Source organism: Schistocerca nitens, chromosome 7, assembly GCF_023898315.1.
Source record: "Schistocerca nitens isolate TAMUIC-IGC-003100 chromosome 7, iqSchNite1.1, whole genome shotgun sequence".
NCBI lineage: Eukaryota > Metazoa > Arthropoda > Insecta > Orthoptera > Acrididae > Schistocerca > Schistocerca nitens.
The window spans coordinates 338,173,712-338,317,890 of record NC_064620.1 but is presented as its reverse complement, the minus strand read 5'-3'; the positions used below and the strand labels follow the sequence as shown (position 1 = coordinate 338,317,890).

The following is a 144,179-nucleotide window of genomic DNA, read 5'->3' as shown; positions in this document are numbered from 1 at the left end:
ACACTACTGGTCATTAAAATTGCTACACCAAGAAGAAATGCAAATGATAAACGGATATTCATTGGACAAATATATTACACTAGAGCTGACATATGATTACATTTTCATGCAAATTGGTGCATAGATCCTGAGAAATCAGTACCCAGAACAACCACCTCTGGCCATAATAACGACCTTGATACTCTTGGGCATAGAGTCAAACAGAGCTTGGATGGCTTGTACAGGTACAGCTGCCCATGCAGCTTCAACACGATACCACACTTCATCAAGAGTAGTGACTGGCGTATTGTGGCCAGCCAGTTGCTCGGCCACCATTGACCAGACGTTTTCAATTGGTCAGAGATCTGGAGAATGTGCTGGCCAGGGCAGCAATCGAACATTTTCTGTATCCAGAAAGGCCCGTACAGGACCTGCGACATGCGGTCGTGTATTACCCTGCTGAAATGTAGGGTTTCGCATGGATCGAATGAAGGGTAGAGCCACGGGTCGTAACACATCTGAACTGTAACGTCCGCTGTTCAAAGTGCCGTCAATGCGAACAAGAGGTGACCGAGACGTGTAGCCAATGGCACCCCATACCATCACCCCGGGTGATACGCCAGTATGGCGATGACGAATACACGCTTCCAGTGTGCGTTCACCGTGATGTCGCCAATCACGGATGCGACCATCATGATACTGTAAACAGAACCTGGATTTATCCGAAAAAATGGCGTTTTGCCATCCGTGCACCCAGGTTCGTCGTTGAGTGCACCATCGCAGGCGCTCCTGTCTGAGATACAGCGTCAAGGGTAACTGCAGCCATGGTCTCCGAGCTGATAGTCCATGCTGCTGCAAACGTCGTCGAACTGTTCGTGCACATGGTTGTTGTCTTGCAAACGTCCCCATCTGTTGACTCAGGGATCGAGACGTGGCTGCTCGATCCGTTACAGCCATGCGGATAAGATGCCTGTCATCTCGACTGCTAGTGATACGAGGCCGTTGGGATCCAGCACGGCGTTCCGTATTACCCTCCTGAACCCACCGATTCCATATTCTGCTAACAGTCATTGGATCTCGACCAACGCGAGCAGCAATGTCGCGATACGATAAACCGCAATCGTGATAGGCTACAATCCGACCTTTATCAAAGTCGGAAACGTGATGGTACGCATTTCTCCTTCTTACACGAGGCATCACAACAACGTTTCACCAGGCAACGCCGGTCAACTGCTGTATGTATATGAGAAATCGATTGGAAACTTTCCTCATGTCAGGACGTTGTAGGTGTCGCCACCGGCGCGAACCTTGTGTGAATGCTCTAAAAAGCTAATCATTTACATATCACAGCATCTTCATCCTGTCGGTTAAATTTCGCGTCTGTAGCACGCCATCTTCGTGGTGTAATAATTTTAATGGCCAGTAGTGTAGTTGTCCCTGCAGCTGTTTTATGGTTTTTTTATTCCGTTCATTGTTCTTCTTATGTCTGCATTTTATCCTTTCAATAATAATGTTACACTCAAGGCAGTGTGTAGCCTTCTTAGAAACGATTACCGTTCATTTCTCCTGTTTCGTTTAACATATGGGTTTAATTTTCTGACCGTTTTAATTAAATTCCAGGCGGATTGTTTCCCAACTAAATGATCCAGCTTCTTGTGCTCTCTATCGTTGATTATTTCTCGACTGCAATACGAACCTTTGCCTACTAATATGAAGTCCGATAATTTCCATTTCATAATTTCATATTTGAGAATTTCAATGAAGTTACGTGGTCGAATGTTCCCAAACAATGACGACTGTCAACACTGAATATTGGCCTGACATGTTCATTCAATAGCAACGGATATTTCATAACTGTTCTTTATTTGCAGAAGTGCCTATAATTTTAAAAATACTCATATACAAAATTATCATATTTCTTTCCCATCGTTACTGGACTGTATCTTTGCATGCGACAATTCAGGATTACAATTGAATTGTTTTGGTTCGTTTGGTCGCTAGAAAATCTTATATGAAGACGTTTTGAAAAGGAAATGTCCAGACTAGCTCCAAGAAGTTTATATTCATTATTACGACAGCTGTTTCAGATTTATTGGTGCGCGAATACGTCAGTGAAATTATCTACATGTATGGTGATTGTTCATGTGACTAATTATACATTGGAGAAGTACACTGCTACTATCGTCTAGTTTGATTTGACGTCCATATTGCATCTATAGTAAACAGTCACTGATTCGTAGAGATTAAGTGACATACAGTAATTATAAATGTATAGAATACGTTTTATCACTTATTTGATAGTTCATTTACTATAAAGTACTATTTGATATTTATTTGACATTTGTTTCATCTGGTGCTGTATATTTACGAAGTACAGTTAGCTAGGCAACGATGATGTTCCACTTCACTGATTGGATTTCAATGAGTTGTATCTTTTGTCTGAGTATGTTTTGTTGTCCATATGTACTGTCCCTTTTCGTGTTCCAATATGTCAATAAATTTTTAGGGATAATATTTACGTTTAAAGTCTGTGTGTTCGTTCAGTACACATCAAAAAAAGTTTTGCATCACCTCGTTTCCGAGAGCTCAGGAGCCTGTACAGAAAATTGGAATAGAGATCAACATAAACATCATTTCCGCCCTTTTTATTGCTCATGAAAACCACACATTGCATGTTCTACCACCACACAGCGAGACCTTCGGAGGTGGTCGCCCAGATTGCGGTATACATCGGTATCTCTAATACCCAGTAGCACGTCCTCTTGCATGGATGCATGCCTGTATTCGTCGTGGCGTACTATCCACCACTTCATCAAGGCACTGTTGGACCAGATTGTCCCACCCCTCAACGGCGATTCGGCGTAGATCCCTCAGAGTGGTTGGTGGGTCACGTCGTCCATAAACAGCCGTTTTCACTCTATCCCAGGCATGTTCGAAAGGGTTCATGTCTGGAGAACATGCTAGCCACTCTAGTCGAGCGATGTCGTTATCCTGCAGGAAGCCATTAACGAGATGTGCACGATGGGGCCGCGAATTGTCGTCCATGAAGAAGAATGCCTCGCCAATATGCTGCCGATATGGTTGCACTATTGGTCGGAGGATGGCATTCACATATCGTACAACCGTTACAGCGCCTTCCATGACCGCCAGCGGCGTACGTCAGGGCCACATAATGCTACCCCAAAACAGCAGGGAACCTCCATCTTGCTGCACTCGCTAGACAGTGTGTCTAAGGCGTTCAGCCTGACAGGGTTGCCTCCAAACAAGTCTCCAACGATTGTCTGGTTGAAGGCATACGCGACACTCATCGGTGAAGAGAACGTGATGCCAATCCTGAGCGGTCCATTCGGTATGTTGTTTGGCCCATCTGTACCGCGCTGCATGGTGTCGTGGTTGCATAGATGGACCTCGCTATGGACGTCGGAGTGCTGTTGCGCATCATGCAGCCTATTGCACACAGTTTTAGTCGTAACGCAAAGTCCTGTTTTTGGAAAAACGACATTTTGTCCATGGAGTGAGTGATTGATTATTTTGTAATTTTTTTTTGTTTATTTATAGATGTAATCACATTCTTATGAGACAGTCATAACCGGTTTCCACCATACAATGACCATCTTCAGATTCTATAACAATACAAAAGAAAATTTATATTAAAACCTGAAACTAAGTGCAATATTTAACCATGCTTATTAGTAATCTAACTGAATTTATGCGGAATACATATAGCTCATTCCTAAAAGCGGCATACACTGAAACAGGTTCATGCGTTGTTAATAAAATGTAAAACATCAGTCTTATATAGACATAAAAATTTGTTAGATTTTGTTCCCACTCTTTGCGAAAGATGCGCGCGTCCTCTATAAAATAGCCTAAAATATGACAAATTTACTATTAATATTCAGGTCAAACGTATATAAAATTTAAAATTACAGAACAGATCGTAAACTCAGTGAAATAATATTTCTGGCGCTCGAGTATTGCACTGTCTAGTGCGGGCCGCCGCAGATGTGAACAACCTTTAAGGCAGAGGAGCGTGCCAGCCACCTGCAGCAGAGCACTACACTCGCCGTCCTGCCCGTGTCGTCCCTGCCATACTAATGGACAACGGCCTAAACAGGCAATAGCCGGAAATAGAGCGCCATTGGTCGTCAGAAATACACTCCTGGAAATTGAAATAAGAACACCGTGAATTCATTGTCCTAGGAAGGGGAAACTTTATTGACACATTCCTGGGGTCAGATACATCACATGATCACACTGACAGAACCACAGGCACATAGACACAGGCAACAGAGCATGCACAATGTCGGCACTAGTACAGTGTATATCCACCTTTCGCAGCAATGCAGGCTGCTATTCTCCCATGGAGACGATCGTAGAGATGCTGGATGTAGTCCTGTGGAACGGCTTGCCATGCCATTTCCACCTGGCGCCTCAGTTGGACCAGTGTTCGTGCTGGACGTGCAGACCGCGTGAGACGACGCTTCATCCAGTCCCAAACATGCTCAATGGGGGACAGATCCGGAGATCTTGCTGGCCAGGGTAGTTGCCTTACACCTTCTAGAGCACGTTGGGTGGCACGGGATACATGCGGACGTGCATTGTCCTGTTGGAACAGCAAGTTCCCTTGCCGGTCTAGGAATGGTAGAACGATGGGTTCGATGACGGTTTGGATGTACCGTGCACTATTCAGTGTCCCCTCGACAATCACCAGTGGTGTACGGCCAGTGTAGGAGATCGCTCCCCACACCATGATGCCGGGTGTTGGCCTTGTGTGCCTCGGTCGTATGCAGTCCTGATTGTGGCGCTCACCTGCACGGCGCCAAACACGCATACGACCATCATTGGCACCAAGGCAGAAGCGACTCTCATCGCTGAAGACGACACGTCTCCATTCGTCCCTCCATTCACGCCTGTCGCGACACCACTGGAGGCGGGCTGCACGATGTTGGGGCGTGAGCGGAAGACGGCCTAACGGTGTGCGGGACCGTAGCCCAGCTGCATGGAGACGGTTGCGAATGGTCCTCGCCGATACCCCAGGAGCAACAGTGTCCCTAATTTGCTGGGAAGTGGCGGTGCGGTCCCCTACGGCACTGCATAGGATTCTACGGTCTTGGCGTGCATCCGTGCGTCGCTGCGGTCCGGTCCCAGGTCGACGGGCACGTGCACCTTCTGCCGACCACTGGCGACAACATCGATGTACTGTGGAGACCTCACGGCCCACGTGTTGAGCAATTCGGCGGTACGTCCACCCGGCCTCCCGCATGCCCACTATACGCCCTCGCTCAAAGTCCGTCAACTGCACATACGGTTCACGTCCACGCTGTCGCGGCATGCTACCAGTGTTAAAGACTGCGATGGAGCTCCGTATGCCACGGCAAACTGGCTGACACTGACGGCGGCGGTGTACAAATGCTGCGCAGCTAGCGCCATTCGACGGCCAACACCGTGGTTCCTGGTGTGTCCGCTGTGCCGTGCGTGTGATCATTGCTTGTACAGCCCTCTCGCAGTGTCCGGAGCAAGTATGGTGGGTCTGACACACCGGTGTCAATGTGTTCTTTTTTCCATTTCCAGGAGTGTACACTCTACAAGTGTTACTACTACTTCCATCTATGGCAATGTTTTCTCCTTGCTCTAAAATGTTCATTAGTTTTTGTGCTGTACTGCGATTTTATGCCGTCTTGTGCAGCACTATGTTCATAGTTGTGTAATTAGGAACGATCTTTGTGATTAATTAACTAATTAGTTTCCCGACAAAACTAAATAAAGTACACTAACCTAACCTCCTTCTCCCACGCCTGGACAGTTTTCATGTGTGCACTTGGGCTTTCCATTTAGTAGAATCAGGGTTTGAGTCACTGATACGTTGCGTTTTTACCTGCACTAAGTGTTTGAGCACTGCATTATTTTTGGGTGTTTAAGCATTGTGAGCGTGTTTGCATAACATTACACATGCATTATTTCAGTGATCTACGAGTGGTTTGCAAATCTGTATGCTGTGTACTGCATTATTTCGGTAATTTACGAGTTGTTTGCGTCTCTGCACATCAGTTTACTGCATTATTTACGAGTATTTTGCAGGTCTGTAGACTATTTACTGTGACCTAAAGCACGTCAGGGTGTGTGTTTTGTATCAACATAATAAATAAACTATGTGAAATCCGTCTTAAATAAATTGTTCCAAAAATAAATAAAGTACACACCTTCCTCTCTCTCCAGCAGCCCAGAACAGGCTGAATCCTTTTCCCACCATTTTTCCCCTCCAGACAGCTAACTGCACAATCACGTGGCCTATCGCAGCGCCCTCTAGCGATGAACTCGCGAACTAACTCAGTTCTTTGGCCTGCTGGATCCGAGGCAGTTGCCTCTTGTGGGATGGAAGCTTATACGTAGGTATTAGAAATGACAGACAGTTCCAGTCGAGACAGATGTTTCCATGCATTGTGTAATGCACCTTTAATGCATCTTGATGCAAAGCAATTATTTGCAGGGCCGTATTCTTCCTCTTCATATGTTCAAGCATTACCATTCTTCATGCAGTGAGCTGTGGATTCACTCCTCAGGTGAATGAGCGCATGTAATACAGCTATTAAAATTCCCCTGTCTGGCACCAACATCTCGTTAATTGAAAACGTGCTCCTTCTGCACCGACAGCTCAACAAGCACTGATACTTCAGACTCTTGTGGTGGTAACACCACACTAAGCCACGAATGCTGTAGTTATATAATAAATTTAAATAAATTACACAAATTTAAACAGATTAAAACAAATTTTATAAAATTTATACAAATTTAAAGAAATTGTATTCGAATTTAATGACATCATGAGCATTCTCTAGTTGGGGCAATACCACATACTAACTCCTCTCAGCTGCAGGAGTAAGCTCTTAGAGCAAAATCCCTCAAAAATTCTAAATTCCCATCCATTTTCCAAGAGGAAACGCGCCATCATGCAAAAAGCCGGAAAGGGGGAGCGGGGGACTGCCAGGTGACCCGTAGAAGCACATAATACAATTTCCTGCCAAAATTCAAATTTCCCACCAGGGGGGGCGTGGCAGGGGGTGTGACACATGTCCATATAACATATTTTCTTTCTTTGTGTGTGAGGAATGTTTCCTGAAAGTTTGGCCGTACCTTTTTGTAACACTCTGTATATTATGTTTACAATACAAGAGAATCTTATAAATCACATAGCTATATTACACACTACGCCGGAATATTGGTATAAAGAAGCACATTCAAGACACAATACCGAAACATAACAGTGTACTTTTGTTTTTTTTATTTAGTGAGCCCTGCCTATCGCCTGCTCGATACATCGCTTCCACCAGAGAGCACCGGCGCCTGTTATCTGTAGTTTTCCTTGACTCAGCCTGTGGTGTTTGGGAAGTCAGCAAGTAATGAATGGTGAGTGGTCCAGCTACAGAGGTGAAGGCAAACAGTATGGAGATTTTGCCAGGACGATGAGATCGTCTGTAGCCGCCAACAAAGCTGTCCACAGCGTCAGCGTCGTGTATCAGGGGGGAACTTGTGGATCGTGTGTGGGACTGGCCTCGCTGAACGACGTGTACGGTGATACTGACCGTGTTATGGATGTATGGTCTGAGTGCCAGCTTTTGATGTGAGAAAGGACTTGGGTCACATTTACTGTTGTTTTGAACGTCATGGAACGTGTCCTGCTAAGCGTGTGACCATTTCAGTCGTACACAATTTGTTTCACCGTTTGTTAACCATTATATGACAATTTCAAGTACTGTGTTCAAATGATTTGTAATGCTTATCTGTCGTATATTTTTTGGGGGGGCGGGGGACAGGGGCAAAGCTTGTTTCCTTGGGCGTTGAGGCCACCCATAGAATAGAATTGTCTTTTTAACAAGAAATTCACAGTGGGTAAAATAACAGAATATTTTATTTAGATCAAATTTTCAAAAGAAAATTTTATAAGTTTTCATAACTTAATGTTTGCTGCGTAATGTGTAATGTATATTTACTGACTTCAATTCGTTGAATGTATAATACTGTGCTCAGATATATTAGGAAAAATATTGTGAGCGTCTTAATTCCGTAGTGTCTAATGTTTTAGTTGAGGTTAAGTTTTGGAACCTATGAACAGTAACACAGACATTTCATAAACAAAATACGGTTTTTCACTGGGCAGATCCACCAGTATACTCCACTTGCTAATTAATCTGTTCTGCTACCATTCCATTTAGCCATCTGTCTCTGAATCGTGCCGTCATTCAGTAGTAGAAATTGTCTCCACTAGATCAACATTCAAATTAACTATTTTAGGATACGCGAAACACTTTACATACGTCTGTTCAGACATTCAAAAGACATGTAAGAAAGACGTTAAAACACTAAAAGTAGTTAGGTTGTATACATTCCATATTCAGTACTCTAGAGTTCTCGTCTACAGGAAGCACTTGCACTCGCTGCATATATTCAGTTGTGTAGGAGCTTATATGAAACTGTGCTTCACACAATCCTCTAATGTAGCTCAGGCTGGCATCATATCGACATACCCAGAAAATTCAATATGTTATAAGATGATTATATCCTCTGAGACCTCACATGTCACCTCACAGTTTTATTAACAATATTTTTTTTAATTATAGTGTACCAACTGATATCTGAATTTTCCCTTCGACTCAATGCCTTAAAAAAATGAATCGTTCAGAAAAGTATTGTGCTCGTCACACTATCACATGCAAAACGTATCTTTTGCTACTGTAAACCATTACATGATGTTCATGTACTCAGAGCATGTCAGGCAGATGGAGTCATCATGCTTAAGTGACGCCATTGGGGCAGTCGGAAGGTGGCGACAGTCGCAGTGGGACAGAAGAGAGAGAGAGAGACCACAGAAGCAATGGTGGATGACGTGTGATCACAGCCGAGAGTGTGTGCAAAGAAGTGATAAAATTAATAATTGTAAATATCAGGTCAGCAGTGCAAGGAAGGCGCAAGTATCAGGAGTAAATAATAAGCAAAGTGTTCACCAAAGTGTCTAATGTGACTGTCAGAGATGATGCAGTCAGTACTAGCTCTGTTGTGTATTAACAGATGATGAAGAGTATTTAAGTCATAAATAATAATTCGTATCTCAAAAACAAACACCACAACTACGAGCTTCTTATATATACACTCCTGGAAATGGAAAAAAGAACACATTGACACCGGTGTGTCAGACCCACCATACTTGCTCCGGACACTGCGAGAGGGCTGTACAAGCAATGATCACACGCACGGCACAGCGGACACACCAGGACCCGCGGCGTTGGCCGTCGAATGGCGCTAGCTGCGCAGCATTTGTGCACCGCCGCCGTCAGTGTCAGCCAGTTTGCCGTGGCATACGGAGCTCCATCGCAGTCTTTAACACTGGTAGCATGCCGCGACAGCGTGGACGTGAACCGTATGTGCAGTTGACGGACTTTGAGCGAGGGCGTATAGTGGGCATGCGGGAGGCCGGGTGGACGTACCGCCGAATTGCTCAACACGTGGGCCGTGAGGTCTCCACAGTACATCGATGTTGTCGCCAGTGGTCGGCGGAAGGTGCACGTGCCCGTCGACCTGGGACCGGACCGCAGCGACGCACGGATGCACGCCAAGACCGTAGGATCCTACGCAGTGCCGTAGGGGACCGCACCGCCACTTCCCAGCAAATTAGGGACACTGTTGCTCCTGGGGTATCGGCGAGGACCATTCGCAACCGTCTCCATGAAGCTGGGCTACAGTCCCGCACACCGTTAGGCCGTCTTCCGCTCACGCCCCAACATCGTGCAGCCCGCCTCCAGTGGTGTCGCGACAGGCGTGAATGGAGGGACGAATGGAGACGTGTCGTCTTCAGCGATGAGAGTCGCTTCTGCCTTGGTGCCAATGATGGTCGTATGCGTGTTTGGCGCCGTGCAGGTGAGCGCCACAATCAGGACAGCATACGACCGAGGCACACAGGGCCAACACCCGGCATCATGGTGTGGGGAGCGATCTCCTACACTGGCCGTACACCACTGGTGATCGTCGAGGGGACACTGAATAGTGCACGGTACATCCAAACCGTCATCGAACCCATCGTTCTACCATTCCTAGACTGGTAAGGGAACTTGCTGTTCCAACAGGACAATGCACGTCCGCATGTATCCCGTGCCACCCAACGTGCTCTAGAAGGTGTAAGTCAACTACCCTGGCCAGCAAGATCTCCAGATCTGTCCCCCATTGAGCATGTTTGGCACTGGATGAAGCGTCGTCTCACGCGGTCTGCACGTCCAGCACGAACGCTGGTCCAACTGAGGCGCCAGGTGGAAATGGCATGGCAAGCCGTTCCACAGGACTACATCCAGCATCTCTACGATCGTCTCCATGGGAGAATAGCAGCCTGCATTGCTGCGAAAGGTGGATATACACTGTACTAGTGCCGACATTGTGCATGCTCTGTTGCCTGTGTCTATGTGCCTGTGGTTCTGTCAGTGTGATCATGTGATGTATCTGACCCCAGGAATGTGTCAATAAAGTTTCCCCTTCCTGGGACAATGAATTCACGGTGTTCTTATTTCAATTTCCAGGAGTGTATAAAGCAGTGTGTATGTGTATTTTTCCAGGTCGCCTCCTTAACCCCTGATTCGATTTCAGCCAAATTTGGCCCAGAAGTAGCACATTTCACAAGAAACAGCACTGTTGCTTTTATAACCTGTTAGCTCCAGTAGATGCAGGGGTAGGGCAGAAAGGTGTTTTCCTAGCCCCCTAGTGTATAGACTGCCTGTCATGACATGCATGTTGTGTGGGAACAGTATTTGGCCTACCAAATCGACCTGATTTGCAATGCAGCCTACATGTCAGAGGTAAGAAACGGCTACCCTGCTTAACAGGTGTGTTGTGGAAGTAATATCAGCCCATTTTACTGAACTGTATTGCAGAAGCTACATGTCCCAATGAACATGGCTAGCGACAGGTAGAGAAGGATAGAGGAGGGGATGGCGATGGAGAAGAGGAAATGGACAGAGAAAAGGGGGAGATGGAGATGGAGGTGGAAGTTGTAGGAAGGGTAGTGGGCCACTGGGAAAGGAAAAGGGGGAGGTGGAGATGGAAAGAAAGAGGCGAGGAGGATATGGCCAGACTGAAGGGGGAGGAAGGTATGGTCAGAGAAAGGGAGTGAAGAAAATGGACAAAGAGAAGGGGAGGAGGAGATGAAGAGGCAAACAGAGTGGGGAGGAGTAGACAAACAGGCAGAGGTGTGAGGGTGAGGTGGACAAGCATAGTGAGGAAAGGTGAACAGAGGGGGCAAGGGGAAGGCATGTTCAGTATATGTGTTTAACACATACATGGGAGAAGCCACAGATAAAAAGCTAATCTAACATAATTATAACAATGACAATGACAATGATAACATGACTATTAACAGAAAACAGACAGTTTTACATTAGAGACCAAATATTCAATAAAGTTTAATTAATTTATGCTTGGCTTTTCGTTTAAAACTATTATACCAGGACCATTCAATAAATTATTGAAAAACATTTTTTTCTCAAAGTTTTTCGTTCTGTTCTATAGCATTACGCAACCTTAATGTGAGAGCCTATATTATGTCATGTTGATTAATCGGGTTTCTGCCGGTTATTCGCGTCTTTCCTGCACGATATTTCAACTGCGTGACCTGCAGTCTTCTTCTGAAGAAGACTGCGAGTCACGCAGTTGAAATATCGTGCAGGAAAGACGCGAATAACCGACAGAAACCCGATTAATCAATATTACAACGCCCCGCAGGGAAAGCTTGAAGAAGCCTGTATGCTATCATGGGACCTCTCTACTGGTCTGCATCTCAACTAAGTTCTTGCCGCATCAGTAACTTCCCCAACATTGCTGTAGTGCTTCCTGTGGAGTCCATCCTTCAGAGACGCAAAGAGATGCAAGTCAAGGGTATGAGACCTGTTTGGAAGAGGAAGAACCGTCCACCAAAGTTTTGCAGTTGTAAGGTGTCAAACAAATAACATACCTTACATTGAAGTTCTGAAACAGTTCCAGTTAAATCGATATGTCACATGACAGTCATGCGAAATTGCACGAATTTTATTGATATTCAGATCGAATAAACAAACCAGCACTTCGTGAATGTAAACCACTAACACTCACACTAGTAACTGCATGCAAGTAATTTCCCAGATCCGAGCTATGAGACTTAGTTCTGAGGGAAGGAGAATTTTACAACGGAACGCCCATCTCCCACTCGGCTAAAAACTTCACATTGGGACATCTAGCCGACACAATGCGACACTGGAGCCCCTGCGTTGGCCACCGTCAAAAGCAGCCCTTGCCCCTGCTTTTAACGACAACCCTTCAGAAATCCTTTCTGCAGGAATATGGCCGGAGATGGCAGATAAATGTCCAGAGAAACCCAACGCGAAACATTGGTGACTCACTGTATCCACCTGCAATAATACTCGCATTAAAGAAAAAGCTGTTTATCTCAGTATTACATAACAGAAGTTAAACTCTGCCCTTCGAAATAAACGATACTTTGATAGGCTACAAAAATCTTTAATGGGAGGAGTTATAACAAGTACAAATGCTCTGATGGACCAGAAAGAAAATGCGTGGCCACCAGCTTTGATATAGGCAAATGTAGAGAAAAGACTTCGCTTTTTCTCTTGCAGCAAATCGTCGAGTGTTTGAGCAAGGCGACTTGCGCCATGCTGAGACAATTCTGAGAGTCATTATGTGAACAGTTGTTCACTGGCTCATCTTAACTCGTAAGGAGTTAACCTGCAAAGTCTTCGGAGAGGTTCTAGATGCTTCAGTCCAGAACCGCGCGACTGCTATGGTCGCAGGTTGGAATCCTGCCTCGTACATGGATATGTGAGATGTCCTTAGGTTGGTTAGGTTTAAGTAGTTCTAAGTTCTAGGGGACTGATGACCTCAGATGTTAAGTCCCATAGTGCTCAGAACCGTTTCTTTTTTGCAAAGTCTCCTGGTACGGAGAATCGCACCGAGCACTGACAGTTAACGCTTGTGGGTGATCTGAGGGCAACGACATATGTGCTGTTCCAGCCAAATAACGTGAACCGTGCCAATTAACTTAGCTAGGGAACAACTAGGAGTCTCGACGTCACCAAAGACATAGGAAATGTGTCAGACTACGGTTTAACAGTCGAGAGAGATTTAGAATAGATCCTCAGGTTGACAGCACGCGCAGACAACTGCCACTGTCGCCGCCTACGAAAGGTAAACATGTGCACTCGTGCTACGCCAGCAAGTGACACTCAGAACTGCGGACATCTCTGTCTCTCCTATTTTTTTCATACAATCAACCATGACCTGTAGTTAAACACATTCACGATTGTTGGGCTTAATTGAAGCAGAAATGTGAAATATCCGATCTAACAAAAAGTACTGATCAGTCACTGTAGAGTGCTTTATACCCTAAAGTTGTTGAGTCTTTTCGATTGCTCTTTGCCGACCCCCATCCATTAATTGGTTACTTTAATTGTGTATTTTTTCTTAATTTACATCTCTGGCCCCAACAGTATTTAATTTGTTTGTACTTTATCAACCCCCAGACAAGCTCATCAACCATCTTACTATTAAAGAACCTTGGAATAGTTAGGAATTTCGCTTCACAGTTGTAAACACGACGTGTCAATATTTTACCACCCTGTACATATTATAGTATGTCATGAAATCATACTTAGATTAAAAATAAACCTTAATAACGAAAATCTAAGATTTTCATTTTTTGTTAACATATAGTTACACCTGAAATCATACACTAATTTCTGTTACCAATGACGTTTCCTTTACAGTGAGTGTAGTGGGACCAACATTGAGATCATTGTCTGTTTACATCACTGTCCATACTGCTGCACTCTTCTGAAATCTGCATGTATGAGATGATATCTTCCTACCATGTAGGCAGTAGGTTCAACACCAAATTCCTAAAACACTCACAGAGCATTCCTGCGCAACTGTGATAGGAAGATAGATCAGAACCAGTCTCACACACGTTAGAAAATCTCCTCTCATGTGCACAGACCTGTGAGTAGTCTTATGTTACTGTGGATAAGGAAAAGTGCATTGGCACTTTTATGGCCACGAACATGCTTTAATCCTTTCTTGAATTTTCTAGGGGTCTCACTATAGTCTTTGGAGTTGATCGTCTCGTCATAGAGAGGATACTGCCAGAATGACGCCTTCAGCAGGCTGTAGTCATGCCTTTCGAGGGTACTGATTTGAATTCTTCTTGGAAAGAGACTTTGTGTGGTGACGCTCCCATACATTATCATTTTGTTTCAGATAAGTAAATCATTTGCTAGAAAACAGTGTAATGACTCTCAGATGGCATTTACATACTTCTTTTACAAGAAATCAACATAGTGATTTATTTCTTCATCAACACATACACTCTGCAAGTCAGATCAAGAGGTATACAGGATGAGCAAAATAAAACTGGCTGGGAAAATATTTCAAGAACCTTAAGATAGACAACCACACTCATATTCGCACCCAGGCCAGATGATGAAACTTGGGCGGGCTGTCTCAAAGAGCATCAAATATTTTCAGGGTGACTTTTATGTTGCCCATACTCCAAGTCGATGGTACCTCATAATGGTCACATGGTTCTTTAAATTTTCCCAAGTGTTTTGCTGCAGCACTGTCGCCTTTTTCTCAGAATTCACGACTATCAGTAACGATCGTTTGACCTTTGCTGTCATTCCTACTTGATAAAGACTCTAAAAGCTAGAGCAGTGCGACAGAATTATTTACACTAGCATCTTGCATGCTCATTCCGTTACAGATGTACTGATCTTTCACAGAAAAAATCAAATTATTCCATCCGCTATTCACAACACTGATTTTTATGTCTTCGTTTCATTTCATATTGCTTTTGTTAATTACCTTACATAATTAAACGATATGATATGATGTATATGTTCCCTACTGTTAGTGTAATCGGATACTGTCATGGTTTTTCTTTCTGTTATCGGAACATCAAGTGAAAATTTTGTCCGTGTCTTTGTGCATGTCCTTACGACCGCTCAACAACGATACGTTGCAGTAGACAGCAGAATTGTCATCGAACAGTCTTACAGTGCCGCTGTCCCTATTTGATAAATGTTTTATGTACAGACTGTGTGACAAAATATCTGAAGCAACCAAAGATATGGTTGGATATCAATGAAACTCCTTGCACGAACCTACCATTGGTGGGTTTATATAGAGTTGCACTTCTCCATGACAGGTAGGACGGCCATCAGACCGCATTGCTATTGCGCATGTTTAACGTTGTTTTCAAGGCGGCTAGGGCATATAAGGGGCGTGAATAGCGTCAGATGTTGAATGATCACTGAAGGGTACATAAATGGGGGGTACTTGTTGTAATACAGCATTACCAGCACCTGACAGTTTGAAAGGGGCCCCATTGTGAGCCTCCATTTGATCAGCTGATCGAATAGTGCAATATCCAGATTTGTGGGACATTCAGGTGTGATAGAGGCCCAGTGTTGGACGGCATGGGAATATGATGCTAGGCATTCTGATCCTCAGTACCCTAGTCGACGACATCTGATATCCATAAGGGAGGAGCCAGTCGCTGCTCCCGAGCGGTACTAGGCGCTTCAGTCCGGAACCGCGCTGCTGCTATGGTCGCAGGTTCGAATCCTACCTCGGGCATGGCTGTGTGTGATGTCCTTAGATTAGTTAGATTTAAGTAGTTCTAAGCCTAGGGGACTGATGACCTCAGATGTTAAGTTCCATAGTGCTTAGAGCGATTTGAACCGTCCATAAGGGATAATCGGCGACTTGTGCACCAAGCATATCATAACCCATTTATACCTGCACCTGCAATCTGAGAACACTTAGTGGATTCCTTTCAACATTCTGCATCATCTTGCAGTATTGGATGGACACCAGCAGTAGCTAGAGAATTACCATTCCATGCACTGGCTGCCATTAACACCACAGCGCAAACGACTGCATTTGGGTTTGCCACGTCAAGGAAGCATGAGCTGCTCATGAACCGCATCGCACTGAGTGCAGAAATGAATTGTAGTTCTGCACTACCTGGGATTACCATCGTCTGTGAGTGCTGTGCTGACCTGGGGAGAGGTCCAATACTTCCAATTTCTGGAGAGGCACAACAACGGTGTTACTCCTGCGTCATTGTGTGGGGATTCATTGGGTATGGCTTCAGGTCACGGTTGGTGTTGACTGCGGGAACCCTAACGGTACAACGGTACGTCTTGGACGTCCTATATCCTCAAGTTATTTCTCGTGTGACAGTGTCGTGGTGCCATTTATCAACAGGACAATGCTCGTCCATGTATGGCACATGCCTCTATGAACTGTCTTTATGATACTATGGTACTCGTGTGACCAGGAAAATCGCCACATCAGTCCCTGAAAGAACGTCTGGAACCAGCTGGGACGTCAGCTCTGTCCCAGTGCCAGCATCTAGGATATCTGGGACCAGATTGGCCAGCTTGCTTCAGGAGCTGATACGACAGCTTTCCGACATTCTCCCCAACCAATTCAATCTATGTATCCACGCCAGTGCGGGTGCAATGTTATGCTGATAAGTGGGCTCATACTCTCAAGTTTTTCGTAAATTTACCTCGATTTTGTAGTCGCTGAAATACTGTCACATACCTTACAAGCCGTGAAGGTTCATTCCGTTCCCTCCTCCCATTCTAGGTGCTGCACCTCCTTCGTCAGGCAGTGTTTATGTAATATTAGGGAAACTATTACGCTTCCTTCGGCATGCTCAGTATTACATGTATTTCTATTGAACATTTGCTTTCCGGTATAACGTTTTGGGTTTTAGTAGCAAAACATTCGTTAGTGAATATTATTCGACTATATTATACAAGATCGAAGGCCTTTTAATAACATACGTAGACATAATCTGCCTATTCACTCACATACACAGTTTACAAAATATCATGTTTGAATAACCTAATTTGTGTATTCTCCTTACCTTGCAAGTAAAATTTATGCACAAATCAAAAACAAAATTAATTATTTTATCCAACGTTGGAAGCGCTCCGGGCCGCTGACAGAGCTCGATCGTCCAATTCTATCCTCGTTCCCGAAGTGAAAAGCACAGTTCACACAGCGAAACTGCAACTCATTCTTCTCAGAATTACCTGACGAAAATTCGTAGTTTCCCGTTGTGATTTCATGTTTTCTCGCTTTTGACACCCTCCTTTGTGACGGAACATAAAATCTCAAGCTCATTGTGCAACCCATAATAAAGTAGGCAGTGCCAGTGGTCGTTGTAACTTGACGTGTGTTAGTCACGGAGGACGCTGGTAAACGTGGCGACACTCATTAGCGCTCGTTAACACCTCGCGGTGACACACACACACACACACACACACGCACACGCACACACACACGTACTTTACGTCCACTCACGTACACAGGTGTGAGTCACAAAAAAGGGCTATCTGCGATTGGTATCTCGCGACAGGTGTTCCACCAGCAAACGAGCTGTGCCATAGGCTTTGCCTTAGGGTGGCTCTTATAAGGCACTTTTTTTTCAATTTTTCGTAGTTTTCCTTGGGCTACCAGCTAGTTTGGTTGCATCTAATATATAAAAATGAATTTTTATATATCCGTCTTCTATGCGTATCTATGCTATTCATCCAATTACAGTGAAACTTTGGTGAGTTGTTCTCCACACGTCTACGAAGGTTTGTGCGCTGTACGAATCATGATGAGGATGAAACAGGTTGAGATAGGAGCTTAACACATACACGTCCAGAGCAATTTCAGTCAAATGTTCCACACATATGGCTCATTAAGTGTATAATTACTTCTATACAAATATTGTGAGGATAATATACTTGACGAGTAAAACTACACTATGTGATCAAAAGTATCCGGAAACTCACAAAAACATACTTTTTTCATACTAGGTGCACTGTGCTGCCACCTACTGCCAGGTACGCCATATCACCCATCTCAGTAGTCATTAAGCATCGTGACAGAGGAGAATGGGACGCTCCGCGGAACTCACGGACTTCGAACGTGGTCAGGTGATTGGGTGTCACTTGTCATACGTTTGTAAGTGAAATTTCCACACTCCTAAACATCCCTAGCTCCACGGTTTTCAATGTGATAGTAAAGTAGAAAAGTGATGGGACACGTACAGCACAAAAGCGTACAGACCGACCTAGTCTGTTGACTGACAGAGACCGCCGACAGTTGATGAGGGTCATAATGTGTAATAGGCAGACATCTATCCAGATCATCACACAGCAGTTCCAAGCAGCATCAGGATACACTGAAAGTACTATGACAGTTTGGCGGGAAGTGAGAAAATTTGGATTTCATTGTCGAGCGGCTGGTCATAAGCCACATATCACACCGGTAAATGCCAAACGATGCCTCGCTTGGTGTAAGGAGCGGAAACAATGGACGACTGAACAGTGGAAAAACGTTGTGTGGAGTGACGAATCACGATTCACAGTGTGACGTTTCGATGGCAGGGTGTGGGTACGGCGAATGCCCGGTGAACGTCATCTACCAGCGTGTGTAGTGCCAACAGTAAAATTAGGAGGCGGTGGTGTTATGGTGTGGTCAAGTTTTTCATGGAGGGGGCTTGCACCGCTTGTTGTTTTGCGTGGCACTATCACAGCATAGACCTACATTGATATTTTAAGCACCAATCCTATAGAACGCCTTTCGGATGTTTTGGAATGCCGACTTCGTGCCCGGCCTCACCGACCGACATCGATACCTCTCGTCAGTGCAGCACTCCGTGAAGAATGGGCTGCCATTCCCCAGGAAACCTTCCACCACCTGATTGGACATTTGCCTGCAAGAGCTGTCATCAAGGCCAAGGGTGGGCCGACACCATGTTGAATTCCAGCATTACCGATAGAGGGCGCCACGAACTTGTAAGTCGTTTTCAGCCAGATATCCGGATACTTTACTTTTGATCACATAGTGTATTCGATAGCGACCGATATTCAAATCCGTTTTTTGGGATGTCTAGACTTATTGCCTAGATTTGGGGATGGGGGGAGGAGGGGCTACAAAGACAGTGACATAGCAGCATACCTATGTAATACAAGAAGCAATTTCTACCAAAATTGGCACACTTTTTACTTGATATCTGAATAAAAATTTACTGTGACAGTACGACACACCTAGAACCCTTATGAATGAGTGTCTGGGGTGAAAAGAAGTAACATAGAAGTGTAACTCAGGAACGCCTAGAGTAATCGAAAGCAAATGCTATATATACAGTGCAAAACCCCCTCTCTGTTAAAGAAAGATTAATGATCCTAGCTAGTTGACCACCTAGACCCCGGCCCAATGAAACACTGCTAATTAAACTGTGCGCAATGGAATTAATAAATTCTAATTCATGCGGCAACAATGTCTTAGTGGGTGGGGGTGATCACAAACTTTCACTAACTGTGCACTGAGTGACTAACCATGAATGGAAATTCAAAGATAAAGTAAATCCATGAGTTTATTAAGAATAACTGATTTTTTCACCTCAAATAACCCACTAAAAACTTACACCTAATGTGTCTAACATTAATAATAAAATGGAAAAACTAAACTAGAATGAAATGTGGTTGACAGAGTTAGGATAGGGAAGAATAAGGTCGTAAATTCAGCTTCCTAACATATTAAAACTGACTGACTACAATTCGCGATTCAGCAACAGTGCTCGAAGTAGAAGCAAAGTTATTACTCAGCTGTGCCTGCTCCAGCGGTCTAGTCTAACCCAATCGTGAAATTATGGACGGTTACTAAATCCTCTGTGGCCTACACTGCCGGTGCTGCATGTAGTCTCACTATCATGGAAGAGTGAATGTGTTGGCTGTTGGTGGCGGCGATGGCTCGCTAAGTACGTTTGTTTGGCTGCAGTAACTACATCATCCTCGGACAAGGTCTGAATGAGAAGCCTGCTGGGCGAAATCAGCACTTGAAGCATGCTCACCGAAGTGTCTCAATTGAGAGGAGAATCTAAAGTGTCGGAAAATCATCTGCTTTCCGAACGTTTTTCGGGCGTCAAGTAGAAATTGCCAACCAGAAAAGTTATATTTAGTGTCCCACCAGTCAAAAAATTAAGCTTTCTCCTCTGTACCCCCAACAAAGCTGGGAAAATGTGGCCATCCCAATAAAGTGCACTGATGTATAACTTCCAGAAACTTGCGTCTAAAAAACGTTTACGTCACAATTTTCCAGCCCATCCTGTGTTTTATTTTTATCAGTGCCTCTGGCGTGCTGTTTTCTAGCGCGGGAACATAAAAAAGTAAATAATGCTGGCCTGGACTCCAAACTGGCGGCCGAACCGTGTGACCATTATTTCCAGAGACTGCATGTGTCTTTTAGAAAGTTCCCAATATCTATACCTGAAATATCTATACTCTAAAAAGATCCTTCTTATAATGGCTCAAAACACTGCCTGTGCTATTTAAGAATCCTACTTTCATCAGAGAACTGTTTTGCAGACCTCCAGATCACTAAAAGCTATGGCTGAAGTGCCCGACACAAGTCGTCTCTCCACGAAGCGATTAGCAAAGTGGGCGGTTTTGGTCCAATGAACATTGTTCTCTCCCTGCGAGCCGGAGCTTCCTCTGCCCCCCCCCCCCCCCACCCCCATCCCCACCTAACACCTCTTAAAATATCAAGCGGAGGATTATGTCGGTCCCCGTGTTGGAATGTTCTGTCTGTACTGGTGCGGACACAACTCGGTGAAATCATACCCAGTAAACATTCAAGGACCACCTACAAGTGCAGAAATGAAAAAGGACGAAAACAACTATGCAGTCACTGTCGTCATAGCGCAAATAAAAATAAACATGCATTTACACAATCTCCCAGATTGTGATTGGATTTAATTGGGATGTTTTCAATTTGCATATCAAGCTATCTCCAGTTTGCATATCAAAAACGTAGCTAATATGTGTATTAAAAGTATGGTGGAATGAAAAGAGATGAAGCACATTGCTTCGACACTGCTCAGAGGAACTCCTTATTGTGTAAATATACCGCTACATCTACTAGGGATAGTGGTGAGACTAAGAGGGGTGACGTATAGAAAGATTCAAATACGATGACTTGGTATTGAATTCCTTCAAGTACTTGACTTGAAATATTTTAAAAGTAAGAAGCACCATTTGTTTCCTATTTGTGTTGTTCATTGCATCAATCACATCGTGAGAGTACTCCAACGAGCCAATAATTTTGTCAGCAGTTTTGGGGCCAAAGACCAGGCCGCAGCGCTCAGTACAACTGATACACTTGACGCCTGACTGGAGTCGCAGGGTGAAGAACAGACAGTTGACAACTATACTCCTTTTTCTCGAAACGACAATCAGTTACTGACTGAATGTCAGAATTCAGGGCGAAATTCGCTGTAGATACAGATGAAATATGTGTACAAATATGTGTGCAATATGTATATGTGCGAAATATACTAGTGTGACATATGCGTACACAGACGAAGACGCAGGCAAAAATTTTTTCAAATTTAATTTAATGGACAAAAAATCATTGTATTTCATTTATGTTGTACATGTGAATGTTTTGTAGGTGTGTACCTATTTAGGAAGAAAAAGCTGCATTTCAACTTATGTCGAGCACAGATAGTTCCATACAAAAATGAGTTGTGTGAAATTTTCAGCTCAGTAAGATAAGGGAAGGAGGAGGTGCATGTATGTCTTCAAAATCTGAAAATTCAGAAAAATGGGAAACCATCAACTTCACAAAATATTATTTGTTAGTAATTAGTTAATTCATTACTTAATGTAGGCACGTTGTTTACTTCATTCCCCTTAACTGAATGCGATGTCAATTCACAGATATTTTTGCCCGGGTGACGTGACGAAGAGAGCAAAAGGGCACGGTCGAGACGATGTGTTCCTTCTATTGCGGCGCCCCCATCCTCCCTCCCCCCCTGCCCCCGCCCTCTCTCCGGCCCATCACTTTCAAGGGAAGGCGGCAGTCGTAGCTTATCCGACTGACCGACTCGTACTCAGTTCGTTTACAGCAGGTAATTTATTTGCTGGAGTACTACTCGCATAAAATAACTGGAAGCAAACGCCATTAGGAAAACAAACTTTTAGTTTTTTTTTTTTTTTTTGTTTACAAATATATGGAATTTAGTTCAATTATGCAGCAATGTGTCACCCTAGTTGTGCAAGAAGTCACATTTTTTTTCGGGAAAAGCACGAATTCTGACAGCAGCCGAGCAATTGCATACCAAAATTAGAAGTTTTGTACCAAAAACGAATTCGAAAGCAAAAGTACGACAGATATTTAAAATTAACTACAATTATGCTTGGCGCAGCACCACTTTCGTCTGAGGTTTTCTGGCTTTTAGAAGCTATGCATCATGCCAGATGAATGAGAGAAACTAGGTATTGCTGCAAAACTTGTGTTCTGTGGGCATTTGAATTACCGACACAAGAAAAGGCAATTTATGATGTTTGTATTTTGTTTGGAAGCCTCATCTGTGCTTCCTCTCCAAATAAAGCACAGTATCAGGTTTTACATCTATTTCAAAAGTTATTAAATATCTAGTTGTCAATCACAATATTTCTATTGTACCTTCAAAACGCTGAAAAAACATTTACGGAACATGTCTGTTGAATTTGTCCCCTTTCATTCTTTTCTGTCAAATTTGTCTTCTCAGTCAAAAATAAAAATTATGGATCCATTGAGCCGTTAGACAGAATCATTAGATGAAGACATTAAAAGCGTTCAAGCAAAAATCGATCAAATCACAGAAACCATCGATAACTGAATTGAACTATTGAATATATAAAAATGAATATTTGATTTTTCGTCTTCTATGCGTTCCTATACTGTTGTTGTTGTGGTCTTCAGTCCTGAGACTGGTTTGATGCAGCTCTCCATGTTACTCTCTCCTGTGCAAGCTTCTTCATCTCCCAGTACCTACTGCAACCTACATCCTTCTGAATCTGCTTAGTGTATTGATCTCTTGGTCTCCCTCTACGATTTTTACCCTCCACGCTGCCCTCCAATGCTAAATTTGTGATCCCTTGATGCCTTAAAACATGTCCTACCAACCGATCCCTTCTTCTAGTCAAGTTGTGCCACAAACTTCTCTTCTCCCCAATCCTATTCAATACCTCCTCATTAGTTACGTGATCTACCCACCTTATCTTCAGCATTCTTCTGTAGCACCACATTTCGAAAGCTTCTATTCTCTTCTTGTCCAAACTGGTTATCGTCCATGTTTCACTTCCATACATGGCTACACTCCATACAAATATTTTTAGAAACGACTTCCTGACACTTAAATCAATACTCGATGTTAACAAATTTCTCTTCTTCAGAAACGATTTCCTTGCCATTGCCAGTCTACATTTTATATCCTCTCTACTTCGACCATCATCAGTTATTTTACTCCCTAAATAGCAAAACTCCTTTACTACTTTAAGTGTCTCATTTCCTAATCTAATCCCCTCAGCATCACCCGATTTAATTTGACTACATTCCATTATCCTCGTTTTGCTTTTGTTGATATTCATCTTATATCCTCCTTTCAAGACACTGTCCATTCCGTTCAACTGCTCTTCCAAGTCCTTTGCTGTCTCTGACAGAATTACAATGTCATCGGCGAACCTCAAAGTTTTTACTTCTTCTCCATGAATTTTAATACCTACTCCGAATTTTTCTTTTGTTTCCTTTACTGCTTGCTCAATATACAGATTGAATAACATCGGGGAGAGGCTACAACCCTGTCTCACTCCTTTCCCAACCACTGCTTCCCTTTCATGCCCCTCGACTCTTATAACTGCCATTTGGTTTCTGTACAAATTGTAAATAGCCTTTCGCTCCCTGTATTTTACCCCTGCCACCTTCAGAATTTGAAAGAGAGTATTCCAGTTAACGTTGTCAAAAGCTTTCTCTAAGTCTACAAATGCTAGAAATGTAGGTTTGCCTTTTCTTAATCTTTCTTCTAAGATAAGTCGTAAGGTTAGTATTGCCTCTCGTGTTCCAACATTTCTACGGAATCCAAACTGATCTTCCCCGAGGTCCGCATCTACCAGTTTTTCCATTCGTCTGTAAAGAATTCGTGTTAGTATTTTGCAGCTGTGACTTATTAAACTGATAGTTCGGTAATTTTCACATCTGTCAACACCTGCTTTCTTTGGGATTGGAATTATTATATTCTTCTTGAAGTCTGTGGGTATTTCGCCTGTCTCATACATCTTGCTCACCAGATGGTAGAGTTTTGTCATGACTGGCTCTCCCAAGGTCATCAGTAGTTCTAATGGAATGTTGTCTACTCCCGGGGCCTTGTTTCGACTCAGGTCTTTCAGTGCTCTGTCAAACTCTTCACGCAGTATCTTATCTCCCATTTCATCTTCATCTACATCCTCTTCCATTTCCATAATATTGTCCTCAAGTACATCACCCTTGTATAAACCCTCTATATACTCCTTCCACCTTTCTGCCTTCCCTTCTTTGCTTAGAACTGGGTTGCCATCTGAGCTCTTGATATTCATACAAGTGGTTCTCTTCTCTCCAAAGGTCTCTTTAATTTTCCTGTAGGCAGTATCTATCTTACCCCTAGTGAGACAAGCCTCTACATCCTTACATTTGTCCTCTAGCCATCCCTGCTTAGCCATTTTGCACTTTCTGTCGATCTCATTTTTGAGACGTTTGTATTCCCTTTTGCCTGCTTCATTTACTGCATTTTTGTATTTTCTCCTTTCATCAATTAAATTCAATATTTCTTCTGTTACCCAAGGATTTCTATTAGCCCTCGTCTTTTTACCTACTTGATCCTATGCTGCCTTCACTACTTCATCCCTCAGAGCTACCCATTCTTCTTCTACTGTATTTCTTTCCCCCATTCCTGTCAATTGTTCCCTTATGCTCTCCCTGAAACTCTCTACAACCTCTGGTTCTTTCAGTTTATCCAGGTCCCATCTCCTTAAATTCCCACCTTTTTGCAGTTTCTTCAGTTTCAATCTGCAGTTCATAACCAGTAGATTGTGGTCAGAATCCACATCTGCCCCTGGAAATGTCTTACAATTTAAAACCTGGTTCCTAAATCTCTGTCTTACCATTATATAATCTATCTGATACCTATTAGTATCTCCAGGATTCTTCCAGGTATACAACCTTCTTTTATGATTCTTGAACCAAGTGTTAGCTATGATTAAGTTATGCTCTGTGCAAAATTCTACAAGGCGGCTTCCTCTTTCATTTCTTCCCCCCAATCCATATTCACCTACTACGTTTCCTTCTCTCCCTTTTCCTACTGACGAATTCCAGTCACCCATGACTATTAAATTTTCGTCTCCCTTCACTACCTGAATAATTTCTTTTATCTCGTCATACATTTCATCAATTTCTTCATCATCTGCAGAGCTAGTTGGCATATAAACTTGTACTACTGTAGTAGGCATGGGCTTTGTGTCTATCTTGGCCACAATAATGCGTTCACTATGCTGTTTGTAGTAGCTAACCCGCACTCCTATTTTTTTATTCATTATTAAACCTACTCCTGCATTACCTCTATTTGATTTTGTATTTATAACCCTGTAATCACCTGACCAAAAGTCTTGTTCCTCCTGCCACCGAACTTCACTAATTCCCACTATATCTAACTTTAACCTATCCATTTCCCTTTTTAAATTTTCTAACCTACCTGCCCGATTAAGGGATCTGACATTCCACGCTCCGATCCGTAGATTGCCAGTTTTCTTTCTCCTGATAACGACGTCCTCTTGAGTAGTCCCCGCCCGGAGATCCGAATGGGGGACTATTTTACCTCCGGAATATTTTACCCAAGAGGACGCCATCATCATTTAATCATACAGTAAAGCTGCATGTCCTCGGGAAAAATTACGGCTGTAGTTTCCCCTTGCTTTCAGCCGTTCGCAGTACCAGCACAGCAAGGCCGTTTTGGTTAATGTTACAAGACCAGATCAGTCAATCATCCAGACTGTTGCCCCTGCAACTACTGAAAAGGCTGCTGCCCCTCTTCAGGAACCACATGTTTGTCTGGCCTCTCAACAGATACCCCTCCGTTGTGGTTGCACCTACGGTACGGCCATCTGTATCGCTGAGGCACGCAAGCCTCCCCACCAACGGCAAGGTCCATATACTATTCATCTGATTGCAAGAAAACTTCGATGAGTTGCCTCGCGCTCGCCGGGGAAGGTTTCTTATGAGTGTACGAACCAACTACCTCCGCTAGGAGGTGTACATGTATAACGGGAAAAAATTACTGTGACAGTAAGACACCCATAGCATCCCTATGGCTTAGGGTAGGGATGAAAAGGGATTATAAAAAGCATAGCTCAAGAACGCTTGGAGAAATTTCAACAAAATAGGTTATATACATGACATTATTTGTGCGTGTTAAAGTGTCAGCTTTGTATGAGGTGTGTGCAACAAGTAATGCAACACATTTTTCTCTGAAAGGAGTTTGGTTCTATTCAGGTTCCAATACACCACATTATTTGCCACTGTTTTGGCTAAAAATCCCTATTTTTCAACATAATCTCCGTTAAATGCGACGGCCTTCCACCATCTTATTAGGAGGACCTGTATGCCACGTGGAACCACTGTCCAGGACAAGGTCGGCGCCAACGACTTGCTGAATCAACAGTCTCTCCATCGTCCACGTACCGCCTCCTGCAGAGTGCATCCTTCATTGGGCCAAGCAAATGGAAGTCAGAAGGAGCGAGATCCGGGCTGTAGGGTGAGTGAGGAAGAACAGACCAATGAAGTTTTGCGAGCTCCTGTCGGGTTCGCAATCATGTGTGAGTCTGTGCTTTGTAATAGAGAAGCAGAAAGGCGACGCTGAAGTTGTTCCTTCAGTTTCCTGAGGGTAGCACAATACATTCAGTCCTAAAGAGCTAATCGTTGCACCATGAAGGAGGACATCAAACAGAATGACCCTTCCAGAATTCCAGAAGACCGCCGGAATCGCTCTACCGCCTGAAGGTGCGGCTTTGAACTTTTCTTCGGAGGAGAGGTGGTATGGCGGCACTCTATGGATTGCCGTTTTGTTTCGGGTTCGAAGAGAGGAACCCACATTTCATTGCCTGTGACGTTGCTCGACAAAAAATTGTCATTATCAGTATCGTAACACACAAACAATTCATCACAGATGATCCCTCGTTGGTCTTTACGGTCTTCTGTTAAGCGGGCACACATCTTTGAGTACCCCAACTAGTGGACCAGTGCGTCAGCACTACCAACAGAGATGTTCAGTCGTACAGCGAAGTGTTCGATTGTGATCACCTCGGATGAGAGTGTCCGCACGTTCCAACGTTGCACACGTGACAGCTGTGTGCGTTCGGCCGGCACTCAGGAAATCGACAGATTTACGAGACCTTGTAGTGACGATAACAGACACCTCGCTCAATGATTCACCGCACTTTCGTTCACTGTCAGGTCTCAATAGATATCGTACAACTGCCTAATATGCAGTATTCTGGTTTTCCACAAAAAGAAAATTGATGATAGCTCTCTCCGTTACAGACGGATTTTGAAGGCTGCGTACAGTGCCGGCGCCAGTCGGAAGTTTAGGAAACTACAGGGACTGAAGCGGGAATATTCGACGACGTCCCACAACAAATACCACATTTTTTCAACCGAAACTGGCCGAGAAAAAATATGTTGTATTACTTATTGAATGCCCCTCGTATATGTGTATCTATTTAGAAACACAAAGAGGCATTGCAGTGTGTACCTGCCACACAGATTGAGGGATAAAACAGCCCCTCCCCCTCATACTATATGTTATTCAAATGTGTGTCGTCTTGGAAACAAAAGAAGTCCGAAGGAAGTGGTTTGTTGTTATAATTCGTAGTACGTTTCCGCGATAACAGAGCGGAAGAGACGATTGCGACATAAGTATCGGGCTTTACAGCCCCGATAATGACACGGTTTCACCATGATTTCAGCTCATTTTGAGCAGTTAAAAGTGGCTGTTAAAGGCAGGGTATTGATTACCACCACGGAATTCTATCAGCGGCAGCGCCGACGGTTGCATCCGGTTACGACGTTGAAGACTTCTGCGGAGTGGCTCTATTTGTTCAGTTTGGAGGCAGATTTTCCTGAGAGGTGAGTGTTTCGTCTGGGAAGTAACACACCGCTGACAGTTAATTTTTAGTGCTTCTATTTCTGAGACATCAGCAGTTAGGAATAAAATATGATCTAGCTTTGTATATGAAGCCTACTTAGAAAGCAAACGATACTTTGCGACGCATTTTGGCTACAGCTAGTTTCTAATGAAGTAAAACTAATTTTTTCAGTAACTTTGACTTATATGAGAAATTTCAAACGATCTTTTTCAGTGGTATTACAATGAGTATTTCTTACTTCTTAGTAGAACAAATCCGTATTACATATTGAATGACAACCACACTGTTTTCGTTCTGCTGATTTTTGTTCATTTGAAATTAGTATTCGGCTTTTTGGGTCATCTTTCTTAAAGATAAACAAAAATCAATACAACGAAAACTGTGTTCTTGTTATTTTTTCCGTGACCTACATGTATTTAATAAACTGATAATCGTTAATGTGCCGGCCGCTGTGACTGAGCGGCTCTAAGCGCTTCAGTCTGGAACCGCGCTGCCGCTACAGTCGCAGGTTTGAATGCTGCCTCGGGCATGGATATGTGTCATGTTCTGAGGTTAGTTAAGTTTAAGTAGTTCTAAGTCTAGGGGACCGATGACCTCAGAAGTTAAGTCCCATAGTACTTAGAGCCATTCGAACCATTTTAATCGTTAATGTCCTGGACTAAAATTCAGTATTTAAAGGGAAAAAAGCGAGAAACAGAAACCGTACGCACATCAGAGTGTTGCAGAATATTGATATCAGTTCGTAATCTCTAAAAAGAGACTTCATCAAAGAACTGTAAATAATGAAACTTCCTGACAGATTGAAACTGCGTGCCGGGCCTAGACTCGAAGTCGCAGGAGAGCTCCTGTAAAGTTTGTAAGGTAGGAGACGAGATACTGGCAGAAGTAAAGCTGTGACGACGGGGCGTGAGTCGTGCTTGGGTAGCTCAGATGGCGCCGGCACGGTAGCTCAGCGTGTTCGGTCAGAGGGTTTCGCTACCCTCTGTAATAAAAAAAAAATGAGTGAACGGATCAACAAACAACCTGATCAGGTGTCATTGGACGTCCGCCACGAACAAATACAACAAAAAGTATAGAACAAAATGAGATCAACAAAAGAAAAAAAAGATGGTAGAGCACTTGCCCGCGAAGGCAAAGGTTCCGAGTTCGAGTCTCGGCGTGGCACACAGTTTTAATCTGCCAGGAAGTTTCATATCATCGCACACTCCGCTGCAGAGTGAAAATCTAATTCTGGAAACAGTAAATAATAATTTTTAATGAAAAATATCATTTTATCGCTATACGAGGGGCGTTGAATAAGCAAGTAATGTAACACATTTTTTTCTGAAAGTAGGTTGGTTTTATTCGGGATTCCAATACACCATGTTATTGCGAATTCTTGGCTAAGCGGTTCTAGGGGCTACAGTCTGGAACCGCGCGACCGCTACGGTTGCAGGTTTGAATCCTGCCTCGGGCATGGATGTGTGTGATGTCCTTAGGTTAGTTAGGTTTAAGTAGCTCTAAGTTCTAGGGGACTGATGACCTCAGAATTTAAGTCCCATAGTGCTCAGAGCCATTTGAACCATTTTTAAAAATCCCTATTTTTCAATGCGAAGGCCATATGACACCTTACTGGAAGGGCCTGTATGCTGCATGGTACCACTCCACTGGTCAACGTCGGTACCATCGTCTTGATGTACCAATAGCGTCCTCATCACCCACTTGCTGCTTCCCGCTGAGGGCATCCTTCATTGGGCCAAACAGATAGAAGTCGGAAGGTGCGAGATCCGGGCTGCACGGTGGATGAAGAATAACAGTCCAATTAAGTGTTTTGAGCTTCTCTCGGGTGCGCAGACATGTTTGAGGCCATATGTTGTCATGGAGAAGACGGAGCTCGTTTGCATTTCTGTAACGACGAACGCAATGAAGTCGTTTCTTCAATTTCCTGAGGGTAGAACAGTACATTTCAGAGGTGATCGTCGCACGATGAGGGAGGAGAACAAAGACAATAACCGCTTCGGAGTCCCAGAAGACTGTCGCCATGACTTTACCGGCTCAGAGTGCGGCTTCGGCGTGGCGCCACTCCATGGGTTGCCGTTTTGTTACTAGTTCGAAGTCATGACCCCATGAACGTCGTAAAGAGTAAGCAATTTCGCACATATTGTCCTCCATCTTCTCCACTGGCGATGGTGACAGTCGTGATCACTGGATGAGAAACGACATTGCGAAACGTTCCGCCTACGGTTCCTCAGCGTAGAAAGACACGTTTGCTGCCGAAGCGGTAGCCTAAGGGCAGGCGACGGCGCCTATAACTTCTACACTCTGTAGCGTCGTTGGATGACTTTTCCAGACAGGGGTTCCTATCCTCGATTTGTTCCTCAAGACACCCTCTCAATGTTTGTCGCAAATATTAACAATTAAACTGAAAATAATGAAGTTTTGGGTTAATTTTTAAGTGATAGTTTTTTTTCTTTTTTCCTCTAATATAAGAGCCCAGATGCATGCCTTTCTCTATTCCTAATGAGCCCAAATTATATGCATTTGATTTTGTGTGCAGTGGTACCACTCTAGGGCGTAGCACAAATAAAAAGATCAAAGTCGAAAAATAAGAGCTACTCTGCTCCGTATTTCTGTTTTCCTTGAGCGACTCCTCCATTAGTTACAAGACGAACCTCCAACCAACGATGTGTAGCTTCGTGGGTGGTTGGCGCTTGCAGCACAAGTAGTACAATGAAACCTCACTAATTTGTACTAATTGGGGTGTGTACTTGTTCAAATTATAAAAAGCTTGAATTACAGAAAGTACAAATTGTAAAAATTATTTCTAAATTATCTGAAACTATAACATAAAACAGATGGTGGTATAGACTAATTCGTATGTTATCCATGTAACCTATGTTCATTTTTTGTTGGTTACAGAGAGACAGCTATTCACAGAGATTTCACATATTGGTAGTCCAGTTGCCATGGGTTTATTTATTGATTATCACATTTATTTTGAAGTTTATGTGTTTAATTTTTCAATTCTATGATTTTTGGACAATCGTTTAGGTAAGCCGCATGTATTTACAACTGCTGAGTATGCTGGTATAGTATTTGTTTACGGTTTCTGTAGTAGAAATGCTGCTGCTGCTTGTAGGAAATACGGAAGATGGTATCCAAACCACAGAGTAGCAGATTCAAGAGTGCTGACTCGCGCTTTCACTTAAGTGCGTGAGAGTTAATATAGTGCCCAGTGAGGGGGAACATCTAGTATTTATTTTAGTTATTGAATTAAAGTGTAGACTATAGAGGCAGCGGACAATGAGACATTGAAAGGGGATTCATATGTAAAAAGTGCTAGCGAGCTATTATAGGCCAGAAGATTTGAATATCCGTATAATGCATCATCCACAAGCTGTCGCCAATACAACATTCATTCAGAAAGAGTAGACTAAATTTATTTTATTTTGTTCTACGATCACAAAATTGTTTGGTCTTTAGGCTACATGTTTTGGTCAGCGATGACCATATTGAGACCTGCAACAAAACAAGGAAAAACCAGATAAAACTAGTGTACAGTATACATCTTAAAACAATAAAATAGGCCATCATGGTTCAAAAAATGGGTCAAATGGCTCTGAGCACTATGGGACTCAACTGCTGTGGTCATAAGTCCCCTAGAACTTAGAACTACTTAAACCTAACTAACCTAAGGACAGCACACAACACCCAGCCATCACGAGGCAGAGAAAATCCCTGACCCCGCCGGGAATCGAACCCGGGAACCCGTGCGTGGGAAGCGAGAACGCTACCGCACGACCACGAGATGCGGGCTAGGCCATCATGAAAAGTGTTATTTCCATATAGGTGGAAACAATGTGCTTAGAATATGACAAGGCATACCTGTTTTAAAACATGATCTAATATTATGAAGGCATAGTGGCGTCGTCAAAAAATACACACAAAGTCAACTTAGCATCGCCGTACACATTTAAAATACAGCGTAACCTAGACCGCAGTGGCGGCGGAGTGATACTGTTAACACCGCTACTGTTCATAGCTATCCGCAGTGCAGCAGCCACAAATAGGCTAGAGAAACAAAACTAAATAGCAGGCAAACGCACACTCATCCAGAAAACAGAGCTAATAAAGAAAGAATGAAAACCAATCCAATGAAATTTCACGGCAATATGTCCCAGAAAAAAAAATCCAATATTAGATGTGGCTTTCAGTCCTTAAATGGCATTAACAAGGTATTTTCTTAACAAGTCAGAAAACATTCCGAAACGTGCTCGCACACTAGAAAATGCTTCAGAGTCCTACTAAATCAACCCGGCACCTGTCGCAAAAGACCGGCATATCACGTCGATGATGCGAACAAATACTCCATCTGGAACAGCACACGCATCTCTACTGAGTGTCTGTTGTTCATGCATCAAAACCTGCAGATGCCCCTCAGCGCCTCCAGCTTTATGACTGGCTGTTTGCTGTAATAGCAATGAATGGCTTTGACATGGATCTGTTCTTTAGGTCTGATGAAGCCTTGTTTCACCTGAGTGATAATGTCAACTGACAGTTCCGGGCAGCGGCGAATCCACATAATTTCCACGAAACACCATTGCATGATCAGAAGGTTGGGGTTTGGTGTGCAGTGTCTACAAGCAGCACTACTGACCCCATTTTCTTTCACCTAATGCTGACTTCGGCGCATTAATTTACCAACATTTTGAAACGATTTTTGGTGGCATCAGTGGAGGAGGAAATGATTTACAATTACTTCCCACAGAATGGAGCAACTGTCCATACAGCGCGACGAACCTTGGACCAAATTTGCAAAATCTTCAAGCCTGACACAGTAGTTAGCAGAGGTCATTCTGGTCACGGCCTTAGCTGGCCACCTAGGTACCTGATCTGCCAGTGTGCAGTTACTTTGTGTGGTGACTCCTAAAGTCTAAGGTATATCGCAACAACCCCCATGGTCTTCAAGACCTGCAGCAGAACATTTCGGATGATATTTCAGCAATTCCAGTAGACTAACTTCGATCAGCCTTGAACACTTTGATGACCTGGACCCAAAAGTGCCTAGAGCTGAATACTGGTCACTTTCAACATCTGTTATAGCCACGATAGTATTGTATTCGCTTTCCTCTGCTGTGTTTCTTTGTGCCCTGGCACTCTATTCTCCGGGTCACTTATATTTACCCCGCACTGTATAAGTAGGGTTCAGAACCTGAGAATATCTTTTAGCACAATCTTAGCAATACCAATGCATTTTCCGTGTATGAACGAAGAGAGCAGGGGCACTTTATGACCACCACAAAAATATTAAGGAATACATATTTCATTAATTGTCGTTGAGTTTTAGTCACTACAAACATTTTAAAGATATATAGGTGTGAAAGAAGGATACTGAATTTGAAAATATAAATATGACATTTGTAGCGAAGTCACATTCACTACTAAAACATAAATTTTTGGATTACGTTTCACTGAAAAATCCAAAATAATTGTGGAGTCTGGTATAAGAAATTTTTGAAAATATTAATTTTTTTTCAAAATTTTAAAGTATAAAGTACTTGACTAGATCACATTATTTTCAGAAGGTGCCTATAAAGTACGCACTGCGAGGGTTAATCACAGCCTCTCTTATGTGTATCTTCCCTTGTGATTAGCTATTATAGAGTGCATCACATATTTGCTTCATTTTCGTATGTTGGTCGTATTACTCTAGTGTTTGATGTCCTTTCACCGTTACTGTAATAAATTTCACTAACGAGATAATCTTAAAAGTGAGTGGTACAATCTACTCTGCATCGCAAGGTACGAGAGTTTATCTGGCGGTTACGTTACTCAGACTTCTCGCCTTTGCTGCACTCTGACGGCTACGCCAATAAATGTCGCTGATTACTTACTTCTGTCTTTTGTTTCATCCATTTGGCTTCTTTCCCTACTTTTTTATCAGTTTTATAGCTCCGTAACCTTGTTCATGCGTATGCTATTATTTTCATTGGAAGTAACTACAAGAGCGTATCGGAATCACATATTGTCATGTAACCATTTCATCTTAACAATTTTAAATTTAGCTTTATGTGTGTTTTAATTTATTATATTTTATCACTGTAATAACATATACGCCTGGTAAGTAATACTTACTGTATTCTTCATTTTATTACATTCTGTAGAATTTTATAATTGACGAATATGTGTAGACTTACAGTACCGACGTCTAACATGTTCTGTGGCTACGGTGACACGGTTCGTTATGAACAGTAGGGGTGGTAACGGTACTACTCCGCCAGGATTGTGGCCTAGTTGACACCATATTTTAAATATATGCGACGATGCTAAGATCATTTTGAGTGGCTTCACTATGATAGGACGTTTTAAAGCAAGTATGCCTTGTCACATTTTAAGCGCATACTTTTCATCTATGTGGAAGTAATACTTTTCATTACGGCCTATTTTATTGTTTTAAAATGTAAACAGTACCCTAGTTTTACTTGGTTTCCCCATGTTTTGCTGCAGATCTGATGATGGTCGTCGTTGTCCGAAACCGGTAGCCTAAAGACCAAACTATTTGCTGATTATAAGCGGAAATAAAAGAATTTTATTCTATGATTTACCATAATTTATTGCATGACAGGAGTGAAACCCCACAACGCTAAATGTATCATTGCAGGAGTTTCAAAGGACACAGACTGGGCGGTAAGGGCCAAGCCTGGCTCAGCGCCCAATAACCGCCTCCAAGAGCCGCCCGTGACGATTTATCTGGCTGCACAACACAACATAACCGCTTTCAGACCTGATCGGCGCTCCAACATTCAATGCGCGCAAAATTCTGTAGGCACCAGAATTTACGATTTTCTAAGTTTAAGCGACTGCCAGAGAGCTAGACAGGGATTGACCATTTATTTACTAACCACATACAACCTCAGACTGCAAAATTTCACTAAAATGTTTTTAATTTTGAATAGGTCACCTGGACAGGCGAAACAGCAACAATGTATTGGCAAGGTGACGCTTCCTCAATAAAATCCAAATGCGAGACACAATAGCGAGTAATTTAAACTCAGTCACATCGAGCAGATCGACGTGTGCGTGTATGGAGACAATCTCATGAGCCCATGGATCCTGCTCATCAGCAGGGAACTCTTCAAGCTTGTGGAGGCTCTGTAATGGTGTGGGGCGTGTGCAGTTGGAGTGATATGCGACCCCTGACACGTCTAGATACGACTCTGATAGGTGACACGTACCTAAGCGTCCTGTCTGATCACCTATATCCATCCACGTCCGTCGTGTATTCCGAAGGACTTGGTCAATTCGAGCAAGACAATGCGTAATCCCAAACGTCCAGAATCGCTACAGACCTCTGCTGAGTTTAAAAACATCCGCTGGCCATCAAAGTCCCCAGACATGAACAATATGGAGCATATCTGGGATGACTTGTAACGTGCTGTTCAGAAGAGACCTCAACCTCCTTCGTACTCTTACGGGTTTATGGACAGCCCTGCAGGATTCGTGGTATCAGTTCCCTCCAGCACTACTTCAGATATTGGTCGAGTCCATGTCACGTCGTGTTGCTGGACTTCTGCGTCTCGCGGGGGCCTTACACGATATTAGGCAGGTGTACCAATTTCTTTGGCTCTTCAGTGTATATGCCTATGAGAAACTGAAATGCAACATGTCACTCAATATGCACTTCATTCGCTGTAAATCAACATTTTTTCTGAAGACTGTGGGGCGTTTAGGAATGAACATGGTGACAGCGTTCATTAACAGATCTCTGTAATGGAACATCGTTACCAAGGAAGGTTTAGTGCTTCCATGTTGGAAGATTTGTTTAGTGCTTCGATGTTGGAAGATTTCTGTTGGACTTTGCAGAAAGATTCTCATCTTACCCGTAATCGGCAGGTGAAGAGAAAACGCGTATTGTAAACGAGGTAGATGTCAGCAGTGTAGGTTTAATTGAGATACATAGGTTGTTGCTTTTAATGTACTTAGTCTAAATCAGTTTATTTTTTCCACATGATTTGTGAATAGGTTAGGCTTAAAGATTTTGTATTGGTCATATATTTCAGTGAGATTGCGTAACAAATGTCTAGGAACCTATAGCCTATCTGATAAAAATGGTATGATATATGGATCCAGTACCCGTCACATTGTATAAATCCATTTAGATATCCTTGAATCACTAAAAATTTCGAATAGAATAAGAAAAATATGTGTGTCAGCATTTCAATAAAACTAAAAATGTCAACACGCTGTATCTAAAACACTAGAGCAGTTCTACAAAAACTGACTCGATGTTTTTATCAGTGCATTGAATTCTCCCCAAAACCAACGTCAAATGTTTGATAAGTAAACGTGTTTCACAGTGCTACGGTTGTTAGACTATGGACCATTATAATATGTGAAGAACATAAAAGTGTCAATAACTTCCAAACCTTAGCTAATCTAGATTTTTAATTATCGTTCAGAACTTCTTCGAAATCAGATCCATATGATTGTCTAGTGTAATTCTACCGACCAATGGTTTCGATTGGTAGCGCCGGCTTGACATGTACTGTAATAAGATTAATGATCTTATACCTACATGCACCAGATGCAGGTATGCTTAAGGTTATCGATAGTTATAAGACTCTCCTGGGTCATTTCTAGCCAACCACATACATTACCCATGCGTGCTGCTAGAGCACGTCTGCTTCCCAGCTCGCTTCTTCATGAAGTAGCTTAAGACAAGGTAAAAGAGTTCTGGCCAATGCCTTTGTGCCTTCACTAGACGTGATAATTTGAAGGGTCGCGAATAGAGCCAGCGGTGCACCGGCTAGAGGTAGCGGCGCTACACTAGAGCCTTTCGAAGCCAATGTGGGACGTCGCTGTGTACTACAGACGGAACGTCGAATACCGCTGGGAGAAGAACATTGGCGACTAGACGGTTGAGCGGTCATGGATGCATGTCCGAAAGAAAGTTGGATCGTGCTTGTTAATAAAACAGGCACTGCTATTTCGTATTCATTGGCCAACACCAGGCCCTCGACTCTCAATAAATATGTCCTTCATGGACGTGAATATACGTAAGGTACCGAGTGCAGGTTGTGACACATAGACATATGGAATTTCGGGTCTGGGCATCATTCGTGCACGCATAAAACCAATCGCGTAAAGTGGGAAATCAGGTTTCGATTCCCGTTCCGGCGAAAAATTTCGTTGTCGTTATCTCAGAAAACTGGCGACGATGGTTCATATTCGCAATTGCGAATACATTTCCTGTAGGTCCGGTGTGGTTAACTAAAGCAATCTGTGAAGTGTTAACGGAAGTGTTAACACGGTTGCTAGGCTTGGGCATTGTATGGGGACCTCTTTTGTCTGCAGTTCTCTCCAGGTTCCGGCGCATGTTGTAGATCTGCCTGTGGTAATTTCTTTTCCATTGTTGTCATTTTATTGCCCTAGCCCCATATGGGCGGGGGCTGCGCTGTCAGTGGATGCAAGTCGCCGCTCTTCGGCCATATGAGAGTAAAAGTTTAAAGCATATTATAAAATTTGACATGGTGGTTGACAAAGCGAATGTTTGGCATAATAAAAAGATATAGACTTAGTTGCATAATTTAAAATATATGAAAGGTGGATGCCGGCCGGGGTGGCCGAGCGGTTCTAGGCGCTACAGTCTGGAACAGCGCGACCGCTACGGCGCAGGTTCGAATCCTGCCTCGGGCATGGATGTGTGTGATATCCTTAGGTTAGTTAGGTTTAAGTAGTTCTAAGTTCTAGGGGACTGTTGACCTCAGAAGTTAAGTACCATAGTGCTCAGAGACATTTGAACCATTTTGAAAGGTGACTGAGTAAAAGATTGACTGAGTAAAAGATTGACACAAATGAAATGGCAAGTGAATGTTTCACGAAAGTTAAATTACAGTTAACATTAGTTAAAAAGTAAAAAGCTTGTGTGTTGACTGATTAACATACATGAGTGAAATGACAAGTGGACCTAGACCACCAGGAAGAGGGGTATAATGGCACATAACAGTTAGGGTAGTGTGTGTGAGGGTGATTGCATGGGTGGGTGATTGAAGGCAGAATGCGGGAGAATGAAGAGGGATGCCATTCAGGACCAATGGTTAGGATGTGGGTGGAGAGGAGTGGAGAGGAAAGAAAGGGAGCCCTGCCTGGGGAGGTGGGGTGTATTCTGTTTAGATGTGGCAGGACGTGTATGTAAGGACGGATTTCATGGTCGGGTAAGGGAAGGCGATTAAAATTTCGTTGGTAAAGGATGTGCAGAGTGTGAAGATGTAGCTCTGGGGGAACGTGGTGGTAGAGGTGCGACAGAGTATTAGGATAGACGAAGTAGTAACTAGTTCTCGAAAGAACAGTTACAATACATGTGTAGAATTGTGGACAGTTGGGAATGTGAGTCTCACGGGAAGGGTGCAAGGGATAAGTCCCTGCAGTCGCGCTATTCATGTGTCCTCGGTTGCTTAGATGGATAGAGCGTCTGCCATGTAAGCAGGAGATCCCGGGTTCGAGTCCCGGTCGAGGCACACATTTTCAGCTGTCCACATCGAGGTATAACAACAGCACCTGTCGGCAGCTGAGGTTGTCAGTCATCTTTTAGAGTATTAGGAGTAGTGAGGAGGTGGAAACTATGGGGTGGGTAGCGTCGAGTGTGCGGGTAATATAGGATATTCGGAGGTGTTCAGAATGGAAGAGGGTGTGGGTGGGGAGGGCAAACATTCGAAAAGCTAGGCGGAGAGCGTCGCGTTGGAGGATCTGCAGGGCGTGATAAAAGGAGGGAGGAGAGGATGTACATGCCACGTCTGCGTATCAGAGGAGGGCCTGATCAGGGATTTATAGATGTTGAGGATTGCGGAAGGGTGCAATCCCCATCTTCCGCTGGCTAGTAGTTTAAGTAAGTTTAGTCTATTGTGCCTGTAGTACAGATAGCGTCGTATTTGCAGGAGATAGGAGCGAACACCGTATGGTGGATGAATATGCAATTGCTCTGTGTGATTTTGACTACATCCACAATGCTGCTCAATATTTATGGGATTGATTTTCAGCAGAAGCTTTAAGTTGGATTGTAGATTTATGTAACAGTGATCAGTGAATTAAACTGGATTTGTCTTACTATTGTGTACGTATCTGAGTAATAGACTGTTCGAAATATATCAGGCATGGTAGTAATTGTGATTAATTATCAGTGTACAATTGATTAGGGCCAAGGGCTCTACTAATAGGTACTGTACTTTCTGTGTATTCTATTGGCTACTTTTATCTGGTTGTATGCTTGCATTTGCATTTACTGTGGTACTATACATTTATTTTCTGTTTTTAATATTTGCATTATTGCTGTTTCATGATTTGTACAGTGGAATTCTGTCTGGATTATTTTTTGTAAATTGCGCTAATTTATTATCTGACTTTAATATTTTTGATTATTATTGCTTTTACTCTCTGGGTTTGCGCAGTGACTGAGTTTAAACTACTCGCTATTGTCTCTCGCATTTGGATTTTATTCAGGAAGTGTCACCTTGCCAATACATTGTTGCTGTAATGGGATACCGTGTAAGCAACTCGACATGGCATGGAGCCGTCCATATTCGCGGAAGTGTCGTCGAAGCAGCATTTTGTGCCCAAACTGACATCACGATTATATCTCGTAAATATTCGATAAGATTCATGTCGGGCGATCTGGGTGGCCAAATCATTCTCCCGAACTGCCCTGAATGTTCTTCAAACCGGTCGCGAACAGTTCCGGCCAGGTGACATGGTGCATTGTCATATATAAAAATTCGAACGTTGTTTGGGAACATGAAGCCCATGAATTGCTGCGAGTAGCCGAAAATAACAATTTCCAGTCAATGATGGGTTCAGTTCTGCTAGAGGACCCACTCCACTCCACTCCACGTAAACGTAGCCCACTCTATAATGTACATCGGCCGTTTTAGCGAACGACGAGCGGGCTGTCGACCGTGTTTTATTTTTTATCCGTCGTAGCAGTATCGCGAAATACAGTTAATTTTTAGTTCAGGACCTCCGTTTCTCTATGGCTTATTTGGTGGACCTTTCTCCAAGTCCCTTTGTTTAGCTGTCTTTCCTTCCGTTGATTGTGTTTAACGTCTACTCGCTTTTAACTCTTTCTTTGTCTTCAGTTCTACGTTGCTGGAATGGGCTAGAATAACCCTAGTCATTTTTGCGCCCTAAAACAAAACAAAACAAGCCTCCAGCATCCACAGTGCTTTGTTGACAACTTGGGTCCATGGCTTCGTGGAGTCTGCGCCATACTCTAACACAACCATCAGCTCTTACCAACTGAAATCGGGCCTCATCTGACCAGGTCATGGTTTTCCAGTCGTCTAGGGTCGAACCGATATCGTTACGAATCCAGGAGAGGCGCTGCAGACGATGTTGTGCTGTTAGGAAAGGAACTAACGTCGGTCGTCTCCTGGTTGAAATGGTTCAAATGGCTCTGAGCACTATGGGACTTAACATCTGAGGTCATCAGTCCCCTAGAAAAAAATGGCTCTGAGCACTATGCGACTTAACTTCTGAGGTCATCAGTCGCCTAGAACTTAGAACTAATTAAACCTAACTAACTTAAGGACAAGCCGGCCGCGGTGGCCGTGAGGTTCTAGGCACTTCAGTCCGGAACCGTGTGACTGCTACGGTCACAGGTTCGAATCCTGCCTCTGGCATGGATGTGTGTGATGTCCTTAGGTTAGTTAGGTTTAAGTAGTTCTAAGTTCTAGGGGACTGATGACCTCAGATGTTGAGTCCCATAGTGCTCAGAGCCATTTGAACCATTTTAACCTAAGGACATCACACACATCCATGCCCGAGGCAGGATTCGAACCTGCGACCGTAGCGGTCGCTCGGCTCGAGACTATAGCGCCTAGAACCGCACGGCCACTCCGGCCGGCAGCCCCTAGACTTAGAACTACTCAAATCCAACTAAACTAAGGACATCACACACATAAATGCCCGAGGCAGGATTTGAACCTGCGACGGTAGCAGCAGTGCGGTTCAAGACTGAAGCTCCTAGAACCGCTCGGCCACAGCGGCCGGCTGGTCGTCTCCTGCCATGGCCCATTAACACCGCATTTCGCCGCACTGTCCTTACGGATACATTCGTCAATACGTCCCACATTGCTTTCTACGGTCATTTCACACAGTCTATTAGTACTGACAACGCTACGCAAAAGCCGCAACTGTCGGTCGTTAAGCGGAAGCCGTCGGTCACCGCGTTGTCTGTGATGAACGGTAATGCCTGAAATTTGGTATTCTCGCCACACTCTTGACACTGTGGATTTAAAAATATTGTATTCCCTAACGATGGAATGTCCCATGCGTCTAGCTCCAACTATCATTCCGCGTTCAAAGTACGAGGGTTGGAACTTAAATAGTGGCAATTATTTATTCACAACTGATACAAAAGAGTTATATGTTTGCACTTGTTACTGTCCTTCAAAGTAGTCACCAGCGTTGCGTAGAACCCGTCGCCAGCGATGTGGAAGGCATAGTATACCGTTAGCAGAGCCTGTTCTGTTGATGGTGCGAATGGAGCGATCTATTGCCTGTCGAGTCTCTGGAACAGTTGTGAAGCGAATGCCACGAAGAAGTTCATCTTCGGAATCAAATGAAAGTCACAAGGACTTAAGTCGTATTACTGTTCGTCTTTGGAGCACACCTGCGGCCAGCTTAGTGAAAGAAGCGGCGACACTTTCTGCGCAAACCATCCATCATTTTGCACGACAATGCGCAGGCGTATACAGCGCAAGCTGTGGCTGCTCTGTTCGGTCGATGTGACGGGAAGTACTGTACCATCCACCATACTTCCCGGACTTAAGTCCTTGTGACTTTGATTTGATTCCGAAGATGAAGGAACCACTTCGTGGCATTCGCTTCACAACTGTTCCAGAGATTCGACAGGCAATAGATCGCTCCAATCGCACCATCAACAGAACAGGCTCTGCTAATGGTATACTATGCCTTCCACATCGCTGGCGACGGGTTCTACGCAACGCTGGTGACTACTTTGAAGGACAGTAACAGGTGCAAACATATAAATCTTTTGTATCAGCTGTGAATAAATAATTGCCACTATTTAAGTTCCAACCCTCGTACTTTGAACGCGGAATGATAGTTGGAGCTAGACGCTTGGGACATTCCATCGTTAGGGAATACAATATTTTTAAATCCACAGTGTCAAGAGTGTGGCGGGAACACCAAATTTCAGGCATTACCGTTCATCACAGACAACGCGGTGACCGACGGCTTCCGCTTAACGACCGAGAGTTGCGGATTTTGCGTAGCGTTGTCAGTACTAACAGACTGTGTGAAATGACCGTAGAAAGCAATGTATTGGTTGTGAATAAATAGTTGCGACTATTTAACTTCCAACGCTCGTATGTTAATTCCCAGATTGTGGCCATAATCACGTCGGAAACCTTTTCACATGAATCATCTGAATTCAGATGACAGCTCCCCAATGCTTATACATCTTGTGCACGCGATACTACCGCTATCTGCATAACGTGCATCTCGCTATCCCGTGACTTTCGTCATCTCAGTGTAAACGATATGAAAAAAAAACTGTGTGCAAAGAGATAAATCATATAAATAAGCCACTGTGTGGCAGATGTAGCATTCTAAGCTTACAACCAAAATAGCTGTTCAGCTGGGTCACCTTTCACAAATCATTTGTCTTTTCTTGAATCTGCATCATTTGTTTCATTAATTATACTGTCTTCTAATTACCTTTGGCGCCCGACTCTTCACATGTGCGTTTCATGTGAGGAACTTTTTGTTAGTAATAACAGTATTTTAATTCAATTATGTTTAAAGAAATTCATTTAAGAAACTATTTCCTTCGTTACATGAGAGATGATCACTAGATGTTTTTAAAATTCTCGGTCGTATAAAAAGCTGGGACCGCGTTGTTTAGTGGTTAAAACGATCGTGCACCAGTCGCGCACTATCGATAAACACTTTTTTTATCACAAATAATCTGATTTCATACAAAACGATATTAGATTATGCACTGAGGTGACAAGAATCAAGGGCCAGTGATATTCACATACAGGGGGCTACAGATGGTCAATAATCAGAGATATGACAGTAATGATCATTCAGAACGAAAAAGTTAAATAAACATGGCCTCTAAGACGCATAACCTTAAGAGCTATGAGCAATTCTTGACCTTCGAGACTGCGAAACAAATCTCTTCTACTGCAAGCTCTTTGCTTTCCATATGCCCAGTAAACATGTGCTCTAAAATGCATACCTTAAGAGCTATGAGCACTTGTTCATCTTCACTACTTCAAAACCGAACTCTTCTAATGAGTAAGTGCTCATAACATTTAAGGTATGCGTTTTAGAGCCCATGTTTATTTAACTTTTTTGTTCTGATTGATCATTACTGTCATATCCCTGAATATTGACCACCACTTCCTAAACATCCTGTACACAGATTTGCCTAAGCAAGGTATAAAAGGGCAACTGCGAATACGTTTAAAGTATTTCATAACTGCTAAGATCGCCGCAGTGCCTGTTCCATCGGAAATGCACGCATTTCAAAAGCATCTTGCTTTTAAAAAGCATCTTGCTTTTGAACAACACAGCCACTGCAACATTGTACTTATAGATACGATAACTTTACGTACATTTAATGCTCTTTACAGTCGCTTCCTTTAGAGATAAAATCTAAGGTTACTATAAATTATAGACGAGAAGATACGCTTCAGAACTCATATAAAAATGTATAAATTTTTTTAGAAATCTTTCTCAGTTACTTGATATGATGCCACTAACCGCAAGTATGTGTCTCAGTTTTTTTAAAATTGCATTTTTAAATTAGGAGAGTTTGATATGGACGCCCTGTACTTACTATTCTTCCTGAAACGCCCTAGTATTATGTAGCCATGCAATTAGAGTTCCTATAGTACACGCTGCGACCTTTCTTACGCAAACACACAAACGTAGGTGGCACACGTAGCTGCACCGAGCCCGTTTGCACCTGGAAGAGGATAAAGCAGTGCTGGAGTGGGAGTTATCGCGGTGCAGATGCAGCCTACACCTGCTGGCTACACCTGCTGTGGCGCGTGCCGGACAGGGCAGCTGCTGCGCTGGGCAGATGCGGGCAGCCGCCAGCTGCCACACACGCACATATACACACGTACAGGCGGACGCACTGATTTGCCACGCGCTGTCAGCCAGCTTAGGCAGTCGCTCGTTTGTCATTGTCGTCGCTGGTTGGCAGCGTAGCAGACACTGCGATGATATACTCTGAATCGGTACATGAGCGAGCAATTAATGCGAAAGTCGGTCGAAAAGTAATACCTCTTCATTTTTATTTTCCCCACTATGACGTACTGCCGTAGTGTAGGACGCTGTCTTGCTGTCGACACGGTGTATTCGATTTCATTCCTAGACCTAGGATTGATTAACCTAACCTAACCTAACCTAACCCAACCTAACCGAATGGCGATGTACTTCCGACATGATGGATGTCTGGCACATAGCTCGCGTGGGGTTGAAGTGGTATTGAAAAGCATATTTCATGACAGGTGGATTGGTCGTCGAAGCACCATACCATGGCCCGCACGTTCACCGGATCTGACGTCCCCGGATTTCTTTTTGTGGGGGAAGTTGAAGGATATTTGCTATCGTGATCAACCGACAACGCCTGACAACATGCGTCAGCGCATTGTCAATGCATGTGCGAACATTACGGAAGACGAACTACTCGCTGTTGAGAGAAATGTCGTTACACGTATTTCCAAATGCACTGAGGTTGACGAACATCATTTTGAGCATTTATTGGATTAATGTGGTATTTACAGGTAACCACGCTGTAACAGCATGCGTTCTCAGAAATGATAAGTTCAGAAAGCTACATGTATCACATTGGAACAACCGAAATAAAATGTTAAACGTACCTACGTTCTGTATTTTAGTTTAAAAAACATACCTATTACCAACTGTTCGCCTAAAATTGTGAGCCATATGTTTGTGACTATTACAGCGCCATCTATCACAAACGAAAAAAATGATCGAACTAAAACATTCATATTTCTTTACGTACTACACGAATATGTAATAAAAAATGGGGATTCCTATTTAAAAGAACGCAGTTGATTCCCTTTTGACCTATGGCAGCACCATCTAGTGGGCCAACCATAGCGCCATCTGGTTTCCCCCTTCAAGCTAGACAAGTTTCATTCTTTGTAGTTTTTTTCGTTTGACGCTTATCTCGTGAGATATTTGGCCCAGTCACGATCAGTGGACCACCCTGTATAAAGGACAATGGGAAACAATTTGTACCTCATAATGAAGCGAGAGTGCCCAACAAATTGAGCTAAGCTTCACTGTCCACCTGTCAAAAGCCCGAGTAACCACGTTTTGCATACACGCAGGAAGAGAGCCAGTGCGTTTCTCGAAGGTACCGACAAGGATATGGAGCCATGCCGACTACAGTGCTGTGGCCAACTCTGCTAGGTTTCTCAGCTGAGGATCATTGGCGCTAACAGTCCTTTCGAGGTGGACCCACAGATTCTCAATTGGGCTTATATCCGGGGAATCTGATGGCCAACGATTTTCTGACCAAAGATGCTTAAAACGCGAGTCATCTGAAAGGCCACCTATCGCCACTCAGTGGACGTCCAATTGCGGTGTTGCCAATGCCGGTGAACAACTGTCAGCATCGGTGCATGAACCAGGTACCTGCTGTAGGGGCCCATGCGCAGCAACGTTCGCTGAACGGTCGTTGAGGTGTCACTGCTGGTAGCCCCCTGGTTCATCTGGGCAGTCAGTTCTTCACCAGTTCCACGGAGAGAAAAGCGGAATGACGACTGGGGCAGATGGTTCCTGATTTTTCTGTCAGTCTTTAAAAGGGGAACATATTCGCCTGTTTTGTTTCCCTGCAGGAGCACTTTTTCACGAATTCTATAGGTCAGTAAAGCTTTTACAGTTTATTTATATTCTTCGACACATTCATATATTCTGTCACAAATATTAACTTCAAATAAGTACGCATAATGTAAGGTTAACACAAAATCGCTATATTTTTTTGGATACTTGGCTCATCGATCGCAGTTATTCATCCCACGATTATGATTTGTATCTTATAAAAGTGTTATTAGAAATATTTTACTGAATTTAAATTCTTTAAGATTTACATATTTTTGACAGTCATTTTAAGTTATTTGCAGACATGTTAAGATGTTAAGAACCTTTTAGCCAGTTTTTTGTCACTGCAATTTCACTTTGAACATATTTATATGGACGTGAATTGCCTGTTATCCCGAGACAGTGAAAGTTTCATTGGTGAAAAAATACTGACTAAAAACATATGAGGGGTGTTCAATAAGTATTGCAACACATTTGTTTCAAAGCAGTTTGATTTTATTCGGTATTCCAATACACATATTATTTCCTACTCCCTCTTTCAGCTACAAAACCGTATTTTTCAGCATAATCTCCGTTCGATGGTACCGGAGGGCTCGTATTATGCCCGTATAGTATCACTCCACTGGTCAACGCAACGTAGGAGCAAACGTCTTACTGCATCAATTCCCCCCCCCCCACTCCCTCCCCCACATCGTCCACATACTGCTTCCCGCGGAGTGCACCCTTCTTAGCCAAACAGATGGAAGTCAGAAGGTGTGAGATCGGATCTGTGGATGGATAGGCAACAACAGTGCAATGAATTTTTGTTAGCTTCTCTCTGATGCACAGACTTGTCGAAGGCCTTGCGTTGCCATGGAAGAGGAGATGTTGGTTCGCATTTTTGTGGTGACGCACTCGCTGAAGTCGTTTCTTCAATTTCCTGTGGATGGCACAATACACTTCAAAGTTTATCGTTGCACCATAAGGAGGACATCGAACTGAATAACCCCTTAAGAGTCCCGGAAGATTGTCGCCGTGACTTTCACGGCTGAAGATGCAGCTTTGAACTTATTCTTCAGAGGGGAGGTGGTGTGGCGCCACACCATGGATTTCCGTTTTGTTTCCGTTTCGAAGCGACTGACAAAAAATCCTCACGATCAGGCTCGAAAGGCGCAATCAATTCGCAGAGATCGTCCTTCGTTGTTCTTTATAGTCTTGTGTTAGGTGGCGAGAAACCTAGCGGGCACACACCTTTCAGTGCCCCAACTAGTGGATGAGTGTGTCAGCACTAGCAATAGAGATGTCCAGTTGTGCAGCGAGGTGTTTCATTGTGATCCGTCGTTCACCTCGAAAGAGAGTGTCCGCACGTGTTGTGTGCGGCCAGCCGCCACGCAGCTGATCGGACAGGTTTCCACGACCTTGTTGCGATGATGATAGAAGCCTCGCCCAACGAGTCACCGTGCTTTTGTTCAATACCAGGTTTCCGCAGACATTCTGCAAGAGCCTATGAATATCTACAATGCTCTGGTTTTCCGCCTGAAAGAAACTTAATGACAGCTCTCTGCTTTTTGCGGTTTTTTCTCGAAGTACGGATACTTTGAACCTCTGGATCTCGGTAACGCTTAATGACATCGAAAAAAATTTCGAAGTTCCCCGAGAATACCACCTTAAGAACATATGGCAAAAATTTCGATGATTGCCATCCCAAGAATATAATTTATAGAAGTCGTCACCCCCACAATTGATAAGTTCCGTACCGGTACTCAAAAGTCATGGTTTTTCGGGTTTTTCTCAGGAACCGCCCGCGAACGAATGATGCTTTTATAAGCTGCCTAAGGTCCACCCTAGCCTACACCTGATGGAAAAGGATCAACCGATTTGCTTAATTTGCCTGGGCTGGAGGAAGTGCGTAGTTAAATTTTGAACCTGTATTGTAGGATAACTACAGTATGTCCGTCCTTCCGATAGTACACAAATAGTCGCTAGGACTAGGGATAACCAAAACACTTGACCCCTTATCTCTGTGAGATATGGATCTACTCCAGGAACATTGTTTTTACGTAGGACACTGGTAATTACCAAGCATAAACTCAACTCCATAAAAAATGATTGCTAGACCAGTACTGCAAAAAATGCAAAGCATTCTCAAGTTGCTACTCACTGACTTACCTGCCCACCAAATGTTTTATTTGACTTATCTATACCTGCACGGGCAAGAAGGTTGCTCACAAAGGGAGTTCCTCACCTTAACACCACCTTAACGAACTTATTATAGCTCTTACCCGGAATTATATCTCAAATCTAATTATGCCGGAAATTAGCCGAGTTCTTAAGGGGAGGCACTTCTATTGCTTGTCGCTTCATTAGAGAACATAGATGAGAGAACCTTATGTCCTGAAGCAAGTTAAATATTTAAATAATCTCAAATTTCCGCATGGTACATTGATCTTTATGATGGTATATCACGCACTGGTACATTGTAACCTGATGTGAGTGATATTTCTGCCCTTTCTGGGAAATGACAGTCGGTTTCAGCCCACACTTTTTTTTGCTGTTTCGTTTCTACAGCGAAGCGATTGATCCACAGTTCATTTAGAGTCATGAATCGTCGCATATTTTTTAACTGTTCAAAAAGGAAGAACACAGGCATTATAATATGAAACGAAGTTTAGTCTATTTACAAGGTGTACAACTTTGCTTCCGCCGTTTATTCCCCAACATTTGAAGCTTTAATGAAACAAATTGGTTACACAAGTATCATTCAAAGTATTTTCCATCGCTGGCCACTACTTTCTCCCATCTTTCGGGCAGTGTACGAATGCCGCGTCGAAAAAATTATTCATCTTTTGAAGCGCTCCACGAATCGATCCAATTTGTGACTTCTTCATGACATCGGAAGTGTTGGTCAGCCAGGCCATGTGCCATTGATATAAACAGGTGATAGTCAGAGGGAGCAATGTCTGAAGAATGCGGTGGGTGGGGTAGGACTTCCCATTTTGACGTTTCCAAGTACGTTTTGACCTCTTTTGCAACTTGGGATCGAGCTGCAAAATCACCTTATCGTGCCTCTTGCTGTATTGCGGCCGTTTGTCTTTTAATGCTCTGCTCAAACGCATTAATTGCGTTCGATAACTAACACCTGTGATTGTTTCACTTGGTTTTAACACTTCTTAGTACACGAGGCAGAGCGTGATCTTGGAGCCGTGAATATTCGGTTTGGCCGTCGACGTGGAAGCATGGCCGGGATATCCCCATGATATTTTGCATTTAGGGTTATCGTAATGAACCCATTTTTCGTCCCCGGTCACAATGCAATGCAGAAATCCCTTCCGTTTTTGCCTCTGAAGCAACTGTTCAGAAACACACAAACGCTGTTCAACGTCTCTTGGTTTCAGCTCACACGGGACCCAAGTTCCTTCTTTTTGAATCATGCCCATAGTCTTGAGACGTTTTGAAATGGCTTGCTGTGTCACTCCACTAATCGTGCCAATTATTCTTGAGTTTGAGGCAAGTATTCACTCAGCAATGTCTCCAATTCTGCATCTTCGAAAACATTCTCTCTTCCACCACTATGCCGGTCTACGACGTTAAAATCACCGTTCTTGAAGCTTTGAAACCACTGACGACACGTTCTTTCACTAATAGCGCGCTTACCATACGTACTTGAAAGGATTCGATGAGACTCAGCCGCTGTTTTCTTCATATTGAAAAAAAAAAAAAAAAAAAAAAACAGTAGCACCTCCCTCAAACGACAAGAATTAGGCTCGTAAATTGACATATTCGATCAAGAACAACTTTATGGTTCAGACACAAATCGACAAATGTTTGAATGAGGTTATGTTGACTGAGGTCCAAGCTAACTGCCTTACGTCTGCGATCTGTTTCTTTCGACCGCTACTTACCGTTGTCGCTACCTATCGGCAAACGGCGGAAGAAAAGTTGTCCACCTTGTATTTTAGTGATTAAACGTAAAAATCTAAGCATTTTTTGAAGGCAAGGTATTGCAATTTATCTATTGGAATGAAAGACTTGTGGCTGCATTAAAAGAAAGAGAAGCCACATATTCACTAAATCAACAAAATCTCAAGTCTCTCTACGAGCTGTGGTCAATACTGCATTGCGCTTCCGGCGATGTTTCTCGAGTGGCTCACTTTTCACTACATTAGAACACCCAGAATATGTCTCCGCAACTTTTTCTTTCGTGCCTCAGTACTAGGGTGAGAGACTATGAATTCAAAGGTCTTGGGTTCGATCCCCCATCAGTGCTACGATTTTTATCTGATACTTTGCGCTTCTACTATATCTGCCAATGTTTGTTGCGGTGAAAAATGACGATCAGCGCTGTGGTTCGGAATCCACGTTAAACTGCACGTCCCGCTATCACTGACTGGGTATGTCAGTTCAAAGGTCAGAGAAAGCCAACGCCATACCTCCTCCGATAGCGCCATATCTAGTAAAGCGATCTGATGTTCAAACCAACATTCGGGTTAGATGCTTTACTTTAGTTAAATAAAAGCATGAAAATTGTACATATCTGTGTTATTACATTCTGTACGACTTTCAACACCTCCGCTACACACACTGAAGCACTTATTCCAGCTGTGAACCATTTTATGCAAGCCCTTCCCAAACGCTCCATGCCGTTCTTTCAAGCGCAGCACTAACGCCTGGACGGCAGGCAACCACGCGTACTCGAATGCATGCAAGAACGCCAGTCCCTCAACGCCGTTATCCGGTGAGAACACGCGCCTTTAAAAGTTACGCGATCGATCGCGCGTCGAACATTTTGCTCACACTCAACAAGCAGTCTGAAATATACCTAATATGCGTAATTTAGAATGTTTTTTGTTACTTTTATAATAAAACACTCATATTTTCCTATTTAAAATATTTATTTGCAAAACAAAACAGTAAATGTATGTATATTTTTGGTAATAATCCTAGGACAATTAAAAGCGCCAGTCTTCTAAGGCACTTATTAAAAACTGAAAAAAACAAGTACTTCTTATTATTTAGCTTTCGTGACTTAATCTTCGTCGTATATCTGAGCTTTGCGCACATCACACAATGTTACTGCATGTTCATTACACAATTTTTTTATAGTAATTACATGCCTTTTTTGTCTTTAGACTTCAGCGTCTTGGACAGACTTGACATGTACCATTTGCTTTCTGAAACTTGATAAATCGTTTTATAATTTTCTCTAGAGGGTAAGACAATCTTTCCATTGTACTCCTAGGCATAATTTGTGATTGAGTTAGCTGAAGGGCCGGAGTTTTCAGGTACTGTCTCCTAGTAATTATCAGATTTGTATTTTCTTTATATTGTATTTCGCTGTTTATGCCAATATTATTTAAAATCGAGAAATATAATCTCAGTCGCCACCTACAGGCTGCTAGAGCCACGGAATATTTTTCTTTCAGACGATGCACTACACAGACACCTCCTTTTGTCCGATTACAGTACGTAATGATTTCGGATTTTGTGTGTTCCACAGCAGTTGGATCAATCTGGTCATTATCATAGAGTGTACTAATCATAAGCGCAACTTCGCTCTTTTTTTCTTTGGAAATAGGAAACCAGAAACTGGTTCATACGAAAACCAAAGGTACTACTGGGTTCTGTTCCTATTTTAGTATCTAGGAACAACGAAGGGATTTGTTTTCTATTCTTCATGAGACTAGCAGCTAAAGTTGTTCATTTGTTCATCAGTTCAACAGCCAGCGCATTCGACGTGAAACAATTATCAGCCGTTATATTTCCATCTGTATATAATACATCTTGCGATAAACGATTCACGACAGCAGATGCAGCGTTATCTAATTTGTATGAGCCATGTGCTTGCTTGCTTGGGTAAATTTCTTCTTTACTTGTGTAAAAAGAATTTGAATCATGCAACACCTTGATTCCGTACTTGATCGGTATATCTGCTATGTACACACGCAGTTTAAAGCGACCTCGAAATACTTCCAACATTTCATAGATTGTTACATTTTCTCCAACCTGATAATTCGATAGACAGATTGTGACAAAAGAACCAAATATTTAACGAATCGGGGCCAGACTGTCATACTTAGACATTTTTGAGCGGATCTGAATGTCATCAAACCACATATTTCTCAGAAACTCATAACGGCTTCAAGAATAGAAGGAGCTGTGCCGTCTTTGTCCCGCATTTCCTGAACATTCAAATGATACATTTTTTATATCATCCAGGTATGGAATGCCTTAAACACTTTCCCTTCTATAATTTTAGTCTCCTTACAATCCCTCTGTCTCGAAAATCAATCCTTCATTTTTTTAATATGAATACGCGTGTATGTAACAATTTCTGTCAGCATTTCTTCACTTAGAAAAATAAGAAAACAGTCCTCAATATCTCTGGCAACTTTTGCCACAGCTTTTACCCCTTGTCTACCAACAACAATATTATGAGAAGCTGTTCTCCCATTAGAACGACCTGGATTGTAACTTCACTTCGTTTGTAAGTCCTTACCGAAGTAAAATAACTTATCTCGTGCTTTGATGGAAGACATCTCAGTTTCGTCTTCTTCTGATGACCATTCACGGCACAGCGGACGCTGTGTTCACTGTCTAGGTCACTTTCAATATTATCGGCTCTAACAGATGATACTTCAATGTCTTTTATGTCGTCTTCTTCCAGCCACATCCAAATTCTTTCTTCTTGTCTGTCCCTTTATAAAAGTACAAAGTAATGTTAGTTTACTAATTTCATGTATACTTAAAAACTAAACTCGTCCGTACAGGTCTTGGAAGACCCAACGGTACGTGTCATCCTAAGCTTATAGGCGTCACTGAATGCGGATATGGACAGGCGTCAGATCAGCACACCACTCTTCTGGTCGTTGTCAGTTTCCGTGACCGGAGCCGCTACTTCTCCATCAAGTAGCTCCACAGTTTGCCTGACAAGGGCTGAGTGCACCCCACATGCCAACAGCGCTCGGCAGACCGGAAAGTTACGGATCCAAGTGCTAGCAAAGCCCAACAGTGCTTAACTTTGGTGTTCTGACGGGAACCGGTATTACCACTGCAGCAAGGCCGTTGGCTCATATACTGACGAGGCAAAGAAACTGGTACACCTGTCTGATATCGCGTAGCGTCCCGCGAGCACACAGAAGTACCGCAACACGGCGTGGCAGGACTCGACCAATGCCTAAAGTAGTGCTGGGGGGAACTGACACCTTAAATCGTGCAGGGCTGTCCACAAATCCGTTACAGTACGAGGGGGTGGAGGTCTCTTCTGAATAGCACGTTGCAAGACATCCCAGATATGCTCAATAATGTTCATGTCTGGGGATATAGGTGGCCAGCAGAATTGCTCAAACCCAGAAGACGGCTCAAACCCAGAAGACGGTTTCTGTAGCCACTCTGTAGAAATTCTGGACTTGCGGGGTGTCGCATTGTCCTGCTGGAATTGTCCAAGTCCGTCGGAATGCACAATGGACATGAATGGATGCAGGTGATCAGACAGGATGCTTACGTACGTGTCACCTGTCAGAGTCGTATCTAGAGGTATCAGGGGTCCCATATCACTCCAACTGCACACTCCTCACACCATTACAGAGCCTCCATCAGCTTGAACAGTCTCCTGCTGACATGCAGGGTCCACGGATTCATGAGGTTGTCCCCAAATCCGTACACGTCCATCCGCTCGATACAATTTAAAACGAGACTACTCCGACCAGGCAACATGTTTCCAGTCCCATTTCGGTGTTGACGGGCCCAAGTGAGGCGTAAAGCTTTGTGTCGTGCAGTCATCAAGAGCGCACGAGTGGGCCTTCGGCTCCGAAAGCCCATATCGATTATGTTTCGTTGAATGGTTCGCACGCTGACACTTGTTGGAGGCCCAGCATTGAAATCTGTAGCAATTTGCGGAGTTGCACTTCTGTCACGTTGAACGATTCTCTTCAGTCGTCGTTGGTCCCGTTCTTGCAGGATCTTTTACCGGCCACAGCGACGTCGGAGATTTGATGTTTTGGCGGATTCCTGATACTCACGGTACACTCGTGAAATGGTCGCACGGGAAAATCCCCACTTCATCGTACCTCGGAGATGTTGTGTCCCATCGCTCGTGCGCCGCCTATAACACCACGTTCAAGCTCACATAAATCATGATAACCTGTCACTGCAGCTGCAGTAACCGATTTAACAGTGGCAACTGCGCCAGACATTTGTTGTCTTATATAGGCGTTGCCGACCGCACCATCGTATTCTGCCTGTTTACATTCTGTATTTGAATGTGCATGCCTATACCAGTTTCTTTGATGCTTCAATGTACATAATTCCCCGTTTTTAAATAATAAAGAAACACAATAAACCAAGAACAATATGCATAAAATGACATTCCAAAAAATATTAATAGCAAAATATACATTTACGTCGAGACTCGCGCCATGAGATAAATGCCATACTGCCATGATCGATCCAGCTGACTGACCTCTGAGAGCGACACCCTCACACTGACACAACAACAATTTCCTAGAATGAGATTTTCACTCTGCAGCGGAGTGTGCGCTGATACGAAACTTCCTGGCAGATTAAAACTGTGTGCCGCACCGAGACTCGAACTCGGGACCTTTGCCTTTCGCGGGCAAGTGCTCTACCATCTGAGCTATCCAACCACGACTCACGCCGCGTCCTCACAGCATTCGCTAAGTAAAGACCATAATGTCACCCAGTCGAGGACCCTGTACGCTTTGTTGACAAAATGCCGAGTATTTTAAAATTCCTGTGAGCTAATTTCTCATAGCGTAAGTGTTGCCATGCTGCCATGCTAATAAACAAAACTATAATTATCTTGTAAGCTGTCTGTGAATGCCGGTGAATGCATAGCTATGTGTCCATCTCTAATGCATCAGCTGGCCAACACACGAGCGCCTGCAATTTTGCAGTGGTCAACGCACGGGATTTCACTATGTGCCTTCTATTCCTGCCCCACTCGCTAGAACTCCTTCAAATAGGTGCGGGAAAACGAGTGTCAATACTTGTCAACAGCCTGCATTCGCTAAGTAAAGAGCATAATGTCAGACAGTCATTTAGGTACATCTTTTATAGCACAAGGAACAAGAGCATAGACCTTCCGTAAAATAACGTGGCACCGACCCACAATCTAACTGACGACTTGAGCACTGCGCGATTCCATCCTGATGTTCCGAAATGTTGGCAGTCGCCTGTCGATCTGCACACGTAAAGCGTTCTCGTTGCAACCTCTTCATTGCATAGCTTTATACGGCAGCCTTCGCGAGCTGCATGCACACTATGTTACCAAAAGTATGTGGACATCCCTATGTAATGCGATATTAACCAGTAGATGTCACGACCAGAGAATCCGCCAAAATAAAAGAAGGCTGGGAGAGCTGTGTTCTCAGTACAGAGGCAGAAACAGCAGAATGTCTCGGTATGGAGACCTCAGTGACTTTGAACGTAAACTATTCGCCGGAATAACAAATCCATCAGGGACATTTCAGCCCCTCTAAAGCTGCCCAGGTGGACTGTTGGTAATTGTGAAGCGGTAAAGCGAAGAAACAATCACAGCTAACAAAGACCTAGCAGACCGCATGTAGTGACGAACAGGGACCAACGAGCATTGCTGATGGTGGTTGTAAAAAATCGCATGAAAACAGCGGAAGGAAAAGCTTGTGAGTTACAAAGTGCTGCTACAAGCAGCCCAGATAACACAATGACTGTCTGCAGGAAGTCAGAATAATACGGTACATAATAGGGTACAGTGGTCTAGCAGCTCCTCAAACGCCACAAATTTCCGTAGAGCAGAGCAGAGCATTGCATGAGGTACTGTAAACAGAGACGCCACTGTACAGTGGTGACTGTAAATGAGTGATCTGGAGTGATGAACCACACCGTGGCCTATGGCTAACCGTTGGAAGAGTTTGGGATTCACGAATGCCTAGAGAACGCTACCTTCCATAATGTTTAGTGTCAACAGTTATGACATCTACATATATACTCCGCTAGCCACCAAGCAGTGTGTGGAGGAGGGCACAATTCGTGCCAAAGTCGTATTCGCCCCCCCCCCCCCCCTCTATGTTCCACTCGCGGATCGCACGAGGGAAAAACGACTATCTGAACGCCTGAGTACGAGCTCTAATTTCCCTTATCTTTGAAGGATGATCATTGCGCGATTCGAAAGTTGGTAGTAATAATTTATGTTCTACATCCTAGGTGAAGATCGGAATTTAGTGAGTAGCCCCTTCCGTTTCAAAGAATGGTTCAATGGCTCTGAGCACTATTGGACTTAACATCTGAGGTCATTAGTCCCCTAGATCTTAGAACTACTTAAACCTAGCTAACCTAAGGACATCACACACAGCCATGCCCGAGGCAGGATTCGAACCTGCGACCGTAGCGGTCGCGCGGTTCCAGACTGAAGCGCCTAGAACCGCTCGGCCACATTCCCGGGTTCGATTCCCGGCGGGGTCAGGGATTTTCTCTGCCTTGTGATGACTGGGTGTTGTGTGATGTCCTTAGGTTTGTTAGGTTTAAGTAGTTGGTTGGTTGGTTTGGGGAAGGAGACCAGACAGCGTGGTCATCGGTCTCATCGGATTAGGGAAGGATGGGGAAGGAAGTCGGCCGTGCCCTTTCAGAGGAACCATCCCGGCATTTACCTGGAGTGATTTAGGGAAATCACGGAAAACCTAAATCTGGATGGCCGGACGTGGGATTGAACCGTCGTCCTCCCGAATGCGAGTCCAGTGTCTAACCACTGCGCCACCTCGCTCGGTTTAGGTTTAAGTAGTTCTAAGTTCTAGGGGACTGATGACCATAGATGTTAAGTCCCATAGTACTCACCGAGCGAGGTGGCGCAGTGGTTAGCACACTGGACTCGCATTCGGGAGGACGACGGTTCAATCCCGTCTCCAGCCATCATGATTTAGGTTTTCCGTGATTTCCCTAAATCGCTTCAGGCAAATGCCGGGATGGTTCCTTTGAAAGGGCACGGCCGATTTCCTTCCCAATCCTTCCCTAACCCGAGCATGAGCTCCGTCTCTAATGACCTCGTTGTCGACGGGACGTTAAACACTAACCACCACCACCACCACCATAGTACTGAGAGCCATTTGAACCATTTGAACCGCTCGGCCACAACGGCCGGCCCCTTCCGTTTAGTGCGTCGTCTATCTGCAAGTGTGTCCCACTTCAAACATTCTATGAGATTTGTAACGCTCTCGCGATGTCTAAATGTACCAGTCGCGAATCTTGCCGCTCTTCTTTGGACCTTCTCAATCTCTTGAATCAGACCCAATTGGTAAGGGTCCCATACAGACGAATAATACTCTAAGACCCGGACGAACTAACGTATTGTAAGTGATTTCCTTTTGTTGAAGGACTGCGTCGCTTCAGGATTCTACCAATAAACCGCAATCTAGAGTTTGCCTTGCTCGTTACTTGTGTAATCTGATCATTCCATTTGAGATCATTTCGAATAGTCACACCCAGATACTTGACGGATGTTACCACTTCCAAAGACTGGACATTTATATTGTACTCGTAAATTAATGGGGATTTTCGCCTTGTTATACGCAGTAGGTTACACTTACTAATATTGAGAGATAACTGCTAGTCATTACACCACGCATTTATTTTCTGCAAATCCTCATTGATTTGTTCACAACTTTCGTGTGATACTGCTTTCCTGTAGACTACAGCGTCATCGGCAAACAGTCTAATGCCGCTGTCAATACTATCAACCAGATCGTTTAAGTAAATCATAAAAAGCAGTGCACCTATTACGCTGCCCTGGGTCACACCTGAAGTTACGCTTGTTTCTGTTGAAGTCACCCCATTCAGGACGACATACTACTCTCTGTCTGTTAGAAAACTTTCTACCCAACCGCATATGTCATCGGATAGACCTTAAGCGCGCACTTTTTGGAGCAAGCGGCAGTGCGGAACCGAGACGAACGCCTTTCGAACAGAGAAGGTAGTGTTTCCGTATGGTTGTCTTTTTCGTCATTATGGTACGGTACCCCAACTGCGCTTAAATAAAGTGTAACTGTCGAAGAATAGTAACACATTTTCATCATAGTGTATTGTGTACATCAGAGGAACAGTTCGGAGACGATGACTGTTTTGTATAAGCGTTACACTGCTCCCTATCTACATCTACATCTACATGGATACTCTGCAAATCTCATTTAAATGCCTGGCAGAGGTTTCATCGAACCACCTTCACAATTCTCTATTATTCCAATCTCGTATACCGAGCGGAAAGAACGAACACCTATATCTTTCCGTACGAGCTCCAATTTTCCTTATTTTATCGTGGCGACCGTTTCTCCCTATGTAGGTCGACGTCAACAAAATATTTTCGCATTCGAAAGAGAAAGTTGGTGATTGGAATTTCGTGAGAAGATACCTCCGCAACGAAAAACTCCTTTGTTTTGATGATCTCCATCCCAAATCCTGTATCATTTCAGTGACACTCTCTCCCCCATTTCCCGATAATACAAGACGTGCTGCCCATCTCTGAACTTTGTCGATGTACTCTGTCGATCCTATCTGGTATGTATCCCACACCGCGTGGTAGTATTCCAAAAGAGGACTGACAAGCGTAGTGTAGGCAGTCCCCTCAGTACATCTGTCACATTTCCAAAGTCTCCTGCCAATAAAACACAGTCTTTGGTTAGTCTTCCCCACAACATTTTCTACGTGTTCCTCCCAGTTTAAGATGTTTGTAATGGTAATTCCTAGCTATTTAGTTGAAATTACGACCTTTACATTTGGCTGATTTACCATGTAACCGAAGTTTAACGGATTCCTTTTAGCACTCATGTGGATGACCTCACACTTTTCATTATTAAGGGTCAATTGTCAACTTTCTCCCCACACATATACCTTTTCTAAATCATTTTGTAATTTGTTTTGATCTTCTGATTACTGTGCTAGTCGATAAATGGCACCGTCATCTACAAACAACCGAAAACGGCTGCTCAGATTGTCTCCCAAATCGTTTATATAGATAAGGAACAGCAAAGGGCCTATAACAATACCTCGGAGAACGCCAGAAAACACTTCTGTTTTACTCGATGACTTTCCGTCAGTTACTGCGAACTGTGACGTCTCTGACAGCAAATCACGATCCAGTCACATAAGTGAGACGATATTCCATAGGCACACAATTTCAGTACAAGCTGCTTCTGTGGTACAGTTCAAAAGCCTTCTGGAAATCCACAAAGACGGAATCAATCTGGAATCCCTTGTCGATAGCAGTCAACACTTCGTGCGAGTAAAGAGGTAGTTGTATTTCACAAGAACGATGTTTTCTAAAAATCCGTGTTGACTGTGTGACAATAGACCGATTTCTTCGAGTTAATTCATAATGTTCGAACACAATATGTGTTCCAAAATCCCGCTGCATATCGAAATTAATGATATGGGCTCGTAATTTAGTGGATTATTACTACTACCTTTCTTGAATATTGGTGTGACCTGTGCAACTTTCCAGTCTTTAGATACGGATCTTTCGTTGAGAGAACGGTTGTATACGATTGTTAAGTATGGAGCTATTGCATCAGCATACTCTGAAAGGAACCCAATTGGTGTACAGTCTGGACCAGGAACTTGCTTTTATTAAGTGATTTAAGTTGCTTCATTACTCCTAGAATATCTACTTCTACGTTACTCATGTTAGCAATTGTTCTTGATTCGAGTTCTAGAATATTTACTTCGTTTTCTTTTGTGAAGGCATTTCGGAAGGCTGTGTATAATAACTCTGTTTTGGCAGCTCTGTCTTCGGTAGTATCTCCATTGCTATCGCGGAGAGAAGGCATTGATTGTGCCCTGCCGCTAACAGACTTCCCATACGCCCAGAACCTCTTTGGATTTTCTGCAGATTTCGAGACAAAGCTTCATTGTGGAAACTATTAGAAGCATCTCGCATTGAAGTTCGCGCTAAATTTCGAGTTTCTGTAAAAAATCGTCAATCTTGGAGAGTTTGCGTCTGTTTGAATTTGGCATGTTTTGTTCGTTGTTTCTGTAACAGTGTTCTGACCCGTTTTGTGAGCCAAGGAGGATCAGCTCCCAGTTGCCACCGATACTATTTCTTTGAATTCAAGCCACATATGGTCTAAACTTACATTGGTGGATAGTGTCTCTCAGGAACGTCAAGTGAATTTTTATCTGTTTTTTTTTTTGTGTACGTATATTTTTCGTTTATTTTTGGAGGATTTGGAGGTTACAGTATTCAGTCTCGCTACGACAACCCTGTGTTCACTAATCCCTGTATCGTTTTGATGCTCGTTATTAACTCGGGATTATTTGTTGCTAAGAGGTCAAGTGTGTGTTCAAAACCGTTTACTGTTCGCGTGGGGTCATGAACTAACTGCTCGAAATAATTTTCAGAGAATGCGTTTAGCACAATTTCGGATGATGTTTTATGCGTACCTCTGGAATTAAACACGTATTTTCGCCAACGTATCGAGGGTAAATTCAAGTCACCATCAATTATAATTGTATGAGTAGGGTATGTGTTTGAAATCAATTCAAGTTTTCTTTGAACCTTCCAGCAACTGTATCATCTGAATTGAAAGGTCGGTAAAAGGATCATATTATTATTTTATTCCGGTTACCAACAATGACCTCCGCCAAAACCAACTCACAGGAACTTCAATTTCACAACAAGATAAACTATTTCTAACAGCAACAAACATGCCTCCGCTTCAATTTCACAAGATAAACTATTCCTAACAGCAACAAACATGCCAGCGCCAGCTGTGTTTAGCATCTCCTTTGGGAAAACTGTTAGGTTTTTCGCGAAAATTTCGGCTGAACTTATCTCCGGCTTGAGCCAGCTTTCAGTGCCTATAACGGCTGGAGCATCAGTGCTTTCTATTAGTGCTTGGAGCTCTGGTATTTTCCCAACACAGCTACGGCAATTTACAACTGTTATACTGATGGTTCCTGTATCTACGTTCTTCCTATGTTCGGCCGTCACCCTTTGTGACTGAAGCCCTTTTTGTGTTTTCCGAGACCCTCTAACCCTAAAAACCGCCAAGTCCACGCCACACAGCCCGTGCTACCCGTGTAGCCGCCTCCTGCGTATAGTGGACGCCTGACCTATTCAGTGGGACCCGAAACCCAACCACCCTATGGCGCAAGTTGAGGAATCTGTAGCCTACACCGTCGCAGAACCTTCTGAGCCTATGATTCAGACTCTCCACTCGGCTCTGTACCAGAGGTCCGCATCAGTCCTGTCGACTATGCTGCAAACGGTTCGATCTGCTTTCGTCTCGCAAGCAAGACTGACAGCTTTTACCACTTCTGTTAGCCACTCGAAACCAGAGAGAATCTCTCCCGATACAAAGTAACACACATCACTGGTACCGACGTGAGCGACCACCTGGAGTTGGCTGCACCCTGTGTTCGTCATGGCATCCAGAAGGACCCGTTTCATGTCTGGAATGACTCTACCCGGAATGCACACGGATGGCACTTTGGATTTCTTCTGCTTTTTGGCATCCATGTCCCTAAGGGCCAGATAACGAACCTAACGTTGGAGCTCCCTACTGTTAATAATCCCACCCCGTTTGATTGCCCGGATCTTGCAGGCTGAGAGGTTTCCTCTGAAACAGGACAGGAGACGGCATCTGGCTGAAAGACGGCGTCAGCCACAGACAGCACTTGAAACCTGTTTGTCAGACTAACTGGGGAGGCCTTACGTGCCACTCCTTGGGAAGTTTTTCGTTGTCTACTACGCCCTGGGGCGACCCCCCACTCGACCACAGACGAGGATTTAACATCAGTGCGAGCAGTAACTGGGCTGACCACCAGTGAGGACTGATCGGAGGACTCGGACGTGCTGGACGTCCGTTGGATCCCCACGGCTGGCCCACAACAGTGATGCCTATCCACTGCAGCTTCAAGCTGTGTAACCGAAGCCATACTGGAGCTGAAAGCGAAGTGTGACCAACTCGGCTCGCATCCACACACAACAATCACAGTCTCTATCCATACTAAAGATCGTGGAAAACTAAACTACCCAGATAACGGACTATCGGCACATGCTGCAGAACTCCACTGTAGACGCTGCCAAAAAGCCAGGAATTGTGTCTAATAAATTAGATTAATACGAATAGATTCAAAACCTAACTACTGAAGCACTCAGTTGCAATTAAATAATCCACCCCTCGATTAGGAACTTGTAGTATGTCACAAAATCGGTTTACTTTCCGACGCAAACGAAAACGCGAGAACTGTGGCTATTAGATAGTAAATTAACACACAGAAACTCAAGATACTAAATTATCAAGGCACATAGTTGAAATTATACAATTCGCTCCTGGTTAGAAACTCGTAAAAATCGCAAAATCGGTTACTTCCCTGTTGCTGCGTCTCTCTCGGCCGGTTGCTGCTGCCTTATCGTAAAGCAGTTCTGAGAGTTAATGATATGTGGACAGTAACATTCCTAAAATGGACATCACTGTGCAGAGTCCCGGTCTGAGCCCAAAGAACACCTTTGTGATAACTTAGACATTCTATTTCGCTCCAGACTCCTGCTTCCAACATCACTAACCTTTCTGGTTTCGGATCTTGAGGAAGAATGGGGTGCTGTATCTCCACAGACGTTCAGACACCTAACTGAAAGTGTCTCCAACAGAGTTCAATCCTTCATAAATGGGAAGGGTGGACACACCATGTGTTAATGCGCACTAAAAAGTGTCAGGGAAATTTGGTCACATTGTGTATGTACAGGGAAGTTCCACATAATCAGGCATGTGTGATTAAATGCAGCAACATTTTTGATGGGAGAGGCAAACGAAGAAGCAAAAATCTTATGAAAACTCTGCATGAGTGGGTTGCAAGAGCCACTAGCTACTCCAGTCGCCCAATGAAAGAAAGTAAAAAAGGCCGGGGGGAACATAGCTACAAGTACTAACCAAGGCGTCACTTTTCCGAAAGACATGGAAGAAGGGATATAAGATTTTCTTTTTAGATAATATAACCAAACAGGTTGTCAGGGGACTGACAAATAATTTCTACGACGTCCACGTCTTTATTTAAGTTGTCAGTATTGTAACAACTGATTTCCGCTATGCTACACTTTTCACTCCTTCTTTATTTTATGAGATTTCCTTCTTGTGGTGTGCGGTCGACCCTATTTTGCTTTGGTTGATCTTTTTTATGAGACTCTTTCTTTGTTAATACTCTAGTGAGAAGCTATTGACTTTGAATGTCTACAATTGTCAAATTACTGGACGTACTGACGTAACCTATTAATAATATCGTCTGCATACTCGCTAGCTGTAGCTTACAAGTTATGTAAGACACACGTTTGTGTGTGGCTTCAGCAGTCGAAGTACATCTTACTCACTGAGCGGCAGCCGTTCATAGTGAAGGCCCCACCACTTCCTTCGTTCCATCCCCTTCTTGTTTGTTCCCCCAACTTCTTCTTTATTCCTTCATCTTCTTCGCGGATATGGGCCAAGTTACTTCTTTTGCACTGTACGTTTTTTATACAACGAAGGACAAGAGCGTACCCAGAATCTGAGATGGGGTGAGCGTGACTCCAGTTAGTTTCATACAAAATGATAAAATAGCTTTGCGATTTCGCAACAAATGTCCCTGTGTGCACTTGCTTCTATATGTTCTGGCTCTCCTCAGACTGATGCTGGGTTCATATGTCTGTTTGTCTGGAGGGGCAGCATGTCAGATCCGTTTGCGAAGAGTTTTCTCTAGGGAGGGGGCAAGGGAGGTGCAACTTCCCTCCGTTGTCCGTAGCTGCGTACGTCCTTGACAAGAGAACTTAACTGTTCAGTCGCGTTACTACGATCACCACCTACAGGGTAGTCAATAAGCAGTAGATCAGAAGTTAAATGGCCGTAACAGTTAGCAAAAGTGCATTTTATGTCAAATTTTACTTATGTACCAAAGTCAAATCGGAGTGTTCTAAAATGCAGTTTTCTTAAAAGTTAGAGGCTGAACGTCTGAAATAGAAAGTAGCCGGATTCTTCTGGGCCAATAAAAGTGCAGCAGGGTGAAGTTACTTATCATTATGACACCCACAATAGTGTCTCCTTCTTTTCAGCTTCCCTGGGCGCAGCATATCAAGTATAGGACAAGATGCTTTCTAGTTACTGTTTAAATGTGTATGACTTCGGCTGTGGTGCACCTAGTCCATGCTCAAATGCATGTTATCTTTTTCGGTTGCTGAGTACAGATGAACGTTCCAGATCCATTGGTAGAGATATTTTTGATCATATTTCACAAGTTGTCTGTAACTATTAAGAATCCGAAACTTCCGAACATAACAATATGTCACACCTGCTACATGTTATTAGTAAAATTTGCCAGAAAATGCACTTTCGCATAGCGCTAAGGCGATTCAACCTGTGGCACACTACTGACGACGGGCTACCCTGTATATGCTACAACTAAAACGTCACCAGATTTAGCGCACCTAAGGTGATTTATTATTAATGGTAAGGTTGTATTGTGAAAATTGTTGAATTTGTTCCTAAACTCTCATCGATTTGTCAACAACTCGAAGTTATAAGGGGCAATCAAATGCTTCCTTTCGAAGGCCATACAGTGCAGAATACGCATGGTATGCCAATCAGATAAAATCGCCGTGATCATGGAGGCAATCATCCCACCGATGTGCCGGGTTGGGAGATACCCGTTTGGATAAACACCGTGGAGATAACCGTTTGGATAAACACCATGGAGATACCAGTTTGGATAAACACCGTGGAGATACCCATTTGGATAAACACCATGGAGATACCCGTTTGGATAAACACAGTGGAGATACCCGTTTGGATAAACACCGTGGAGATAACCGTTTGGATAAACACCATGGAGATACCAGTTTGGATAAACACCGTGGAGATACCCATTTGGATAAACACTGTGGAGATACCCGTTTGGATAAACACAGTGGAGATACCCGTTTGGATAGACACCGTGGAGATACCCGTTTGGATAAACACCGTGTCCTGCTGCGTGAAGAAGTCTGTAACTGCCTGCTGCACATCCCCGTCTGACAAGAATCGTCGCCACTTCAAGACATTTTATAAGAGACTGAAGGAGTGATAATCGAATGGGGAGATTTAATGACTAAAGGGCGGGTTCTCGAATGCCTCACATTTGAGTTGGCATAATGGATGAGGCCTGCTCCCAGATCGCCTGGCGTCTGTGCTTATATACCGTCATCGGAGTCGTGCTATGTTGCTTATGTGCTGTAGCAACGTCCTCTAACGAAAGCTTTCTTATCGTTCCTTATATTATAAAATGACTTTTGAATGACTAATTTTTATATGACACCACATCTGTCCTAATTTTTTACATTGAGTCATTTTTACCTGAACGTGGCGGGAAAATGAGGCAACAGATTGGTATTAAATTACACAGGCTAACATGTTTAAGTTTCTCCTTTATGTTGCTTCTTTTATAATTTAATTTTGTTTTAGCATCCTAAGTAATTCAAACTGGGGTTGGTCTAAAATTAAATCATATCAATATAAACTACAGAAATGCAGCCTTAAGTCCAGTGTTGAACAAGTTCAATCAAGACCAGAGAAGTTAAACGTGAGTGTATCATATACAGTACATAGTTATGTGGAGTGTCCCATCCAGTGGACTCTGAATGCCTCAGGTACGAGCAGGATATGTATCCGTACCAACTTTCCCATTTCTTTTCGCTTCAGTTTCATCATCCACTAAACTTCTTGTCTCGAATTAGCATCCATACAGTCTGTTTCATTGTCGTTGCACAACTGGTAAACTCTCTATCTGATTCTGATTCGGATTCAGACTATGCAGTATCAGATTGCTTTTTCATAATTTTTTGTTACTTTCAAATCTTAGAATTTTCTTTTACATTCCGTTTCTCTATTTTAATTTTTAATATCTCTTCATATAGCGTAGCCAATGCCCTTGTCGCAGTGGTAACACCGGTTCCCGTCAGATCACCGAAGTTAAGCGCTGTCGGGCTGGACTAGCACTTGGATGGGTGACCATCAGGTCTGCCTAGCGCTGTTGGCAAACGGGGTGCACTCAGCCCTTGTGAGGCAAACTGAGGAGCTACTTGATTGAGAAGTAGCGGCTCCGGTCTCGGAAATTGACATTCGGCCGGGAGAGCAGTGTGCTGACCACATGCCCCTCCATATCCGCATCCAGTGTCGCATGTGGGCAGAGGATGACACGGCGGCCTGTCGGTACCTTTAGGCCTTCTTGGCCTGTTCGGGAGGAGTTTAGTTTAGTTTATATAGCGTAGCCGTCAAAATTGTGGAGTGTTGCAGCTCTCAGTTCGTGTTTTTATTGTAAATGCATCCTTCTAGAAAATTGTAACAAAAAGTAATTTTCCACAGCCACCCATTGTACACGATGCTACTCCAGCATGCATGAGTTTGATGATGATCATGGGGTCCCACACACCGAGGAGCGTAGGGGACAATGTGGGAGACCCGCATCGCCGACTAGGCAAGGTCCTAGCGGAGGTGGTTTGCCATTGCCTTCCTCCGACCGTTATGGGGATGAATGATGATGATGATGGAGACGACACAACAATACCCAGACATCTCGAGGCAGGGAAAATTCCTGACCCCGCCGGGAATCGAACTTGGGACCCCGTCCGCGGGAAGCGAGAACGCTACCGCAAGACCACGAGCTACGGACATGCATGAGTTTACTGTGCCACAAAAATACATATCAAATTCAGTCAGTAGAAGAGATTTGTACGTTCTAGGCAACGGTTCAAGCTGCTACTCAGCACTGCAGTCGCCGTAAAATCCAAGATACTTGACGCCCCTTGTCTGTTAGCACATGAGATCTGCCTGGTGTCAGTTTAGCTGTGTTCTTTCCTTCGCATAACCATTTCACAATCACCTCACCACCACTCGACTTGGGAAGCTCTAGAAGTATTGAAATGTCATTGTTGGATTTGTTACCCAGGTGACATCCAATGACTAGTCCTCGTTGAAGTCGCTGATCTCTCCCGGCCCACTTCTACATCTACATCTACATACATACACCGCAGTCCACAATACGGTGTGTGGTGGAGGGTACCTCGTACCACAACTACCATCACCTCTCCCTGTTCCACTCCCAAACAGAACGAGGGATAAATGACTGCCTATATGCCTCTGTACGAGCCCTAATCTCTCTTATCTTATCTTTGTGGTCTTTCTACGAAATATAAGTTGGCGGCAGCAAAATTGTACTGCAGTCAGCCTCAAATGCTGGTTCTCTAAATTTCCTCAGTAGCGATTCACGAAAAGAACGCCTCCTTTCCTCCAGAGACTCCCACCCGAGTTCCTGAAGCATTTCCGTAACACTCGCGTAATGATCAAACCTACCAGTAACAAATCTAGCAGCCCGCCTCTGAATTGCTTCTATGTCCTCCATCAATCCGACCTGATAGAGATCCCAAACGCTCGAGCAGTACTCACGAATAGGTCGTATTAGTCTTTTACAAGCGGTCTCCTTTACAGATGAACCAAACCTTCCCAAAATTCTACCAATGAACCGAAGACGACTATCCGCCTTCCCCACAACTGCCCTTACATGCTTGTCCCACTTCATATCGCTCTGCAATGTTATGCCCAAATATTTAATCGACGTGACTGTGTCAAGCGCTACACTACTAATGGAGTATTCAAACATTATGGGATTCTTTTTCCTATTCATCTGCATTAATTTACATTTATCTATATTTAGAGTTAGCTGCCATTCTTTACACCAATCATAAATCCTGTCCAATTCATCTTGTATCCTCCTACAGTCACTCAACGTCGAAACCTTCCCGTACAACACAGCATCATCGGCAAACAGCCCCATATTGCTATCCAGCCTATCCAAAAGATCATTTATGTAGATGGAAAAGAACTGGGACCTACCACACTTCCCTGGGGCACTCCAGATGATACCCGCACCTTCGATGAACACTCACCATCGAGGACAACGTACTGGGTTCTATTACTTAAGAAGTCTTCGAGCCACTCACATATTTGAGAACCAACCCCATATGCTCGCACCTTAGTTAGGAGTCTGCAGTGGGGCACCGAGTTCAACGCTTTCCGGAAGTCAAGGAATATGGCATCCGTCTGATACCCTTCATCCATGGTTCGCAAGGTATCATGTGAAAAAAGGGCGAGTTGTGTTTCGCAGGAGCGTTGCTTTCTAAAGCCGTGCCGATGCATGGACAGCAACTTCTCTGTCTCAAGGAAATTCATTATATTCGAATTGAGAATATGTTCGAGAATCCTGCAACAAACCGATGTTAAGGATATTGGTCTGTAATTTTGAGGATCCGTCTTTCTGCCCTTCTTATATACAGACGTCACCTGCGCTTTTTTCCAGTCGCTCGCGACTTTACGTTGGGCAAGAGATTCGCGATAAATGCAAGCTAAGTAAGCAGCCAATGCAGTAGAGTACTCTCTGTAAAAACGAATTGGAATCCCATCAGGACCTGGCGATTTATTCTGCTGTTACTGCTTCTCTCTTCTCTACTGGCAACGCAACACTCCTCGTCTCCCATGGCAACCAGTAGTCAATCCCACATTACATACAATCATGCAGCATTGGTCAGAGAGTAGCAGCATCCAGACATGGGATTGACCAGTCCCATCCCTTGGCTCCCATTAACACCAAAATATAAACGGTTCCGTTTGGATGGCGTGATGATCAGGAAGTGTAGTCTGACGACTAATGGTGCTGTATTGCGTTCAGCAATGAATCATGGTTCTGCACGACCCACATGACCATCCTCGGCGAGTACAGCAGCGATCTGGGGAGAGGTCTCAATCTTCCAACATTTTGGAGAGTCGCAGCGATGTTAGTCCTGGGGTCATGGTGTGGGGAGGCATCAGGTATGATGGCTTTCGGTCTGTTCTGGACTGGTAGTGATTGAGAGCACTCTAACAGCACTACAGCAATTTGGATTTCGATTAGGCTTTCACTTGTTGTGCATCTTCATATTTTCGCGGCGCAAATACTGATGGATAAAATTTCGGGCGTGCAGCCGCATATATTTGACTTCTTCTTCTAATATTTCGGCTGAGTACCGTCCAGCCATCTTCAGAGTGCGTCGAGGTGACTGACTCTCCAGCACTTGCTCCGTCCTTTTAAAGCCGTGGACCGCACCACTGCGCATGAGGCCACAGATACACAAGGCACCAGAGACGTTAATCGGCGGCAAAGATGTAAGGTATATGAATGGAAATAGATCTATGGCTGCGCAGTCGATCCACACGGTGATATCGATGTATCACTGAGAGCTGCACCGTCATGACGTCTTTGTGATTTTTATTACAGAAATTGCCGGATTCCAAGATTTGTGCAAGCTGAAGCCGCTATCTCTATTAATTAAATTCTTCGCCATGCTCTTACAACCTAATAAATCTGCAGTGGCCGAGCACCATATTGACACTGGGCACTCTATGGTGTACGATAATTTCGAAATTTTAGTCTCGACTTTATCCTTCTGGGACTCAGTAGTGAAGGAAGCAATTGAAATTCACTTGGCTACGAATTTAATTAATAGAGATAGCGGCTTCAGCTTGGACGAATCTTGTAATCCGGCAATTTCTGTAATAAAATCACAAAGACGTCGTGACGGTGCAGCTCTCAGTGATACATCGATATCATCGTGTGGATCGAGAGTGTCCAGTTCATAACAGTTGTACAATAAATATTGCAAAGAAGAAATATAGAACAATAACGTAAACAGCGAGTTGACAACTTGTTAGCAGCGACCGGGGCACTCTCTTAGTGACAGCGGGGTGGCACAGAAGCAGCCATGGATCTATTTCCATGCATATGCTGGCCGGGATGGCCGATCGGTTCTAGGCGCTACAGTCTGGAACCGCGCGATCGCTACGGTCGCAGGTTCGAATCCTGCCTCGGGCATGGATGTGTGTGATGTCCTTAGGTTAGTTAGGTTTAAGTAGTTCTAAGTATAGGGTACTGATGACCTCAGAAGTTAAATCCTATAGTGCTCAGAGCCATTTGAACCATTTTCCATGCATATGCCATTTGTCTTTGCCGCCGATTAACCTCTCTGGCTCCTTGTGTATCAGTGGCCGCATGCGCAGTGGTGCGGTCCACGACTTTAAAAGGACGGAGCAAGTGCTGGAGCGTCAGTCACCTCGGCTCACTCTGAAGATGGCTGGACGGTATTCAGCCGAAATATTAGAGGAAGTCAAATTTATGCGGCTGCACGCCAGTAATTTTATGGATCAGGCTTTCAGATGGTTCAGATGGCTCTGGGCACTATGGGACTTAATTTCTGAGGTCATCAGTCCCCTAGAATTTAGAACTACTTAAACCTAACTAACCTAAGGACATCACACACATCCATACCCGTGGCAGGATTCGAACCTGCGACCGTAGCGGTCGCGCGGTTCAGACTGTAGCGCCTAGAACCGCTCGGCCACTCAGGCTTTCACTTGTATGACAGCATATCCGGACACGGCCATTGACCTGGCATAATAAGAAACGTGATTCGTTCAACCAGACGACACTGCATTGATCCATGTTACTGCAATTGTTGATGTCGCTGGGTCAGCATGGGAAAACGAATGGGTCATCTGGTGTGCAGCCCGACATGCGCCGAATACTTTGTTCCAAAACACTCATGCCTGCACCAGCAGGTTTTACAGAGCGTTCTCTGATGAGACATAGATGTCCAACACCTTGACACCTAATCGTTGCACCGTCCTTCAATCACTTTTCATAGATGCTCTACATGAACAGCCGTTCAGTTTCGCTGTTTCCCAGATGCTCGTTCCCAGATACTGGGCCGTAGCAATCCACCCTCTGTAAGAGTCGCTTATATCACAGCGTAACCCCATTTGTGGCCCATACAGTCGCTAGAATGATATACGTATCGTCAAAGTTCCACTCTCAACGTTCCTTACCGTACCATGTACCCGCAACGCAACCAGGTGGCATTTGATTTCGAGGCCGGCAGTGTATAAAACACATAAACTAAACGTTTCTCAACGTGACTCGATATTTGCTGCAGAATTCATGCTACCAGCACCGCGCTTCTGTCCCACCCCGCGGTCATTAAGAGAGTGCCCCGGTCGCTGCTAACAAGTTGTCAATTCGCTGTTTACATTATTGTTCTTTGTTTCTTCTTTGCAATATCTGTTCTACAACTGTTATCAACTGGACACTCTCCACTTTCCTCTGACTTTTGCCCCTCCTTAATCTCCTGCTAACTCCGTTCATGTTTAGTATCATCCAGCATTCCAAGTCGTCTTTGTCTTCTTCTTCTTCTTCTTCTTTCCTTCACCATCGTCCTCTGTTTCCTGCAACCTTCGCTTCGATGACTCTTTGTTGCTGATAATTTCTTCACAACAAATCTTTCAGCCAATACGTTTTCCCCATTCTTATCATTTGCATTATTTTACTTTCCTCTCCTATTCTAAGAAGTACTTCTCCATTACTTATTTCGTCTGTTCATTTCACTTTAAGCATTTTGCTCCATGACCACATTTTCACTTCTCCATCAGTCGTGAATTAGGCCTTGCTCGTCCTGTTGCAGCTACTTTTGATACTTTCATCTTTTTGCTGGTCTTTTAATGCATCTTTTATCTTACGGAATATATTGCCATAAAAATAGTGGTAATCTTGACTCCTCGATTAACAATAAATGGAATATCTGTTCTTGCCTATTTTGTTCTACTTTTTCTTTTATATACAATATTACTAATTCCTTCCTAATACATTATTTCATAACCTAAGTTTGTGTGTTCTGCTATGTTCCTTAGGAACTTCATTTCATAGGCCTATAATCTTATTTTACATTTTTTTCACCACTCAAGTTTAACATACACACAGCACTATTATTACAGATACAACTTTATAGTATTCAAGCTGTCCTTAATTTATTTTGAGGAAATCTTCTAATGGTTCCGTATAGTTAAGTGAACCTCTTAGTTTGTCTTTCCGATCTACATCAGCTCTTTACGTCAGCATGATCCCTAAAAATTTAAATCTATCTACTTGCTCTGTCATCTTGTATTCTATTACTATTTTTCCCACATACAGTCTTGACTTTTGTTTTTTGAATTGATATTATCATATTTTGTGTAGTTCAAAAAATGGTTCAAATGGTTCTGAGCACTATGGGACTCAACTGCTGAGGTCATAAGTCCCCTAGAACTTAGAACTACTTAAACCTAACTAACCTAAGGACAACACAAACATCCATGCCCGAGGCAGGATTCGAACCTGCGACCGTAGCGGTCGCGCGGTTCCAGACTGTAGCGCCAGAACCGCTCGGCCACCAGCGGCCGGCTTTTGTGTAGTTCATTGGCAGCTCTCTCTAGTCCATCTTCACTGCCAGAGATTAAAACTTTAACACCTACAAACAGCATTGTCATTATAAAGGCTGTGTAAAAAAGGAGTTTACGACTTTGTAAGTTCATATTGGCTTATTTAGTTAACTTACAGGCATAACGAAATACATCAAGTTTGCCGGCCGTTGTGGCCGAGCGGTTCTAGGCGCTTCAGTCTGGAACCGCGCGACCGCTACGGTCGCAGGTTCGAATCCTGCCTCGGGCATGGATGTGTGTGATGTCCTTAGGCTAGTTAGGTTTAAGTAGTTCTAAGTTCTAGGGGACTGATGACCTCAGATGTTAAGTCCCATAGTGCTCAGAGCCATTTTTACATCAAGTTTTTTTTTATCTTATATCTAAATAGGTTCAATTTGACATACATTGGTTATGCGGCACATTTCCCATCTGAAGTCGACTTCTTGCCAAACTCGCCGCAGCGTACCAGGTGTTACTTGTTCAGCTGTGATTTACATTCTAGCTCTGAGCTCTGGCAGAGAAAAGGTACGGGTTAAACAAACACGGTATTCTTCATGAATCTCGAAAGGAAAAGGTCAAGAGGTGTCAGGTTCAGTAAGGAAGGGGCCTCGCAGTCGGCACACTTTGGATCACCGACTTACCTGGAAAGCAGACATTTAGGAAATCCAAGATGTTGGAGAGGTGATGTGGCGATGCGCCATCTTACATAAACTGTACGCTGCGTTTTTGGTAACCAGCATCATTCTCGAGGATTAAAAAGTTATCATGCATGTCTCAGCATGCTCGGGACCAGTACAGTCATCGATCTTTGCTACAACTGCCACTAGCGCTTGGGGTGGAGTGATTCTGTACCAGCGTACCGCGTGAGCCAAACCTAATATATTTTACTTCAAGATGACACCAAGAAAAAGTCTGTAAGTCGTATGAATAAGTTTGAACGAATTTTCAAAGTTATAAAATCCTCTTTGAAGCACAGTTTATATTCTTGTAGACAATATTCGCATGTGTAATGCTGTAGTTTCATTTACAATTACCATAAAATTTCGTCACTATATGTATTAAAGAGCAGTTGCGGAAGACTGCAACCTTGTCGATCTCTTAAATCAATATCGTCTGGTTATTTCTCTTCATTCATTATTATATGTATTCTTGTATTATTTTAGATCTTCTAAATTACCTTGGTAAGCCTCTGCTTCTTCTTCATATCTCCCACAGTAATTATCTATCTACTTTGTCTTATTTATTACAATTAATGAAAAGCGTGTGCATTTCTTTATTGTACGGTATTCCTTGTGTGTCTCCATAATTTCTTGTAGTATCAATGTACTGTTTGTAAAACTACTTCCTTTCCCGAAATCATTTTGTTCCTCTGACACAATGCAATGCATTTGGGCTTCAGACTTCTGGTTATTATTCTAGAATATATCTTATACAACCACATCTCACAACTTTATTTTTGAATGATTCGCTGCCACATACAGGGTGGTCCATTGATAGTGACCGGCCAAATATCTCACGAAATAAGCACCAAACGAAAAAACTACAAAGAACGAAACTCGTCTAGCTTGATGGGGGAAACCAGATGGCGGTATGGTTGGCGCGCTAAATGGCGCTGCCATAGGTCAAACGGACATCAACGGCGTTTTTTAAAATAGGAACCCCCATTTCTTATTACATATTCGTGTAGTACGTAAAGATATAGGAATATTTTAGTTGGACCACTTTTTTCGCTTTGTGATAGATGGCGCTGTAATAGTTACAAACGCACAAGTACGTAGTATCATGTAACATTCCGCCAGTGCAGACGGTATTTGCTTCGTGATACATTACCCGTGTTAAAATGGACCGTTTACGAATTGCGGAAAAGGACCACATCGTGTTGATGTATGGCTATTGTGATCAAAATGCCCAACGGCCGTGTGCTATGTATGCTGCTCGGTATCCTGGACGACATCATCCAAGTGACCGGACCGTTCGCCGGATTTAAGGAAACAGGAAGTGTTCAGCCACATGTGAAACGTCAAACACGACCTGCAACAAATGATGATGCCCAAGTAGGTCTTTTAGCTGCTGTCGCGGCTAATCACCACATCAGTTGAAGACAAACTGCGCGAGAATCGGGAATCTCAAAAACGTCGGTGTTGAGAAAGCTACATCAACATCTATTGCACCCGTACCATATTTCTATGCACCAGGAATTGCATGGCGACAACTTTGAACGTCGTGTACAGTTCTGCCACTGGGCACAAGAGAAATTACGAGTCGATAACAGATTTTTTTCACGCGTTCTATTTAGTGACGAAGCGTCATTCACCAACAGCGGTAACGTAAACCGGCATAATATGCCCTATTGGGCAACGGAAAATCCACGATGGCTGCAACAAGTGGAACATCAGGGACCTTGGCGGCATTATGGAAGGATAATTGTCCCCCATTTTATCGATGGCAATCTAAATGGTGCAATGTATGCTGATTTCCTACGTAATGCTCTACCGATGTTACTACAAGATGTTTCACTGCATGACAGAATGGCGAAGTACTTCCAACATGATGGATGTCCGGCACATGGCTCGCGTGCGGTTGAAGCGGTATTGAATAGCGTATTTCATGACAGGTGGATTGGTCGTCGAAGCACCATACCATGGCCCGCACGTTCACCGGATCTGACATCCCCGGATTTCTTTCTGTGGGGAAAGTTGAAGGATATTTGCTATCGTGATCCACCGACAACGCCTGACAAATGCGTCATCGCATTGTCAATGCCTGTGCAAACATTACGGAAGGCGAACTACTCGCTGTTGAGACGAATGTCTTTACACGTATTGCCAAATGCATTGAGGTAATCACGCTGTAACAGCATGCGTTCTCAGAAATGGTAAGTTCACAAAGGCACATGTATCACATTGGAACAACCGAAATAAAATGTTCAAACGTACCTACGTTCTGTATTTTAATGTAAAAAACGTACTCGTTACTAACTGTTCGTCTAAAATTGTGAGCCATATGTTTGTGACTATTACAGCGCCATCTATCACAAAGCGAAAAAAGTGGTCCAACTAAAACATTCATATTTCTTTACGTACTACACGAATATTTAAAAAAAATGGGGGTTCCTATTTTTAAAAAAACATTGTTGATATCCGTTTGAGCTGTGGCAGCACCATCTAGCGGACCAACCATAGAGCCATCTGGTTTCCCCCTTCAAGCTAGACAAGTTTCTTTCTTTGTAGTTTTTTCGTTTGACGCTTGTTTCGTGAGATATTTGGCCCGGTCACGATCAATGGACCACCCTGTATACATTTGGCCAACTTCTTTCTTAATTCTATCGGATTCTTTTTTGCTGTCAATAAAGCACTCTTCTTTCCCAAAGTTATTCTAGCCATAGATATTCTGCTTCCTCTTTCTTCCACACAGCTTGCATTTTCTGTAACCAGGCTTTCTAACTACCAAAAGGTTTTATTTTTCCCAGGGTCTTTCCTTGTAATTATATTTTGATGGAAACTTCACGTTTTCTGATTCTCATCACTCTACACTTACCGTAATTCCATAATCTTTTCTCATTTTTAAGACATTCTTCCCCATAAATCGTTGTTCCTCCTCTGTTTCGACCAACACCGCTTGATCACTTGCTTACTTAGGAGTCTTCATCCTTTATCTCCTATTATTACACTTATTACTTTTTCCATTTCTTTGGAATGCACTTGACTAATATTTCATTTCGAGAATTCAAAACAGTCTTCTATAGTAAAAGCGTTTTTTTTTTAATTTTATGACAACTTTCCAACTAAACTACCATCTTCAGATGCGTCTAGAAAAGAATGTACGAACTTTTCAATGAAAGTATCGGGTTATTTACGTAAACGCTGGTACCAATGCTCTTGTAGGCGATCGCAAAGCGCTCATTGGTACGTTTTCACATCCTATTTCGTCCATAAAGAAACATTTTGCGATGAAAGATTGTTTTGAACAGAACAAATTTTAATCATTGGGTCGCTATATACTTTATGTGATGTTACGCTGTTGTGTAGCACGGCACCTATTAATTAACTAAATTCAACAACATTACTCAAAAGCCAACCAGAAATTACTGCTATAATCATACTCGTAAATTTAAAGATCGAGCCAGCCGCGGTGGCAGAGCGGTTCTAGGAGCTCAGACCGGAACCGCACGACCGCTACGGTCGCAGGTTCGAATCCTGCCCGGGCATGGATGTGGTGATGTCCTTAGGTTAGTTAGGTTTAAGTAGTTCCAAGTTGTAGGGGACTGATGACCACAGATGTTAAGTCCCATAGCGCTCAGAGCCATTTGAACCATTTTTTGAAAGATCGACCACGGGATTCTCACACATAGTTCCTGAAAAGTTTAGAGTTCTCTGACGAACGAACAGGGTACATGGTTCACTAACAGATGGCATTAGATGTTATCTGGCTCCATTACATAATGTAGCGCGGTGTTAATCCGTCCCTAATGAGCATGTTCTTGGCGGTGGACTCTCAAATCTCACGCAAGCAGAAAAACAAGAAGAAAAAAAATGTTAGGGTCATTCATTCGGATAGCAGTCGGCTTGTGGAAACGCCAGCTGGTGCTCGAACGATAACGACCAGACCCCGCAGCACCGGTGCCTTTTTTACCTCAGGAAAATTCTCGTAGCAGCTGTGTGAGCCATGAATTCATTTGTGTACCGACTCACCTTAACTACGAACGCGTACTAACACTCTCCTATTTTTCGAAATTTGAGTTTACTGTTATTATTAAGAATTTTCTTTCTTTTATGTTGCAGGTTAATGATGGGCTAGAGAGACTGTAAGTGACAATAATGAGGACTTTCCAACGATATCAGCACAAGTCAAGGTAGAAACATGATGTTCCCCCAACCCCTCCCCTAAAAAAAAAGCCTCCATTATATTGTGAAAGATCTGAAGCATTTACACGCAACAGTTAATGACAACGAGTAGGACGAAGGTTCTTTCGATGTTTTGGTATTAGTGTTGCCAACCAGTTAAAAAACGCTGTCATTTATAGCACAAGATACGAGGGCGTGAAAAATCTTAAAGCTTTTTAAGTATGCCAAGCCGCAGTTAGCATTCCACATCTTTATTCTTAATGCTTACATATTTATTTTTCAACATAGTCACTCTAGCGTCGAACACGTCCCCCTCCGCCCAATGAGACACCAGTTTGTTGATATCGTCATTGTAGAATGGTTGACTTTGTTGACGGAGCCACATCATCACCTCTGTCTGCCGATTCATCACTGTCAAAGTTAAGTCCTCGAAGGTGCCCTTAAGGCTTTAGCAACAGATGAAAATCGGATGGGACTAAGGCATGGTTTATGGAGGATGACCGATGACAGTGAACCCAGGGCGTGGATTGTTGCAGATGTCGCAGCGTTCGTGTGTAGTCTGGAATTATAACGCTGAAGGAGAAGGTGCTCCTCGTGTGGACGAACTGGACGATCTCTTCGAATTAGCGAAACTCGATTACAGCATGCTGTTTCCCACGCACCGTCGTAGTTACGTTGCACGACGCCGAGTAACACGCTACAGTTCGGAGCCCTGTAGCGGCAGAGGGCTGTAAATATACAGACGTGAAGAATAAGTATGTTGAACGTTAATGTTTGTTTTATTTAAAAAGCTCAAAACAAAAAATTCGTAGACATTACTTTTCAGCATGCCCTCGTACAATTCGGAATCTTCTGACGGAAATTCTTTCGTTCTTTCTTTCACATGCACCTTTGTCCTGCAATGTGGCAGGGTCGGCATGGTTACAACGGATTTGGCAAGGTTAATTTAAAGGGGCGGCCGGCTGCCCTTCCTGCCGGCACCCCATACCCCCCAGGACGGAATCAGTGTACCTCAGCTGTCTGCGTCTAGTGTAAATCTTGAAATAGAGCGGAAGTGTTACAAATGTCTGTGTGTCGTGAGGCGGGATGGGGGGACCAGCCCGATATTCACCTAGCGGGATATGGAAAACCGCCTAAAAACCACATCCAGGCTGGCCGACACACCGCCCCACGTCGTTAATCCGCAGGGCGGATTCGATCCGGGGCCGGCGCGCCTGCCCGAGTCCAGGAAGCAGCGCATTAGCGCTCTCGGCTAACCTGGCGGGTAATCTTGTGACGGAAATGATCTACAGTATTTACTTGAGAAAAGCATCGTTCACAATCAAAACTCGTCTATGATACCTGTCATCGTTCATCAAGTAAGCCCTTGCTATCGCCATACTGTGTATCTTCACCATCACCAATGTTTAGCCCTCAATACTAGTTTCCACCACAATCAAGTACTTTCACAGTTATTCTTCCACTTCCCCACGCACACTTCGCACAGTACGCCATGTATGTGCCATACATTACCACAGTTTCAGACTGCTCTGAAAAACTAGCCTCGCTGACTCCTGCTTCTTTGAGTCAGCATTTTTCATCTACGTACTTATTACAAATTACTCTTACAAATAATAAAATACTTATGTATACAACAAACGTCTACTTAAATGTAAGTACTGGTTTTAAGTTACTACCGTACCTGAAACTAAACCACTAGGTGTCCCTAAATAGCACCCAAGCACCTAGGATAAACTTGCTTGTGCCGGCTAGAGCACTGGGGAAATGGTGGAGTAAGCGGTAATCGGTTCGTGTTAGACGACAACCTAAGGCACACGTAATTTAACTTTTCCTGGGATATCTACTCCCAAAACAATTTTTTTAGAATTTATAGCGTCAAGTAAAGAATGATATTCCTCTAATTCCAGTCTTACAAAAATATACGTTTCTTGATATTTTCGGTTTCTAATTCTCTTAGTGGAGTTGCACTTCCTCGCCTGGTATCTCTTCCTAGTAGCCACGGTCTTGTGAATAATCGTTGATTATTACGGTGTGACGCCTCTAATTATCGTGGTAAAAGTAACTACGGTGAAATACGATTAACAAAAAAATATTTATCAGAAGTAGTGTATGGAAACTTTAGATTTCTCAGTGACATATAAAGATTACACGAACTTCTATATAAAGGAAAGACGCCATGTTATCTCCCTCTTATCGCTTGTCTTTTTGATCTTGTTGCGCTCGTAGCTCTGTATGCCATTCGATGCATAGAAGCTTGCTACCTGTTAATGTAGGTTAAATTACAGTTAAATAATAATTATCAACGTGAATTTTAAAAATTTGTTCTTGCTTTGAAACGGAACCCTCTTCCTCTCCTTACCATTTACATAAACGTGGCCAGTGCTTTGTAGGGGTGGAAGCTCGTGTGGTATTTTAATTCCAGAATTAGGTTAAAATTAGTTGCGCTCTGCATTCTGAAGAACCTGCATTTTAAAGTTATTTACGAAGTCTGATTTTCAGTTAACACAGCACGGTTATTTTTGATTGTTGAAAATGTATCTTTACGTAAAGCCACTCTGGCAGAAGCTTGCATTAACTCTGGCTTGAGCCTGACGAAATAATATTTCAGAATTAAAAGAATTTTCAATTTATTTCTAGTCAGAAAGAAATGTATTTAATATCCAATAACTCTTAAAATAATTGTCGAAATAATATCTTAATCTCGCTAAGGTCCTAGCGATGGCATCGATGATGTCTTCTCAGATGGAACCAATGGCGTATTGAAGGGGGGGGGGGCGTGTTCCAGAATTAATCCCCCCTCCTCCTCCCAAAATATGAAATTATAGACCAGTGACAGTGGTCGACTTGAAATTCTTTCCTCATTGGCTAAATCGACTGGAGCAGTTGCCTCGAAACGCAATGGCAGCTTTGTCTGCAACTGTTAGGTCTATCCTAATTTGTTTCTGTTTCTACAGCTCTTGGCAAACCTACCAGTGGCAACGGCCGCGAATGAGGGTAGTTTCTCCATCCTTAAGAGAACCAAGACGCACCAAATAAAAAAAACTAGCGAGGCATGTCTGAATGGCCTCGCAAATGATGGCAATTCACTGAGAAGAAAGGACTGATGTCCAAACTGTGATAAATGATATGGCAAAACAAAGAGACCGCTGTTTCCCTTTTTTACTTTAAATTTATAGTAAATGGTTTAATCAATTTGTTCTGTTTATGTGCATTAAAGTATCAGACAAAAGAAAATTTTATACACTTCAGAGTAAGTTAACACGGGCCTAGACTATAAAAATAGGCAATTAGTAGAATCGGTGAAGAAAATTCTATTAGAAGCTTTATCATATTTTATTAAAATTATTCAGACTTTGTGGTGTTACCTTTTTATTATTTTATCTTCTCCTCATTATCTATTGAAACAACATCGCATTGTAATGTAATTTTAATTTTCACCAAAAGCACATTCAACACAGCGGGAAAAATACACGTCTTTCGTAACAAGACAAAGAGAGAGAGACATCCATTAGCTCTTAAAAACAAAAAAAGTACGCAAAAGTAAAAAAAAAAAAAGAACAAAATTATTTATAAAATCGGTCGCTGGCGCAGCGCTCTTCTGCGTGCGCGATCGTAAATTATAACTTTGCGGAAGTCAAAGTACCATTACAATGCCTCCTCTACTGACACGCTCCGCAAGCGAGCGTGGCAGTATAGAAAATTTACATAGATACATATATATATATGAGAAAATAAGAAATTTACATATTACAAAAAATATTTCTGTGCACAATGCTCTTTGCATATCAGTCTTTGTATACAGTCTTTTTGGTGTGTATCTTCTTTAGGAGTCGTAACATTAATGTCTTTGAATTGCAGCGTATTATCGTTGCTTAGCACAGCGTTTGAATTCAGTTCACATTCACATGATTCGTGTTTACAATGGAATTAATTCGAACAATAAATGTTTCTATTATATTGCTCCAATGTCTTTAAACGTAGTATCGGATTCTGAGTGTGTGTGTACTGCCTGGATCTCTTGCGTGTGACTTGAAAAAAAAAAATCCAAAGTTTGTTCAATGTGTCAACACGAAATTGTGATCTCCAGCAGTCGAATTTTGGTGGCGTCTACCAGGGTATAAATGGTCAATGAGGGCACAGGAAACACCTCACTGCCTACGACAGGTGATGAGCTTGTCTTTTACACCAACCTGAAGACCTGCCGGCTTCCACAACACCATACACTTCAAAGCATTTTGACACTACGTAAATATTGCTTGACCAGTGTTCCATCATGTTGGTTTCTTCTTTGCATTTGCAGTTCCATTTATATGAATCATGTGCTACATGCACAAGTCCTTTGCAGCTCATTAACATCTCCTTAAAATACATTTCTTACGTAAAGTACATAAATATACAAATATTTACAATTAATCATTACACGAGATACATTATTGTCATATAGTACATATACAGAATTAAATGAAAAAATATAGTCAATTTTTTTTTTTTTACGTTACATTCAATATCATTGTGCTGACATGTGAATTACATTATATTCAGATTGAAATATACATTCTATTTGTTAGCTCCTTTTTTTTATTTTTTATTTTTTTTTATTTTTTATTTTTTTTTCGTTACACTTGCAACATTTGAAGATAATTGTGGCAACTCGCTAGAATATTCAACTTAAAATTCATCTTGCTCCTGGAATAAAATTTACACATATTTCAAGCTTCAAGACAGCCCTCTGTAGGAGGATAGGTTCATGGGATGGTTGCTGACTACTTCATAAATACTAGTAAAGTCATCCCCTACAGTGGACTACACAAAATAAAATATGATAAATAAAATACATGTTAACTTAATATAATGTAAAAGTTCCTATACCTAATACCGTTTCTAAGTGTGGTGTCCCCACTATTGCTGTTTCTAAGAATGGTACCCCTCTATCATCATTTCTAAGAGTGGTGCCCCTCTAAATATCTTAGGATCCTACAAGTATGTACATCAGTGTGGTAAGTATATATATAGTTCAAGTCAATCATGTTCCTATAAAGTTTGTGTAGTTCATCTCCTTCCTTTCATGAGTATCAAGTAATATAAATAAATGTTTTACTTAATAGATAAATAAATCTTCTTAGATAATTGCTGCTGCGTTCCATGCTGTATATCCATTCTGTATTTACCTTGTGGTACCTGTAAAATTCTATTCATAAATAAATATGTGTGTATGTCTCTCCATACTGTCAGATAATCACGAATTATATAATGTCAAATATTTTATCAACATGTATAAATTTTTCTAAGGGAGGGATGAAAGTATGAGCCGCAACAGAGGACTGACGTTTTGTTTTCTCCTTATTCTCCTTTCTATTTAATGGTGCATTAGTTCAGTTCAGTAGACGAGCTTTAATTATGTCATTAGATGACTGCTAAATATGTTCTCTTAAATAATTCTTCCAATCTGAAGTGTCAAGCCTACATAACTCCAAAAATTTCATTACAAGTTCCCATTAGATTAGTGTTAAAGTGTTATAGATTTAAATCTTCTGGTATATTTCCAACAGTGGCTGCTGTAAATAATTCTTTCCACATAAATATATACTTTCACCTTTAGTTATAAGAATATATAAGACACCACATAAGTTATTATCTCAGGCATACCAATCTTTCAATAAATAATTTTCTTTCCACTACTTTCATTATGTATTCCAAGAGTACATGTGATATAGCGTTCAAATCTAGTTTCTCTCCTCTCAACATATTCTCAATTACTCATAACATTCTCACCTATCCATTATTAATTCTTCACAAAATAACATACTTATTCCTCAGCATTATATATATATATATATTTTCCTCTTATTCATCACCACTTTACCTCTCTCCATATTACTATTTATCCTCTTATTAAACTAAAATTACATTCACTCATCTCATTCAGTCACTCACATCACTCATATCAACATTACTATTATCACATGCCTCCTAAAGAAAATAATTCTGTTCAGTTCTCTGCCTCCTCTAATGTGTATATGCCTCCTCTAATGTGTATATGCCTCAATAGCAACTCCTCTTATAACCAAATATCTTATTAGCTATTGGATGGTTCACATTGCTTTCTACACTTACCTGCATTCATTAGATTGTAAGTATCTGTATAACTTAAATGTAGGCTCATCATAATTGTATATCATATTAATTATCTTCTTCTCATTGGCTAACATTTTACTGTATGTATTTTTTCAAATGTCTGTGTGGATGTAGACCTCTGGGTTTATGTGTTAATGGATATTCTAATGAATAACAGCCAGGGTGTGGAATATTTGCAATTCAGTATGGTCCAGAGTATAAGATCTGCCATTTCCTGTTTAAATGTTTCAGTTTTGTGGGTTTAGGATGTGTTCTTAGTAAAACTAACTCATCAACTTGAAATGTTTGTGCTTTCCTGACACCTCTGTCATATTTCTGCTTTCTTTCCTTAGCTTTGTCACATAATGTTGTGTAAGCTTGTCTTACCTTTTCTTCTAAACTAACATGATTTGTTGTTGCTGTAAGTTTAGGTAGAGGGTCTGTCCATTCATTTCTTTCTGTTTTATCCATAATTAATTCAGTTGGTGTGTATCCAGTAGAAATGTGAGTTAAATTGTTCACTATTTGTTCAAATGGTGCTAGGTATTCTACCCATTTTGTGTGCTTCTCTGGTGTGTGTGTTCTCATAAACCGTCCAAATTCTCGAAATGTTCTTTCTACTGGGTTTCCTGCTGCGTGAAATCTTGAAATTAAAATATGTTTAACATTCTGTTCTTCAATAAATGTCTTCCATTTTAAACTGGTAAAATATGCTGCATTATCCGTGATCATAACTTCAGGTTTTCCTATTCTTACAAAATAATCTGTTAATAGACGTCTGGTAATAGCAGTGGTAGAAACTGAACGTAAAGCATATAATTTTAAATACTTTGTGAAAACATCTAACACAGCAAGGATGTATTTCATTCCCCCACGTGCTTGTGGATAGGGTCCTGCAATATCTAAAGAAATTAGCTGTAATGGCCTCTTAGGTATGATTGGGTGCAATTCATTCATGCTTGTGCGATTAGAATATTTGGCTTTCTGACATATGATGCATTTCCTAATATTACTCAATACTCTTCGCCTTAAATTTGGAAAATAGCAATATTGTATAATCTTATCTGTACATTTGGTTACACCATAGTGTCCCCAAGTTCTGTGTGTAAATAAAATAAAATCATCAACATGAGCTTCAGGTAAGCAAACACACCAATGCTGTGATTCAGGGTTTCGTCGGTGGAATAATACTTCTTTGTGTAAAGTGTAATATTTTTCAAGATGTGGGTCTGTTCCTGCAAGTAATTTATTCTTTATCTGTATCCACCTGGGATCATTGTCCTGCAATATAGCTAACTTCCTGCACATGTTTTTGTAGTAAGGTGCAAATGTACCGTCATACATGAGTAAAATTTTAAAATCTGATGTTTGTTCTGTCACATCTGAAAATTCTTGTAGGCCTTGTGGCAAACGAATAGAGCATCAGCTTTAATGTTGGATTCTCCTTTTACTTGTTCCTTTGTCTTATCTAAAATGATCTGTGTCATTGTCTCAAACTTCTCATCTAAATAATCATCACATAATTTGCATTCATGTACAACTTTTTCTGCTAGAGTTGTGTCATTCTTTAAAGATGCTACATCTGCTCTGTCTTCAAGCTTTTCTAACTTTTCCTGTAAGGATTTCTGCTCCAATGTTACATCATTTAATCTGTCTGAAAGGTCTGTAATCGTCAGGTCTAAGTGTTCTTGGTTTGTTTTTACGGAATTGTGTGACTGTCGTAATTCGTCAACTTGGGTACTGGTTTTCTGTTGTTCAAAAACTACTGTTAACAATTTCTCATTACATCGTTGTAAGTCAGTTTTTGTCTCGTCACTGAATTCCACAAATACCTTTTCTTGTCTCGTAACCTTGTCTGATAAGTCAGTAAATTTCCTTCCAAGACTACTGGTGGTTTCTGTCAAGTCGGCAATTTGTCTCGACTGTTTTTCAAAATTTTGTTTTATGTCCCGTGTCAGTTCATCGAATTTAGTGTCAAATTTCCCAATGTCACGTTTTAAATTGTCGTCTAAAGCGTCAAATCTTTTGTCTAAAGTGTCAAATTTTCTGTTTTGGTCACCAAGTAACTTCAGAATCTGGTTGAGCATGTCAGAGTCCTGTGTCTTAGTTTCGTCATTTTTTCGTGTCTGATTGATGTCTGGTTCTGAAGTTGACGTTGTCAATGTCACGTTTTGTCGCGTAGTACTCACTCTCCATTCGCCTGTATATCTGTTTAAATATAGGGGTTGTTGTCTTAATCGATCCGGTAAAATTATGTCTTGAACATCCTCCCTATTAAGTTCAATATTCATTTGACTGTCGGACATGTTTTGCAATGTGTCACTTTCACTAAGCTCGTCCGCGGAAACAATTTCTACGCGTCTAGCGTCCATCTTGCGGTTTTCAAAATTAATTGTAAATAAAATTTTCCAATGGTAAAAAAAAAAATTTTTAAATATGATATGTTGAAATTGAAATTTCTCTTATGGAAATGGATATTTCTATATGATTTCTAATTAGAAATTGAATTATTAAACTGGTACTGAAATGTCCCTCTCACAAATAAATGACTGTGAATATGCTCTTCACTTATCATTTGCAATAATAGTAGTAAATCAATTTTAACTAGAATTTGAAAAATAATTTCGAAATAAATGGATCGGAATAAAGGAAGTACAGATGGCTGCTTGAAACTGGAAAAATGTAAATTTCTGTACTCACCAATTTTTTTCAGTCTTATCTTGCAAATGTAGCGTCAAATATAGTTTTCAATCCAAAATTTTTCTTTCGCGTCCGTGCAAATTATTTTATGGAACGTTATCCTTTCCCCATTTTTTTTTTTTTTTACCAAATTAATTTCCTCAGCATGAAAATAAAAATTATCACAAATTAATAACAGGGAAAACAAAATTGTCGTAAATTTCATGCACGTAACATTACAATTGAAATGAATGAGACTTAGTCCAAATTCATTTTCTGATGCTATTAAGTGGTTAAAATTAGATAAAATGTCCAAAATTTATAATAATTGCACTTGTATCAAATCCAAACTGCACTTGTATCAAATCCAAACTGCACTTGTATCAAATCCGAAGATTGCAAGTCCTGTCACTAGGACGCCAATTGTGGTGTTACCTTTTTATTATTTTATCTTCTCCTCATTATCTATTGAAACAACATCGCATTGTAATGTAATTTTAATTTTCACCAAAAGCACATTCAACACAGCGGGAAAAATACACGTCTTTCGTAACAAGACAAAGAGAGAGAGACATCCATTAGCTCTTAAAAACAAAAAAAGTACGCAAAAGTAAAAAAAAAAAAAGAACAAAATTATTTATAAAATCGGTCGCTGGCGCAGCGCTCTTCTGCGTGCGCGATCGTAAATTATAACTTTGCGGAAGTCAAAGTACCATTACAACTTCATAACTTTATAAAATTTAATTTCATAATGTAATTCAAATGGTTTAAATGGCTCTGAGCACTATGGGACTAAACATCTGTGGTCATCAGTCCCCTAGAACTTAGAACTACTTAAACCTAACTAACCTAAGGACATCACATTCCCGGGTTCGATTCCCGGCGGGGTCAGAGATTTTCTCTGCCTCGTGATGACTGGGTGTTGTGTGATGTCCTTAGGTTAGTTAGGTTTAAGTAGTTCTAAGTTCTAGGGGACTGATGACCATAGATGTTAAGTCCCATAGTGCTCAGAGCCATTTTTTTGAAGGACATCACACACATCCATGCCCGAGGCAGGATTCGAACCTGCGACCGTAGCAGTCGCGCGGTTCCAGACTGAGCGCCTAGAACCGCTAGACCACCGCGGCCGCCTAATGTAATTCATAGCCTCAATAAATCATTTTCCTAATTAAACAAACGTAAACCAAAGATGCACTTTATTTTCATAATTTTGAACAATAAATTAGTACAGATCACTAAAATTAACTTTCAGTTTGAACTACTGAAAACTGAAAGGCTAAGCACGCCCCTTCCTCCCCCAAAACAAAATTATAAATACGCCACTGGACGGAGCCACGAGGTTTTCTAAATCCAGAATAGCAATATAACTATCAGCCTTCTCTACGTGATATTCGAAAGATTCAATAAAATTGTTACGAATGGCGTGGAATTAACGTTAGATTTGAATTAAATTAATAATAAACTGACTTTAGAATTGGATGTACCACAACTGAACTGCTTGCAGTTCTTGATTAACATTACGGAATGCAGCAATGAGTAAGAATTTCTACTTTGCCTAGGATTCGCACATTTTGAGAAGTTTTTGATAAAATTTCAATGGCCTTACCGAAATGCACTGATTTAATTTATGTTACCAGAGCCTCGTGGGCCTTCGGGGTCATGAAGCAGAAGATGACGCGGCTAAGACTGCCTGTCTGAAAAATACGATTTCTGAATGTGCTGCCCCCGTACATGCAGCTCCCTCGCTATTGAGACAGAAGATCATGGGAGACAGAATGGTTAGGTTGAGGAACAACAAGATGATGCCGGATGTTCCTCCTTTCGGCCACTGTGGCGGGAGGAAGTACATCTAACTCGCTTCTGGATAGAGCACATTCCTCAGAAGCATGGATTCGTCCTCCAGTAGAAGAATTCACCAGTATGCAGTGTTTGTTGTATACAGGTATTTGTGCACTACATTTTAACAGGATGTGTTTCATACCAAGCCTCGAGGGCTGCAACTGTTTTATAGGTGACCTGCCTTCTATTTTAGATGATGATTCAAAATTAATGTCGTCCGTGTTTCGAGATTCTGTGTGATGTATGGTCTACTATATGCTATCTTGGGTAGGAGATTTTAATGTGTTTCTAGGTTGTTTGCTTCATCTTTTATCTATCAATTGCTCAAGCAGGCACAGTTCACTGTTCCACTGTTTTAGATGTTGTGTAGTTAGTCTATCTATTTTAACCGTAAATTACCGTCAGGGATACACTTTTTGGCAAAGAGATAGAATACCATAGAGAGGCAACACTACGATCATATTGAAGCAAACTGATCAACCCTCCGCCATGATTTTGGAAGTCAAAACAAAGGGGCATGGCATATGATAGTGCGTAATGAAATTATGAAACGTAGCCTAAAGTAATAAAGTCACATATTTACTTAAAGTTAAACACATGAAAGTATGTGATGTATACCACAAATGAACAAAACAACCAACGGATAAATCTTCTAAACAGTACGCACATGAAATGAGGTATATTCGTAGTTTTACTGCTTTTGAGCGAGCATTTATACACTGCCCAAATTTTTGGCATTATTTCGAAAAAGAATTCGGCAACTGTATATCTTACAAGTTCGCACACGTACTATATCGCTTTTAAATCAACCACAGAATGACGACTGAGTAAAATGAGGAAGCCACAACCGCTTTCGACTCGCGTTCGTCTGAAATCGGAAATCGATCCGTGACATCCCACGCTCGTGAGAGAATTCATCGCATTTCGTTGTTTCCGTATTATAACTTGCGCGTTATGACACTACGCTGTTTCACGGCAACGGCGCATTGGAGATTTATCACAAAGACATAACTCTAGGTACGATTTGCTATAATTACATGGCAGTTAAGGAGACATAACTGTAAAAGTCCTTAGGAGATTCTAAGACGAACGATAATAATTTTGGAAACTGCAATCTATCGCTGTGTTCATGGCGTTAAAGATGTGCTGTAGGGGAGTTTAAGTACCTTTTTTTTAATCTTCGCGTTTGTAACACAGTCTGGGACTTTCTTATTCATATAACAGAATTATATTCTGCAACGTTCGATGTTAGTATTTGCGCATAAGATTACGCTCTATCAGGAATGAGTTTCTTCGATTTCGTGATTTCATTCGAATTAAAAAAGGAAAGATGAAGCTGCTGCGAGTGAAACAATATTCTTTTTTCTCACAAAACTTTGATCTTTCTTTCAGAATATTTCGCGATTTAAAAGTCTAATCTAGTAGCTGCGACTGAAATGAGCAGCAATGATATTTGTCTTCTTGCATGTCACAAATACTTAGCTGTTTATTTCAGAATATGTTGCGATTTCCGAGAGAGTCAATAGGAAGGAACCTAAGAGCACAGCTTTACAGAAGAATGAAAAATTGGTAGAAGCTGACCTTGGAGAAGATCAGTTCAGATTAAGGAGAAATGTAAGAACACGCGGGGCAATACTGACCCTGCGACTGCTCATAGAAGATGGGAGACCTACGTTTCTAGCATTTGTAGACATAGAGAAAGCTTTTGACAATGTTCACTGGGCTACTCTCTTTCAAATTCTGAAGGTGGCAGGGAGTGAAAGGCTATTTTAGATCTATACACAAACCAGACGGCAGTTATAAGAGGGACATGAAAGGGGAGTGGTGGTTTGGAAGGGAGTGTGACAGGGTTGTAGCCTATCCCGACGTTACTCAGTCTGAATATTGAGCAAGCAGTAAAGGAAACAAAAGGAAAATTTGGAGCAGGAATTAAAGTCCAGGGAGAATAAATAAAAACTTTGAGGTTTGCCGATGACATTCTAATTCTGTGAGAGACAGCAAAGGACCTGGAAGAGCAATTGAACGGAATGGACAGTGTCTTGAAAGGAGGATATAAGATGAACATCAACAAAAGCAAAACAAGGATAATGGAATGTAGTCGAATTAAATCAGGTTATGATGAGGGGATTAGATTATGCAGTGATAGACTTAAAGCAGTAGATGAGTTTTGCTATTGGGGAAGCAAAATAACTGATGATGGTCGAAGTAGGGAGGATATAAAAAGTAGACTGGCAATGACAGGAAAAGCGTTTCAGAAGAAGTGAAATTTGTTAATATCGAATATAGATTTAAGTGTCAGGAAGTCTCTTCTGAAAGTATTTGTATGGAGTGAAGGCATTTATGGAAGTGAAACATGGACGATAAACGGTTTACACAAGAAGAGAATAGAAGCTTTTGAAATGTGATGCTATAGAAGAATGCTGAAGATTAGATGGGTAGATGACTTAACTAATAAGGAGGTACTGAACAGAATTGGAGAGAAGAAAAATTTGTGGCACAAACTGACTACAAGAAGGGGTAGATTGGTAGGACACATTCTGAAGCATCAAGGGATCAGTAATTTAGCACTGGGGGGAAGCGTGGAAGGTAAAAATCGTAGGGGTGACCAACAGATGAATACAGTTAGTAGATTCGATGTAGGTTGCAGTAATTACTCGGAGACGAAGAGGCTTGCAGGGAATACAGTAGAATGAAGAGCTGCATCAAACCAGTCTTTGGACTGCAAACCACAACAAAAAAATGTGTGTGAAATCTTAAGGGACTTAACTGCTAAGGTCATCAGTCGCTAAGCTTACACACTATTTGTTGTTGTTGTTGTGGTCTTCAGTCCTGAGACTGGTTTGATGCAGCTCTCCATGTTACTCTATCCTGTGCAAGCCTCTTCATCTCCCAGTACCTACCGCAACCTACATAATTCTGAATCTGCTTAGTGTATTCATCTCTTGGTCTCCCTCTACGATTTTTACCCTCCACGCTGCCCTCTAATACTAAATTGGTGATCCCTTGATGCCTCAGAACATGTCCTACCAACCGATCCCTTCTTCTAGTCAAGTTGTACCACAAACTTCTCTTCTCCCCAATCCAATTCAATACTTCCTCATTAGTTATGTGATCTACCCATCTAATCTTCAGCATTCTTCTGTAGTACCACATTTCAAAAGCTTCTATTCTCTTCTTGTCCAAACTAGTTATCGTCCATGCTTCACTTCCATACATGGCTACACCCCATACAAATACTTTCAGAAATGACTTCCTGACACTTAAATCTATACTCGATGTTAACAAATTTCTCTTCTTCAGAAATGCTTTCCTTGCCATTGCCAGTCTACATTTTATGTCCTCTCTACTTCGACCATCATTAGTTATTTTGCTCCCCAAACAGCAAAACTCCTTTACTACTTTAAGTGTCTCATTTCCTAATCTAATTCCCTCAGCATCACCCGACTTAATTCGACTACATTCCATTATCCTCGTTTTGCTTTTGTTGATGTTCATCTTATATCCTCCTTTCAAGACACTATCCATTCCATTCAACTGCTCTTCCAAGTCCTTTGCTGTCTCTGACAGAATTACAATGTCATCGGCGAACCTCAAAGTTTTTATTTCTTCTCCATGGATTTTAATACCTACTCCGAATTTTTCTTTTGTTTCCTTCACTGCTTGCTCAATATACAGATTGAATAACATCGGGGATAGGCTACAGCCCTGTCTCACTCCCTTCCCAACCACTGCTTCCCTTTCATGTTCCTTGACTCTTATAACTGCCATCTGGTTTCAGTACAAATTGTAAATAGCCTTTCGCTTCCTGTATTTTACCCCTGCCACCTTCAGAATTTGAAAGAGAGTATTCCAGTCAACATTGTCAAAAGCTTTCTCTAATTCTACAAATGCTAGAAACGTAGCTTTGCCCTTCCTTAATCTAGCTTCTAAGATGAGTCGTAGGGTGAGTATTACCTCACGTGTTCCAACATTTCTACGGAGTCCAAACTGATCTTCCCCGAGGTCGGCTTCTGCTAGTTTTTCCATTCGTCTGTAAAGAATTCGCGTTAGTATTTTGCAGCCGTGACTTATTAAACTGATAGTTCGGTAATTTTCACATCTGTCAACACCTGCTTTCTTTGAGATTGGAATTATTATATTCTTCTTGAAGTCTGAGGGTATTTCGCCTGTTTCATACATCTTGCTCACCAGATGGCAGAGTTTTGTCAGGACTGGCTCTCCCAAGGACGTCAGTAGTTCCAATGGAATGTTGTCTACTCCGGGGGCCTTGTTTCGCCTCAGGTTTTTCAGTGCTATGTCAAACTCTTCACGCAGTACCGTATCTTCTATTTCATCTTCATCTACATCCTCTTCCATTTCCATAATATTGTCCTCAAGTACATCGCCCACACACTAATTAACCTAAATTATCCTACGGACAAACACATCCATGCCCGAGGGAGGACTCGAACCTCCGCCGGGACCAGCCGCACAGTCCATGACTGCAGCGGCTTAGACCGCTCTTCTAATCCGCGCGGCAAACCACAACAATAACAACCTCAACCCTACTGCGTCACACGTTTATGCTAGTATTTAAAAATGTAATTATTGGTAACTTATGATATCAATATTAAACTCTTACGAAATAGTGATAATAGTAACGATATTTTAAATATAATTGTTTCGTCACAGAAATACAATGGAACTCCTCTTTTCTTTTCACCTCTTAGCGAGTTTCATTTTATCTCTCAGGGGGTTGTTAGCTACAGCTTGGGAACGACTGGTTCGGTGGTGGAGTCGCTTCCAGTGTGGTCAAACGAGTCTGAATGACGAAGACCGAAGCGACGGACTATCTTTCTGAGAAGAAACGGACATCGCAATAGAAATGGAGACCCTGGACAAAAGTATCACAATCGAGGATATAGTGGAAAAAGTTAAATCAGTTTTCAACATCGTGCACATTTTGAAGATGGCAAAAGATCGCCCCCAACCCGCTGGGATCCGTGGCCGCTCATAGCATTAACACAAAAAAATGGTACCAAAGCTAGTAGCAGAAACATGCATATTCACCAGCGCCGAGAAAAGTACAGAGACAATCACCATCGAGCAAGATGATTGCGACTGTATTTTGCGGCTGCCGTGGTGTACTCGTAAGAGAATTTGCTCGTATACTACCGAAATCTCCTGACGACATTACAGGAGGCTGTCCCTACGAAGAGTCAAGGGAAATTGTCCAAGAGGTGTCTTTTCTCCACGACACTACTCCAGTTCATTCTTCTTAGGACATATCTCACATGCTGCTTCTTTGGGCTGTTCAACTCCGCCTCATCCGCCGTACTCTGCTGAAACAAAACCGAATGACTTCTTTCTCTTTCTTCGGTTGAAGAGACCATTGCATAGCAGGCATTTCCAGAATGGCGGTAAGGTGCTTTTGAGGTGAAACCTTTCCTGAACAGCCGAAAAGCACTCTTCTACAACCAAGGTGGCCAACAAAGTATCCACCATTGGGAAAATTTTTTCGTGTTATCTGGAGCAGGACTAACAAAAATGGTTCAAATGGCTCTGAGCACTATGGGACTTAACATCTGAGGTCATCAGTTTCCTAGAACTTAGAACTACGTAAACCTAACTAACCTAAGTACATCACACACATCCATGCCCGAGGCAGGATTCGAACCTGCGACCTTAGCGGTCACGCGGTTAGAAGGACTAACATCATCACCATTTTTCACGGTCGTAGCTCGATTTTTTCGAGGAGATAACTAAAATTTTTTAACTAAACGTCGTAAGTACATCAGTGCAACAGATTTCATTAGACAGCTTCTGAATAGTAATATGAGGGGGAGTCAAATCATAAAACCGAAAAGGGCAATTAAAAATCGACATTCCACGCCTTTGTTTTGTCAGTTGGCAGTACTGTTACCAATTTTCTAAGTAATGCCCTACAAGCAGCAGCATACTACAGACAAGCGAAACGCGGCCACAATATCAGTTCAAAATGGCTGCCTCGCTTGTGACATGCACCAGGGACAACAGTGTTCTGTCATCCTTTTTCTGAGAAGTGAAGGTATTATGTCTATTGGGACGCATGATCCAATGAAGAGCCAGTAAAGTGATGAATGTCTATTGATACAGCAAGTGTATGAAAGGAGTAGAAAGTTCGGAAGTGTGGTGAAGCCTGTGACAGACGCTCAGCACACAGGTCAGGAACACCGCGTTGTGACACCAAAGTCCGCTGCAGAAGTTGAAGCCACTGTCTCAGAAAACGGCCATGTGACGGTGGAAGAAATAATCGCAGATATGAACATTAGCGATGGCTAGGCACATCACATCATCCATGAAGCCTCGCAAAGTGTCTACAAGATGGGTCCCACGGGAGCTCCCGTGGGACTCACTCCAGAACACTCTGCCTCATCTGCCATCTCACCATACCTTGAACCGAGTATTACTACATGCTTGGACCACTCAAATAGGCGATGAGAGGAAAGAAATTATGTTCTGACGAAGATGTGCAACAGCGCTCCGCGAGAGGCTGCGCACACGACCAAAAAAGTTTTAGAGGAATTCTTAAACTTCCTACATGCTGGACAAAGTGTGTTGGGAGACTGTAGGAAAATCATACACATGTGCTCCACTTTTGTTCAGTAATAAAAATTTAAAAAGTAAAGTTTGCATTTGATTCCCCTGGTATGTCCTAAATTGAAAGAGGAGTCAGACAATCAGATTCCGTACCAGAAAGTCAGTTCTCAGAAGAACTATATGATGTTTCAGATCCTTAAGCTGAGGAAACAAGGATGGAATACGTGTTAATGGAATACATCCAATACACTTCCATTTTGCTGTGACAATCTGACAGAAAAATCCACAACAAACGATTTCTATGTCCCCATAGCCCAGCATTGCTTCAGCTCAGTGATAGGTGGATACGAATCACATGCAAGGCGTAAACATTTCGACACGGTTAGTCGGTTAGCAAAAATGTGACATCGGCACTTCTGAGTGACAGTATGAGTGAGCTCAGTGGAAAAGTGTGGGACAAGCATACACCAAACTGCCTTTGTTTCCCTCGCAGCATTAAATAAGATGCCCCAGATAGGACACAACAGCATCTACTGGGGACTTGACGGAGCAGATACAATACTGAAACAAACCCGTTTAAGCAAATTTAGCGGGAGTGCATACCACTAATCACTCGTAATAAACTGGACCGATTCGGTCACTACGAATGATGACTCACAGCAAAGCCTCCCCTTAGTCCAGTATAAGTACCCCAACCAGGTAGCTCAGAGGTAGTCGACCAGCAAGTTGGATGGCATACATGTCATTCTCACTCGATTCTCTGATTATTGTATTGGAACATCTAGTGTAAGATTGTTACAGTACTGTCACACTGTGCCAGGCATACTCTCACTGCTTGGCATAATGGTAGCAGTTCTGTAACTACAGATAAGTGACGCTGGAGTCCAGGACTGAAGTTGCCGCCGATGAGTGGTCCATGAGTCCATCAACACCACTCCAGAACGGCTGCTCTGATACTTCGGCTTCGTGCAGACCAGATGGCCTACCTAACAGGCTTGGCAGGGTCAGTGTACATCATGACATCAAGACTTCACGGTCCATTTGATGGGAGAGCGCAGGCGCTGACCAAAAAGGGATACAGCACTCTTAGGGCCGCGTGTAAATCAACCATACACGCACCGCTTTAACGCCTCCTTTGGAGTGGATTTGCTGCTCGGGAAGCGCCTACAATTCAGCGTACAGGCAACCCGCCACACTAGGAGTCGCCGGCCTAAGCTTCGGCTGACGTAACGACCTCCGGCAGCCGTGAGTCTGCCACTGATGACAACAGATTCCAGTACAGCCCACGTAGCTACTGCCAGTCGCTGAGGCCAGAGCTACGAGATGTATACTGAACAATAAATTGAGTAATAACCAATATTGTTTCATTAGCATCAAACGACGTCTTTCATTCGTCTAGATTGCAATGAGTTGTACGACATACTACCTGTGGTCTGATGACTCGATCAACCAAATTTACGCCAAGAGGGTGACTGTTACTCGATCTGTTGTGTATTGCACTCCGGAAGGTTTAAATGAACTACACCAGATGTTCTTTGCTTTGTTACTTTGTTGAAATGTTTGTGATTCGATAATATTGATCAGATGTATGAAGATTTTCATCAAAATACGTCATAAGCAAGAACCGCATGAGAATATTTCCACGAAAATGTTGTCTTATGTGTCCCATTTTCATCAATACTGACAAAAGATTCTGGAAGTTGGAATTTTGTGCTTCAAGGTAAGAATGTTATCAATGAAGCGATAGAAACAGCATTTGTTGCACCTTCTGTTTTATACAATGGCTGATTGGAATCTCTCAATGAAATATTGTGTAAATTCACCTCATCCTATACGCATTTTCCTACACCAACAGTCATACGGTAGTAATTTTGAGCATCGTCACGATATTGTCAGTAGGTTGTCCCACAAGGCAATTATTCGGAAATTTGTGGTAAGGTCTTATTGGACCATACTGCTTAAGTCATCGGTCCCTAAGCTTACACACTATTTAATCTAACTTAGACTAACTTACGCTAAGGACGACACACACATCCATGCCCGAGGGAGGACTCGAACCTCCGACGGGGAGAGCCGCGCGATCAATTATTTTAAGAAGTACAAACTCTAAAATAATGTACTGGAAAGGAATTCTGTCCTACGGCACTCTTGTGGAGAACATCTCAACAGGAATTGAGGCATATTTGTAATGTAAAAAAATTTCAGGTGCCTCATTTTGTGGAGATTATGGAGAAGATTTTTGATACGCCACATTTTGTGGAGAATATACGCCAGAATAATACCAGCATGGTTCACAAGAAACTTGATCCACACAAGCAGTGATTTCACTGCATTTCATTCTAACTTCATGACTGTGAACACGTTATAGATCAAACATATTTTTCTTTGTCGAGGCTAATGGCAATAAAAGAGTCACAAACGTCCCAGTAAAATGTCTCTTAATTGTATTTTCAGAATAACCACAAAGTTTAATGCATTTTTAGCTTATAGTTTTAAGAAACAGGAAAGGACGCAAGGAAAATTAGGGCTTAACGTACACTCGTTGATGTCATTAGAGATGAATCATAACCTCAGATATGATCCGACAAGTCAGTCGTGTCCTTTCCAAAAGGAACTATCCCAACAATCCCCCAACTCACCAACCTCGCCCTGCCGCCGTTGGATAAGCAGCTGCAGCAGCAAGTCGTATACTCCTAGCTCACTCATTTGTTACATAGTTTAATTCTTAATTTCTTTGCGTGTTTTTGGTACTTGCATTGTTTAATTCATAAATTTCGGGCGTATTATAGTATTTGAGAGTTGTAGCATCGCGTTTTAGTACCTGAATAGTGTAAAATCGCGTAGTCTCCTTCCGCCGCCGAGCAGTGTGTCAGCAGTGCGCAAGTAGCAGAATTACTGCATTTACTAGGCAATCTTGTATTTTAATAACCGTTTAAATTTTGTCGATTTGTTTGCGCTCTCTGTAGATTAGTTCAGACGTTCTTTGCACAACAGTTTTTAGCATGGATAGGGACTGCAACTGCTGTGTTCGGATGCAGGCTGAGTTGGCATCCCTTCGCTCCCAGCTTCAGGCAGTGTTGGCTTCGGTCACACAGCTTGAGGCTGTTGCCAATGGGCATCACTGTGGGGGTCCGGATGGGGGTTTGTCGGGGACGGCCAGCTCGTCCCACGCATCCCCCGATCGGACTACGACTGTGGTTGCCCGGGATACTGCCCGCATTGAGGCTGACCCCTCACCTGTGGTAGAGTGGGAGGTCGTCTCAAGGTGTGGCAGGGGGCGAAAGACATTCCGGAGGGCTGAACGGAAGGCCTCTCCAGTTTGTCTGACGAACCGGTTTCAGGCACTGTCTCAGGCTGATACTGATCTTCAGCCTGACATGGCTGCTTGTCCTGCTCCAGAGGTTGCCCCTCAGTCTGCAAGATCCGAGCGTTCGCAGAGGGTGGGCTTACTGGTAGTTGGGAGCTCCAACGTCAGGCGCGTAATGGGGCCCCTTAAGGAAATGGCAGCAAGAGAGGGGAAGAAAACCAAAGTGCACTCCGTGTGCATACCGGGGGGAGTCATTCCAGATGTGGAAAGGGTCCTTCCGGATGCCATGAAGGGTACAGAGTGCACCCATCTGCAGGTGGTCGCTCATGTCGGCACCAATGATGTGTGTCGCTATGGATCGGAGGAAATCCTCTCTGGCTTCCGGCGGCTATCTGATTTGGTGAAGACAGCCAGTCTCGCTAGCGGGATGAAAGCAGAGCTCACCATCTGCAGCATCGTCGACAGGACTGACTGCGGACCTTTGGTACAGAGCCGAGTGGAGGGTCTGAATCAGAGGCTGAGACGGTTCTGCGACCGTGTGGGCTGCAGATTCCTCCACTTGCGCCATAGGGTGGTGGGGTTTCGGGTTCCGCTGGATAGGTCAGGAGTCCACTACACGCAACAAGCGGCTACACGGGTAGCAGGGGTTGTGTGGCGTGGGCTGGGCGGTTTTTTAGGTTAGATGGCCTTGGGCAAGTACAGAAAGGGCAACAGCCTCAATGGGTGCGGGGCAAAGTTAGGACATGCGGGGACCAAGCAGCAATCGGTATTGTAATTGTCAACTGTCGAAGCTGCGTTGGTAAAGTACCGGAACTTCAAGCGCTGATAGAAAGCACCGAAGCTGAAATCGTTATAGGTACAGAAAGCTGGCTGAAGCCAGAGATAAATTCTGCCGAAATTTTTACAAAGGTACAGACGGTGTTTAGAAAGGATAGATTGCATGCAACCGGTGGTGGAGTGTTCGTCGCTGTTAGTAGTAGTTTATCCTGTAGTGAAGTAGAAGTGGATAGTTCCTGTGAATTATTATGGGTGGAGGTTACACTCAACAACCGAGCTAGGTTAATAATTGGCTCCTTTTACCGACCTCCCGACTCAGCAGCATTAGTGGCAGAACAACTGAGAGAAAATTTGGAATACATTTCACATAAATTTTCTCAGCATGTTATAGTCTTAGGTGGAGATTTCAATTTACCAGATATAGATTGGGACACTCAGATGTTTAGGACGGGTGGTAGGGACAGAGCATCAAGTGACATTATACTGAGTGCACTATCCGAAAATTACCTCGAGCAATTAAACAGAGAACCGACTCGTGGAGATAACATCTTGGACCTACTGATAACAAACAGACCCGAACTTTTCGACTCTGTTTGTGCAGAACAGGGAATCAGTGATCATAAGGCCGTTGCAGCATCCCTGAATATGGAAGTTAATAGGAATATAAAAAAAGGGAGGAAGGTTTATCTGTTTAGCAAGAGTAATAGAAGGCTGATTTCAGACTACCTAACAGATGAAAACGAAAATTTCTGCTCCGACACTGACAATGTTGAGTGTTTATGGAAAAAGTTCAAGGCAATCGTAAAATGCGTTTTAGACAGGTACGTGCCGAGTAAAACTGTGAGGGACGGGAAAAATCCACCGTGGTACAACAACAAAGTTAGGAAACTTCTGCGAAAGCAAAGAGAGCTTCACTCCAAGTTTAAACGCAGCCAAAACCTCTCAGACAAACAGAAGCTAAACGATGTCAAAGTTAGCGTAAGGAGGGCTATGCGTGAAGCGTTCAGTGAATTCGAAAGTAAAATTCTATGTACCGACTTGACAGAAAATCCTAGGAAGTTCTGGTCTTACGTTAAATCAGTAAGTGGCTCGAAACAGCATATCCAGACACTCCGGGATGATGATGGCATTGAAACAGAGGATGACACGCGTAAAGCTGACATACTAAACACCTTTTTCCAAAGCTGTTTCACAAAGGAAGACCGCACTGCAGTTCCTTCTCTAAATCCTCGCACAAACGAAAAAATGGCTGACATCGAAATAAGTGTTCAAGGAATAGAAAAGCAACTGGAATCACTCAACAGAGGAAAGTCCACTGGACCTGATGGGATACTAATTCGATTCTACACAGAGTACGCGAAAGAACTTGCCCCCCTTCTAACAGCCGTGTACCGCAAGTCTCTAGAGGAACGGAGGGTTCCAAATGATTGGAAAAGAGCACAGGTAGTCCCAGCCTTCAAGAAGGGTCGTCGAGCAGATGCGCAAAACTATAGACCTATATCTCTGACGTCGATCTGTTGTAGAATTTTAGAACATGTTTTTTGCTCGAGTATCATGTCGTTTTTGGAAACCCAGAATCTACTATGTAGGAATCAACATGGATTCCGGAAAAAGCGATCGTGTGAGACCCAACTCGCTTTATTTGTTCATGAGACCCAGAAAATATTAGATACAGGCTCCCAGGTAGATGCTATTTTTCTTGACTTCCGGAAGGCGTTCGATACAGTTCCGCACTGTCGCCTGATAAACAAAGTAAGAGCCTACGGAATATCAGACCAGCTGTGTGGCTGGATTGAAGAGTTTTTAGCAAACAGAACACAGCATGTTGTTATCAATGGAGAGACGTCTACGGACGTTAAAGTAACCTCTGGCGTACCACAGCGGAGTGTTATGGGACCATTGCTTTTCACAATATATATAAATGACCTAGTAGATAGTGTCGGAAGTTCCATGCGGCTTTTCGCGGATGATGCTGTAGTATACAGAGAAGTTGCAGCATTAGAAAATTGTAGCGAAATGCAGGAAGATCTGCAGAGGATAGGCACTTGGTGCAGGGAGTGGCAACTGTCCCTTAACATAGACAAATGTAATGTATTGCGAATATGGGACCATTGCTTTTCACAATATATATAAATGACCTAGTAGATAGTGTCGGAAGTTCCATGCGGCTTTTCGCGGATGATGCTGTAGTATACAGAGAAGTTGCAGCATTAGAAAATTGTAGCGAAATGCAGGAAGATCTGCAGCGGATAGGCACTTGGTGCAGGGAGTGGCAACTGTCCCTTAACATAGACAAATGTAATGTATTGCGAATACATAGAAAGAAGGATCCTTTATTGTATGATTATATGATAGCGGAACAAACACTGGTAGCAGTTACTTCTGTGAGATATCTGGGAGTGTGCGTGCGGAACGGTTTGAAGTGGAATGATCATATAAAATTAATTGTTGGTAAGGCGGGTACCAGGTTGAGATTCATTGGGAGAGTGCTTAGAAGCCGGCCGCGGTGGTCTCGCGGTTCTAGGCGCGCAGTCCGGAACCGTGCGACTGCTGCGATCGCAGGTCCGAATCCTGCCTCGGGCATGGATGTGTGTGATGTCCTTAGGTTAGTTAGGTTTAAGTAGTTCTAAGTTCTAGGGGACTGATGACCACAGCAGTTGAGTCCCATAGTGCTCAAAGCCATTTGAGCCAGTGCTTAGAAAATGTAGTCCATCAACAAAGGAGGTGGCTTACAAAACACTCGTTCGACCTATACTTCAGTATTGCTCATCAGTGTGGGATCCGTACCAGATCGGGTTGACGGAGGAGATAGAGAAGATCCAAAGAAGAGCGGCGCGTTTCGTCACAAGGTTATTTGGTAACCGTGATAGCGTTACGGAGATGTTTAATAAACCCAAGTGGCAGACTCTGCAAGAGAGGCGCTCTGCATCGCGGTGTAGCTTGCTCGCCAGGTTTCGAGAGGGTGCGTTTCTGGATGAGGTATCGAATATATTGCTTCCCCCTACTTATACCTCCCGAGGAGATCACGAATGTAAAATTAGAGAGATTCGAGCGCGCACGGAGGCTTTCAGACAGTCGTTCTTCCCGCGAACCATACGCGACTGGAACAGGAAAGGGAGGTAATGACAGTGGCACGTAAAGTGCCCTCCGCCACACACCGTTGGGTGGCTTGCGGAGTATAGATGTAGATGTAGATGTAGAACCTAACTACCCAGTCTGTCTTTTCTCACTCATGTAGCCCCAGCTTCTTATTTATTAAATATATTCCGGGGTATCATGCCTCAGTCTGATGAATTTCTGTTGAAACCGACAATGTCTTCAAGGGGATGAGGGTGGTAGGATTTTCAAAGATTCGATGCACGTTTGAAGAAACTACAACCACCGTTGTAGACGTCCTCCGCAGGTGTTGACAAAACGCCATGCTACCACAGCATAACAGCCCGTATTATTTTAAAATAGTGTGCCGTTTCCGGCCGTGAAAGTTTACAATTAGCCCCACCTTCTGTGCAGTTGCCACTCAAACAGTTGTCTGTTCTGCACAGATGACAACTGTTCAACTGTGTGTGAATTCCTAAGGGACCAAACAGCTGAAGTCATCGGTCACTAGACTTACACACTACTTAAACTAACTTAACGCTAAAGACAACACTCACACCCATGCCACAGATGACACAAATGGCTTGCAGAGTGACTGTTTATATGTGGTTTACTTTTGTCTAGTTTAACTAATTCCATCTTCTGTGGATTATATTTGCGACACGTCAGTATGATCTGGAACGCGTATGTAGGTTTATAAATATTATAAATTTTCTCGAGAAAAACGAGGATACATGCTGATCTTCGCCATAACTGTCTTTTTACTTTAACCTTGATCTGCAATGAAATTTAATAAATGGTGTCCAAGACACACAGATATTATGTATGCCAAAATTCATCAGATTCGTCTATGGAGCAGAAGAAATTGTCACACAGAAGATACTTCAGTTTGTTTCTAAAATTATAATCTTTGCTTGCCAGCACCTTCAATCCACAGGGAAGGTGGAGAGGTATTCTCATGGTTCAATGCTCTGTGTCTGTCTGTACGAGTGTACTGGTAGCGTGTAACATGGCGGTATGTAATTTGACTACGCAACTGCATGTGAAACAGCCTGCTATAATCGAGTTTCGCGAAATCAAAGGGTACGTCCACACATGGGCGGCCTCTCCTTCAGCACATATGAGTTCTGCGACGTTTGCAACAATCCGTCGCCTAGGATTCACTGTCATCGATCGTCCTCCAACAGACCCGACCTGGCCCCATCCCATTTTCCTCTGTTTCCAATGCTTAGAAAACACTTTCTAGGATCTCACTTTGATAGTAGTGAAGCGGTGCAAACAGAGCTGAGATTGTGGCTCCATCAACGAAGTCGAACATCCTACGTGATGGCATCAACAAACTGGTCTCTAGTTGGCAGTAATGTGTTCGTCGCTAGGGTGACAATGCCTAATACCGTGTAGGGCCTCAGCGAGTACACAGAAATGCCGCAACACGACGTGCCACGGACTCGACTAATGTCTGCATCCTGCAGGGCTGTCCATAAATCCTACGAGGTGGGTGGAGATCTCTTCTAAATAGCACGGTGCAAGGCATCCCAGATATGCTCAATAATGTTCTTGTTTGGGGAGTTCGTTGACCAGCGGAAGTGGTTCAGTTCAGAAGAGTATCCCTGGAGCCAATCTGTAGCAATTATGGACGTGTGGGGTCCTGCTGGAATTGCCCAAGTCCGTCGGAATGCACAATGGACATGAATGGATGCAGGTGATCAGACAGGATGCTTACGTACGTGTCAGAGTCGTATCTAGGCGTATCAGGGGTCCCGTATCCCACCAACTGCACACGTTCCATAACATTACAGAGCCTCCACCAGCTTCAGCAGTCCTCTGCAGGGTCCATGGATTCATGTGGTTGTGTCCATACCCGTAGACGTCCATCCGCTCGATACAACTTGAAACGAGACTCGTCCGAGCAGTTCCAGTCACCAACAATCCAATGTCGGTGTTAAAGGGTCCAGGCGAGGTGTAAAGCTTTGTGTCGGGCAGTTACCAAGGGTTCACGAGCAGCCCTTCGGCTCCGAAAGCCCACATCGATGATCTTTCGTTGAATGGTTCGCGCGCTGGCACTTGTTGATGACCCAGCATTGGGATCTGCAGCAATTTGCGGAAGAGTTGCACTTCCGTCACGCTGGCGATTCTCTTCAGTCGTCGATGGTCCCGTTCTTGCGGGATATTTTTCCGGCCACAGCGATGTCGAAGATTTGATGTTTTGTCGCATTCCTGATATTCACGGTACACTCGTGAAATGGTCGAACAGGAAAATCCCCATTTCATCGCTAACTCGGAGATGCTGTGTCCATCGCTCGTGCGCCGGCTATAACACCACGTTCAAAGCCACTTAAATCTTCATAACCTACCGTTGTAGCAGCAGTAAGCGATCTAATAACTGCCCCAGACACTTGTCTTATATAGGCGTTGCCGACCGAAGCGCCGTATTCTCTGTATTTGAATACGCGTGCCTATGTCAGTTTCTTTGGCGCTTCAGTGTAAATATGTAAACACGAAGAATGAAGATGTAGACTGTTACTTGTTTTATTCAAAAAGCTTTAAGAGTCTTCGCACAAAGTATTCGGTGGCATTACTGTTCAGCACGCTCTCATACATCACTAGCTATTACCCGCAGCTCCGCTCGCATATCAGTAGTTTTGTTATGACGAGTGATGATGTGTAATATGGTATTGTATTGGCAATAACGTCAACTGTCTTCATATGTCTGCCAGTTGGGGTAAGCATAGAACGGCATGTGCGCCCCTCCCCCCGCCCCCCTCTCAATTCTATGCCCTCCTTACTGCCCTACGTAGAGGGGCGTGGGCTGGAGTGTACACCTATGCATCATGCTATTGAAGTTGCTACACTTTACACTCTGTGCACATTATGCAAGAAATTTAATAATTTTTATCATGGTTTATTTTCACTGATGCAAAAAAGATGTTTCCTTCCTGTAACCCCTCATTACATAGAGGTAGGGGTGTAAATGTGGAAACCCAATTTGTTTTTGCTGTATAAAAGGAATGTTTACTTCTCTTTCAGCTTCAAAAATTAGCCAAAACTAATTCATAATGTTTTGTCAATGAATGTAATATTATGAAACTCAAAAACTAAATATGTTAAAAATTAAAAAACATTTTCTGCTTGCACAACATCTCATTAATTTTTCAAGAAGTGCGGGTAATGCGGAAACGCCTTAAAATTGTGGGAAACTGACTACTTCAAACGAAAACTATCAAAAAAGGTTGGAAACTATTTTATTTTATGTTTAAATAAAATTACACAAAAATGTTTTTAAACGCAACTGTAATAGAAAAATGCTTCATCAGCGAAGTTCACTTGCAAAAATCGCATATGTAAGTATCTCCATTTCTGGCACACAAAGAGTGACTCCACTCTTCATACACTACACACTTAATCCACAATTCTCCCGAACGTCTTTGGAAAACGCGCCTCCACAAAAAATACAAATGGCATCTTCTTCAGTAGGTTTTTCTTCCCCAACTGGGAGATCCAAATCTGACTCGCCTGAAGAAACAGTTGGTGCATTGGGCTCTTCATCTGAATCCTCAGATAACTTAAGCCGTTTTTTGCATGGTTTTCTAGGAGGAGCTTCACGTTTTTTTCGTGCTTTTGTCAGATGCCTTTACCCTTCAGTAAGGAGTCTTCAAGGCGTGTTTTATAAGGCGAAGATGTCAAAACAGCTGATGAACCTGGATTACGACCTCTGTTGGAAACCATCCTCTTTAAAGGAGGGATTGGCATGATGTCTTGAGGAGACACGCACGTGTTTGATGAGGTATTTGACAACGATGTTGACCTTCTGCTTTCTCTTTGGCCATATCCAGTTGGGCTGTCAGTTGTCACAGGTCTGAATGCGTTCTGAGTGTCTTCTTGTCTGTGGTCATTACTTCCACCTGGAGATGCTGGATTCTGGTAAGTTCCTCTCAGACTTCTGGCCTCATCTAAAGCCGACATGGCAGCTATAAAGTCGATTTCTGCAAAAACAGTCCTATCACATGGGAAAATTCCAGTCTTCAAAAATCCTTTTGCAGCAATAGAGCCAGTCTGGCACTTTAGGTAGGCTTTCCCAAATAACTCAGATATGTCATATGGTCCTAAGGGCTGGCTGCTGTGCCACAACCATTGGTAAACATACTCAGCGTAATAGGTTTTTAGAGTGTCCATGAAGGTCTTATAAAGTGGCTGAGTTTTATGAGAGGTGTGAGGCGGGATGCTCACGATTGTAACATGGTTCTCCCTTGCACGTTCTATAACTTGAAGGTTTCTGGCACGACTGTTATGCGCATCAAGAATTAACAACACAGGAGATTCCTTTGAGGGATGTGCCTTAGAAATGAAGTGGTCAAACCACTCGGAGAAGAGCTCAGTTTGAATCCGGCCTGAAAGATGAGATTTACCAATTGTTCCAGGTGGTGCTCCTTTCAGTAGAGTATCAGTCCAATTCTTCCTGGGAAGAATATCATTGGTGATATGAAAGTACGGCCAGCACTCATACAGCATATGACAGTCACCAGCGATCCTCGCTCTGCTGATGTGAGGGCACCTACTTGACGTTCACCTTGCAGTCCAATTACATGTGGTATTCTGCTCTGGACGACAGACAGCCCAGTCTCGTCCACATTGTACACACGATCAGCACTATAGGAGTGTTTACTGTACTCAGCTTCCAAAATGTCAAAAAACTTGTCTACAGCTTCTTTGTTGAACCCGTTTGCTCTCAAGAATGAGGTCCCCATAGGTTTGTGGATTGTGAGTTTATTTCTGTGCCGTCTAAGAAAATGTCAAACCAAGCTAAGTAAAAGGATGATTAATATTATTTCTTTCCACTAGCTGATATGCCATTCTCTTGACATCTAATGTGGTAAGGACATAGAAGCGATTATCCATTTCAATGAGATACTGTACCAACTGTTTCTCAATAGCATCAGGTAGTGCAGGCTTACGTCCAGGTCTCAAACAAACACATTCTTCAGATTTCATATCCATTTCAATGAGATACTGTACCAACTGTTTCTCAATAGCATCAGGTAGTGCACGCTTACGTCCAGGTCTCAAACAAACACATTCTTCAGATTTCATATCACTATGCACAAACCTTCGAAGTGTCGTCTGAGGTACACTGAAGGCTTTTACTGCTCTTCTTAACCCCATCTGCTTTTCCCTTAATGCTATTATAGCCTTAATCATGTTTTCAGCATCCCACTTCTTCACAATAGCTCTTGGTTTCCGATCATTTGGCTTTCGTGGTATCTAGAAACCGACGCAAAACGTATTAGAAGTAATGTATTTGATGTTGGTATTGTAGGAACGTTTCCACAGTGCCATCGTATGTACGCGTCCACATTACCTGCACAATGGCCATTTTAATTTTCGGTAGATTACATGAAGCAACTATTCACTTAAGGTAGAGGACTGATAAAACCTTCTATGCACCTCCCTTTATAAGCTATCAGACGTAAAGAAAGATAACTACAAAGTATGTAGATAAATATAACACCACAACTTACCTCGAAAAAGGTTTAGAAAATGCGCGAACGTAAATTGCATCACTGTCACGGCGTCTGTTGCTCAACTGACTGCTAACCCTCTACCGTGAAAAATTGGAACTATTGCAACAATTTCTGCCTGCCCCGCTAGAGTGCAACACTCTGCAAGCCAGATACTAGACGTTTCCACATTACCCACACGCTTCCACATTTACACCCCTACCTCTGCCTGATCTTTTTTGAAACCAAAATTTGTTCGAACTGGCCATGAATAATTCCAATTTTTCATATAAAATCACGAATTCCCATTTTAAAGTTGAGAAAATAAAATAAAATAATAAGAAGGCCCAATGGAACAGAGTATTATATGCAAAGTAGCAAGCGGCTTCATTCAAAGACATTCTAACAAACGTCCCCTTTATTTCACAACTACTATATAAAACCAACGCACGCGGTCGTCTGGGAGTCTTAAGTGTTTGGGACTTTCTAGCATCTAGGAGTCTTTGTGTTCGTGATTTTAGAATTTGAGTACTGAGTATTCGCGTCTCTTTAAGTTCAGGCGCCACTGCTTGAAGTAGTTAATTTCATTGGAGGCTGGGCTAATTAAAAGTAAGTTTCTGTAATTTACTGTAAAAAGTACGAAAACTTACAGAACTGAGGTAACGCTAACATCCAGTGAACATCTCAGTCGATAAATGATCAATATCATTAATCCCAATCTAAGAACTTTAGTTGTTACCGAAGCTACTATTCAAACATCGCGTCACAACTTGACGTTCGATTATGCACCCTGTTCGGACATTTACTATCGAGCTGAAGTGTGGCCATTCATAGCAGTGAATCGTATCAAAAAAACTGTGTTACTAAAAACCGAGTTAAGAAAAAACTTTAGTTCAAAAAATGGCTCTGAGCACTATGGGACTCAACTGCTGTGGTCATCAGTCCCCTAGAACTTAGAACTACTTAAACCTAACTAACGTAAGGACATCACACACATCCATGCCCGAGGCAGGATTCGAACCTGCGACCGTAGCAGTCGCACGGTTCCGGACTGCGCGCCTAGAACCGCGAGACCACCGCGGCCGGCAAAAAACTATAGTGTCCTACGATTTCGAACCAAGTATCACGAGAAGTGAACCGTGTACTGGATTATCTCTGAACAATAATAATAATAATAACAGCTTATTCCACATTAATATTGAAGGGAATAATTTTCAACATACAAAACATCGAGCTGTGTTAAATGAACCCTGTAACTTTTGAAGGAATTAATTCGCGAATCGGTCGCCTGGTAACTATTAATGAAGATCTTTGGCGGCAGCTGCTAAACAACGCAGCTATCCGATAGTAATAATTTGAATCTAAATTTATTAACGAACGAGTCTGACTCCAATTAGTGCAAAGAACGGACATAATCAACAAATTAACAGATAGTGCTGCATCGCCTCGCTTTCCAGTGTCTAGACGAGGTGAAGAATACTGGCTGGGCATAGAAAAATGACATTACAATTTCACTGATGGTGGAAGAGCCAATTAGCAGCAAAAGGAGACGTCACATTCGCTATTCCACCCACTTACGGGTGGATTTGCTTTTTAGCCCTTGTTCTTAATCATGGACCATACCAAATGTCATCGGAACTGTTTCAGCGGTTTAGTCGTGGAAACGTAACAGACAGAGAGCTTTCGCACTTACATTTTTATATTATGTTACACACAGTTCAATCACATTATTGTGACCACCTGTCAAAAGCCTGAATAACCAACTTCTGATCTGCGGACATGCAAGATGAGAGTTATTAAGGTTCTGGGAGGTACCGACAGGGTTGTGGAGCCGTGATGACACCCGTGTAGTGACCAATACACTAGGCTTCTTGCTTGAGAATCCATGGCGCGTACAGCCCGATGGAGGTGGTCCCACAGATTCTCGACTGAGTTTAAATCCGGGGAGTTTGTTGACCAAAGGAGTAAGGTAAACTCATCCTGGTCCTCTTTCAACCATTGACGTACATTGTGAGTGACACGTTGCGTTGTTCTGCTGGTAGATGTCACCATGCCGAGGAAAAAACAAAATACATGTAGCAGTGGACATAGCCCCCAAGGAACTTCCATTGCTCCAGTGTGCCTTCCAGAATGACTAGACTACTCAGAGAATGCCACGAAAACATTCCCCACACCATGATGCTCCCTCTTCCGGCTTGGATTCTTACGACAATTCCTGCAGAAATGTAGACCCCAATGGCCAACTGTCCGATGGGACAAACATGTGATTCATCTGAAATGCCACCTGTCGCCACTCAGTGGACGTCTAATTGTAGGATTTGCAGAAACTTGCAGCCTTTGTCACCCATGAACAGCAATCAGTGTTGGTGCGTGATCTACACGCCAGCCGCAGGAACTCATACACAGCAGCATTCGCTGACCGCTCATTGGGGAGACGCTGTTGGTGGCCCCTAGGTTCACCAGGATGGTCAATCTCTCAACAGTTGCACGCCTGTTCGCCCGTACACATCTCCGCAACCGTCTTGCACCACCATCACCAACGGTCCGTCGTGCACCACAATTACCTTGGCGCCGGTTTTGGACAGCGCTATTTTGACATCCACGGTACACTTTAACCGTGGTGGTACGCAAACAGTTTACAAACTTTGATAGTTTACAAACTTTGCTGTTTCGTAAATCCTGTCATCCTTGACCCGAATGACAGTGATCTTGTACTTTCTTTGTACGTCAGAGAAATCGCTCCGTTCTCGCAATACGACGACGACTGTATTGTTTCCTCCGTGCGCCGTTCACTTTTTATGACCTTCCAGGGCTAGTGCTGCCATCTACTGTCTCTGTGTGGCTATTACACGTTGACGTCGAACGTAGTTGGGGTCACATTAACATGACTAGACTGTGTAGTGTGGAAGTCTGGATTAAACATATCGAGGACTGTATAAGCAATGTACTCATTACGTTGAATCGTTTTATGTGCAACATATTAACCAGTCAAAGCATTTCCACAAATATCATAAAGTTCAAAAGTCAACGATAAAATAGCTTTTTCAAAGAGCAAATATTTTTCCGTAATTCGCTTAATATTCTGCAAATTAATTCAGTAAATATGTTGTATTATACACTTTCTAATGTAGCCTGTGTCCTTCCCCAGCGTTCAAGCTGTCTCCACACTAATATTCATCAGTATCGGTTCAGCGGTTTAGTCGTTAAAAGTTACAAAGACACTTTCTCATTTAGAAGATTAGCGTAGATTGTCGTACAAGTAGTGTGACACGTATTTTGGGTCAACTTCAGGTAACTGTTCATACAGTGTGTCTCAGGAAGAATGGTCAGGGAATTCGAAGCAAAATAGTGAACATGGGCTCTGAAATGCATGCCTTATGAGATATGAGAACTTCTGCGTCTTTGGTCTTGTGAAACAAATCTCTTCTACTGCATCCGTTGTGATTTTAATATTTTGAGAGTGGTTAATATGAGGGCGATACAGGGACATCTGGTAACACAATCTTGGTTCGTTGTAAGCCCACTTGGAGCGCTGCAAGTTTAACAGTCCATCATCTCGTTTTCTTATTGGGTGATTTATGTTTTGTTCAAAACAGAAGCTGGTTTCACTGCTATATGTTCCTGATTACGGCTTCCTGTGTGTACTGCACACTTTGAATTGTATTGTGAATACGTTGCTGATATTCTGCTTGGTATTTTCTCGCATCCGTAATATTGAACAGAGATAGTCATTCTTTGTTTTTTGTTTCGTATCAAATGGAAGCTGATTTCTTCGCATGATTTTCTGTGGACTTATGTATATTTGTTACTGCTTGCGAATCTGTGTGTTAATTGTTTGAACTAAATGGATTGTAAGTATATTTCTTTTATTTCATTTTTAATTTATTTTATTTTGATTTGCATCTGTTTTCTGTACTATCTTGCATTTAACAGAAAACTCGAAGTTAGGGTCGTTTGAAATAACTGAAATTTAACTTTATTATATCCTGTCACGAAAAGAGTATGTAATTCTGCTTTGACTGGTGTTGCTTCTTGCTACTGAGTGCCATGCATTTCCGAATGGTTTGCAAAGTATGAATGTAGATAAGTATGTTTTGTAGTCTTATTGACTGGAGCTCGAAATGCAACAGTAATTACGCTGATATGTTCGCACGTTATTAGCATGTACTACAAACAATACATTTTAACAGAAATCACTCTTCTAGAATCATTCTACCCGCCAGGGTAGCCAACAGCGCTAGCGCGCTGCTTCCTGGACTCGGGTAGGCGCGCCGGCCCCGGATCGAATCCGCCCGGCGGATTAACGACGAGGGCCGGTGTGCCGGCCAGCCTGGATGTGGTTTTTAGGCGGTTTTCCACATCCGGCTTGGTGAATACCGGGCTGGTCCCCACGTTCCGCCTCAGTTACACGACCGACAGACATTAGAACTCGTTCGCACTATTTCATAGGTTACACTAGACGCCGACAGCTGGGGTACAATACTTACATCCAGGGGGGTCCGGAGTGGCGGCAGGAAGAGCATCCGGCAACCCCCTCCAACTAACACTGCCAAATCCGTAATAACAAGGCCTACTTCGCGTTGGCACGGGACAAGGCCCAAAGAAAGAAGGAAAAAAAACTACTAGAATCATTTTCAGCAACAAAAATATCGGATGCTTCCTTCGAATGCGAGAAAGTGCGAAAAACGTATGCGAACAAAAATAACGTAGAATACGAGAAATATATTTACAATGCATCTGAATCGAGCAGTTCACACAAGGATTCGTAATCAGTAACAAATAGACATGAGTCCACAGAGTGAAATGTTACGAAACCATCTTCTGTTCTATTTGAAACAAAAACAAGTATGCAGTAGCGGATTTGCATATAGGCCCACTAGGTACGGGCCTCGGGGCGGCACATTAAGCGAGCCGGCAGTTTTTGCTCTGTACTGATTTTAACCTTTTATGTTTTAAAATAACTGCGCTTGCAAACGACAAAAATTTTTAATCTCGTTAAACAACTTGCTAGTTTAAAAAATCCTTAAGAACGAAATTCGACACTACAAGGTTGGAATTGTACATAGTTTACTTGGTGACTGAATAGAAATTTAACATTGGGTTTCTGTCTGGTATCATCTTCGTGACTGTTCAAAATATTTTGAAGTAAGCTGTCACAACGGCAATCTACAATACAATGCTTGAAACATTATTATTCCGAGAATGTTGTCGGCTTCTACTTAGCCCTATTATTCCGACAATGTTGTCGGCTTCTGCTTAGCCCTACCATATTTCCCCATGAAAATACCGAGACCGCTGAAAAGCTGTAATAAACTAATCAGCAGTTTCTTAAATACTGTAACACGTGTGGGCCACAGCATGTAAAACCCGACTCTACTTAAATTTCTTGTAGAAATTATGGGGAAGTATCAAGTCAGCCCTCCATTACTGTAATTAATGTGAAAGCTATTTGGTCTTCAATACCTGAGATTTGATTTAATGACACCCGTTTAACAAAACATTTTGATACTCGGAATGTTTTAAATTTTTAAACACATGTTTATACGAAAAGAACATAAGCAGAATATCTAATAATGTGTAAAATACGTCACAACAGTTTAAAAATTTTATTTATTTACTTACTTAGTTACTTTTTTTGGTAAAAAAAGAAGAAGAAACCCACTTTCGTTTGTCTCATTTATTGTGCTGCAGCCTGCACGATATCAGAGTTCCCACTCTGTGAACAACACTACTTAAACTTTGTAGTGTGTCTTCTCTGCCCACAGAAATCGCTAAAATGTTATAAGAATAAGTGGGATAAGAGTCGATCCAACACACCTCACTGCAAGAAATTGCAAAAATTATTTGCTTTTTAATTAGAAGGACAGTGTCAAGAGTATTCAGCGCACAATCCACTGCAGAGTGAAAATTTCATTCTGGAAACATCCCCCAGGCTGTGGCAAGCCATGTCTCCGCAATATCCTTTCTTCCAGGAGTGCTAGTTCTGCAAGTTTCGCAGGAGAGCTTCTGTGAAGTTTGGAAGGTAGGAGACGAGGTACTGGCAGAAGTGAAGCTGTGGGGACGGAGCGTGGATCGTGCTTGGGTAGCTCGATGGTAGAGCACTGGCACGCGAAAGGCAAAGGTCCCGAGTTGGAGTCTCGGTCCGGCACACAAATTTGCCAGGAAGTTTCATAGTCAGAACATGTTTGCGTACCAGGTAAAATTCCGGCACGCAGGAAACAGAAGCCAAAAAAGAGACTGTCCCGTTTTCTTTACGTGACGAATTCCAGCCGGCAGATGTGCTTCTAATGTTCACTGACAACAGAGAAACAGGCGACGATGAAATTAAATTATTCTGCATTGCCGTTCTTTCATAGCACAGTTACGTCGAGTAATCCGAGTTGGTCAGTTCATCGCTCCGTGTTTAAAGGAAAATCTTTGTGCTCGTGTGCCGTGTTTAAAGTAAAAAACTTCGTGCTCATGTGCGGTGTAGTACGATTGGAACTGAATACAGTCTTTCTTTCTTTCCTTTTACACTTTTTTTTCTTTTTTTGACTGTTGTTTGACAATTTTGTAAGTGCTTTAACATGAATAACAGTGAAAAAAGCAAACGTGCAAAATTAAGTGGGGAGGCATTTCGGAAATTATCGAAGGAAAGGCGAGAACGAGAAGCCAGTGCTCTAAAAACGCTTGGCAGAGTACATAAATTTTCTGCAAAAAATGTTGCTGGTTCGACTTCGAGTTCAAGTAGTACGGATGATATTTCTGGCACTGCAGCTCTTCTAAAAGAAGAAAATACAGACGAATCAAAAGTCATAAATGAAGAAAAGCAAATTGTTCCTGATTTAGTTTCACGCAAAATTAAATGTCGAGTCAGACATTACAAAAAGAAATAGTGATGATCCTGCAGAATGGTGTGTCGATGAATCAACAATCGACATTCTGTTACAACGTGTCATTAATCAAAATTGTATCGGTGATTTTTCTAACTCAAGAAGATCAATAGACGATAAAACCAGATATTTGAACAAAAATGTATTTTACCGTAAACTTTTAAATGGTGAATCAACTTTGCGAGATATTCTAGTATACTCCTGTAGGACCGGTGCTGTTTTTTGTGCGCCATGTAAATTGTTCGGAGGTAAGGCAGCGATTGCTACTAATGGTATTGCAGATTGGAAAAATATATCTAATATTTTATCCTATCATGAGAATTCACTTGGACACAAAAATTCTGGGTTATCACTCTTAACAAGAAAAAAGTCACTTGGAACAATAGATAACCATTTCGAGTCATATGTTGAGACAGAAAAAATGTTTTGGCGCAGTGTGTTGAAAAGGGTGTTTGCAATAGTGAAGAAGCTAACGAGTTGTGGACTTCCCCTACGTGGACACGTTGAAAGATTCCATTCATTACATAATGGTCAATTTATGATGTCTCTTGAACTTGTAACTGAGTTTGGTCCTATTCTCGAGGAGTACATTGAACGATATGGAAATCCAGGACAGGGACATACAAGTTATCTTTCTTCAACAATCTGTGATGAAATGATAGAGCTTCTTTCTGAACTAATAAAAGAACTATCATAAGTAAATAAAACAGGCCAAATATTTCTTTATAATAGTAGATTCTACTGCAGACATTTCACATATCGATCAATTACCTTTCATATTAAGATATGTGAACGAGAATGGTGAACCTGTTGAACGTTTCCTTCTGTTTTTACCAAACCAGCGACACAAGTCCGTAAACTTAGCAGAGGACTTACTAAAAGGCCAGTCTACAAAGTCCATTGATATTACTGACTGTATAGGCCAGTCACATGACAACGTGAGCAATATGTCAGGAACCTACATTGGTTTGCAGGCACGCATTTAAAAACGAAATCCGAAAGCGTCTATGTGCCCTGTTTAGCACATTCTTTGAATTTAGTGGGCACTAGTGCTGCAAGCTGTTGCGGGAAGTATGTGCATTTTTCAATGTACTGCAAAACCTTTATAATTTTTGCTCTGCTTCTACACAGCGCTCGGATAAACTTCTTTCTTTCATGAAACCAGGAAGCAAAACGGTAAAAAGTTTATCAAAAACACGTTGGCCAGCAAGACAGGAAGCGTGTGTAAGTCTATATGAAAACTGGGAGGGCGTTATCAGTGCCCTCACACATATTGCCACTAATACGTTTGAAAAACCATTTGCGCGAAATGAGGCTTCAGCTTTATTGAATCAACTCAGCAGACTAGAGACAGTATTCATTATGACAGTTTGGAAGGACATACTCCAGAGATTAAATACTGTAAATCTGAAATTGCAAAGTAGAAATACTGATACTAGAATAGTGCATGAATTATATGAATCAGTTGTAGGATTTACTGCATCTATTCGTGGCATATTCTACTATTATGGAAATAAATCCATGGAGATTTTGACTGATAAGTCTATGAATGCACCCATAAAAGATCGCGAAAACGCAAACTTCATGATGAAGAAACACACTCAAGAAGTTTCTCTGACTGAAAGGGAAAAATTTAGAGCCGAAACATTTCTCCCTTTACTCGACAACTTGTACGACGAATTAGTGAGTAGGAAAGAAAGCTATAGAACACTGTTGGCCTCCTTCACAATTTTCAGTAACCGTAAGAACAGTTCACCTGACAATATTGCTGAACGTGCAGCAAAACTCCAAGCGTCATATGTCACAGATTTAGAGCCTTCCTTCCCTAGTGAATGTGTACATTTCACGGAACTTCTGAAATTAGTGATATACCAGTCGAAATGAGTAAATTTTTACGAAAAGAGAGGATACAGTCCGTGTTTCCGAATGTTGACATTGCTCTTAGAATATTTCTATGTGTGGCACTTGTTCAGCAGAACGCTCGTTTTTGGTTCTTAAATGGCTGAAATCGTACCTACGTTCTGCGTTGTCTGAGGAGAGATTGAGCGCCTTGTCCATTCTTAACATCAAAGCCGACCTCCTAACTGATAACCGTCTGAACTATGAAGATACGATCAACGAGTTTTCTGCCGTCAAAGCCAGAAGCAAACTTTGCGGACTGAGTAGTTTGTTTATTTGTTCATATTAGTTTTAAAAATTTAAGATTATAATATGATTTTTATTATAACTTGAAGCACATTCATTGGATTTACAGAGTACGTATTACCTGTTTATTTTACAATTGCCGATGGCAAAACGCGGAACTAACCTCGTTTACGTGGAGACGTGACCGAAGGCGCCCGACAATACTAAACAATACCCGAATGACGCAGGCTGCTCGGCACTGTACATTCAAGTCATACTGATACTGCAGTATATTACAATTGATGCGTATTCTTGGCGTCTGCTGAATTGTATAGTTATCGCGGAAATATACGTTATCGGAGAGTACACTTAGATGAAAAAGTGTTAGTAAATAACGTAGTTCAGTTCAGTCGGTAACTATGTAAAAGCTTTGCTAATACCGTTAGAAAGAGCTATGGTGAGAGCAGTAGCTGCAGTACAAAACTGTTCAGCCCTTACATGGATTAAAGGCATTGTGTACACTTATTATGCAGCATCTAACTACACACACCCTAATGCTTTACACGTTAACTATTAGATTATACAACAAATTTGATTTTTCCACACTAGTCTGAAAAATTATGCAATAGCAAATCCAGTTCTGTGTTTGTTCGTCTGTATTTAGTTATTAGTTCGTGCACCGAAATTTCTATTTCATTTTCATTTCTTACGCTTTCCTATAGATTCACGTGTTACTACCGAACGTGTTTTTTTATCTGCTACACATTCAAGTTATCAGATCGTAAAACGACAGTTTAATTATAATTTTGAACGCATCTCTGTAAAAGAACGTATTAACTTCTAACGTATGACACGTTCGCCTCAATTTTTAGATCATAACACAACTTTTTTATTTTCATTTTCAACGGTTTCGTGTAAAAGAACATATTAAAAGCGAATGAATAACAAAAATACGTTGTCTCCTACACGCTCTGCTGAATTTTTAGGCCATAAAAGAAAAGTTATTTTCCTTGTGTTCGTTTCTGTTGTCTTTCGACAGAAGAATGTGCTAACACAATGCAGTTTTAAGTTTGTTTTATCCGCTGCCGAACACAAAGTACAGTTCAGGAACCATATTACATTTTGATTGAACGCGACTAGACCGCTGACGCGTCCTTCAGAACAACAAATAGCAGAGTACGGAAACAGCTCACAGCGCTCCCACCCAAAACGGCAATTGTGATCAGATAATAGTTATTATTTAAAACGTTTTTTTTGGGGGGGGGGGGCATATAATATGGTATGCCTAGGGGCGCAAAATTTTTAAATCCGCCTAAATCCGCCATTGCAAGTATGGAATCATTTATCCCACCCAATACTACGGACAGGAGCAGAAATTAATCAGAACACGAGCATCACATGTACAACGCAATTCTAAGAGAGTAATATAACAAGAAGGTCGTAATAAAGAACACAATACGATGAAACCAGCTTCTGTGTCCTGTAATGTCAGATGATTTTCAGGCTTTGACATAAGTTAAAGTGCAATTATGCCCGTTTCTTGATGACCACAAAGTCAAAATTGTAATATTGTGATTTACAAATAAATAATTTTACAGCCAAAAAGGCAATCGCAACGTCATTTACAGAATTTTACATGACTGTGAAACCCAGCTAGGAGAAGTTAGTTTTCGTTTGAAATATCTCGAATATATCACTCTGCAAGGTAACAGGAACGATTCCAGATAGCGTATTTCCTTTTCCGTGTTCAGTAAGAGACAATAGTGCCTTAAAATACGCACATGTTTGTTACGTTCATTCTCTCTCTAAACTCATATTCACTTCATGGCGTGCGTCCTCCAATGTTGCAGGGGTCTGAAATGCATATTGTTCTTCCAAACGCGTGAGTAAGGCGTTGAATGGAACATAGCCATGAAGTTCGCACGCTTATTTCTCCGTCAGTCACGTTTGTTTTTCAACGTACAACGTTTGAGGTTATGTTTCCAGCGTGTGCTGTCGGTCAATAAGGAACTTCTGAAGGGCATCTTGGTTGCATTGTTGACAACTTTCAAACAGTAAAATATGATGAAGACGATGATAGTTACCTATGTCAAATTCGGCAGGCTTTATCTTGTGAAGGTGATTACAACACAAAGTGTGGTTATTTCATGGAAAAATTTTCGGAGTCAGCTCAAAATAATTGGATTATGATGTGACGGTATTCGAATCAGTTACAATATGATTTTAGAAAAGTATGTAATTGTCATCTTTCGGAATGAAACTAAAACAAAGACAAAACGAAAGGCGCGACTAGAAACATTAATTGTAAAGCAAATATAGAAAACAAGTTTTCAGAAGTAACTAAGCGTACCTTAAAAAATTACCATTAATGAGGCGGGGATTGAATGTCCTAACAGGAATTAAGTATAATCATTCCCATCGAGTCAAAGTCGCCCAAGCACTGAGCCTGCTTTGTTGTTCTTAAGACGCTATAAACCAATTTGTCATATTTTGAAGGTCGTATGATAGATGCAGCAGCTAAATATTATAATAAAATGGCTGTCATTGAGGAATACGATGATAACGTTTACATTAAGTTGTGCATAGCGCAAAAAAATCCACTTGATCGTCAAGTTACATATTTTTATGGGACGCGAGGCTTCAGTTACGTTATCGACGTTTCAAAGCAAATGAAAATTGAGTTATACAGCAGAAAAACAAACTGTGTGCGTTATAATAGCACTTATTATGCACAGAGTGTTTAAACCTGATTTGGCTGATGAAATTGTGTTTATTGACACAATTGGAGCATGTGATCAAACAAATGCCTCTTACATTTACATTTGCTGCAATTAAAGTTGGTGCTTGGCTGTTGTTGTCATTTTGCACACTCTCCTGGCCTGTTCAGTTGTACCGGGTGGTTACAATTAGAGTGCAGCTACTTAGATAAGTCCAGTATGAACTGTAATTATCCTATGGCAGCGAAACTTGGTAGATATTCTGATGCATTAAAGCGGAATCGATTTACGCTGGTAAAAAAATTAGCTCCAATTTTGGCCACCAGGTGCAAATCTGGGGCTGTGAATGCAAGAAAGACTTATGTCAGTGTTTCCATATGTAATGGATTAGGAAAGGGATGTTGGCAGAAAAGGTCAAATATGTGAGAAGGGCAAATGCTGATTTCATTATTAACCGCAGCTTCCACAATTTATACAATACGAGCATGAGAGTCGTCGACGAGATGCTGCTTCTGTAAAACGACGTGATCAGCAGTTGTTCGTAGCAGCTCTGGCGGAATCTAAGGAACGTTTTCCTTACTGAGCTTCACATCAGGTGCAGACCAAACATATCCCAGGTAAACGCTTTCTTCCCAGGTTCTTTTGGGTGTTGGAGACAACACTTTCGTGGAAGGTTGCATTAAGCAGATCATTAACTGGGGGAGCGAAATGAGATGTTGTCCCATCTTGCATGAAACAATGGTTACGGCAAGGTTTCGCTCTCCCAGAGCAGGGATCACGTGCTGTACAAGGAGCAGCCGATAACGTGCATACGTCACACCACACCTGACAGGCTCTCTGGGTGTATTCTCTTCTGCACAAATCCTTTTCCTGATCCATTACATATAGAAACATTTCCGTGTGTCTTCTTGCACCTGATGGCCGAAATTGTAACTACGAGGGTAATCCCAAAAGTATGGTCTATTTTTTTATAAGTACATAGACCTGTTTATTTCTACAATGGTTTATATCAGTTTATAGCTTGAACATTTAGCTATTTTTCGACATAATCACCATTTCTGTCGATGCATTTTTGTAGAAGCTGTGGCAGTTTTTGTATGCCCATATCATACTAGCTCGCCGCCATGCTATTCAGAAAATTATGAACCTCTTCTTTCACCTCGTCGTCGGAGCTGAATTGCTGGGACCACAATTAACGCTGACAGGTACTGTGAGACTCTGAAAAATCTCAAATGGGCAATTCAGAACCGGAGAAGAGGAATGTTGAGCAGGGGCGTACACATTCTCCATGACAACGCTGGCCCACACATCGCTCGGCAAACCATTGCTCTCCTGCAACAGTTTCAGTGGAACATAAACACCCACCCACCCCATAGTGCTGACTTGGCGGCCAGTGACTACCACCTGTTCCCTAGGTTAAAAGAACATTTGGCCGGAAAACGATTCAGCTCCAACGACGAGGTGAAAGAAGAAGTTCATAACTTTCTGAACAGCATGGCGGCGAGCTGGTATGACATGGGCATACAAAAACTGCCACAGCGTCTACAAAAATGCATCATCAGAAATGGTGATTATGTCGAAAAATAGCTAAATGTTCAAGCTGTAAACTGATGTAAACCATTGTAGGTATAAACAGGTCTACCACGTACTTATAAAACAATAGACGTTACTTTTGAGTTTACCCTCGTAATTATTTTCCAGCGTAAATCGGCTCTGGACTGACGCATGAGCGTACCTCCCAAGATTCACTGCCATACGACAATTACAGCTCCGTGAGTAGCTGCACTTTAATTATGTCCACCCGGTACATGCTTGAAAACAATTTAAACTTGACTGTTTCTGGTGAAGGCGTACTAGAAAATAAGTTTGGCATCTCTCTTTTTTTTAAAAACATCTGCATAAGAATTTCGGCATGTCTAGTTTTGTGAAGAAGGTAACAGGGAAAAAATTAAGCTTGCCTTAACTTATGGAAAATATGAAAACGAGTTTTGGTATGCTTCATGTTGTGGAGAACAAACTATAAGAATTTCAACATGACTCAGATGAAAATTGATCCACATAAACAGTGGTTTCGCTGCATTTCATTCAAATCTCATGACAGTGACCATGCAATCGATCAACAACGTCTTACTCTGACGAGGCTTAATCGTACTGAAAGTGTTTCAAACGTTTCAGTGAAACGTCTCTCAATTTTACAATGCCTCATGAAAAAGTAAAGCAACTAGAAAAAGTGGTCGGATGTCAATGTAACCTGGTGCAGGCACACACGATCGGCGGATATGTAAATGATAGAGTTGCAATTTTCTGTGAAAGGTAGAACAGCCACTGGAGTGCATTAGTGCTGGTTGTGTTACTACCAGGCCTGATAGGACATGCACTCATGCTCACAGATTAAGGATAATTGCAGAATGTGGTGCCACATAACGTGGCACTGCGTAAAACTCGCCCTAATAGCATAGGCACATTGGGAACACATACGACACCGATCTGTATGTCCACGGTAGTGGTGATAAGTTGAGAAAACCGTCCCGAAACACATGTGCTGCAAAATGCCACTGTTTCCTGGGCACGTACCGCGAGTTCAGTATGGGATATGGTCACCATGCACACGTTCACAGGTCGCACAATGGGTTGGCATACTCTGGATCAGGTGGCCGAGCAGCTGCTGGGGTATAGCCTCCCATTCTTGCATCAGTGTCTGTCGGAGCTCCAAAAGTGTCGTAGGGGTTTGAAGAAGTGCAGCGATACGTCGACCGAGAGCACCCCAGACGTGCTCGATGGGTTTTAGGTCTAGAGGACAGGCAGGCCACTCCATTCGCCTGATATCTTCTGTTTTAAGGTACTCCTCCACGATGGCAGCTCGGTGGGGCCGTGCGTTATCATCCATCAGGAGGAAGGTGGGACCCACTGCACCCATGTACAGGCGGACGTACTGGTTCAAAATGACGTCCAGATACACCTGACCTGTTACAGTTTCTCTGTCAAAGACATGCAGGGGTGTATGTGAACCAATCATAATCCCAACCCACACCATGAAACCACGACCTCCACACAGGTCCCTTTCAAGGACATGAAGGGGTTGGTATCTGGTTCCTCGTTCACGTCGGATGAAAACCCGGTGAGAATCACTGTTCAGACTATACCTGGACTCGTCCGTGAACATAACATGGGACCACTGTTCCAATGACCATGTAATGTGTTCTTGACACCAGGCTTTACGGGCTCTCCTGTGACCAGGGATCAGTGGAATGCACCTTGCAAGTCTCCGGGCGAATAAACCATGTCTGTTCAGTCGTCTGTAGACTGTGTGTCTGGAGACAACTGTTCCATTGGATGCAGTAAGGTCCCGAGCAAGGTTACCTGCAGTACTCCGTGGCCGTCTGCGGACCCTGATGGTGAGATATCGGTCTTCTCGTGGTGCTGTACACTAAGGACGTCCCATACTGTTGCGCCTGGACACATTTCCTGTCTCTTGGAATCGTTGCAATAATCTTCATCTCACACTTTTGTGGCACACGGAGGGCCCTTGCTATGACCTGCTCTGTTTGACCAGCTTCCCATCGCCTTAGTATTCCACCCTTCATAACGTCGTCAATATGTGTTCTTTGAGCCATTTTCAACACACAGTCACCATTAGCACGTCTGAAAACGTTTCACGCTTACTCGCTGCAGCGTACTCTGACATGCACCTACCCACCTCTGCTTATGTGGACTGCTGCCAGAGACGACCGCAGGTCAAATGCACGACATGGTCATACCCCGCAAACTATCTATCACAGCACTGTTTCACCATGTATCAGCATTATCCTTAATTTATCAGCATGAGTGTAGATGGGTTGTTTACAGCGTCACACGTTGAGGAATTACTGTGCAGGACACGGAGGTACCATGTACTTGAGTGAGACAGCGTTATCAGCAAATTATGGAGATTGAAAGGGGGCCGCATTGTGAGTCTTCATTTGGTTGACTGGCAGAACCGTGTAATGTCCATATTTGTGGGATGTTCAGATGTGATGGTGACCCAATATTGGACGGCATTGGAACATGAGGACCAGCATGCTCGTCGTTAAGATTCCAGTCGACCACGTTGGATCACCACCAAGTGCAGTGTAACCCCTTCACTTCTGTGCCAGCTGTCAGAGAACAACTAACGGACTCCCTTCAACATTGTGTCATCCCGCACAATTCGTCAGAGATTAGTCACATATGCTGCCATCCCATGCTTATGTAGCCATTAACACTACAACACCAACGGCTGCATTTTCAGTGATGCTTTCACTGGAAAACATGGACTGCTGATGAATGTCATCGCACTGTGCTCAGCGATGAATCACTGTTCTGTACTACCCTGGATGACCACTGTCAGCGAGGATGGTGGTGACCTGGGCAAAGGGCCAAATCTTCCCATGTTCCGGAGAGTCAAAATGGTGTTACCATGGTGTGGGGAGCCATCTGCTGTGGCTTCACGACGCGGGTGGTAGCGACTGTGAGAACTCTGGCAGCACAGTGGTACATACAGGTATCTTTCATGCTCGTGTGTTACCTCTCAGGGCAATATCATGGTGGCATTTTTCAAACAGGACAGTGCTTGTTGTTGCATGACACGTGTGCCTATGAAGTTTCTGTGTCACGGTGAGCCATTACCATGGCCAAAAGAAATCCAGGTCTGTCCTCTATAGAACTTCTGTGAGATCAGCTCGGACGTCAACACAGTCCCAGAGCCATTATCCAGGACATCGTGGACTAGTTCAACAGCTGTGGGCCAGCTAGCTTCAGGAGAGAATGCATCATCTTTATGTCATTCTTCCCGACCGAATAACTGCATGCATCCAGGTCAGAGGGGTTGCAACGTCATATGGTAAGTATACTCACATTTCCAAGTTATTTGTAAAGTTGTAATCACTGAAATAATCTACAAATCCTCTCAAACTGTAAAGTTTCATTTTGCTTCTTCCTCCCATTCTGCGTGCTTCATTTTTTTTTGGTCTGGCAATGTATTCACAGAACAAATAAGAATTCCAAATTTTTATCAGTTGTACCCTGTAACTCGATGAAACAGAAGAGGAAGTAAGGAAAATTATGGCATTATGTACAGTTGTCGAAATAGAATGTCCTTTTCAAAGGAACCATCCCAATATTCACACAAACCCACATTAACAAATGTAGTACAGGGTTTGTGAAATGACAGATGGAGTATTCAGTGAACAGGCCCTCTTGAATCCTGATTGTGTCTTTGGTACTGCTATATCATAGCACAATGCTCAGATTTACTGACAACTGTTATATATTTCCACGACCTACTGCGGTTGCTTGAATTTGCTTTCATTTAGGGAAGCTATCATCTTTTCATTAAATAACACTCACTGTCCATACAGTAAAAACACAAGCTTTATTTAAACTTTCCATTAGGAATAACAGACATATGTTACATGTAGGAAAATCAACGTGAAAAACAAGTCTAATTACCAGCGCCTATTAAAAAAAAAAAGTAGCCAGAATAACCGCAACTAAAACATAACAGCATTGTCTTTAATACGTTAATTATATTTTCGAATGGCACACACTAGGTTTAATTACGTAAAACAGAATTAAGCTATTCACATTTACATCGGGAACTATGATAGACACAAGAAAAAGTTTCACTGATTGACTTCATCATTTAAATTACTATTTGGTTTTTGAGTAATGTCAGCAACTGTCTGAACAGGACTTGCGGTAATAGGCGAAGGTGAAATGGGCGGCAGCGGCTCAGATTTGAAAGACAACATTCTCATTTCTTTCCGCAGAGCCTCCATTTCCAATTCTTGAGTTCTTAATACCTCGTTTAATACGTCACAGTCTTTTGAATATTTTGTTAACTTCGCAGCAGTTAATCCGCCCTGTAAGAGAGGCAAAAATACACAAGATATGATTAGTTTTTACTTAACTTCAAGTGGTGTCCACTGGTGAGACAAAACATATGACCATCTGCTTAAGATCATGTTGTTCAACATTAGGAATGTAACACAGTACCGATTCTGCATGGCACGGATCCGACAGGTGCTTGGTAGATTTCCGGATGCATGTGGTGCCAGAAGTCCAAGCATAGGTTACAATTACCGAAAATTACAATCACAGGATTGTGGGTAGGAAGGTGGTACGAGATAGTGTACCGGATGAGCCCCACTGGGTTCAGATCAGGCGATTTTGGTGGCCAAGACATCAACTTGAGTGCCCTTTCAAGCTCCAAAAAAACACTGTAGCACCATTCTGGCCTTGTGACTCATACAGTTATCCTGCCGAAACAGGCCATCGCCGTTGGGAGAGACATCAAACATGAAAGGATGCAGCTGGTCCCTAAAAACGTTCAAATAGTTCAGTGAAGTCACGGTACTTTCTATTGCTACCATGTTCCCCGTGTGAGCAGTTGTTTATCTAGATGATAACATGACTGGACAAGACTAGCGACCTGGTGTAACAAGAAACGTGTTTCATCCAACCATCCAGCACGTTTTGATTGATTTATGGCCCAATCTCTATGATCTGGTGCCCAGTGCAATGGTAATTGACGATTTCGTTGGATCAACATGGGAACCCGTAGCGGTTCTCTGCTGTGCGGCCCAATGTTCAATAATCTGCACTGAACGGTGTGCCCCACAACATCTGCACCTCCACCAGCATTGTAATCTGTCATTAGGTCTGCCACAGATACCCAACGCCTTGTCGCAGTCTCGTAATTTCACCATTCTTCAACCACTTTCCACAGACGCTCACGACAGAAGCATGCAAACAGCCGATCAGCTTCGCCATTCAGAGATGTTCGTTCCTATGAGTGGGGCCATAAAAATCTCTGCTTTGTCAAAGTCACCAAATGGTGGCATTCAATCTCGTAGTGGATAGTGGTTATAATGTTTTTGCTCATCAGTGTAAGTGTCATCATAGTGACTCAAGAACCATTATTGATTAACTGAGACAAACAACCTATTCCAAATAAATTCATCATAAATCTGCATACAATTTCCCTAAAATTAAATTGGAATTACCTTCATGCATATTTTACATTTGCAAAATAATATATTACCTCCAGAATTTTCGTAAAATTGTTACCCTGATAATGTACTGTAATGTCCATAACTACCGAAAACTATGGATTACTACCTATCTGCATTCTGGGCATCTTGGTGTCGGTACTGGCATAACAGAACTGCCTCACCGTCTACTTTATAAATTTTTCTTGCTAGACTGTGAATATGACAATGAGACTTCAACTGACCCCATCCCCCAACCCCATCGGCCAACTGGGTAGCGTATAAATGGCAGGGTGCTCTCCTATTGGCTGAGGCATCCAGTTTCCTTTTCCTTATTGGTATGCCTTATTACCAATGAGGACTACCCTCTCCTTTGTCGTTGATACACTGCATAACAGAACTGACTGTTCCTCACTCGACGTAAAAGTTTGAAATTTAGCTCAAAGGTGTCCAACTTTGCTCTGTAATGGTGCAAAAGCGTGGGCTTGGGGTCTGCGCTGTTTCAGACAGCAAGGTGTCGGCACATGCGGAAAAAAGAGGCCAGAGCTCAGAAGTTCGCGTGAGGTGTAACATGGATTACTAATGTCACAGTGGCACTAAATTTCACCACAGTTCTATCCAACGCAATCGTGGACCTGTTACACGACGGGAACGTCATCGCACCCTCTCTTACCAACATTTCACTCCTTCTTTTGAAGCCTCTGCAATGAAGGTCAGGAGAGCGACGTCCAGTGCGGGAATTACGCGGTGTTCATACTGGTGGCCGAGGAAAACATTTCTGGCACTCCATTGCCCAGAATCGACATAAAAAAACATCAGCGGGTGGCATACAGGATGTCAATGAGACCACGCCATTCCTTGGGGCGTTGATTACCACATATTTCTCTATGTAAAACGACAGTTCGCAGTGCGATGAACAACACAATGACGTTCTTGACAATCTTTGACACTGGCGACACCCCGCATACGATTTAACCCTTCTCTAGAGACATCGTGGGCCTGCAACACTATTGAACCTGATCACACTCTTTGGAGAGCAGCGCGACCAAAATTTTTGCTCCGGTCTCCAGTGTGGAACCACAAGGGACCGTTCAGTACCATTCGGCGACATTTGAGCGCGATGAAAATCCGGAAATTGTGATTATACTTTTTCAGCCCTCCTGTTTCAAGCATTCCTGAGGCGTTATCATGGAGAGGTGTAACACAGACACCTACGTGACTAAAACAGCAAAGAATCCCTCCAAGTCCCCCATTCTGACTACGCTCTCGTTGCCATCTGTTCACGTTTGTTGAGCCCTTTAAAAATGTACCAGTACAGAGAATACCTGTGTAGAAAATCCTAGGCTCCTGCATGCAGGCATGCTGTTCCTCTTGCAGCTGCTAGAAGACGTGGGATTTGAAGAATGTGAAGGGGTTGCCCGTCACCAAGGGCCTAGGGCTCCATCACGAGTTTTCTCAGTAGTGTACTGACCATATTTGGTCATAGATGCACTACGTTGGAAGTGAAGTGCAGCAGTGTCATCACAAGTGTTACGCTTTACAATATATAACAGTCATTGCAATGCTGCAAGGCGAACCAGCCTGGCAGGATGTGGAAACAGATGACACAGCAATACCCAAGTGTTCGACACCATAAGCCTTTCCACACCTGCAGCTGCTAAAATGTTTAGTACGAGGATCACTCCAAAAGAAATGCACACTATTTTTGTAAAAATACAGTTTTTATTCTGCATGTGTGAAAGTTTTACAGTGAATAGATACATACTTCCCGCTTGTTTTCAAACTTAGTTCAACCTGTTCCCGTGAGTGGCGCCGTCACAGCATGTCTTCAAGATGGCTGCTACACTTGACGTTCGTTACAAGCAACGTGCTGTCATAGAATTCCTGTGCTGTGAAAACGAGACAGTGGGGAAAATCCACAAGAGGTTGAAAAAGCTGTATGGAGATGCTGCTGTCGATCGCAGTGCAGTTAGTTGGTGGGCAAGCAGGTTACGTGATTAAAGCGGGCACGGCAATAGTGAGGATTGTCCTCGCAGCGGCAGGCCTCGTACTGCACACACTCCAGACAATGTGCAGAGAGTTAGCGAATGACTGCTGACAGACGCATCACCGTGAACGTATTGTCACGCTACGTTGGGATAGGGGAAGGAAGTGTTTGCAGAATACCGAAAATGTTGGTGTTAAAAAAGGTCTGTGCCAGGTGGGTTCCCAGGATGTTGACAGTGGCTTACAAAGAAACAAGAAAAACGGTAGGCAGCGAGCTTTTGGAACAGTATGAGAATGGTGGATATGAATTTCTTGGAAGAATTGTGACAGGCGATGAAACATGGCGCCATCATTTTTCACCAGAGACGAAGAGGCAATCAATGGAGTGGCATCATCCAAATTCACTCAAGGAAAAAAAATTCAAAACCACACCTTCTGCTGGAAAAGTTAGGGCTATGGTGTTTTTCGATTCCGAAGGACTCTTGCTTGTGGACATCATGCCAAGTGGAACCACCATAAATTCTGGTGTATATGTGACGAAACTGAAGAAACTACAAGCTCGACTGAGTTGTGTTCGACCACATCGGCAAAAGCAGGATGTTTTGCTGTTGCACGACAATGCACGGCCAAATGTCAATCAAAAAACCATGGGAGCGATTACAAAACTCGGATGGACAACACTGAAACATCCGCCCTACAGTCCTGACCGGGCTGCATGTGACTATCATCTCTTTGGGAAACTGAAAAGCTCTCTTCGTGGAACAAGGTTTGAAGATGATGACTCCCTTGTGCACGCTGCCAAACAGTGGCTCCGACAGGTTGCTCCAGATTTTTACTGTGCGGGTATACAGGCGCTGGTTCCAAGGTGGCGTAAGGCAGTTGAGAGGGATGGAAATTATGTGGAGAAATGAAAATATTGTTCCTAAAGGATGTATCTACACACTGTAAAACTTTGAAACACGTAGAATAAAAGATGGATTTTTAAAAAAATAGTGTGCATTTCTTTGGGAGTGACCCTCGTATATACCGGGTGATCAAAAAGTCAGTATAAATTTGAAAACTGAATGTTGTTGTTGTTGTGGTCTTCAGTCCTGAGACTGGTTTGATGCAGCTCTCCATGCTACTCTATCCTGTGCAAGCGTCTTCATCTCCCAGTACCTACTGCAATCTACATCCTTCTGAATCTGCTTAGTGTATTCATCTCTTGGTCTCCCTCTACGATTTTTACCCTCCACGCTGCCCTCCAATACTAAATTGGTGATCCCTTGATGCCTCAGAACATGTACTACCAACCGATCCCTTCTTCTGGTCAAGTTGTGCCACAAACGTCTCTTCTCCCCAATCCTATTCAATACTTCCTCATTAGTTATGTGATCTACCCATCTAATCTTCAGCATTCTTCTGTAGCACCACATTTCGAAAGCTTCTATTCTCTTCTTGTCCAAACTATTTATCGTCCATGTTTCACTTCCATACATGGCTACACTCCATACAAATACTTTCAGAAATGACTTCATGACACTTAAATCTATACTACTTCGACCATCATCAGTTACTTTGCTCCCCAAATAGCAATACTCCTTTGCTACTTTAAGTGTCTCATTTCCTAATCTAATTCCCTCATCATCACCCGACCTAATTCGACTACATTCCATTATCCTCGTTTTGCTTTTGTTGATGTTCATCTTATATCCTCCTTTCAAGACACTATCCATTCCATTCAACTGCTCTCCCAAGTCCTTTGCTGTCTCTGACAGAATTACAATGTCATCGGCGAACCTCAAAGTTTTTATTTCTTCTCCATGGATTTTAATACCTACTCCGAATTTTTCTTTTGTTTCCTTTACTGCGTGCTCAATATACAGATTGAATAACATCGGGGAGAGGCTACAACCCTGTCTTACTCCCTTCCGAACAACTGCTTCCCTTTCGTGTCCCTCGACTCTTATAACGCATCTGGTTTCTGTACAAATTGTAAATAGCCTTTCGCTCCCTGTATTTTACCCCTACAACCTTTAGAATTTGAAAGAGAGTATTCCAGTCAACATTGTCAAAAGCTTTCTCTAAGTCTACAAATGCTAGAAATGTAGGTTTGCCTTTCCTTAATCTTTCTTCTAAGATAAGTCGTAAGGTCAGTATTGCCTCACGTGTTCCAGTACTTCTATGGAATCCAAACTGATCTTCCCCGAGGTCGGCTTCTACTAGTTTTTCCATTCGTCTGTACAGAATTCGTGTTAGTATTTTGCAGCTGTGGCTTATTAAACTGATAGTTCGGTATTTTTCACATCTGTAAACACCTGCTTTCTTTGGGATTGGAATTATTATATTCTTCTTGAAGTCTGAGGGTATTTCGCCTGTTTCATACATATTGCTCAAATCACGGAATAATGTAGATAGAGAGGTACAATTGACACACATGCTTGGAATGATATGGGGTTTTATTAGAACCAAAAAAATACAAAAGTTCAAAAAATGTCCGACAGATGGCGCTTCATCTGATCAGAATAGCAATAATTAGCATAACAAAGTAAGACAAAGCAAAGATGATGTTCTTTACAGGAAATGCTCAATATGTCCACCATCATTCCTCAACAATACCTGTAGTCGAGGAATAATGTTGTGAACAGCACTGTAAATCATGTCCGGAGTTATGGTGAGGCATTGGCGTCAGATGTTGTCTTTCAGCATCCCTAAAGATGTCGATCGATCACGATACACTTGCGACTTCAGGTAACTCCAAAGCCAATAATCGCACGGACTAAGGTCTGGGGACCTGGGAGGCCAAGCATGACGAAAGTGGCGGCTGAGTACACGATCATCACCAAACGACGCGCGCAAGAGATCATTCACGCGTCTAGCAATATGGGGTGGAGCGCCATCCTGCATAAACATCGTACGTTCCAGCAGGTGTTTATCAGCCAGGCTGCGGATGATGCGATTCTGTAACATATCGGCGTACCTCTCACCCGTCACGGTAGCCGTTACAAAACCAGAATCACGCATTTCCTCGAAGAAAAAAGGCCCGATAACGGTAGATGTGGTAAATCCAACCCATACCGTGACTTTCTCGTCGTGTAATGGAGTTTCCACGACAGTTCTAGGATTTTCGGTAGCCCAAATTCTGCAGTTGTGGGCGTTGACAGATCCTCGGAGCGTGAAATAAGCTTCGTCGGTCCACAACACGTTATTCAACCAATCGTCATCTTCCGCCATCTTTTGAAACGCCCACACCGCAAATGCCCTCCGCTTCACTAAATCGCCAGATAACAGTTCATGATGCCGATGGATGTTGTAGGTATAGCATCGGAAGTGCCAACCAAACAGTAGTGTATGGAATGCCGGTGCGACGTGCGACTGCACGAGCGCTGACTTCCCCGGCCATAGACGAACCCGCTACAGTCTTCATTTCTTCCTGAACTGTCTCAGCAGCATTACGTCTTGTGCTCGGTCGCCCACTATGGGGTCTATCGTCTGAACAACCCGTGGCTTCGAACTTCGAAATCATTCTCGCCACAGCTGCATTTGTCAAGACCTTTACCCGTTCGAATCCCCTTTCTATGGGGATAGGATCGTAGCGCTGAACTAGCACATTCCCCATTCTGATAATACAGCTTCACTAACTGGCGCATCTTGATTTTCTCTCTCATTACAGCTCCTTTTATACACGATTGTCATGCGCAGTCACTGACGTTTTACTGTCCAGCGCCATCTGTCGGACATTTTGTGAACTTTTTTTTCTGATAAAACCCCATGTCATTCCAAGGATGTGTCTCAATTTTTACCTCTCTATCTACTTTATTCCGTGGTTTATTAAGTTTTCAAATTTATACTGACTTTTTGATCACCCTGTTTATGCTGTAAAGCCCAAACAAGCGCAGCTCGAAAGCGAATAAATGCCCATTTATATTAAAGTCACATATGTTAATATCGCAGCTCTATCACCATGTGACTGTGTCACTCGGTCGCCATCTGAAAAGCTGATGGTGGACCACAGTTAGCCTCTGTGTCAGGGCAGTCCGCCCTGAGACCGCTGGACCAGGAGCTGGCGCCACAACAGGCCACCAACGACTCTGGGAAGCACTCACCAGCCGTCGACACTGGGGCAGCGGACCACAGGCATTACGTCACCGGCTGCCGCCTCCTGGACAGTGCTAAGTCTGCGAGCCATGCCACAATGCATGCTGAGGCTGCCTGGAGCTGTAGTCGCCGCTGGCGGAAGCAGTTGCGTCACAGGCCACTGCCCGTCCAACACTGCACTCTGCCTGCAATGCAGGGCAACGACACGCAGGAGGCTAAAGAATGCCGCTACCAAACTGCCACTTCCTGTACTGGGCTGTACAGCCGTAATAAAGCATTTGGAGTTACATGATGTTTAGTTGATGCTGCATGGCATCCCAGCCCATCTCTACCTCTCGCCGCACTTGCTAGCCGCGTGGTCTTGTCACGGTTCGCGCGGCTCCCCCGTCGGAGGTTCGAGTCCTCCCTCGGGCATGGGTGTGTGTGTTGTCCTTAGCGTAAGTTAGTTAAAGTTAGATTAAGTAGTGTGTAAGCTTAGGGACCGAAGACTAAGCAGTTTGGTCCCATAAGCTTTTACCACAAATTTCCAAAATTTTACTCTATCTCTCAACAACACCTCTATATAGGTACATTTTTAAAATGCTCAACAAACGTGGGTGGGTGGCACTGCGGGTGTTGCCAAACTGGGGGATCTTAGAGGGATCCTTTGCCGTTTTATTCGCGCATGTGTCCCTTCTGTAATGGCGCCACAGGAGGGTGCGAAGTAGGAATGTTGAAAAAGCACCCTTTGTCACTTTGGGTCACAGTAAAATTTCCTCGAATCGTTTCGAACGCTCCCTAGTAATTCCAGCCTGTACGCAAGAACAAAAATTGTTGTTGCATCGCACTCCAAAGGGGTGCAATGATTTTCAAATGGGGTTGCTGACTCGCTAGGTCCATAGTGAAGGTAGAAACGTCCCTCAGGTGTCAGTAGTGTCAAAGGTTGTCAAGAATGTCATTCTGTTGCTTATCGCACTGCGAACTGTCGTTTTCGACCGCGAAATGTGCTGGAATCAGCGCTTTAAAGGAACGTTCCTATTCTGAGCGGCGGTTTGTCAGAAATGTGAGAGAACCAACCACCCCCCTCCCTCCAACGAGGGGGTTTTACTGACGCCATTTATGCCACCCATCGACGCCTTTTCGTGTCAGTTCCGAGTGGCAATGTGTCAGGAATGTTTTTCTCCGTCACTCTTAAGAAAACCGCGTGATTCTAGACAGAATACGTGAAAGAACTTGCCCCCTTCTAACAGCCATGTACCGCAAGTCTCTAGAGGAATGGAGGGTTCCAAATGATTGGAAAAGAGCACAGGTAGTCCCAGTCTTCAAGAAGGGTCGTCGAGCAGATGCGCAAAACTTTAGACCTATATCTCTGACGATCTGTTGTAGAATTTTAGAACATGTTTTTTGCTCGCGTATCATGTCATTTCTGGAAACCCAGAATCTACTCTGTAGGAATCAACATGGATTCCGGAAACAGCGATCGTGTGAGACCCAACTCACTTTATTTGTTCATGAGACCCAGAAATTATTAGATACAGGCTCGCAGGTAGATGCCATTTTCCTTGACTTCCGGAAGGCGTTCGATACAGTTCCGCACTGTCGCCTGACAAACAAAGTAAGAGCCTACGGAATATCAAACCAGCTGTGTGGCTGGATTGAAGAGTTTTTAGCAAACAGAACACAGCATGTTGTTCTCAATGGAGAGACGTCTACAGACGTTAAAGGAACCTCTGGTGTGCCACAGTGGAGTGTTATGGGACCATTGCTTTTCACAATACATATAAATGACCTAGTAGATAGTGTCGGAAGTTCCATGCGGCCTTTCACGGATGATGCTGTAGTATACAGAGAAGTTGCAGCATTAGAAAATTGCAGCGAAATGCAGGAAGATCTGCAGCGGATAGGCACTTGGTGCAGGGAGTGGCAACTGACCCTTAACATAGACAAATGTAATGTATTGCGAATACATAGAAAGAAGGATCCTTTATTGTATGATTATATGATAGCGGAACAAACACTGGTAGCAATTAATTCTATAAAATATCTGGGAGTATGCGTACGGAACGATTTGAAGTGGAATGGTCATATAAAATTAATTGTTGGTAAGGCGGGTGCCAGGTTGAGATTCATTGGCAGAGTCCTTAGAAAATGTAGTCCATTAACAAAGAAGGTGGGCTTACAAAACACTCATTCGACCTATACTTGAGTATTGCTCATCAGTGTGGGATCCGTACCAGATCGGGTTGACAGAGGAGATAGAGAAGATCCAAAGAAGAGCGGCATGTTTCGTCACATCACGGTGTAGCTTGCTGTCCAAGTTTCGAGATGGTGCGTTTCTGGATGAGGAATCGAGTATATTTCTTCCCCCCACTTATACCTCCCGAGGAGATCACGAATGTGAAATTAGAGAGATTCGAGCGCGCACGGAGGCTTTCCGGCAGTCATTCTTCCCGCGAACTGTGGTGTCACCGCCAGACACCACACTTGCTAGGTGGTAGCCTTTAAATCGGCTGCGGTCCATTAGTATACGTCGGACCCGCGTGTCGCCACTGTCAGTGATTGCAGACCGAGCGCCACCACACGGCAGGTCTAGATAGACGTCCTGACACTCGCCCCAGTTGTACAGCCGACGTTCATAGGAATGGTTCACTGACAATCACGCTCTCATTTGCCGAGACGATAGTTAGCATAGCCTTCAGCTACGTCATTTGCTACGACCTAGCAAGGCGCCGTATTCAATAGATATATAACTTGTGATGCCTGTACCGTCAGACCGATACCTCACGCCAATCGATGTGAGCTTAAAAGCGTGAATTTCGGCCTCCTCTAGCAACACGGTATTGGCTCTTGTGCCAACACATCAAATGGCGACGAAGATTTAACGGTCGTATTGCTCTAATTTACATGTGTCATGGCTTCACCACAATCTCCAGATGTACTGTCCGAATTTTATCGCTTGCAGAATCAGCAGACACAGGCGTTATTGGATGCCCTTGGACAGCTCGTCCAGGGTCAACGTGCAATGCAAAACGATGCGGCCGCCGCCGCTTCACCGCTACCGCAGCCACAACACGCAGTTGCACCACCTTTTCGTCCTTTTGATGCAGCACTGGAAAGCTGGACGGAGTGGTCACGCCAATTTGGATTCCATCTCGCCGCCTACAGAATTCAAGGTAATGAGCGGCAGCCATTTCTTCTTTCGACCGTAGGCGTCCACACGTACCGAGTGATAGTGAAATTATTTCCCCGATGCGACATAGCAACTCAGTCCTACGACGAAATTTTGTCTGCATTAGATGCATATTTCAAAGAATCAGTCAATGTAGTTGCCAAACGGTATACGTTCTTTCGTACCAAACGTACGGCCAGTCAAACTAATCGGGAGTGGGTTGCAACTTTGCAAGGCCTTACTAGGGATTGTGCTTTTGAGTGTGAATGTGGACTCCCTTATTCAGATACTATGGTGCGTGACGCAATTGCACAGAACGTTTCTGATGTTCGTATCAGGGAACAGATTTTGAAACTAGTCAATCCCTCCCTTCAACAAGTGTTAGACATATTGGATAGGCAAGACACACTTGACTTTGCTCAGGAATCATTTGCAACTTCGCCAGCCGTGTGTCACGTTAACCGGCCCACCGGGCGCGCTGCACGGAACAGTCAACAGCCCTCGCGCCCGTTCGTGCAGCTGCCGCCAAGCTCTCCAAAACGTGTGCCGCGCCAGCAGGCAAATGCAGTGCTAAAATCATGCCCGCGGTGTGCAACTAGACATTCGCGTAAGAATTGCCCATCACGCCAAGCTATTTGCTTTTTCTGTAATAGAAAAGGACATGTTCAAAGTGTTTGCCAGAAAAAGCTCAGAACGGACACTCATAACCATTCCAGGCACTTTGCTTCACGCCGGAATCGAACCAAGAATACACGGGCTCGTGAACCTTCGCCCATGGACATTCATGTAGTTCAATCCACTCCGCCCAGTGCCGCTCTCTCTAACAGTGACTGTGTTCGTCCCACAAAAAGTGTGCGTCGACATCGACGGAAATCACGTCAAGTCGCACGTGATTCTGTACCAGTGTCAGTTCACGTTGCACGAGACAGTCGCTCTTGTCGTCAGCAGGACAATAAGCTTTTTGTAGATTTGGACTTTCATGGCAAGGTCATACCGTTCCAGCTCCATACCGGAGCTGCAGTTTCATTGATCAATAAAGACACTTACAAACAACTGGGCACACCTCCCTTGCGTGCCGCAAATGTTAAGTTAAATAGTTATTCCGGTGAGAATATCCCTGTGTTAGGACAGTGCGGCCTTCTTGCAACATACAAGGGACAAACAAAACTTGTGTCATTTTACGTTCTTCGTTCTTCTTCTGCAGTGAACTTGTTTGGTTTAGATTTATTTAAGTTGTTTAACTTGTCTATAGTCAATCAGGTCCTATCAGTGAACCAGACTGTGCCTTTGGCCAGTGTTTCTCGTCTATGTGAAGAATTTGCTGACATTTTTGCACCGGGCCTTGGTTGCGCTAAGAACTATGAAGCACATTTGGAACTGAAAGTAAACGCGCAACCGAAATTTTTCCGAGCGCGCAATGTTCCCCACGCATTGCGTGATGAGGTCGCAAGAACATTACACGATTTGGAATCACAAGGTGTGATTGAACGTGTGCAGGCTTCTCTCTGGGCATCACCCTTAGTAATTTTGCCAAAACCTTCCGGAAAATTGTGTGTACTTCATGGCAACGGTGAATCCACAACTAGTGATTGCAACTTTTCCTTTACCCCGCCCGGAAGATCTTTTTGACAAACTGTGCCCGGGTAAATATTTTTCGAAGTTGGACCTAGCAGATGCGTACTTGCAAATTCCGGTGGACGAAGAATCCCAGCGCGTTTTGGTGGTTAACACGCATCTTGGTTTGTATCGATTCAAAAGACTGCCATTCGGGTGTGCATCCGCCCCTGCATTGTTTCAGCAATATTTACAAACTGTTTGTGCGTCGGTCCCTACTGCAGTAAACTATCTGGACGATATTGTGATCTCCGGAAAGACAGAAGAAGAACATTTAGCCAATCTCCGAACATTATTTCAGGTCTTGCGTCAAAATGGTCTTCGCTTGCGGAGGGACAAATGCGTATTTTTTGCTCGTGACTTACCATATCTGGGACATGTAATCAATGCCCAAGGCATACACCCCAGTCCAGAGCACCTCCGTGCCATACAAGACTTGCCGTCGCCGCAGAATTTGAAGCAGCTACAGAGTGTGCTGGGAAAAATGAATTACTATAAGAAATATGTGCGCAACGCCTCTTCCATTTCAGCTCCGCTTCATCGCTTACGCCGTAAGGGTGTTCCGTTCGTCTGGACGACGGAATGCGAACGCGCCTTTCGCCAGTTGAAATCGGCGTTGCTTTCAAATACTTGCCTTACGCCATTCGATCCCCAGAAACCCCTTTTGTTGATGGTAGATGCATCGGATTTCGGGATCAGTGCTGTGCTTGCGCACAAAGATGGATCGCATGATCGCCCTATTGCCTTTGCGTCCATATTGCTCTCGTCTGCGCAAAGAAATTATTCACAGATTGACAAAGAAGCTTTGGCTCTCGTATTTGGTGTTACTAAGTTTCATGATTTCTTGTATGGTCGTCAATTTACCATCATCACAGACCACAAACCTTTGACGTCGCTTTTTCATCCGAACAAACCTGTACCTCCACGTACAGCGCAGAAATTCATTCGCTGGTCTATTTTCCTCTCGCAGTACTGCTACGATATCTTGTAACGGTCCACTGCTAAGCACGGAAACTCTGATGCGTTGTCCCGTTTGCCTGTTGCTGAGGATGGAGCATTCGATTCCTCCGAACTTGCTTGCATGTTCATTGATTTGGAAACCGATGACGTGGTCAATCGTTTCCGATTGATTTTCGTCGTGTAGCTACTGCCACAGCTGCTGACCCTGTCCTTCCTACCGTTTTGCGTTTTGTTGCTACTCAATGGCCCTTGTCAAAGTCACGGATCGAGGATCCGTTGGTTCGCCGATTTTTTTGCACACAAGGAGAGACTTTTTGTACGACGTGGTGTTTTGCTGTTGCGTTCTGATAATGATCAGTCCAGGGTCGTGGTTCCGCGTTCGTTACAGTCCTCTGTCTTACGGCTTCTCCACCAAGGACATTGGGGTATAGTGCGAACGAAACAACTTGCTCGTCAGCACTGTACTTGGTTCGGAATCGATGCTGCGATTACGAATATGTGCTCTTCTTTGCATGGCGTGTGCCGAACAACAATCCGCCCCACCGCGGAAATTCTTTGCATGGCCGAAAGCCACTTCCCCTTGGCACCGCTTGCACATCGATTTTGCTGGTCCATTCTGGAATGCTCGATGGTTGGTTGTGGTAGATTCTTTCAGTAATTTTCCTTTTGTTGTCCGGATGTCTTCCACGACGTCGTCTGCCACCATCCAAGCGTTATCCGCTATCTTTTGCATTGAAGGTCGTCCGCAGACTATTGTTTCCGACAATGGCCCACAATTCATGTCTGCAGAATTTCAGTCATTCTGCAAGGCCAATGGTATTCAACATCTGACATCCGCGCCGTTTTCGCCTCACTCAAACGGTGCCGCTGAACGATTGGTCCGGACTTTCAAGTCACAGATGTTGAAGTTGAAAGAGTCTCATTCTCGGGAGGACGCGTTATTGCTCTTCTTGTCTTCGTATCGCTCTCAGCCCCGAGATGGTCGCTCGCCGGCTGAGTTGCTCCACAGTCGTCCTCATCGAACCTTGATGTCTTTGCTGCATCCGCCGCATCGGGTTCCTGTGCAGCGGCAGCCACCTGTTTTTGCTCCAGGCGACGTTGTATACTATCGCAACTATCGAGGTTCACGGCGTTGGCTCGCAGGGCGCATTCTTCGCTGCATCGGCCGCGCTATGTATCTGGTTTTGGGGGCCTCTGGTGAGGTGCATCGGCATCTCAATCAGCTGCGCCTCTGTCGTCGCACGGGTTCTGCCGCTCCCCGTCTGCTTTCAGCGACGGTGCCGTCCGGTCAGCGCCCTGGGGAGGCATCTACTGGCTCGCCTCATCCCCAGATGTTACCGACGATGCCTTCCATTTTGCCCCATGGCGACGCGCCGCCGCCGCCTCCGGTCCTCCCGCCGGCGCCGCCCGCAGTGGACGCGTCGCTGCAGCCGCCGGGCGCCTCCCTGGGTCACGCGCCGCCGATCGCTTCCCGTGACCAGCTGTCCTCCGACATGGAACTCTTGCCCGCTCCGGACCAGATGTCGTCTTCGCCCATCGGGTGCACCGCCCCGATGGAGGTCGACCCTTCGGCCCCTCCTGTCTCTCTACGGGCGCATACACCGCATGTTGGCGTGCACCCTGGACTAGGTTTTCAGGCGTTTCCTAGTTCCCCTCGGACCGAATGGCCGGGTGCGGGTGGCACAGCTTCGTCGCATGCGTCAACATGGGGTCCTCCCCACGGCGGGCGGAAGCCTTATAACACAACCGTACGCCGATTTGCGGGGGAGGAATGTGGTGTCACCGCCAGACACCACACTTGCTAGGTGGTAGCCTTTAAATCGGCCGCGGTCCATTAGTATACGTCGGACCCGCGTGTCGCCACTGTCAGTGATTGCAGACCGAGCGCCATCACACGGCAGGTCTAGAGAGACGTCCTGGCACTCTCCCCAGTTGTACAGCCGACGTTCATAGGAATGGTTCACTGACAGTCACGCTCTCATTTGCCAAGACGATAGTTAGCATAGCCTTCAGCTACGTCATTTGCTACGACCTAGCAAGGCGCCGCATTCAATAGATATACAACTTGTGATGCCTGTACCGTCAGACCGATACCTCACGCCAATCTACGTGAGCTTAAAACGTGCATTTCGGCCTCCTCTAGCAACACGGTGTTGGCTCTTCTGCCAACACATCACGAACCATACGCGACTGGAGCAGGAAATGGAGGTAATGACAGTGGCACGTACAGTGCCCTCCGCCATACACCGTTCGGTGGCTTGCAGAGCATAAATGTAGATGTAGATGTAGATTTCAATGCTGAGCCTCACTGTTCTGACCTCCATTACGGAGGATTCAAAAGAAGGGGGAAAGTTTTGGTAAGATGGGGCCCGACGGCTTCCCATCATATGATACGTCCACGGTAGCGCTGGGCGAAATTGTGGGGAAATTTGATGACAATGTGAGATCATTAACCCACCATACATCTCACATGAACTTCTGAGCTGTGACATTTTTTCGCATGCGTCGATACCTTGCTGTTTGAAGCGTCTCCGAGCCTGAGGGTGACATCGCAGGGCGCCACAGTTTTGCACCATTACAGAGAAAGATTGAAGGCATCTTTGAAACAAATTTTAAACTCCTACATCACACCGGGAAACATTTATTGGATTTGCAGAAATGTTCCTGTAGTTGTTTTGTGCAGTATATTTAATACCCTTCTCGTCTAGCTTAAGATAATTTATGTTTTCCAGATTTTTTTTCTAATATCTTTTCCTTAGTGCTATAACTTATTATCCTTATCGCTGTTATTACCCAATAAGCACATCTGCATAGTCTATTCAGTAAGAAACGGTTCTGTGCCTCTCTATACATCTTCGTTTCGGTTTTATGTTAAAAACATGCTACTGGCACACATACATGATATCAACAGTGCTGTGCTAGGTGTAAAATACATGAAATTCAAAATAATGTAAGACAGTTGGCTTTTAAAACAATTACTGGTATGTTATATCTTTTTATCGTTGCTCGACATGAACGAGATACTTCATATTTACATAAAAATCTAGCCACTGCAAAGGAACTTGTGCTTTTTCTAACCATGGCAGAAAGACACCGAATAACATTTACAAGACACGTGTCTATAACACTATCTAGACAAGAGGCCCATCAGATGTTGGGTCTGAAGGTCACAGAATGTAAACAGCCGTTGAAAAACACATAGCAGACATGTATTCATTATAAAGACTAGACAAGTTGCCCTTCAGAGACTTGGAGGTCATAGAATCTAGGCAGTCATGGCCGGTTGCTAGGTGTACCCCCTCCCCCCAACCCGCCCCCCCTCCCGCCCCTCCAGATCCACTCTCCAATTGGATGACAAACTGGTGGGCTGTTCTCCAATGGGCTAGTCTCCTATTAATCAGGAACACAGCAGACTGTCACCCTATTGGCTAAATGCATGGGATTTTCTCCCGCCCACCAGGCTGACGGGTACAATCATCCTGCCTCCCACCACCTCACCCCCTCCTTGATTGAACGAGGTTTGGAGCTTTAACAGTGGCAACTTATAGAAAATAGAAACATATTTCAAAGTTTTACTGTTTTTCAGAATAGTGACAAGTATTGTGTATAACTCGCTGGCATCGATGTGAAAGTCGTAGGATACAGTTAGCAGTACCCCAGTTGCCCAATGAATCTCAATAGAAATTCTGAAGTAAATACCATGAAGGGCTTCCTTCAATTTAGGAATCAATTTGAAGTCGCAAAGACTTAAGCTGGGGAGTGTGGTGGCTAGTACAGTATTTCTCAGCCCCATCGATCGAACATATTACTCTCAACTTGTGCCATACCTCCCCGAGCATTGTTTGAACTGTCGTCCTCCTGAATGTATGCCTAAGTGTAGTGACTGCAACGTGTATAGTGTAGCATCAGGTTTGTGTTATACGAAGATGAGAGAAGGGAAAGAGTAAAACCCAGTCCCATAATACTGACTAATTCCCTCGAATAGCAGCAAGAAGGCCACCGAGATCAATGTCCCCATCCTACAGCGCCACAGGCTTCACTCCATGAGACACTGAGAAGGGGTTAGGAATTTAATCCAGGACACTGGCATAAAGTTAGTATGTCAGGAACTTTACGCCAAGACGTTTCCTTCCCTTAATGGCAAAACACTTGGAGAGAAAATTTCTGCCACTGACAGGATTCGAACCAGCTACATTCAGAATCGCAGTGGCGTGCATTAGTAACCTCAGCTACAAAGGTGAATACAATGCCAAGAAACACTTCTTTATGTATAAAATCTAGTACTATAAGTTGGAGAGCTTACAGATCACGGCAAATCACTGGCAGCAGGGCTGGTTGAACACAATTTTTCCACACAAGCGACATATGATTTGGAAGCATCCCCTTTCCATCCCCCCCCCTCCTCCCTTCCTTCAGACATTAGTTGCATTTCCTTGGACATGTACTTATTTTACTCGTGTGATGAATATAACAATCCTCCTCTGTAGCTGAACGGTGTGTTCACGCTTTTCACATGGTATATCTAGGTTCGATTACTGGTGATAGTTGCCGTCAGATGAAAGTGTTTGCATCGAGCTGTGAGCCACACAATATTTATTAATTATTTATTTATAAAAATTAGAATAAAATGTTGTGTTTCTTACATATACATGATGAACCAAAATTAACAGTTAAAATGGCACCTGTGAAAGTAGACGATAATAACAAAATAAAAAACATTCCACTAAACATTGGTCCGCAAACGAGCTGTTTTCGAGATTATTGCAAATGTGTCTACGTGTTGCCACTGACTTCAGTGCAAAATGTTCAGTACAAAATGTTAGTTTAAACGCATTTGAAATGAAAACTTTTCAATTAAGCTCCCATCGAAGTGGGGTCAAATGTCACCCATAGCCTACCCTACTTTGCACAATGTTGAAGAATGTGGTAGATGCACACTGGACCACAGGACATTTTTCTGCCGATACGAGACATCTAAAGTACCAATGTTGTCCAAGATGGACAGGTGGAGCTGTATCACCTGGCATCAGTCCTCGTGTTTTTTTGCCTGGGGTCATCTCAACAGTGCAGCCTACAGCACTGTCGTTGGTACAGTTGGAGAACTGGAGCAGCAAACTGGACAGTCTTGTCAAAATTTACGAGATGATCCAGGGGTGTGTCAAAGAATTCGTAACTCACTGCAGGGACGAGGGTGGCGTTGACTCAAAAAAAATGGCTCTGAACACTATGGGACTTAACATCTGAGGTCATCAGTCCCCTAGAACTTAGAACTACTTAAACCTAACTAACCTAAGGACATCACACACATCCATGCCCTAGGCAGGATTCGAACCTGCGACCGTAGCAGTCGCGCGGTTCCGGACGGAAGCGCCTAGCACCACGTGACCACCGCGGCCGGCGGCGTTGACTCCAAATGACTACATATGGAGCACCTCCATTAACAAGTACTGGCACGGATACTAGATAACCTGTTGTGTTGTAACTACGTTTTAGAGCGAAAACAAATTTGTTTACGGCAGTATGAAATTTTATTAGTGACGGGATTTTTTCAGAGTGATGTCGTAACTATCAGTGTCCTGAGGGATATTTTTAAGAGTAAGTTTTTAAGTGAAAAATAATGATTTGCTCCGCGATCGCCAGTTGAACTAACCACAGCAGACAACTAAGTAAGTTACGAATTATGTTTCGTATGTTTCTTAAAAACAATGAGACGAAACGAAAAGGGATAAATTGCATGTACATGTGTAGAATCGTTTTCAGTTGAAAATGCTCGTGCCTGCTCAGTACATTTTATTTATTCATATTATGACAGGGATTTGAAAAGTGAGTGTTGAATATTCCTTCGAAACTTAAGTTGAAAACTGATGCAGTTCCAATTTCAAATCTACCATCCTCTGGTGTTGATTCAGGACGTAGTACTGAGCCTAATAATGACAGAAATATATGGGCACAAAAACGAAGCCATTGCAAAGATGCAGATGATATTTTACAGGTAAACATACACTGAAGCACCAAAGAAGCTGGTATAGGCATGCGTATTCAAATACAGAGATATGTAAACAGGCAGAATACGGCGCTGCGGTCGGCAACGCCTATATAAGAGAAGTGTCTGGCGCAGTTGTTAGATCGATTACTGCTGCTACAATGATAGGTCAGCAAGATTTAAGTGAGTTTGAACGTGGTTATAGTCGGCGCACGAGCGATGGACACAGCATCTCAGAGGTAGCAATGAAATGCGGATTTTCCCATACGATCATTTCACGAGTGCACTACGAATATCTCAAATCCGGTAAAACATCAGATCTCAGACATCGCTGCGGCCGGAAAAACATCCTGCAGAACGGGACCAACGACGACTGAGAATTGTTCAACGTGACAAAGCGCAACCCTTCCCCAAATTGCTGCATATTTCAATGCTGGGCCAATAAGAAGTGTCAACGTGCAAACCATTCAACAAAACATCATCGATACGGACTTTCGAAACCGAATGCCCACTGGTGTACCCTTGATGACTGCACGAAACAAAGTTTTACACTTCACCTGGGCCCATCATCACCCACATTGGGCTGCTGATTACTGGAAACATGTTGCCTGATCGGAAGATTCTCGTTTCAAATTGTGTCGAGCGAATGGACGTTTACTGGTATGGAGACAACCTCATGAATCCATGGACACTGCATGTCAGCAGGGGCTTCTCAAGTTGGTACAGGCTCTGTAATAGTGCGAGGCGTGTGCAGTTGAGTGATATGGGACTCCT

General features: G+C 43.1%; 1 pseudogene; it reads left to right on the top strand.

Annotated features, from left to right (window-relative positions):
* Nucleotides 1–65,812: 65,812 nt before the first annotated feature.
* Nucleotides 65,813–65,930, top strand: LOC126196029 (5S ribosomal RNA; annotated as a pseudogene).
* The last annotated feature ends 78,249 nt before the right edge of the window (nt 65,931–144,179 follow it).